Source organism: Nycticebus coucang, chromosome 6, assembly GCF_027406575.1.
Source record: "Nycticebus coucang isolate mNycCou1 chromosome 6, mNycCou1.pri, whole genome shotgun sequence".
Lineage (NCBI taxonomy): Eukaryota > Metazoa > Chordata > Mammalia > Primates > Lorisidae > Nycticebus > Nycticebus coucang.
In genome coordinates, this window is record NC_069785.1 from 5,335,060 (window position 1) to 5,459,351 (window position 124,292).

The window sequence follows — 124,292 nt, forward strand, 5'->3', positions numbered from 1 at the left end:
AAAGCTCACAGCAACTTCAGACTCCTGGGTTCAAGCGCTGCTCCTCAGCTCCTGAGTAGCTCTGACTACAGGCATCTGCTGCCACCACATCCAGCTGGCTTTTCCATTTTTGGTAGAGACAGGTTCTTGCTCTTGCTCAGGCTGGTTGCAAACTCCTGAGCTCAAGTGATCTCCCCTCCTGGGTTTCCCAGAGTGTTAGGATTACAGGCGTGAGCTCCTGGCCTGTAAAGTCATTTACAATAAAGCGGTAAATGTGTTTCCCTGAGTTCTGGGAGCTGTCCTAGCAGATCAATTGAACCCAGAGAAGCGGTCCAATGGTCCTGCTTTGCAGCCAGTCAGCCAGAAACACTGGCAAAGCAATTGGGCCTTCTGCCGGGTATCTGCAGGGGGTTGTGGGGTTGTGGGACTGAGCCCTTAACCCGTGGGGCCCAATGCTGCGTCCAGGTTGGTGGTGTCAGAACGGAACTAAACAGAGGACACCCAGCTGTGTCTGCTAGATGGCTGTTCAATGTGTGGAGAGACATTTCACATATGTGGTTGTGTAAGTGTTGTACTGAGTGGTAAGAGCAGGAAAGACACATTGGTGTTTTCCTATTGGTATTCCATTTATCCCGTTTTGGGCACTTCTGCGGATGGCACTCCCAGCTGTTTGAATGGAGTAGGCATGGCGTCCAGGAATGCTCTCTCTTGCTCTCTTTTTTTAAAAAGCTGAGATATATTGAATAAAGACCTGATCAAAGAGTCATTGAGAAATAAAAACAAAAGCTGAGCTGTAACTCTCATTCCATAAAACTGACCTTTTGAAGCATACAATCCAATGGTTTTCATTTTTCATAAGGTGGAGCAACTATCATCACTATCTCTAGAACATGCTCATCACTTCCTCTGTAGTCACTTCCCCACTGCCAGCCCCTCGCCTCTCATTTATTGTCTGTATGTGTTTCCCTACTCCGGACTTTCCTCGTAAAGAGACTCAGACAATATGGGACCTTCCACGTCTGGCTTCTTTCAGTGAGCGTATTTGCAAGATTCATTCGTGTCATAGCAGGAATCAATGCTTTCCCCCTTTTATGGCTGAGGGATACGCTATTTGTTCACCTGTTCGTCATCTGATGGACATGCAGGCTGTTTCCAGAGATGCTCTCTGCCTACATGGAGGTCCAGGGCCAGAGGCATGATGCGGTGAGCAGGTGAAGATTGTACAGAAGGAACAAGTGTGAAATTTTGGAGTCAGAAGCTACCATGTCAGAAGAATGATGAAATCTATCTATTCCGGACATTGGTATTTTTGTCAATTACCAGATTTTTCAAAATGTGTAGTTTATAGTTTATCTTAACATTCTAAATAGACACTTGTTTATTTATGTATTTATTTTTTGAGACAGACTCTCACTCGGTTGCCCCAGGCTAGAGTACCCTGGCATCTCTCTAACTCACAGCAACCTCAAACTCCTGGGCTCACACAATCCTCCTGCCTCAGCCCCTTGGGTAGCTGGGACTACAGGGGCTCACCACCACACCCAGCTAGTTTTTCTGTTTTTAGAGTCTCGCTCTTGCTCAGGCTGGTCTTGAATTTCTGAGCTCAGGGATCTTCCTGCCTTGGCCTCCCAGAGTGCATGAGCCACTGCACCCTGCCCTAAACACTTTTTAATCTAATTTATGTTTATAATTTTGCATATCTTCTCTTTAACACTGTTCCCCAAAACATATGTATGTGTGTGTGCGTACCCCTCAAAATCAGGATCTACCTGGCCTCCAGGCAGCAATTTCAACCTGTTTTTTTCTAGTATGACTTGGAGGTGGCCAGGAACTTGGGAGAGGGTATCCTCTTAGACAGTTACATAGCAAGCTGCTCATTTTGTTGTTTTTCACCCTTTAATTCTACACCCTTTTCTCAGCTTGGAAGCACTTTCAGGAGAAACTAACTCACATAGCACCTTCATTAAATGTGCAAAACTTCATGGAACTGCTATGATGGATTGAACACTGTTTAGCAAATTCTGCCTCTCTCTACCCCTTCCCTGTAGAGCCAGTGGGCCTCCCCATCTGTCCCCACCTGGCTGGGCCATGTGACTCCCTTTGGCCAATGGAACATGGACAGAGAAGACCACGGTGACCGTTGTGAGCACTAGCTCTGGGGTCTTCACGTGTCTGCTCTGACGGGAGCTCCAGCACACCTTCACCGTGGGTCCCGGGGAGGGTTACGCCTGCAGTCTGACACTCAGCATGAATGGGAGTCACTGCTGCTGACCTGCAGACCATGGGTAGGAAAGAAGCATTTGTTATTCTGAGCCGCCAAGATCCAGGGTGTCTAAAACCCAGTGCAACTGCAGCAGGAGCTGACTCCTGCAGTCAGCCATCCCTGCCTGAAGAGCAGAGCTGACAGCATTCCTCTCCTGGGGGTGGGGGAAGCCGGGCTTGGACCCAAGGCTCAAATTTCCAAGGTCTCCGAGAGCAGATCCCAGTACCTCACCTTTCCAGGCCCCTTAGCATCCTTCCACCTTTGGAGGAAATCCAGTCTGGATAAAGGACTCCAGGGTCTCCTTCCCCTCCCCCTCCCCTCTTTAGCTGTCATTTTAGTAGTGGACAAGGTACTTCACTGTGTCCCCTCTCTACAGTGGCATTTGTGTCAGCTGTTACTGCCATCTCCAGCTTCCGTCTGGCCGTCCAAAGGCCTGGAACAAGATTTGCAGCCCCTGTGATCAAGCAGTTGCATTGTCAGAAATTTAGCCTAAAGGAACACTCAAAGATATAGAAAAGTATGCACACGAGGACACACAATATAAGAAACAGCCTATTGCCCAACTATAGGAGGATCGGGGACAAAGTAAGGCCTGTCAGTGTCATGGAACGCTAGCCCTGCAGCCTTAGAACTGAGTAGGAACGCATTCATTGACATGGAAAGGGGAGGGTTACCAAGAGGAATGCACGGTACGAATTCATTTTGTGAACAAAAATGTGTGTGTGTATTCTTGACCCCAAGAATTTGAGGTTGCTGTGAGCTGTGATGCCATGGCACTCTACCCATGGTGAGGGAGTGAGACTGTCTCAAAAATAAAATAAATAAAAAGAAAGAAAATCATTAAAACTATTATAAGAGATAAAATACAGGAAAAGGACCAATATGGTTAAAATATTTTGAGGTTAAACAATCTACATGCTAAAAGATCACAGAGTAAGATTGAGCTTTTTGTCTAAACAAAGGAAGAGAAAGCAGCAGTGGGGAATTGAGCTGGACACAAACTTCTCAAGGGGACTCACACACACACACACACACACACGCGCCAATCATGTATAGTTGTTATATCTGGTTGTTAGAATTGTGGGCAATTTTTATTTCGTTTTGCTCATGCAATTTTTCTTCTTTGTATTATGAATCATAATTTCTAGTACACCACAGAGGAACAATACCATGTGCTGTTTATTTTTGAACTTCGCATGTGTTTTCCGTGAGTGATGAGGCCCTGTCATTATGAACTGTGCCTGAACTATCTGTAGCTCCCGGTGATCCCACCCCCAGTGTTCCCCATCTGAAATAAACAAGAGTAAAGAAATACAATCAGCCTGGATTTGGTGGCTCATGCCTGTAGTCCCAGCACTCTGCAAGGTGGGGTGAGTGGGTTGCCTGAGCTCAGGAGTTCAAGACTAGCCTGAACAAGAGAGACTCATCTCTAAAAAATAGCTGGTTTTGGCAGATGCCTGTAGTTCCAGCTGCTCTGGAGGCTGAGGCAGGAGGATTGCTTGACCCCAAGAATTTGAGGTTGCTGTGAGCTGTGATGCCATGGCACTCTACCCATGGTGAGGGAGTGAGACTGTCTCAAAAATAAAATAAATAAAAAGAAAGAAAATCATTAAAACTATTATAAGAGATAAAATACAGGAAAAGGACCAATATGGTTAAAATATTTTGAGGTTAAACAATCTACATGCTAAAAGATCACAGAGTAAGATTGAGCTTTTTGTCTAAACAAAGGAAGAGAAAGCAGCAGTGGGGAATTGAGCTGGACACAAACTTCTCAAGGGGACTCCACAGCCCCCCTGGAGAGTGGGGCTGACTCTGGCTGAGCTGTCACAGAGCAGACCCCGGGTGGCCACAGGAGCCCAGCCTGTGCTGTTCTTCCTGGCTCTGCGCATGGTGACATCAGGTTGGTAACTTACAATCAGCTATGCTGGGAATATTAATATTGCAAAAATCAGGAGATGCTGTAAATCAGACTCTTCTCCTTGGAGAACTGGTCTTTAAACGTTAACCAGCCCTGGAACAAACTTATAACCTATGGGGAAAAATTCTCGGGACCGTTAGAAATTCTGGCAGAAGTTCAAAGTCATACAAACCCCTCCCTGAGCACTGCACCTCACTGTCCCCTGCCCACCACGGTGCCCCAGGGCCCCAGCAAGCCCGCCCCCCAACCTTGGCCCTGAAACTAAGAGTCAAGACTTTCTCAAGGAGAAGCAAAGAATGAAAAAACGACTCCCTCCCGCACAGGCCGCGCCACCGCTGAACACGAAGCAGAACTTGAACTATTCCTTTGAACTTACAGGGAAAATGTAAAGGAAATTAAAAGGGCTCTTAATGGCTCTTGAACTTCTAAAAGAGAAGATCTGACTTACTTTGTGTTTTTTCTCAAACATCTGAGGTTCTGCCTTGAGTAGAATTGCAGGCGGTCTTCTGTGACTTCTTTTTTTCTTTTTAGTATCTGGAGAAATAGTTGAGCTTTCAAATCTGGGAAGAATGTAAAATCTTCCACTTTTTCCAAGACCTCAGCTCTTCTTATAATATCATAAATTCCATAACTGTACTTAGTTCCCAGCCCTCCTGATCTGCACTCTAGTAATAAATTAGGTGCAAGGGATTGATTCTCTTTTCTGGTTGGCAGGAAGGGGCGGGACAGAGGTAGACTGACAGCCGTTTCCTGTCTGTATGTTGTAGGGGCCACATTTTGTGCTGGTGTCTACAAGTCTGTATGTCTGTGGTACTCTGCCAGCACCGTCTGTATAACTTCTGCCTTTAAGAACAATTAAATATCTAATTCAACAGCCATCATGTGTGGAGCGAAAGCAGAAAAAGAAGCTTTGGGGTCTGAGAAATTTTCAAAAAAGAAACTCGGTGCTTTAGTGGGAAACAATGCTTTAATGTTTCCATTATATAAAAGTATCCATGTATATTCAAGAAAATTTAGGGGCGGCAGCTGTGGCTCAGTGAGCAGGGCGCTGGCCCCATATACCAAGTGTGGTGGGTTCAAACCCAGCCCCTGCCAAACTGCAACAAAAAAATAGCCGGGCATTGTGGCGGGCGCCTGTAGTCCCAGCTACTCGGGAGGCTGAGGCAAGAGAATTGCTTAAGCCCAGGAGTTGGAGGTTGCTGTGAGCTGTGTGACACCACGGCACTCTACCGAGGACAATAAAGTGAAACTCTGTCTCTACAAAAAAAAAAAAAAAAGAAAATTTAGAGTATATGGAAGCCTAAGAAATAATAGAAATCACCAGATTCCTACCATCTAGCCATAATAGCTGTTTCCATTTTGATCTGATTCTCTCTAGTCTAATGAGTCACGTCTTTGTTTAAATACAGAGCAGAAGAGGTAAGTGGGCAGCCTTTGCCACCCCTGCCCCAAAACATCTGGCATATTTTCTTTGGCCTGTGCAATATATTTTTAGTTTAAATTAGATCTTGATATGTGAAAATCAAGAGATATCACATTAAGTCCCAGATATGGAATTCTTCTTGGAAAACTGAACCTTGGGGCGGCGCCTGTGGCTCAAGGAGTAGGGCACCAGCCCCATATACCAGAGGTGGTGGGTTCAAACCTGGCCCTGGCCAAAAACTGCAAAAAAAAAAAAAAAAGAAAAGAAAACTCTGAAGTGCAATAAAAAAGGTAAATTAAAAAAACAAACAAAACTGAACCTGCATTCCCAAAGGGCAGGAGTTGAGGGAGGCAGCCACCCTCAGAAGGGGCACAGGCTTGTGGATTGCCCTTGGCCCACTGTGGCTTCCTTTCTTAGCTTATGTTGCTGGCTTGGCTCTTGAAGGCATTTACGTCTGATGCCCCTGATGTAGAGTTCAGGTTTTTAAAAAGTCATTGTGCTTATTTTGTGTAAGCAACTTTGTGTTCAGACGTTTTCTCTAAGCAGTCCCTCTCCAACTGACTTCTCCATTCGTTTCCCTCTGGCTGTACTGGCGGCAGCACCAGTGTACCCGTGTGGCCTGTGACGTGTAAACAGGTATAAACAGGAGAGGAACTATTTCCTGGAACACTGTTCCCAGCCTTTTCTGTGCAAATACTCTCTTAAATGGTGGAATTCAAAGCGTGCATACAATCTTGCATCTAGCTTCTTTCTCTTTTTATTGTATTATCAACATGCCACTCGTCACATACATACGTCACAGCTCGGTCTTCCCCATGCCTGGGTAGTTAGGTCATCCTTTTGCCATCATAATTATGTTATGATGAATATGTCTGTGCTGAAAGGTTTTCTTTCCTATGTTTAGGATTCTTCTAGGCCCTAGAATATACCCTAGAACCTAGGGTGTATTCCTAGAGACGGTTGCAATGGAAGGGTACAAAGAATTTTAAGCCTTCTGATGTATGGTGTCAAACTGTATTCTAATAGGATTATCTAGTACACTGCTTTGCACACCTACCTGCCTTGTACAAGAGTATGTTTTATGACACATTTAACAGAATTAAACTATGTACTCTTATAACTAGATATAACAAAAACTTATATTTATGTACATTACTGATTTGATGCAGAAGCATAATACTTTCTGGTTTTAATTTGCATTCTTTTCCTCTCCCCAAACCCAACTTTGCCCTTTGAAAAGAGCAGAAAAGCAGGGAAAGAGAATCACTAATTCAAAAGGGCAGTCACACTGATAGAGGTCAGGTGAGGGTTAGGGGCAGAAACCTGGAAACCCTCTGGGCAGAACAGAGGAAGGTACCAGAAGCAGAGGGTCCCGAGGCCAGGATGAGCCAAAGGCGTGGAGGCGGAGGTTCTGACATCAGTCTGAGGCCCAGACATCGTAGCTAAACCCACAGGATACAGACTCCTCATCTTCCAGCGTGCTGTGTTTTCAGGCCCAAAGTCCTACTGAGGTCCTATTCTGGGAGGCTACTTTAAACTTTCTGCCACAGGAAATTTCTCTGTTTCTCTATCAGCTCTTCCTCCCCAGTTCATTCCATCAGCTTGAAATTCCTCTTGAAAAAGAATTTGCATGGAACCCAGCATCTTGAATCAGAATCATTTATCCAACTCACAGAAGAGTGCAGCCAGCTGGAAGCGGGGACCCCAGGCCTGGACTGCAGGCCCTGAATCAGACTCTCCTAAGACAAGATGAAGTCGACAGGGCCGGGTCCACGCCAGAGCCAAGGGCAACACGGAGCTTGGCCAGCGCTCGCCGCCTGAAGCTATTTATTATTAACACAAAGTGAAAAATCCTTTTATATGTTTTTTCTGCAAAAACTTTGTGAAGCCAATGTCTGAAGGGAAAGGGGAGTTCTGAAAATCCAAAACTTCGTGTGAATAAAACCTCGTCTACTTAGCTATAGCAATGGGTAGTCCAACTTGAAGGAAGTGGTTGTTTCTAGATTGAATATGAAATCTATTTCATAAAGGAAATTTTATTATTTTCGACCTCTGGCTTGTAGATTTGATGCTAGTGATTTGACTGCCCGGCAGATTTTGCAGGGGAGGGTGAAAGTCTGAGTTGTCTCTGGCTCATAGTATCCTACTACAGAGATTGAGCTCTTCTTTGGGGTTAGCAAATCCCGCAAATCATGGCCTGTTTTTACATAGGCAGTGAACTAAGAATTGTTGTTAAATGTTTAAAAGGGCAGAAAAAATCAAAATGAAAAGAACGTTTGTGACATGAAAATCATATGAAATTCAAATTATAGTGTGCATAAATCAAGCTGTATTGGGAGCGGTCACACCCATTTGCTTGCGATTGTCTGCAGCTGCTTTTGGGCTATAAGGGTAGATGGAGTAGCCACGACAGAGATGCTGCTTCCCACAGAACCGAAGCGTCTGCTCTTCCACCTGGTACAGAGGAGGGCGTTGGCCCTGGCTCTTATGCTTTTAGAGACGTGGCCTTACGTGATTTAACACCCTTGCCAAGGGCCCCATCAAGACTGGAAGATCTAAGAGAGAGTCTCCCACCTGACTTGAAATCAAGTATTGAGCTTACATTGGTTAAGTTTGTAGATGCCACCAAATCAGGCAGGACCAAGAGGGAGTGTCAGAAAAGGAATTAAAAGGGGACATTATAAATGATTAAGCTGAACGGGGCATTTGGGATCTCAGTGTTACAGACTGGGCGCAGGGGCTCACATCTGTAATCCCAGCACTCTGAGAGGCCGAGGTGGGAGGATCCATTGAGGTCAGGAGTTTGAGTCCAGCCTGAGCAAGAGTGAGACCCCATCTCTACTAAAAAATAGAAAAACTAGCCGGGTGTTGTGGTGGGTGCCTGTAGTCCCAGCTGCTGGGGAGGCTGAGGCAGGAGGATGAGTTGAGCCTAAGAGTTTGAGGTTGCCCTGGGCTAGGCTGACGCTACTGCACTGCTCTGTATCTGCTTCATTCATTCTTATAAAGGCACTTACAGGTTTTACATATTGTTTTTTATTTATTTATTTATTTTTTTATTAAATCATAGCTGTGTACATTAGTATGATCGTGGGGCACCATACACTTGGTTCATAGGCCGTCTGACACATTTTTATCACACTAGTTAACATAGCTTTCGTGGCATTTTCTTAGTTATTTTGCTAAGACCTTTACATTCCACATTTACTAGGACTGTAACTATACAGTGGAGTTATAAACTTCAATGGCAATCAAGATGTTAAAGCTAAATAGTTGGGTTTTTGCCTCTTCAGAGGAAATGGAATATGTGCTAACTTACAGCAAAGAAGGAAAGCTTTCTGTTGACCTAAGAGAGCTTAAAAATTAGATCCCTCGGAATGAAAACAGAATAACCATCTTTGGAAAATCTTTTAAGACAAAATGGAAAACCTCCTGGTGCCTGCCGTTTAAACGTCTGCCTGCTATTCCTCCCTGCTCTCTAATTCTGCAGACTCGGAGCCTTCTAAGTGGCTTTCCTATCCTATATTCACAAAGGAATACAAATTTTTCTTTTTCTTAAATTTGCATGTATCAAACATCAAACTCTACCACATTGCTGATGGGATGGTGGTGAAAAGTAAGAAGACAGAAAGTACTTGAAACTTTTGGAGCCTTTACAAATGTCTTTGGCTCTGTGTATAGGCCTTAATTACAATTTTTTCCTAACATGTATTGATTAATCTTTTCAGTTTTCTAGCCTAGTCTGTAAGAAATGCTTCCTGTATCACGACTCTTGCTTTGTCAGGAGGTTGAGGTTGACAGCGAGGGCCACAGTGTACAGGCGTCAGCAGTGACAACTGCTTGTGCTCAGCCAGGAGCTGAGATTAAAGCACACAGCTGAGCCACTGGCTTGAGCCAGATGTAGCTTTTAAGAACCCAGCATGTTAAATATCCCTTCCACTTTTGGAAATGCTTTGGAAATTGTAATTGAACATTTCTGAACTGAAAATAATGGCTGCCCTCACAAATACTGCACACAGAGGACTCTTTGCTGTGAACACTCTATAATAAAGTATTGACCTTGTCATGGTATAACTTTGCACCATAGAGGACCATCTGGGTTTTTTCAATGTTAGTAAATAGCCCAGAATCTAATATTGCTTAAAATGCCTTTGTTGACTGATAGGGGTACTCAAACACTTTTAATATAGAATAGTTTACATCGTAAGTACCTTTGCTATTACATAACCTTTTATTAATGCATATAACCACTCTGTGAGACCAGACAAGTATGATTCCTGTTTAGCAGAGGAGGAATATAGTTGGAAAGAAGTTAAAGAAAGGGGGTGGCACTTGTGGCTCAAAGGAGTAGGATGCCGGCCCCATATGCCAGACGTGGCGGGTTCAAACCCAGCCCTGGCCAAAAACTGCAAAGAAAGAAAAAAAAAAGAAGTTAAATAAAGGATTCAGGATCACACAAGAAGTCAGTAGCTAAATTAGGCTTGACCCGTTATTCTTGGTCAGGTTCTTTTTGAGCTTCTCTGTCTAAATAATGAACAGAAAAAAGGAAATATGTTTTAGGTTATTCTGAAAAAGGAAGAAGCAGATACCATCATCAGATGACATTAGATGCTCAATTAGATTTATTTAATTTAAATATTAATTTAATCAGCCTCTTGCTGCTGTATTTTCTGACACCGCGTGGTTTGAAAATTATTTTCAGGGGCCTCCTGAGTAGACCACGGGATGAGATGGGAAGATCTTGACCTACTTTTAATTGTTCTTCCTTTCCCTGGATTCAGACCTCTGGAGGATATTTTCATTGTATCAACAGCAAAATACCCCCCGCCCATATACACTGGGTGCCTGCCCTTGAGAAATTTACAGATAAGTCAGGAAGGCTAATTATACATACTCAAAATGTATAATTGTTATACCAGTGTCTAAAACTGGCAGACAACTGTGGTCCCATTAAAACACATATCTAAGCCCTGGTGACAGTGTACTGCAGGCAGTCCACTCTCTTCCAGAGCCTGTCTCCCTAAATAGATCTTGGAATTCCCAAAGATGCATGCTTGTGTCCAGGACCCAGCCTGGGCTACTGAAGCAACAGTGAATGATGAAGCCAGTGTTCTGAGCTCCTGGTTCTGACAGCCCCGCAGAGGTGTCTCTGCTCTCTGGTTTGAAACACTGCTCCCCATATCTGGTCATGGCCACAGCCACACCTGAGGTCACCACCAAAAGGCCAGCTGGGCTCTTCCTCCCAAGTGCTGAGAATGCTTCCACATTGTCCTATTTCTGGGCAAGAGAAGGAAACTCATTTATTCTACAAATTCTCATCAGCATCTGTTACATGCCAAGCACTTTTACATCCAGGCAGACCAAGGGTGCAATGGTGAGTAAGGCCATGTCCTTCTTCTCATGGAACTTATATTTCTAGTAGGGGGAGAGACCATCAACAAGTTTGTCCAAACAAGATCCTAAAGAAGTGAAATTCACCACAAGGGCCTCCCTCTCTTTTTGTGCAATGTCATCAGTAAAAAGCAGAGAGAGACACAGGTATATGAGGATAATTATAGACACCAAGAGAACATCGGAGCCTATTTTTTCTCTCAAAGGCTCTTTTATTTATTTGTTCATTTTTAATTTTTATGGATACATAATAGTTGTCCTGAAACTTATTTTTGCTATTAATGTTATTATTATTTTTTTAGAGTTAGAGCCTCACTCTGTCACCCAGGCTGGAGTGCAGTGGTGAGATCACAGCTTACTACAGCTTGGAACTCCTTGGGCTCAAGTGATCCTCCCACCTCAGCCTCCTGAGTAGCTGGGACTACAGGCAGGTACCACCATGCCTGGTTAATTTTTTAATTTTTTTGCACAGACAGTGGTCTCACTATATTGTCCAGGCTGGTTGCAAACTCTTGGCCTCAAGCAATCCTTTGGCCTTGGCCTCCCAAAGTGCTAGAATTACAGGCATTAGCTACTGTGATCAGCCTCATATTTTATGCTGCATTTTTAGTTAGCCTCATCCTAATCAGGATACTAACCAATAAGGATTGATTTTATTAGTTTTAATTAAGCAAATGATTTTTATCCCCTTTATTGAATGATTGTTTTAATGTGTTTATTCGGGCATAATAAAATGCACTAAATATTATCAGCCTTCATCTTAGTCGGCCAATAAAAATGGTCTTGAGCAATTTTATTATTTAGGACTATTTTAGCCATCAAATTATACTAGCCTCTTGAGCAACTTGAGTTTGAGTTTATGTTTGCCGTTGTCAGAGATAAATTGTGTATTATACATTAGAGTTTGGAAATCCTTGTGTAAACCAATGAAATCCACTATATTGGACCATTCTTGATGAGTTAACATGTCACACTTTCAATAAAATATGAACAAATGTTAGAGTCTCCAAGAAATGTCACTACTGGTAGCTAATTGGTAGGGGCCCAATGATCCTATTAAAACATATAGATGTGTCAAAGATAAAATTTGTATTTTTGTGAGTTTTGAGGCTATATGTCAAATTTAATATTTATCAAGATTGGTGGTCACTGCAATTCCTTGAGAAAGACAAATTTAGCTTAGAATACTTCATAGGAAAAGAAGCAGCTAAGAAAAGAGAGGCTGGGCTTGTTGGCTCATGCCTGTGATCCTAACACTTTGTGGGGGGGCTGAGGTAGGAGGGTCGCTTGAGGTCAGGAGTTTGAAACCACCCTGGGCAACATAGGGAGACCCTGTCTTCACAAAACAATTAAAAATTAGCTGGATGTGGTGGTGCATGCCTGTAGTCCTAGCTGCTCAGGAGGCTGAGGCAGGAGACTTGCTTGAGCTAGGAATTTGAGGTTACAGTGAGTTATGATCAGGCCACTGCACTCCAGCCTGAGCAACAGAGTGAGACCTTGTCCCAAAAGGAAAAAAAAAAAAAAAAACAGGCGAGAAAGCAGTAAAGATCAACACAAAAGGAAAGAAGTAGACAGACCGTAAAATGTAAGTACAATTATAAATTCTTTGATCCAGTAATAAATAGGTGTTGGCTCAGAGGTTCTGAAAGGAACTGGCTGTACCTAAAGTCACCTTTTCCATCTCAAGAGGCTTGGGAAGGAAGCTGAGGGTTTCTAGAGGTTTGTCTGCTTTTGGAGGGATTTTAGTGACCTTGGGGTCAGAAGTACAGTGATGCAGGGCGTAGGATACAGAGTGAGGATCCCACGTGTGCCTGCTGAGAAGCGTGCAAGTCTTGGAACTTAGAGAAGTCTCAGTGGCTAAGAGTACTTGAAGTGGGCTCACAGAGGTCCTCAAGCTTTTTAAACAGCGGGCCAGTTTACTGTCCCTTAGACCTTTGGAGGGCTGGACTATAGTTTAAAAAAAAAAACTATGAACAAATTCCTATGCACACTGCACATATCTTATTTTGAAGTAAAAAATCAAAACGGGAACAAATACAATTCACACCGCCTCATGTGGCCCGTGGGCCACAGTTTGAGGACCCCTGGTTGAAATCTGTTTGAATGTGTTTAGTCTCCTAAATCTGTATCACGTGGTGAATGCGGTTATACACCTGCTGAAATGCCGCTCAGTCTGCGGGTTTGTGACTGCGTATCTGCCTGATCCTGTCTGACGAGACCCAAACATTCCACATGGCTCTGTCGGAAGTGTCAAGTTAGATCTCACGGGCTTTATGTAAGAGTTTTACACAGCATGTATACCAAATTTATAGAGATTTTAACAGATCCCATTAAAAATGGAAAACTGGGACAGTTTTGATTATAAAATGTCATTAGCTCATTTTACATTCTTCGAGCTTCAGGAATAATATGTCACTGGCATATTTTAAAACATGTCTGCAAAGTGGGTTTTTTTTTTTTTTTTTGAGACAGACTCTTACCCTGCTGCATGGGCTGGAATGCAGTGGTGTCATCAGGACTTACTGCAACCTCAAACCCCTCAGGGCTCACGTGCTCCTGATGAGACTACAGGCGCCTGCCCCCACGCCTTGCTAATTTTTCTATTTTTAGTAGAGATGGATCTTCTTCAGGCTGATCTGGAACTCCTGCCCTCAAGAGAGACACCTGTGACAGCCTCTAAATATTTTAACTGTAAAGTGAGTTTTTTTTTTTTTTTTAATAAATCACTTCATTTTCCCTGGATTATGATTATTATAGATAAGGTGAGATTTGTTTATCTATTGAATCTCCCAGGCAAATTATTTTCCCACCCAGAGTTTTATAAAGTCTGAACCATTTTGTTGCTTGGGCTATTTTTTGGTAGATAAATATAAAGGTCTGAAAAATGTGACTTGGAAACATATTAAGTGGTGTGAGAAAAATTTTAAATGGTCAATATATTTTTTGACTAGTGGAGTAAATTATTATATTTGAGTAAGTCTGTTCTGTTGTGCTATCAGACTGAACACCTGTCCTTGAATGGCAGCAAGGCTGGGAAGAACTGCTGACTTTGTATAATACAGTGACTCTTGAACAATACGAAGGGTGGGGTGCCAAGCCCCCCCACCCCGTGCCGTCAAAAATCCATGCATAACGGTTGACTCCCCCAAAATGTAATTAGTAACAGCCTGCTGTTGACTGGAAGCCTTGCTGGTAACGTAAACCGTCGAGGGACACATATTTCAATGTTACGTGGCTTATATGCTGTGTTCTTGAAGCAAGCTAGAGAAAAGTCAGTGACAAAAAGCATGAGGACAAGATGCATTTGCTGTTCACTAAGTGAAAATGGATCAGCACGAAGGCTTCACCCTCGCTGTGTTCCCACTGAATGGGGGGGGAGGAGAGGAAGAAGGGGGGAAGGGGAGGGGGAGGGGACGGGGGGGAGGGGGTAGGAGAGGTTGATCTTCCTGTCTCAAGGGTGGTACAGGTAGAAGAAAACCCACGTATAAATGGATCTGTGCAGCTCAAACCCGTGTCCGTCAAGGGTCCGCAGTCACTGGCATATTTCCTTTTAGAATGGGCTTTAGTCTTAATTATAGACATTTTCTCTAAGTGTTGAATTGTTTACAGTAAGAATTGATTTCCTTTTAAAATTTTTTGGGGCGGCGCCTATGGCTCAGTCGGTAAGGCGCCGGCCCCATATACCGAGGGTGGTGGGTTCAAACCCAGCCCCGGCCAAACTGCAACCAAAAAATAGCCGGGCGTTGTGGCGGGCGCCTGTAGTCCCAGCTACTCGGGAGGCTGAGGCAAGAGAATCGCTTAAGCCCAGGAGTTGGAGGTTGCTGTGAGCTGTGTGAGGCCACGGCACTCTACCGAGGGCCATAAAGTGAGACTCTGTCTCTACAAAAAAAAAAAAAAATTTTTTTTCAGAAACTAACATGTCAAAATCGTAGACAACATTAACTGTGCCCTCTTTCTTGGGGCGTGCTCGTGTGAGAGCTAACTGAAAAGGGAAGGCTGCTAGTGACAAAATATGTACAGTCAGTTATTCAGACAGGACAGCTGTGAGGAACCATCGAATACTGTCACATTAGGGTGGGGTAAAGCAGAACAGGACACACTTAGAGTAGTCAGACGTCTGGGTTGAGATCACAGCAGCATTTAACCCGGTGTGCGAAGCAGACAACACAAGACTTGTGTAAGTAACAACCACCTGGCCTGGACGTGTTGTCAACAGTAAACTGAGCTGACTATTGCAGATAAACAAGGACGACAGGCCCAAGATGAGGTGTCAAGAGGAACAGTAAGGTAGGGAAAGGTTTATGATAGTCCCTAGCTTTTAATGAGTATCCTTAAAATTAACATTGTTTTTGCCTGGTGTGGTGGCTCACACCTGTGATCCCAGCACTCTGGGAGACCAAGGTGAGTGGATTCCTTCAGCTCAAGAGTTTGAGACCAGCCTGAGCAAGAGTTAGACCCCGTCTCTACTTAAATTAGAATAACTAGTCAGGTGTAGGGGCAGACACCTGTGCTCCCAGCTACTGGGCAGCCTGAGGCAGGAGGATCACTTGAACCCAGGAGTCTGACGTTGCTGTGAGCTATGACCCCCCCAGTGCTCTACCCTGGGCAACACAGTAAGACTGTCTCATAAAAAAAAAAAAAATTAACATTGTTTGTGCATAAATTGTGACAAGGCTTTAGCATAGTTATGTCTGAATTAAGGGTAGGAGTGGATTAGACTAGTCTTTGGCTAAAAAAGAGAAGGCCTGAGGGTGGTGCCTGTGGCTCAGTGGGTAGAGCACCGGCCCCATGTACAGAGGGTGGCAGGTTTGAGCCTAGCCCCGGCCAAACTGCAACAACAGCAAAAAAATAGCCGGGCATTGTGGCCGGCACCTGTAGTCCCAGCTACTCAGGAGGCTGAGGCAAGAGAATTGCCTAGGTCCAGGAGTTGGAGGTTGCTGTGAGCTGTGATGCCACAGCACTCTACCGAGGGCAATAGGGTGAGACTCTGTCTCTACAAAAAAAAAAGAAAAAGAAGGCCTGATTTGGATTGGCTCCCACAGCAGGCGTCCATATACTGACCTCGGTCATTCGCACAGTGGAGAGGGCTCATTACAGCACAAGGTCAGGAAACAGCCTTACCTTTTCAGTATCTCAGCTTTCATAAGGGGAGGAGCTAGATCTTTGTGGTCACCCAGGGGTTACCTGGAAAGTGTCAAAGATAATTTGATCTACAGCAGAAGACTCTTAACATTAAAAAATGGGGGCTTGGGCGGTGCCAGTGGCTCAGTGAGTAGGGCGCTGGCCCCATATACCGAGGGTGGTAGGTTCAAACCTGGCCCCAGCAAACTGCAACAAAAAAATAGCCGGGCATTGTGGTGGGCGCCTGTAGTCCCAGCTACTCGGGAGGCTGAGGCAAGAGAATAACCTAAGTCCAGGAGTTGGAGGTTGCTGTGAGCTGTGTGATGCCACGGCACTCTACCGAGGGCCTTAAAGTGAGACCCTGTCTCTACAAAAAAAAAAAGGGGGGGGGCTTAAATTTAGGAAAGACAAAAAAAATTTTTTTAAAAAGAAGTTTCTGTACATCGGGTGGTGCTTTAGGAATAATGATGCCCATCTGCGTGATGACTTGGGCTGGAGAAGGTCTGTAGCCAGGGAAACACGTTAGGAAACTATTGCAGTGGTCTGGGCATGAGCCGACGAGGGCTGGGCAAGAATCTGGCATTGAGAATGGAAAGGAAGGGACAGATTGGCGGCAGCTGGTAAGTTAGGACTGGCAGGACCTAGTGACCACCTGAGGGAGAAGGCAGAGAAGGAGCTACGGATGACTCCTGGCTTATGAACCCAGGTCACTGCAACGAGGGATGCGTGGACAGAAACTGGGATGTAGTGCAGTGGAGCAGAAGCGGAAATTTGAGCAGGGAAGGCGGGCACATCCTCGCAAAGGAGGAAACAGAAGGCAGAATAAGGGTGCTCCCACCCGTGAGTCATTCACAACGCCACCTCATTCTGCAAGGGATCTGAAACCACTTATAAAATCACACAGAATGTAAATAGATGAGTGAATTGGTAAAGTAAAAAACCAAGCATAGGAAATATTAAATCCAGATGTGACCCACGTTACTAGAGTTGTGGTGTAAATTTGGCTATAGATGTTTCTCTCTCTTTTTTTTTTTTTTTGAGGCAGAGTCTCACTCCGTTGCCCAGGCTAGTGTGCAGAGGCCTCCAGCCTAGCTCACAGCAACTTCAAATTCCTGGGCTCAAGTGATCCTTTTGCTTCAGCCTCCTGAGCAGCTGGGTCTGTAGGTTTCTGCCACCACGCCCGGCTAATTTTTTGCTTTTAGTAGAGATGGGGTTTCACTCTTGCTCAGGCTCATCTCCAACCCCTGAGCTCAAGCAATCCTCCCACCTTAGACTCACAGAATGCTGGATTATAAGTGTAAGCCACTGTACCTTGCCTTAAATTGGAAAATTTTAAAGAAGTTAACATTAGTTTCACACCAAAGTTATAAATAAATCTAAATAAAATTCTCATAAAACTTCTAATTCTAAGCAGCATGCCTTGCTGGTGAGCTCTTCAATATAAATTAGCTGTATACTGTATGCCTACATAAAGCACTCAACACGACCCTCTATGTCAAATTGCTTTCAACTGCAAGTAACAAAGACCCTGACTCAACTAGACCAAGCAAGAAAGGACTTATTATCCCTAAATAACAAAAGCATAGCTTGGACATCTCCAGGTTTGGTTAGTTGAGTGGCTGAAAGACATTCTCAAGAATCTAGCATCTTTCCAGCTGTCTGCCAGACCTTAAGGCTGGCTCGCCTTCCAGTCACAAGACAGCTGCAGAAACTCCAACCATCCCTTTGTCACTCGACAACATCCAGTGACAATAAGGTCATTCCTCATTCTTACTTACCTTAGGTGTGGTATAATCTTTCCCAAGGTCCCTCAGCTGGCTTCACATCTCAGCCCCCTGGTGGGGTCAGGTGTCTGTCTGCGCCCAAAGGCACTAAACCAGCAAGATGACCGACTGGACCAGGGCAGATTTACACCACTTAGGACCTGGCACTGAGCCGCCGGAGGACAGGGGGCTTCAGAAACAAAATCAGGATTGTGCTAACAGAGAAGACGGGGTGGGGGACTAAGTGCATCTGCCACATGGAATTATAGATGGAAGCTGATTGAATGTGAAAAACATGTGCCAAAGAAGATGACTTTTCATTAAGCTTTTTAAGCCATTCTTTCGGGCAAAACTTTGTTGGGACTAATAATCTATAAAGACCACTCCTAGTACATGGGTAGTAAAACTACATCCTTTGCATAGAGACTATGTGTTTAAATTCTTTTTGTGGGTGTTTCAATTCTTTTTTTTTTTTTTGGCTGGGGCTGGGTTCGAACCCGCCACCTCCAGCATATGGGGCCGGCGCCCCACCCCCTTGAGCCACAGGCGCTGCCCATGGTGTTTTAATTCTTAATGGTAGGCAATTCATCATTAAAAATTCAAGTTCAAAAGCAGGAGGTTTTATAACATCTCAGTTTTGCAGTGTTTCAAGTGGTTACCTGATCAGTTAAAAGATCAGTCCTCTCAAGCCTGACCCTTGGGGGTACTAAGAGATAGGTGAACACAATTATGTGGGTGAGGTGGTTAGTATTAAGTTCATCCAACTTAATTTATCCATGTCTGGTTCATAACCATGGAGTTACAGGTTTAATAACAGCTGCAGACAACTTTGTCATCCCCGTTTTCATAAGGAAACAGGGGAGAGAGGCTGATGGTAGGTGGGTCAGATGCCTTCACCAGGCCTCCCCCTCTCTGCACGACGTTCCCCTTTGTCTCTAACCTGAGGCTTTGCATCTGATACCGAGGCATGGACAGACCCCTACACAGCCTCACACACCTGCAGCCTGGAAGTGCAGAGGCAGCAAGGCCCTTGGGGAGAATTTCAGCCAGTGGAAGATGAGAACTGAAAAGGAAATTCTTCACCCTTTGTCCCCACCCTAGGCGCAGTTTATATCATGGCTGTGGGTTTTGTTTGTTTCTTTCATATTTTGAGACAGGGTCTCACTTTATTGTCTGGGCTAGACTGCCATGGCTCACAGCAACTCAAACTCTTCCTCAAGTGATCCTCCTGCCCCAGCCTCTCAAGGAGCTGAGACTACAGATACATGCCACCATGCCCAGCTAAATCTTCTGTTTTTTGTAGAGACAGGGTCTCATTCTGTTGTTTAGGCCTCAAGGGATCCTCCTGCCTCGGCCCCTCAAAGTGCTGGGATTACAGACATGCCATGCCATGGCTTTTCAGAAAGGATGGGCCCACAAGATCAAGGACCCATTTGATGCAGTGGCAGAGCTGTGCTGGGCATCCTACGCTGCCTTGCCCTGCCCCAGCCTTTCTTGCTCTGCCCCTCACCCCTGCTTCCTGCTTACAGCCCCACAGGGTGGGGAGGTGCAGGGCAGGGTGGTGAGGTGCAGGGCAGGGTGATGAGGTACAGGGTGGGGTGGTGAAGTGCAGGGCAGGGTGGTGAGGTTCAGGGCAGGGTGGGGAGGTGCAGGGCAGGGTGTTGAGGTGAAGGGCGGTGTGGGAAGGTACAGGGTGGGGTGGTGAGGTGCAGGGCGGGGTGGGAAGTACAGGGTGGGGTGGTGAGGTGCAGGGCGGGGTGGTGAGGTGCAGGGCGGGGTGGTGAGGTGCAGGGTGGGGTGGGAAGTACAGGGTGGGGTGGTGAGGTGCAGGGCGGGGTGGTGAGGTGCAGGGTGGGTTGGTGAGGTGCAGGGCGGGGTGGTGAGGTGCAGGGCAGGGAGATGAGGTGCAGGGCAGGGTGGGGAGGTGCGGGGGCGGTGGTGAAGTGCAGGGCAGGGTGGGGAGGTGCAGGGCAGGGAGATGAGGTGCAGGGCAGGGTGGGGAGGTGCAGGGCGGGGTGGTGAAGTGCAGGGCAGGGTGGGGAGGTGCAGGGCAGGGTGAGGAGGTGCAGGGCAGGGTGATGAGGTGCAGGGCGGTGTGGGGAGGTGCAAGGTGGGATGGTGAGGTGCAGGTCGGGGTGGTGAGGTGTAGGGCAGGGTGATGAGGTGCAGGGTGGGTTGGTGAGGTGCAGGGCAGGGTGGTGAGGTGCCGGGTGGGATGGTGAGGTGCAAGGCAGGGTGGTGAGGTGCAGGGCAGGGTGGTGAGGTGAAGGGCGGTGTGGGAAGGTGCAGGGTGGTGAGGTGCAGGGTGATGAGGTGCAGGGCAGGGTGGTGAGGTGCAGGACGGGGTGGTGAGGTGCAGGTCGGGGTGGTGAGGTGCAGGACGGGGTGATGAGGTGCAGGGAAGGGTGGGAGGTGCAGGGCGGGGTGACAAGGTCGGGGGCACGGTGGTGAGGTACAGGGCAGGTTCTGTCTCTGCTTTCTCTGCTAAGACAGCAAAGTGGCTTGGCCTCAAATCTCTAAAATCTACTGGATCCTTGTATAAAATAGAAGTTTGAGAAGTTGAGGTTCATAATGATAGAGGAGGAAACTGACAGAGTTTGGAGATGGAATAGTTATTTCTAACAAATAAATGTAATTTGGGGAGATGAGAGAAGAATTCCTTATTTAAAACTGATGGGCTGTACTTGTTACTTCTAGGAGGGAGGTGGGGTGTGAATTGTTCATCTTTTCAGTGCCTCCTTCATGCTGAACGTACAGTAGACCCTCAGAATACACCACGGAATGGGCAGAGAGGGGAATGATGGCATTCTGAGGAGCGGGTGGGAGACAAAAGGAGGCGGCCCACCTGGCCGGCTGGCTCCGGGATGCTGGTAAGTGGCACCATGGCTCAAACTTGACATACTCGTTTCTAAAGAGAGGTGGTCTTGATTCCGTGTCTGGGAATGGCTCTAATCGTCTTTAACACTCTGTGATTCAGGAGTTCTCTGGGCTTTTCAGAGATGAGGGGAGGCAGAGAGGACTGGGTGAATGGAGCCAGCCAGCAGAATGTCAGTGATGAGGGCCAGAGAGTGCGGGAAGGCTGAATGGGATCGAGAGGGCTCTGAGCAGCAGTGAGACCCCAGCCAACGTGACAGGAACCCAGCCAGGCCACCAGCAAGAAAAGCCAGAGTCTAGAGAGACCCAGACAAGGCAGATGACACCTGGGCCCTTTGGAGCTAGACCCAGGAGTCCAGCCTGTGTGGGGGAAGAAGTAAATCCAGAAGAGGTTGGTGGAAAACAGAAGGGGTGGGCCGTGTTGCTGTGTGGGGAATTCGGGTCAAGGTTAGCCTACAAAAGCAGAATTCATCAGTTGAGAGAAAGAGACTCGAAATTTAAGATCTTGGCAGTGAAAAGTGCCAGTTACTGTGTGGACTGGGAAAAACTGCTCTTGGAATGAAGTAAAAAAAAAGAAAATCTGAGCTCTAGACACAGTTCATGGACTAGCTGTGCAAAGCGGTAAAGGATTTCCCCTCTTTGAGGCAGTGTTCCGCCCTCTCTTGGGAGGGTGCAGGGCAGGATGCATTAGGCCAGTGTCCCTCAGGGCCTGCAAATGTGGGGATAAAACGGAAGTGGTAGCCAATCCCCAGCTCTGGAGGACTTCCAAGGTCTTCCTTGGAAGGACTTCCCTTCCACATCCTTCTTTCACAGCTGATGGGGTATGGCTTGGGCCCTCCCGGGTCAGCTCTCTCCTGGCCACCCTTCCTGCCTGCCCTGGCAGCTGAGTGAGGGAAGAGCGGGTGGGCAGTGGATGAGTGGCAAGTGGGCAGCCCTCCTTCAACCGCAAGAGGCCAGGGGCAGCCGCAGGAGGCAGACCAGAGACTCCCTAAGTGATAAGGGAGCTGAGGGAGACTTGAGAGTGGACCAGAACCCAGCCCGGTGGATGCTTGGACTATTCCCGACTCACAGCCAGGGGGACCTGAGGCTCAAGCCTTCACTCACATGCCCCTGAGCTACAGGTTTGTGGGGCTGAGTAGCAGCCTCTGGGCTCTGCCCTTGGCTACTCTGAAGCCTGTTATACTTCAAGTTCTTAGCTACTTTTTTTGTCTTTCATTTTTTTAAGACTTTATTCAAATTAATATGATGGTACAATATTTAGGTTACATTGTTCTCACATCCAGGGCAAAGTTCCATTTGTAGAAGAGCCCCTCCCCCAGGGGGCGTGTTATGCACCCTCATAATGTGCACATTAGGTGAAATCCCACCTCATGCCCTCTTCCCTCTGCCATCCGTCCTCCCCCCTCCACTTCCTTCTTACCCCCAAACTGGACTATAATAGTGTTTTATTGTTCTTAGGAACATGTAATTGTTGATTTCATATTAGTATGGAGTACATTGGATATTCATCCTTCCATTCTTGCAACACTTTACTAAGAAGAATGTATTTCAACTCCACCCAGGTAAACGTAAAAGATGTAAAGTCTCCATTTTTTTTTAATGGCTGTGTAATATTCCATGGCATAGATATACCACAGTTTGTTGACCCATTCATGGGTTGATGGACACTTAGGTTGCTTCCACGACTTGGCTATTATGACTTGAGCTGCAATAAACATTTGAGTGCAAATGTTTTTGTGGTAAAATGATTTTTGTTCTTTTGGGTAGATACCCAGTAATGGGATTGCAGGATCAAATGGAAGGTCTACATTTAGATCTTTGAGGATTCTCCAGACTTCTCTCCAAAAGAGCTGTATTAGTTTGCAATCCCAACCAGAATATTGGCCTGGGAAAAAACTTTATGAGGAAGACCCCCGTAGCAATTGCAGCAACATCAATAATAAATAACTGGGACTTGATCAAGCTAAAAAGCTTTTGCACAGCTAAGAGTACCGAAACAAAGCAAACAGACAGCCCTCAGAATGGGAGAAGATTTTTGTATGTTATGAATCTGACAAAGGCCTGATAACTAGAATCTACAGTGAACTCAAATTAAACAATAAGAAAAGTGCAAACAACCCTCTCTATAAGTGGGCGAGTGATTTGAACAGAAACTTCTTTGAGGATGACAGACGAATGGCCAACAAATGCATAAAAAAATGCACATCGTCTTTGTCACCAGAGAAATGCAAATCAAAACTACTCTAAGATATCAGCTAACTCCAGCAAGATTAGCCCACATCACAATGTCCCAAAATGCCAGATGCTGGCGTAGATGTGTTTTTCTGTATTAAAACAAAGAGGAGGAAGGCCTTAGGATATTCCAGGAGGATTCTCTTGCTGGCATGGTATCAAATTCTTTCCTATGGGGGAGGACTGTGCTGAGGCAGGGTGGGGTGGGTTCAAAAAGTCTCTAACATGTTCTGGCTTTGGGCCCAACGTTGTTGAAAAATGCTCAGTGGAGACACAGGGCACTTAGGTTCTTTGCTTTAAAACTGTCTTTGTTTAGATGTTCAAATTTGTTTAAATATTTTCTGAAGCAGAAACAACAAAAGAAGTTGAGTAGATCCCCCACCCCACAAAACAAATTCTTTCGCTCTAAAATCATAACCATGTCTTTATTAAGTATCGCTCAAAAGGAGGGAAATATACAGACCCCATCTGGGATGTTAAACGCTCCAAACTTCCTGACAATAATGGTTGGTGCGACCAGTTGCTGGCCCCAGAGCAAGGGTTTCACCTGCCTTACAGTTCTTAACCTTTCCCATAGTCCTTTAAACTAAGGATTCTGCCCATCTTCCCCGTAGAGGAACCGGAGCCTCAGGGGTGGAACCGGTCCCTCCGGGGGTGCTTGTGTGTTATATTGTCCTGTATATTTCCCTCCTTTTGAGTGATACTTAATAAAGACATGGTTATGATTTTAGAGTGAAAGAATTTGTTTTGTGGGGTGGGGGATCTACTCAACTTCTTTTGTTGTTTTTGTTTCAGAAAATATGTAAACAAATTTGAACATCTAAAAAGCAAAGAACCCATACCTTGTGTGTTATATTGTCCTCAGATACATTTGGGGGACCTGGAGCAAACTTGTGTCACGCATATATCTCCATAACTTTGTTTCTGCTGGGGGCCTTCTGGGAAGATGCTGTGGGCTACTAAACCTAGCTTGGCCTGGCCTGTGATTTCTCACTCTGTTTTCCCGACAGACATTAGGAGGAGACCCTGCAGCTTCTCTTCATTTCACAGAGTGGGAAACGCAGGCTCAGAGAGATTGATCCAGTTAAGGTCACACAGACCCAGCTGAGGCAGCAGGGTGGCTGGACTCAGGCTGGACCTAAAGGTGTGAAACTTGTTGGTAATGACCTTTGGGAAGGAACTAAATAGAGAAAGAAATAGGGACAGGAGAGAAGTAATGTCAGGCGGGTGAGACTGGACAGAGATGAAGTTTTGTCTCTATAAGACCAAAAGGTAGATCTCAGTGACCTGATACCTAAGTTTTGATACATTAAAACCCATTCATCTTTATTTATTAAGACATATGAAGCTCACACGTGGTCTGAGGATGCATGCTGGTGAAAACACCGGTTACAAACACTCAAGAACCATTCTTGTTCTTCTGATACTAAGATCTATTGGGAGAAATGTTTTCTTCAGTTTTCAAAATGGGGGCCAATTATTTAGTGAAATTGGGTTTACAGTAAATTTATGTCCTTTCGGAGGCGTTATCTGCACTTTTCTCTAATATATATAAGGATTTCTTTGTTGCTATCAGATTGACGAATGTTCAGAGGGTCTAACAACTGCTTCTGTGAAGACGCATTGGTATATCGGTGAACTAGCTACTACGTCTCCTTCATGCACAATTGGCAAAATGATACATTTCTCACATTCAGAGAATGTACAAGAATCTACCCCGCACAACCACCTCCTGCGTGACTCAGAACACGTTTTCAAGTCAACCACAAAACCCGTCTCCATTCAGTTTTGTTTAATACACTCCACATTTCAGCACCCTTAATCTACCATGGAAAAGTTGCTATGAATGATGCCTACCTAACATAGAGAAGTCTCAGATCTCTGAGGGAGCAACAATTGATAACTTGCTTTCATATAAACACTAGGAATAAATGCATAGTATCCAGTGCCTAGAGAGTTGAGTTACATAAATATTTGTGCTTCAGAAAATCTTGAATTCTATTAATACAAAAAAGCATGCCTATATGTACTAAATGTACACCTGTTGGAGCATCAATCTCTTTCTTCCTTTGAAACATGCAAAATAAATTACTTGTTTTGATTCTGGATGACTCTCTATATATCACTCCGATTTGGAGTTAAGACTGAACACAAAATAGTGAACTGTATCTGGCTGAGAGCAAACACCAGAGTCATTGGCCATGGCTGTAATTCTAAAAATCTGATACTTGGGGTGAAGTTACTGTGACACAGTGAAGGACATGGAGGGGTCAAAGCCTCGGGATCTGAGTCGGTCCTCAGCTGCTGGAGAGCTACATGGTCTGGGTCACCAGGCACCTCCTGCCTCTTGCTATCTCATCCCTAAAATGGTTGAACGAGGGTCACTGCTCAATGTAGGGGAACAGCGTTTATGCCCTAGATGTTTGCATAATAGTAGGTTTGGGGGTTGAACAGTCACAGTTGGACAAAGGGCCTTCTTTTGGGCACAGCCACTGACTGGGCTTTTAGGGAAAGGTCGAGTGGAGAATGAGCTCAATTTCCTGTGTTTGGGGGTTGATGACTTTTTAAAAAAGATACCTAATTTTTAAAATCTTCAAAGGCTTTAGAAATGCGTTCAAAATGATTGTTTTCATGTGACTGAGAAGTTGTGAACTTACAGATGAATATCTGGAACTAAGTCTTCTCCAGGAGAGCTTTGCCTAATTGTTTTATTCCAGTTCTTAGAGTTTTTGGCTCTTGCTGATTTTAAGGTTAAGGCAACCACTTGAATCCAGATGAACTAAAGTATTGCCCCAGGTCCCATCTTGGGGCTGTCACCCCAAGTTCATTTTGCATGGAAATGACCGGCGTGTCCAGCCACAGGCTTCATGAAGTTTCCCAATACACTGATACTTGCAAATCACAAGCACTATTGGGGTAAGAAGCTATTTAAGGAATTAAATCCTCTACACTCTCCTTTGACCAGAAGGAATGTTGAGAAAGAAAAGTATGGTTCTGTTTCTCCATGGAAGTGACAAAGTCTGAGACTTGCAAAAGACCTTAAGTAGTACAACTTGTGTAAGAATTCTTTGGGTGCAGTTAGTATAAACAAAGGGTCCTTGGCATGAAGTGAGAACTGAGCAGCTGCAAAAGATTTGCTTAGAAAATCAAAAGACTAACTACTCTTAAGAGAGGGGAGAGAGAGAGAGAGGAAATACCCACTAAGGTCTCTGATATTTCCTTTTCCTTTCTTCCCTTTGTATGGCCTTTTAGGATTAAATGTGCCTATTTATGGCTAAAAGGACCAAAAGAATCTTCTACTTAAGAATGAACATATTGCCAGCATTTCCCCTTTATCTCTCTTAGTTTAAGTAAGCATGGAGGCCTAAGGTTAAGAACCAAATAAATCAAAGAGGACAATGATAGTCCTTTAACTCCCATGAGAATATTATGAGGCCATAGGAGTGATTGATGCAGACAGGAATTGTCTTTAAATGAAATGATTGAAGGTTCATACCAGAATTAATTTGTTTAATGTGGAAAACCCTGGAGAGCAATAAGATAGTGTCATAAATTTCTTGATCGTCTTGCTGTTTCTCATGACACAGCAGCTACCCATATTCAAAGTTTTCCCTTCCCGTCCCTTCCCTTCCCTTCCCTTGACATAGTTTCACTCTGCGGCCCTGGGTACAGTGCCCTGACATCACAGCTCACAGCAACCTCAAACTTTTGGGTTTGAGCAATTCTCTTGCCTCAGCCTCCTGAGTAGCTGCAACTACAAGCAAATATATATATAAAGAAAAAGAAAAAAATTATATATATATAAAATATATTTTTTCTTTCTTTTTCTTTTTTTTTTTTTAGTAGAGACAGGGTTTCCCTCTTGCTTAGGCTGGTCTCAAACTCCTAAGCTTAAGTGATCCATGTGAGCCACTGTGCTCAGCCTCCAAGTTTCTTAACATTATAACATGAAATTAACGAATTAACTAGAATCTTGTTTCCTATTTCCACGTAATTAAACTAGTTGTATCTTTCTAGAACTGTCCTTATTGCTGCAACATAATTTTTAGTTTAAAGCCAGGGAAGTACAATGTATAATTCCTTGTGAAGTTGGTATAGCTTCAAACTATAACCTATAGTTCCACTAGAATATACTACAATACAATTGCTATTAGGTTGAAACATATAGAATTGTCAAAATGTGTCTTTTTAAACCTAAAAAACAGATTTATATTCTTCTAGAAAATATAATAGGCAAATAAATAAAGCGTACATCTGAATACCACAAAATCATCTCAAAAAATGGGGGTAGAGTATATAGGTCTACATAATATTGATGTGAAAGACAATAAAAGATCATTGTTAAGTAATAAAAGCACATTTTCAATGGTATGTGTAAAATCCCATTATTTAAAAAAATTTACATAAATAATATATGTATTAGCATCTACATGGGCTCCCATCCAGGTTCTAACCAGGCCTGACCCTGCTTAGCTTCCGAGATCAGATGAGATGGGCTTGTTCGGGGTGGTACGGCCGTAGACAGCATCTCCATGGAGAAAACGGGAGGGAATATACATTAAGTTGTTAACAGTAGCTAAATCTACAAACTAAAATTATTATGGAAAACCTCTGTATTCTATACAACCTATTTCTATGTTAATTTTTTAATAACAAGAATGTATCATGTTTGAAATAAAATAACAATTTTAAAAATATGGATATACACATAGCAAACCATTATATGAAAATATGTTCAATACCATTAGGAATTGAAACACAAATTAAAATTCCAATGAGATACTAGGAGACACTTACTATGGCTAAAGTGAAAAATAATGATAACACCAAATGCTGGAGAGGATGTGGAGAAATTGGAACATGTATACGTTGCTAGTGTGAATGTGAAACAGTGAAGCCCATCTGGAAAACAGTTTGGTAAGTCAAGCAAACACTTAGCATATGACCCAGGAATTCTACTCCTAGAAAAAGAGAAAGATAAACTTATCTTCACACAAAAATCTGTATACAAATGTTTGTAACTGATTGATTCATAAGAACCAATATCTGGAAAACAGCTAGATGCCTTCAGCTGGTGGAGGAATGAACAAACTGTGTCACGCCCATAAAACGGAGCCCAGCGTTGCAGGGAAGAGGAACACGGGGCTGATAGCTGCAACAATGGGGGAATCTCACACACATGATGGTAAGTGGGAGAAACCACACTCAAAAGGCTAGATTCCATTTATATGGCATTCTGGAAAAGACACCACTTACAGGTGCCTTTATGGGGGTGGAGGACCGATGGGTAGTGGGAGACAGATATTGGAGGTGCAGTGAGGAAAGTGGGAGCAGGAGGGAATGTTTTCAGGAGCTGGAACCATCCCGTATCTTGGTTGTGGTGGTTGTGACATATCTCTAAGCATTAGTCAAAAAAGTAAATTTTACTGGATATAAATTTTTAAATGACATCACAACAAGAAACACGGTATTTAAAAAAGATCTAATTAATCTTTTCTTCCTTTTAATCTCTCCGTAAGTCTTTATTCGTCTTGTAAATATTATGGATAGAGTTGAGAGAAGTTGCTTTTAAATTGACAAAGGCCGTTGCCAAGTGTAAATTAGCCGTGATATCCTCAATACCCGAGGGACGATTGGGAGTTCAGAACCACAGCTTGGAAACCCGGCACATAAATGCAAACTGTGTGATGTGGGGGTCGACTCTGAGGTGCTCCTGAGCTGCTGTCCTGATGGCAGGTGACAGACCTTCACACGGGACAGTTGCCTTTATCCAAACTTTGGTTAGTCAGATACAAAAGACTGTTCAATCGTGTATGCCTTAAATTCCTTCCTCTTTCCTTCTATCAAAACTATGAAGGACAAAGGCTGCTGAGGGCCACAGCCAGACTCCTTCCCTCTGGCAGCTTTGTGGGTCTAACTGGCAGTCTCTGCTTAGGCTCCAAAATGTAAACATCTATGGGCAACGTGAGGTGTCATCTCTTTAGCAGTGGACATACTATTCAGCTAAATACCAGCGCTGTTCCCAATTAGATTTTTCCCTTCATGTGCCCTAAGGAGGGGCGATAAGAACAAAACAAAACAGTAATAAGGAAAGAAAGAAAAGGAGAAGAAAAATAAAGCCCCAAATAACAAGAATCTGCATAGCCGGAGCCTGGAGGGCCAAGCTTTCCTCCTCTAGCTCAGCCTAAAAAAGAGGCAAAGCCTATCCACGTAGCTTAGTAGTGATTCAGGTCTGACAAAGCTGGGTTTGTAAATACAATAGGCTGAATCAGACTGTTCCGTGTAAATAAGTCCTTAAAACAGCATTGAAGTAGTAATGACTGTGGGGTGCCAGATGTTCTCCATGAGGTGACCGCTTCCCGTGAGAGCACGCGGGAGTCGAGCTAGTGGCTTTGCCTCCAGCGCCTGGTGCATTCTCATTCCTGGTCCTGTGATAGACCACCTTTCCCCTCCTGCCAGAAAAGAGAGGGAAGGGCGCAGGCCAGCTGTCGGCTTCTGTGGTTCTCCCTGTTCCTTTTTTTCCTGTAGCAACCAGATGTTTCAAGTAGGGGCTAAAAGAAGGCCTTCTCAATCCCAACTAGCAAGTTAACGCTCTGACGTCTAAGCCAAGGGGACAGGGGTCTCTTAAGCCCTTCCTGCACACTCTGTGCTTGGAACAGTAACAGCCAGAAAGCTCAGTAAGAGTACACGCTGGTGCTTCCCGCAGCCTGAGAGAGTGTTCTGGCTCCTCTCTGCTCACCCCTGGCTTGAAGTGGGACAGGAGGGGCTGGGGCTTTGGCTCACTGAGCACTAGGCTGGGTAATGGACACCTGGTCTGTTCTATGTGTGCTGTGACCCTTGACTGAGTCAGAGTTTTGTCACGCCACCACAAGGGGCTTAGACGATAAGATTTTGAAGGCCCTTTGCCTTCTAAAAGACTATGGGACTCTGAAATAAGGGAGAAAATGCATGAAGCCCAAGTAGACAAAACCTGTAACAGAGCTCAAAGGGACATAGGCTTAGGGGGTTCCCTGCATTAGGAAGTGTTGGATGGCCCTGTTCATCAGTACACTGTGTGTTCACGTACAGAGTAAAAGTTACAGACATGGCAAGGGGAGACAAATGGGACTTTTTTTTTTGAGCCAGGGTCTCACTCTGTTGCCCTGGTTAACTCATTGTAACTTGGAATTCCTGGGCTCAAGCAATCCTCCTGTCTCAGTATACAGAGTAGCCAGGTACATGTCAGCAGGCCTGGCTTATTTTTCTAGTTTCTGTAGAGATGGGCAGGCTGGTCTTGAACTTCTGGCCTCGGGTAATCCTCCCACCTCTGCCTCTTTCAAATTTAGCTTTACAGGCATGAGCTACCATGCCTGGCCAAACGACAGGTTTTCCTTATTAAAGGACAATTTAGAGGCTCCTAAGGTTCTAAGGAATATGCATGATGATGTTAAGTCCTGCGGTTCTCGAGTCGGCCTGCTCAGGTTCCGACCTCAGCCTCACCACTTAGTAGCCTAACCATGTTTTTTTCGTGGTTGTTTGTTTTTGTTTCCTGAGCCTCAGTGCATAGATATAAAAGGTGATAATAATATTATTCTCTCTCAAGAGTTGCTAGGAAGACTAAATGAAATGATGCATGCCTGGACCATGAAACATTTGCTGAAAGACATACATGATTGTTACTACTCCTTACCGCACACGGGGACAAGCCCGCCCGAGCTGTTCACAGCAGTGGAGGGCGCAGGAGAGAAGAGACAGCTGCCGTGTAGCGTCTAATGGGCATGCCCTCACATCCAAAGTCCAAGGTTTTAGTTCAAGATAACACAGAGGTAAATAATGTGTCCACAAACAAACAGAATTCCACAGTGTAGACTCCATCGGGCCCTGCCCCTTACTAACTGTGACTGCCTCTCTCCACAAGGACACTGATGCTTGTCTCAAGGATGTCGGTGTGAGTTACAAGAGATGATGTCCGTGAGTCCCACGTTGTAAACCACAGACTCCTCTGTGAAGGTAAAGATTGTTCTCATCTAGAAAGATCATGAAACAAACCTGTAACAGAAGTCTTTCTGAAGTGAGAGGCTGCTTGTCTGCAAGCTGAAAAACTGTTCATGTCCTCCGTTCATTCCCACGACCTGAATGGGGCGTAGGCTTTTTGTCCCCACACTCGCCCTATCCCAGTTCTTCCCTTATGGCACCCTTTTTGCTTCCCATGTAGTTATTACTGGAAACAGACATAAGGGTAGTATCAAACACTTACCTTGAATGTGAGGTCAAAGAGTGCCTTTGAGCTAACAACGGGGCATCGTAAGGCATTGTAGGTCACTTAATCAGCAGCTGCTGAACTCCAGTAGTCTGGAGCATGTGGAGCAAAGCAGGGCTGGGTCAGAACAAGATGGACCCAGGATACATGTGATGGAACTGTCACAGAAAAGGTGGTGAGACCCGTGCCTGAGTGATGACAGTGAGAATGAGAAGGAGGCAAGGCACTTGACAGTAAATCGGTAAACTTCATCCCTCATAGCTTTCTAGTTTTTATTAATTTTTATTTATGCTTTTATAGATGGCAGCGGTGTCCCTGTGTTGCCCAGGGTGGTGTCAAACTCCTGGCCTCAAGCAATCCTCTTACTGGGCCTCCCAAGTAGCTGAGATTACAGGCGTGAGTCACCACGCTCAGCTTTGAACATCGTTCTTTTATTTATTTATTTATTTTGAGACAGAGTCTCCCTCTGTCACCTGGGTAGAATGCCCTGGCCTCATAGCTCACAGAAACCTCAAACTCCTGGGCTCAGTGATCCTCTTGCCTTAGCCTCCCAGTAGCTGGGAATATAGGTGCCCGCCACAACACCCGGCTATTTTTAGAGATGGGGTCTTGCTCTTGCTCAGGCTGGTCTTGAATTCCTGAGCTCAAGCAATCCACCCGCCTGGGCTTCCCAGAGTGTTGGGGTTATAGGTGTGAGCCACCCTCCCAGCCTGAACATCATCCTTATAATAAATACTCATTACACGATTACCAAGTGTCAGGAATTGCAGTCGAGTCTGGGAATGCATCAGGGGTAAAATAGATGAAATCTTGATCTCCATGAATTTATCATCTGTGGCACTGGTCAAGTGACTGGGTGTCAGTGAGAGGGAAAGAGGGTCCTCAACTAGCCATTTCCAGCTGGCGTGTCAGGGAAAGAGTGGTAGTGTGGAAGCAGTGGGAGGCAGGAGGACCCCGGGTTGGTGTGAAGGGTGAAACACGTTCAGTGTGTAGCCTGACGGATTTGAAGAACTGATATTGAACTCAGATACCTTTTTAAAACGAAATGAGATCTGGATTAAACTCATGGGTTTTCTGGCTGGTGCCAAGTGATCTATGTGGAGTTGTATGGTTTCTTAAACTCAAATTAAAAGGCATTCAATTTGGCTGGATACCCTCTTAGTCCTAGTCCCAAATTTTAGCGGACATTTTTCTTAGAAACCTTATATGAGAAAATTCATCAAGGTAGTAGACAATTTCTTTGAATATAATTTTATAGAAAGATACTGTAAAGTATGTCAAGTTGATTTTTCTCATAAAGACCTTCTGTGAAAGTTGAAAGCATAAATCAGATCTTAACTCCAAGTTTTTTTTTTTTTTCAGGTGGTAAAATACTATCCAAATACATTGTTTTCTGATGATCTAAATAAATACAAGGATGGAACATAGAGAAATAATATGTCCTATACGCTGTGTTGCACATATCAGGTGTGTCCTGGAGATCACTGCCAAGGGCTAGGTTGTGATTTCTGAACAAATTCTCTGCCTGACACATTAATGGTACTATTTACCCCGTCTCACCAAAGGAAACTCTATAAGCCACAGATACATGTTAACAGAATCTACTTTGCCACAAAAATGGCCAATGAAAGTATTACATCTGTGCAGCCCCCTGAAGACGTTGCATAAGTCTTACTGCTTTGTACCATATTATCTTGAAAAAATACTGAAAGTAGATTCAGCCAATCAGGACTTTGACCCCCAAAAAGTGTATTTAAAAGGTGTCTGTACAACAGTGGGTCTAGATCTTAGTTCTGATCCCTGAGTCTGGCCCAAGGAATTCTATTGAATTAGTCTGGAGTGTGATTTGGGCTTTAGAGTTTGAGAAGGTCCCCCAGGGGGCCCTGCTGTGCAGCGGTGGCTGAGAAGTACAGCTGTTCCTTTCACGCTTGGCACAGGGGAAGGGGCTCCTTCCACGCCTGGCCCTGGCAGTGGGAATGTGCAACTCCTGGACAGCTTTTATCAGGTTGCGTGTCCATAGTCAAAAAGAGAAAGGAAAGCAGCCTTGGATGTAACCCGTTTCACATCATTTAAGATGAGCGAGCGTGTTCTGACCTTCCCTGGCAGCGGTATCAGAGTGAAGAAACATGAACAGTGTCGGGTCTGGACGTCGTACCGCTGGGGGGTCTGCCCGGATCAGTGGGGTCAAAGGCTGAGGAGATTGTGTGGCCTTCACATTTTTCCTCATTCCTTATAATTTCTGATGTGCCTGCTTGGAGGATTTCTGATTCCACAGTCATTCTGGAAGGCTTGCAAACCAGGCTCTTATTACCAGGAACGGATTAACAAAGCCTAACTACGCTTGTGTGTGATGCGGCCCTTTGGTGACACTCGTGTTCTAGTTCAGCTGTTGCAGCCTAAGCAAGTCACTTCCATTCTTAGAATCTCATCCTACTTACCTTGTAGGTTGTTGAAAGGATTGCAAACCATGCATTACAGTGTCTGCTGCATAACAAAGTCACTACATTAAAGTTATTATTATCTTCAAAGCTAGACTGCAAGCTCATTAAGGGTATGGGGTCGTGTTTCTTCTACAAACTTTTCTAAGCATTTGTAAGATGGTGTTCCATAAACATAATACAATTCCAACTTTATAAGTGTCAGGGAATATTAGACAAAATTCTTTCATCGGGTTGGCAGATGAGAGGCACGGGCTGTGACTGTGCTTCTGAGCAAGGCGCCTGGCCCACCAGCACTGGCTCTGAAGTCTCAGGTGGTGAGAAGTTTGGGGCCTAGAGTTGGACCTTCTGAGTTTGAATTCATTTTCAACCCTCTCCAGCTGGGTTCTTATCAAGTTACTTAAGCCCTCCCAGCTCAGTTTCTTTATCTGCACACTGGCATGTTCATTGGGTGGATGAAGTGATGCCCGTACTGCACATAGGTCCTTAGCCGGAGCCCAGAACACTGTACATTTCAGTCAGGGCTTCTTTATTGTTATTACTGGCTTTGCTAGCATCGTTCTGACTCATGTACCAATTTCTAGAGGAAGTGACAGTGGCCAGCAGGTCACATGCAACAAAAATGAGGTGACTCAGTTTGGTGCGCAGCACAGCAAGTCTAGGAAAGAAGCACAGAGGATGCCAAGGACAACGGTCTCTGGAAATACAGCCACCACCACCGCCCAGTGTGGACAGCTTGCCCTGGCATCACTCTTGGGCAGTCGCCCAACTTCTTAGGAGTTGACCGGCCTTTATTTATTCACCATTGTGTTGGGCATCTGTAGGAATCTTAGAGGAAGTGCAAAGTAGAACCTTTGAGGAACTTACAGTGTGGGTGGGGAGACGAGTCTTTGTAAAAAAGATGTATACTGATGTTATAAAATTAAGTGCTAAGTCATGTGCTTCAGGCTGTGTTTTCAGGAGGAGTCGCGAGAGGGGAGGGCAGGACTGGGCTTTCTGCACTCTCCCCTTTAGAGGAAGGTAATGCCATTAGCAGCGACACCTTTGAATATAACTGGCACCGAACGTATCTCATCTGCAAACACAAAAGCCAGACCTTTTAATCCGTATTTTTTCCAGCAACAATCCAGAATGTAAGAAATATGTGAAGAATCAGGGAGTGGACTATTTTTTTAAAAGTCCAGAAGTTATGAAAGATTTCTTCAAAGCACTTTTTTCCCAACTCTAGTCAACAAGGTTTGCTGACTAGCCCTCTGCCACAGGGAGGTGCTGTGCTAGGCCACGGGACACAGACAGGAAGAGCCTGTGCCGCCCTGGAGTGCTGGATCACCGTCCAGCGTCCATGCGGCACGGCAGAGTTCATGGCTAAGGCCCTTCTCTGCCACTGTGCTCAGGTAAAAGCAGCAGGTAGGAAGACACAAGAAATAAAGAGATGTGACAGTGTGTGTCATCACAAGACAACTCTTGAGGCCATCTGGCCGGCTGAGGGGACAGGTACAATAGTCCATTTCAGGGTTGGGTGAGGACTGAGGCAGGGGTGTGGCAGCTCACAGAGGTGGTACTGGAGATTCACAGAGGAGAGGTTCTCCATGGACCTGGAGCTGAGGGAGGCGCTGTTGGGATGTGACCTCTGAACCGGGTACTGACCGGGATGAGAGATGCCCAGGAGGTGGGAAAGGCCTCCCAGGCACGCAGAGGCTCACCAGGGGCCAGCGGGAAACAGGCCAGCATTGCTGAAGGCGCGGGGCAGGAGAGGAAGGAGGCTGCAGATAGAAGCCGCAGGGCCTTCCCGCCCCAGCAGGCAGCCTCAGCTTGACCCCAAGGTGAGGGAGCTGGAGCTGCTAATGTGTGGTGTGTGACGACGTGTGATGATCAGATGGGTTTTCAGAGATACATAGAGAATTCGGGGGAAAGACTGTCAGTGAGGACTTGGTACAGCTGCATGTGACAGTGTGAGAAATTAGCGGTTTGTTTTCTCATGTGACAATGACCCTGGGGGGTGGCTGGCCCAGACATTCATCTGTTTTCTGTGTTTCTGCTTTGCCAGGCCTTTGTCCTCCTATAGTGAGTCCATTGGTTATGGACCAGATAGGTTCTGTAGGTTTGTTCTGAAGCTGAATTTGCATGTTAGTTGGAACAGGTACATTTACCTATTTCCTGTAAGAGCCTCCATTTACAAGCACAAGTTGTACATAAGTCGGATGTTTGTAACTTGGGGACTGTCTGTAGTTGTCACTTCACTGTCAGAACTTGAACTGGCCAAGTTCAAACCGTCACATCCTTGGTAAAGGTAGTAAGAATAGGGAAAGATAAAATATTCCCTTTGATTACTGACCCTAGAACCTTCCCGGAAATCACCACACTTCTACCAGATTGCTGCTGGTTAGGTCAGGACTGCACCAGGGGGCTGCCTTTGGCTGCAAGAGAAAGATGAGAAAAATGTGGGCAAGGGAGAGGAGGCAGAAGGAATACGGAGAGAGCGCACCTGTTATCTCTGCCACAGGGGCAAGTGGGTGAGCAGGGATGAGGACCTCAGACAAGTTAATACAATAAAGGAGTGGGTAGGATTCTCATCAAGGGAAACTGAAAGCTCAGAAACTCTGCAGAGGGGATCTAGTTGTGGTCGTGGGCTCCAGGGGTTACTCCGGGGAGATGTTCGGCAGGGAGTTGGGCGTAAGTTTAAACCTCAAGTGAAGGCCCAGGGCTGAGGATTTATTTGAAAGTGGTTAGAATGCAGATGGGAAGTGAGGTCATTTGAGGACGCCAGACACTCAGGGACAGCATGGGGGGAGAAGAGCAGTCACCGGGGCAATGCCACGAGCTTAGGCACTGGAAGCAGCAGACAAGAAGCTCACAGCAGACGCCACAACGAAGCCAAAGAAGTGAAGGGAGCAGAGGATTCCCAGAGGACCAGAAACGCCTTAAAGCTCCAGTAAGACAAAGACTTAAAAGCTCCCGTCAGGGCTGGTGGCATGTTTGGTAGGGTTTCACTGCTGATCTTTGCCTGGGCAGCTCAGTGACGAATGTGGAGGAACACAGGTGGCAAGAGTAAATTCCTTGAAAGTAAAAGAAATAAGAACAAGGTGACAAGGAAGTAGGATTTTTATGGGCAAGATTGGGATGCATTTAGAGGCAGAGGGGAAAGGGCCAACAGGATGTGGGCTTGGGTAGAAGATTCTGGAGACATCTCTGCAGGGAGAGAGGCAGAATCCCAGTTGGCTTCCAGCAATCTTAGTCCATCTGCCAGGGCTGAGGGAGGAGTGCGCCTCTCCTGGGCTTATTGCACCCTTATGTGAGGAGATGAGGTTTCTGAAACCAAGGAGCGAAAGGGGAACACTGCCGGGAAAGCGTCCAGTAGTGTCTGCCCCACCAGCCCCTCTCTGCTGAAGTATGTGACAGCAACATTGCATGAGCAATGATTCATATCAAAAGATCGAAAGGCTTGTATTGCATATTTTAATGCAAATACTTTCTCACTCCTTGTTTTTTCTTAAGCCTAATTTAGAGAAGGGAAACAAAGAAAGCAGCTTGAAGGGGGTGGGAGGGAAGCCTGGCCGTCAGAACCAGGGAGTCTGAGGGTCCACAGGATCATTCGCCACTCAACAGTTTCCCCCCCACCCCCAAGAACCCGGGCACGAGGTAACCTAGGTAATCAATCCAATAGGAAAGGGTGGTAACGCCTGGCCATGCAGGGAGACCACTGAGACATACAGCCCATGTCCCACTGAGAGGAAGAGGCCTTTACACTCCACACTGCCCTGGGTGTGTCTCTCCCCTCCTCTCCATGATGAGAGGGACCCCTTCCAACTCTCTTTGGAAGGGCTCTAGACTTTCTCTTTGTTTTTCCTAAATAAAATTTCTCTCTGTCATTCTGAGGCTTGTGCAGGTTACTTTGCAAACTATTCACACTGCCTGTGCCATGCCAGTTTTATTCTCAGTTTCCATTCCTTTTTGCTTTCAATTACCACCATGCCTTCGTTGAACTTTCTGGCTCAGTTGGGTAATTGAATCAGGTCAGCTGAGTTCAGGGACCTGGGACCCTTGACCCCCAACAATTTTAGTGAAGCCTGAGTCTGTGAAGACATGCTAATTTGCTCAACCCTGGAACTCAGCGGATAGTAAAGTGATGCAAAGAATCCCTGAGCCACAAGAACTGAGGTGCTTTCTGCCAAGACCCCTCCAGTACAAACACAGACACGCAGCTGTCAGTGCCACACACAGGCCTTGCTCTTGAATACCAACATCTATTTGCCACACCATGGAGCAAATGTGCATTCATTCTTGTGATTAAAATAACAGGGAGTGCCATCATTCTTGGAGTCTTGGTATTTATAACAAATATAACCACAAAATATACAACTATGGAGACTCTGGCTGAGGTCTATTGGCAAAGCATCTGGTACCATCCCAAGCTTGCAACTAAATAATTTTACTTTTTGAGTAATGCTCAGATCTTCTGTGAGGTCCCCACCCAAAGGGCTAAAAACTGGTACAGAAGAAGTCCTCTCTGATCTCCAGCCTGCAAGGGGCCTCTGCCTGGTCAGCCAGCCTGGCAGGTCATGGAAATTCTGCTCTTGCAAAGGGAGCTCTGGATACAAGAGAAGTATTTCTTCAGTATTTACTTTAACCAGTGAAATAGCTATGACAGATTTTTTTCTTTTCCCCAAGACACAAAGTGACATTTTAAGGGAGAAACTTGGTGCCATAGAGTCTTTTCAAAATAATATTAGAAGAAAGTATCTCAAAGGAACACCTACTTAAGCACAGCTGTCCAAGGCCTCATCTTTCCAGGGGAATTCAACCACCTTATGCAGACAGGGAAACAAGACTGGTTATTTTAGATCCTTAGATCTATTTCTTTGTACTCAGATTCAAAACTAGTGACACCCTTTTAGTTCGAGGACTCTTATCGCCGGTTGTGCTATTGAGCACATGCTACACTGTAACACTGCCTCTCTTTTCATGTTTATGCTTTTGTTTTCCCAACCAGATCATAAGCTCCTTAAGGTCAGGGGCCACATCTTGTACTCCTTTATTTCTGGCAGAGTTGCGTCTGTCATCATCAACTTGCTGGAAGGAGTTGTTGAATGGATGAATGAATGAAAGAAAGCAACTGGAGAGCAGTGGTAGGTGAGTTGCTAGGCAGCCTAGAAAAGAGGATTACAGGAGTCAGGTCAGATTAGCAGGAAAGGTGGTGTGAGGGAAAGAATGTTGCATTTTGAGCCAGCAGACGTGGGTCCCAGTCTCTGGCTGGCCTGCCTGTCTTTGCTCATTGAACAAACATTTCTTAAACTCCTAATGAGGCAGGCAGGCCTTGTGGCAGGCACTGAATAAGACCAAATCCCTGCCCTCGAGATGCCATGGTGGTGTTGAGAGGCACATGTGGGGTCAGGATTATAGGAGAAAAATATCAATGTATACAATATGATCATAGCGTTCACAGAACTCAGGGAAGCAAGGAGATGGGGTGGTTTCCAGAAAGCTTCTTGAAGGAGGAGGGTTTGAGTTCAAGTCTTGCAGGGGGAGTAGGTGTTGGCTTGAGCTTGACTGGGAAATCTCACCATAGGTGAAGGGCCTTGTGTGTGAGGACATTTTAAATCATAAAATGGGTTGTTGCACAGGAAGACTAATGTCTTACTTGGAAGGTGGCTATGGAAGAAGACGAAGTTAGAGATGTCAGCTAAAGGTACTTTCCAAAGGGCTTTGCCACAATATAATTTCGTGGTTAGGAGTAGAGGTTTAGAGCTTAGAAAAATCTGGGATCTAATCTCAGCTCTGGTACTTATCAGCCATGTGATAATAACTGATTTTTTTTTTTTTTTTTTTGTATCCCTCTAAGCCTTAGTTCTCTTAAAACCGAATCTGGCTGTATCAGTTATCTAACACACATTGTAACTCCCGCAGTTTCTGTGGGTCTGCAGTCTGGACACCAGCTTAGCTTGGTCCTTTGTTTCAGGGTCACGAGACCACTAAGCGTCAACCAGGGCTGAGGTGTCATCTCAAGACTCAGCAGGGGAAGGATCTGCTTCCCAAGCTTGCTTCCATGGTTGTTAGTAGAATTCAGTTCTTGCTGGCTGTTGGACGGCTGCCCTCAGGTCCTTGCAAGGTTAGCCTGGTCGACATGACAGCTTGCTTCATCACAGTCCAGGACAAGAGTCTGCTACCTTACTCAGCCTGATGCCACTGACGAGACTCCTTTTCACTACTGCCACTCTGTTTATTGGAAGTCACTGGTCAGTTGGCACTCGGGGTAGGGACTGTGATGGGGAGGCAACACTGTGATGGAGCTCACTGGAGACGGTCCTAGAGTCTGCGGCCCCAGCAGCTTCTGGCTTAGTACCACTCAAAAATGTACATTACCCTTATTATTGGCTGAATTAGGAAAAACTGCCAGGAGCCAGGGAAGGTGTTTATATCAGGGAGTAACTTTAGGTGACCGTGGGAAAATCAAGTCACCTAATGGGTTTGAGCCTTCATTTCATCCTCAGTGAAATGAAAATACCTAGCCTCAGAAAGAATGAGAAAATTCATGTACAGGCATAGATACATTTTTGGAACAGCAAATCTATAACTCTACACCGTCCCAGGAAGCAAACCGCTTTGGGCCAGTTTTCCATTTTGTGTCTATGCTTGGAGTCTCCCAGGCTGGTTTCTTCAAGGTTTCCAGCGTTGGGTCCTTCCTGCCTGCCTGAGCCCATAGGATTTGTAAAAGTGGAGTAAATACCTACAAAGAGAAGTCTGTCTTTCCAGAGTCCCTTAAGGCATTTTCAAGGGTTTGCTTTTTTCCTTTCTTTTAAATACCATTGCTTCTAAGGACTCTATGAGGGGCCTGAGAGAGAAAACAGACTATCTGGGAAATTTCAAGCTCTTGATTAAAAAAACAAAAAAACCCCAAAACGGTAATAAAATCTCGCCCGGCTCCTGAGGCTTCCCAGAGCGACGTTTATGGCCGACGGGCCCCCTTCCCGCAGCTGGTTTGGAGGATGTGCAGTCTCCAGCCCTGCGAACTGAGCAGCTCGGGTTACCACCCCGGGCCTTCGGACGGCGCGGGCAGAGGGCTGGAGAGGCCAGGCCCCCACCCCGGCCGCGGCGCCTGGCCGGGTCTGCCCGGTGGCCTCATGGAACGGCTCAGCCTGCGCCCCGGAGCAGGACACACACAGGCTCGTTTCATGGTCTCCCCAGCCACGGTGGCCCCCGGGGAAGGTATTTCCGGAGGGTGGCCCTGTCCTCCCCTGCGGAAAGCCCTCGGGACGGGACGAATTTAGGAGCCTGTCTCCGCGGCATTGCACAAAGGCGCGCTTCTTCTCAGGGCGCCCCCGGGGGGAGCGAAGTGGCCCAGGACACTGCGACAACGTCTCTTTGCTTCTCGGACTCAAGGTCGCAGGATGCAGACCTCACCCCGTAACCGCACCTCCCCGCCCCGCTCCGCGCCGAGGTCGTCTTCCGCCACGCCGCTGCCCTCGGACCTCGCGGCGAGCCGGGCGTGCGGGGACTCGGGGCAGCGGGCGAGGGCAGCGGCCTAGGGAGCGCTCGGAGCCGAGCGGAGGAGGAGCGACGCGGAGCGGCCACCGGCGTTCACCTCGCCGGCCCCGCCGCTCCCGCGACCGCGGCCCCTGCAAACTTAACGAGAACCAGATGTGGTGGCAGCTGCTGAACTTTCTCAGAGCCGGCGATTGGTCAGCGGCCCAGGGCGGCAGCCAACCCGCGCGCTGGGCGGGCCCGGAGTCGCGTCTCGCCCGGGCGCCGGGGGCTCCAGGTTCGAGGCCGGGCGGCTGGGCTGGCGGGCGGCGGGGCAGCCCACGGGCCGAGCGACCATGCGGGGGGACCGGGCGGCTGCGCGGCCGGCGCTGCTGCTGCTGCTGCTGCTGTCGCGGGCCGCGGCGCTGCGCCGGGGCGAGCTCTTCCCCCACGGGGAGCTGTGGGGGGACCGGCTGCTGCAGGAGGGCGACGACGAGAGCTCCGCCGCGGTGGAGCTGGCGATTCCCTTGCGCTTCTTCGAAGCCCAGTTCAGCAACCTCTACGTAAGCTCAGCCCCTCCCGCCGCGCCGCCCGCGCTCCTCCAGTTCCTCCGCGGGTAACGCAGGGTCAAGCGCACGGAAACCTGGCGCTTGGAGGGGGACGGTCCCCACGGCCGGTGGTTCCCCGGCGCCCCCGGGTGGGACCGAGCCAGGAGACGCTGCTGCCCGACCGGCGGCTGTGGGGAGCAGGGTTTCCTCGAGGGGCAGAGCAGGGCTGTTGGCGGTCACGTCCGCGTCCCGGGCGGCGAAGGTGGCTTTGCCCAGGCGGCCCCTGGTTTGCAGTTGAGACCACGAGAAGGCTGTGAGCGTCTGCAGAGATGGGGTGTCCCCTCCTTGGACCGGGAGGCTATTGCCCCGGGGACGTGGGGCTCCAGGCTTGTGCGGGGAGTGAGAAGATGGCCGAAGAGTTTGGGGACGCCCGCTGCACTGCGCTGGGGGCACTTCTGGGGGATGGAACCGTCGTTGAAATTGTGTTGGTCGCCTGAGCCGTGAGAGGGGGGAAGCCTCTTGCCCTGGGCAATTCCCTGCCTTTCCTTCGCGACAGCGTGGCCCACTGTGGGCTCCAGCGACTTCTCCTTTCTCTCTCTCTCCCAGGTGGGCACCAACGGCATCATCTCCACCCAGGACTTCCCCAGGGAGACTCAGTATGTGGACGACGATTTCCCCACAGACTTCCCGGCCATCGCCCCTTTCCTGGCCGACATCGACACGAGTCAGGGCAGGGGCCGGGTCCTGTACCGCGAGGACACCTCCCCGGCGGTGCTGAGCCTGGCTGCCGGCTACGTGCGCTTGGGCTTCCCGCGCTCCGCCGCGCGCTTCGCTCCCACACACGCCTTCCTGGCCACCTGGGAGCAGGTGGGCGCCTACGAGGAGGTCACGCGAGGGGCCCCACCCTCCGGGGAGGTAAGGGACCGGGAAGGCTTAACAGTTGAGGGAGGGGCTTGAATTCTGGGCGGGAACCCAGGACCTGGCTTGGAAGTTCTTCTGAGTCTGGTCTTGGGCTGAACGTGATGTATCATTTGGTGGCACCAGGGCTGAAGGGAGTTGGAAGTGAAGAAGGCTATTTATTGTCTCTAGACATCTGCCGAGGCTCTGACAGGTGGTCGCTTTATGGAGAAGAGCTGCCTGGGGCATCTGAGACCCAGAGCGCAGACGTGGGCGTGCCTCGGAACATAAGGCTGTCTGCTGTTCGGTTACTTATTTAAGAATCACCTCTAAGTATGCAAGTGTTTCTAATTATATATTCATCGAAGGAAAAATCAGAAAATACAGGGAATTTTACAATGAACGATCACCCATTTCCCCACCGCTGTTGAATGTTTTCTTGTGTATGGTTTCCAGAAAGTTATTCTTATGCACCTCTCAATTGCTGTCTATGAACAATGACAGGTTCCCACTGCACATGCTGTTTTATAACTTGCTTTTTTCCCACTGAATGATGTATCTTGACTATGTTTCATTGTCTATAAATATATTTCTATAACAGCAGTTATAATGACTGCATAATAATGGCACCCAGCGGATTGACCATAGTTTACTAAACCAGTGTTCCAAGTGGTCGCTAAGGTTATTCCCAACTTTGCATTATAATAAAGCATGAAGCAGGTTTTTTTTTTTTTTTTTTTTTTTGAGACAGAGCCTCAAGCTATCACCCTGGTAGAGTGCTGTGGCATCACAGCTCACAGCAACCTCCAACTCCTGGGCTCAAGCAATTCTCCTGCCTCCACCTCCCAAGTAGCTGGGACTACAGGAGCCTGCCACAACGCCCGGCTATTTTTTGGTTGCAGCCATCATTGTCCTTTGGTGGGCCTGGGCTGGATTCAAACCTGCCAGCTCAGGTGTATGTGGCTGGTGCCTTAGCCGCTTGAACCACGAGCACCGAGCCAGCATGAAGCACTTTTTGAAAAGCTAAATCTTTGCATTTTTCTTAGTTAATATTCCAGAAAGTGCAATTGGCAGCCCAGAGGGGGTGCAGGCTGCATGATTTCCCTCAATTTTTGAAAGATGAGCTACAGAAAGATGGCACATATCCTCCCTGAGAGGTTAAGCTGCTTGCCGGTTGTCACCAACAATGAAATTGTGCTGGTTGCCTGAGCCTGTGAGACAGGCCAGTCTATATTGTCAGGATGCTGTGGTATTTGTCCTTTGCACCAGGACTGATTAAATACGAGGTTTCCTCAGTTAACTTTGCCTGGTCTTTCCTTGAGCCGGGGGGAATTAGGGTAGGGAAAGATTTATAGATTCCATTTCTCTTCTCCTTCCTTCAGAAATTGCCATATGCTGAGTTGGTTTCAGAGTTTCATTTAGAAAGGAATCTGTTTGGTTAGGGAATGTCTTCTTATTACCGATCTTGAAAGTTCTTCTCAATATTTGAAAGAGCTCTGGGACCTGAGTTCTTGCTTTACTAGTTCTTTGCAGATAGATTTTGGCAAGCAGTTATTTACTGTGATTGAAGGGTGGTGTGAATTCCACACGACTTTCTTAAATCTTGGCTGACTGACCTTGCATTGCAAAGCTGCTGAGCACTGGAAGATATCACAGGAATGGCATCTTTACCATGTAAAACCATTTCAGTTGGTGCCCACTCTGTAGGTGTGGCAGGATGTCACACCTGACATGGCATGAATGTCAAAGTATAATTGCATCCGAGAAAAATTTGAACAAATATTTTTTATCATTTCAAGTAATCTGAGATTTCTTAAACGGGCTTAGGCACTTCAGAGAGAAGTCCTGGTGCTGATCTTCAAGATACTGACTGGAGACTCGGAGGACTAGTGTTTACTTTAGCTGTGTTTCTCTGAAGAGAGGAGGAATATGTTGTTGTCTTTTTAGGGATGGGGATTATAAAGAGCTATGTTACGCGTATCTGGGTACTGTGGGAACTGTTTTATTGATCTGTGATTTAAGTTGTGTTGAAAGGGCTGAGAAAATGGATTTTTTTTTTTTTGAGACAGAGCCTCAAGCTATAGCCCTGGGTTGAGTGCCTTGGTGTCACAGCTCACAGCAACTTTAAACTCCTGGGCTTAAGCGATTCTTTTGCCTCAGCCTCCCTAGTAGTTGGGACTGCAGGCGCCCGCCACAATGCCTGGCTATTTTTTGGTTGTACTTGTCATTGTTTGGCAGGCTTGGGCAGGATTTGAACCTGCCAGCTCTGGTGTATATGGCCGACACCTTAGCCGCTTGAGCTACAGTTGCCACCACAGAGAATGGATATTAAGAGTGAGGTAGTGGAAGAGATTGTTCTGAGCTGTGCCATGGCCTAGAAGAAGGTTGAGGGAGCTGGAGATGTGGATGAAGGACTCATGGGGGTTGGTGACATGAGATGCATAAGTGCAAGATTGCCCCCTACGGTTTGAAAGTTTGTCCCCTCTGAAAGTCGTGTTGAAACTTAACCCCTAATGTGATAGTATAGAGAGGTGGGGCTTTAAGAGATGATTGGGCTTTAAGAGATGGAGGGGTCTCTGTCATAAATGGATTTTTCCATTCATGGAGTGTCATGGGATTGGGACTGGTGGCTTTATAAGAAGAGGGTGAGAGAACTGAGCTCTCACTCAGCCCTCTTGCGATGTGATGCCATGGTGCCTCTGGGACTCTGCAGACAGTCCCCACCAGCGAGAAGGTTTTCACCAGAGTCAGCCCCTGGGTGTTGGACCTCTCAGCCTCCATAACTGTGAGAAATAAACATTCCTTTCTGAATTACCCAGTTTCAGATATTCTGATATTCCGTTATAAGCAATAGAAAACTAAGACATTGCCTAATGAAAGCCTCCATTGGGGGACGGAGACCCACTGACTGAGTTCACAGGATGACAGTCATTGATGGAGGGGGTTGGAGTCCATTGAGTAAGGAGAAGCAGAAGCCGGACTTTGTTGTGGCTCTTTGACGTGCGTGGCTGAGGCCCAAAGGATTGGAGGTCCACAGTCTACCTGAAAGAATTCCACCTGAGTCTGAGGTACAGCGGGGAAGGATGGAGAGAATAGAGACATATATGGAAACTGGTTGAAGAAATGAGCACATGTCAGGAAGGATGTAATGTGAGGTGTGCGATAGGACTAAGCACTTATCTTTGAATTTTTGGCAGGATCTGTAGGATTTAGTGCAGAAAAATAAATTAGGGAAGAAGGTGCCTGTGACAGTGTCCCACAGGCGGTGGGAGGTGAGGGGTCACAGTGAGGAATAGAGGTCATTGTCCATGCCACACGCTGCAGGCCACAGGTCAGTGACCCCACAACTTCTAAGGAAGCAGGAAGGAGACCTTGGTGACCCCTGCAGGAGTCACCCTAATTCTTACTTTTCTTTTTAATTCTGTTATGCCTCTATAGCCAAGCCTCTTGGGGAGAGGGATGGCACTGTCCTGATATTTTGCCAAAAGGCTGCAATAAACTAAATGAATTGCAAAAATTAGAAACTGTCAGAAGGGCATGTGTCCTGTGCATCAGCCTGGCTCTGTGTTAAATCAACTCTGATTGGTAATGGACTCCTACCTGGAAGGGACCGTTCTGGCTTTTCTCTTTCTGATAACAGGATGGCAGAAACCTCGAAGCTGCAGCCACTGGCCATGAGCCTCTCTTTGCTGACCCGCTCCCTGTGGAGGCCCCTCTCTCCTCTCTGGAGTCCTGGGGGAGTTGGGACCAGTGACTCTTTCACCGGTTGGCAGCCCATCTGAGGGTTTCCCTTCAGAGACACTGCTAGTGGGGCCTTGCAGAGCGTGTACTGAGGAATTCAAGGACCTTTTCTGTTTGAAAGCCGCTCAGCTAGTCTCTGCCAGGAGGGGCCCTTCAGGACCTCATGAAGTGGGCTCTTTAGCAATTAGAGGGAGAATCCTGCAGGATAGACAGAGAACTTCACAGGCGGTCACTCAGTGTGTGGGTGGCTGTTAAACAGCCAAACTCTGGCAGTATACTGTGGGATCATAAATTCTACTTAAAAGGGAGTTGTTTCCTTCCTCTGATATTTGCCTATTTCAGTGGAGACCAGGAAGTCAAATACTTGCCACCTAAAATAAGTGTTTACCTCAAGGGCTGCATGCAGAAGATGTTGAATACATTTTAATTGAAATCAGTTTTGTTGGCTGACTGGCTGAATGAATGAATGAAACAAATCACTCAATACCTAGACTTCAGCTGAAATCCAGGCTCTCTGTCACAGCTCTGTTCGCCTCTCCCCCACCTCGTCCATGTGGTTCGACTGTTCACAATCTATACAACCTCCTTATCTTCCAGTCTCTAAACTTAGAACCAGGATTTTCTCCTATCTTACATTTATTATGGGTGATTAATGCCAGGAGCTTGGAAAGCTCAGCTTTTAAAAACAAGGTTCTTTTACCTTCCCAAGTATTTTTCTTTCCCTAGTTGATCTTTATTTATGCAGACTAGAGTCCAGCTCTGACGCGACTGAGCCCGAGTTAACCAACTTGCAGAATACCTTACCTGCAGACTTGATACGGAGCCTGTTTGTTTACATTTGGCAGCAGTTAGGGCGGTTTTGATTTGAGAGATCCTAGAACACATTCTTTGCCTTTTGTTTTTGGAAAAGTCAAACTTTGCTGATAACAACTAGAACTTCGACCAGGATCCTAGACCCCCTGCCTGTTACTTTGTAAGCTGAATGAATGAAGAAAGACATGATGCCTTGTTTCTCCTGTAAAGCACTAAAAGACGGGGTTATTATGTTTTGTTTTGTCTTGAAAAGCACGTTAACACCTACATTTTTTTGTTCTATCAGCAAAACCTCGAAACTATACTTTGAAATTAAACACTATAAAGAAAAAAATAACATTAGAGAAAAGTGAGAACAACTTGTGGGGGTGACAGATCCAGGGCGGGAACCAGAGGATGGCCCAGCCCTTCCTTGCTGCTCTGTGTAGTGAAGTGTGACATCCTTCTCTGTGCCTGATTCTGTCTAGCAAAGTGGGGGAGTCATAACATTTGCCGGTAAATAATTCTTTAAAAAACAAGTAGTGTTTTAAAAATACCTCCCCAGTTCCTTGGTAAACTGTAAGTGGAGTGTGATTTAGTGAAAGAGGCAGTCTCAGAGCCCTAAATATGCCATCTTTTTGAGATAAACACCATTAACAGATCTTTTGGGGCATGTGTGTGTGGGGGGACAGATACCTGGATTAAATACAAGTGAAAATCTGCCTTGCTGGAAATGCAAACGTAAGTGGAATGTAAAGAGTGATTCTGTAAGGACTAAGGCTGAGCCTGTGGCTAATTCAGACTCCGGGTCTGTGTGCCTAATCTGGTTGGCTCCTGCAGTGTTTATAACAGTCACAGGCTGCCTGGGTGACACCTCCACCCCTATGCCGATGCTGTGGCCTCCACTGTGGCCTCCGCTGCCTTCTCCTGATGGCTGTTCCCCTCTCCTAAATCGTGAGGCTGTCTGGGGCACATCCCTCTGTGCTTTGCTCCCTTCCATCTCCAGCACCAAGCGTAAGGTCCAGTGCTTGGCAGGCACGTGGCTGTTAGGATGAACAAATGAAGGCATTTACCAATGGATAAATGAAGGGAGTTTACCTATAAGTAAACGACCAACCAAGCACCTTCAGGTGAACACCAATCAGAAAAGCTCGTGAATGTAGAGGGTCAGAGGACAGGGACCATTCCACAAGGCATCCAGGACCCCTCTGAGCAGCAGCAGTTGAGAGCTGAGGGTTTCGGGGCACAGGGCGACATGAAGCAAGTGTGGAAGCAGCAGAGACGTGGTGCTGATGGGGACGATTAAGGGAAGTCTGACGAGGGTGCAGTGGAACTGAGGCTGGGGAGTGAGTCTGCAGCCAGGTGACAAATCGTGGGGTGCTGAGGGGGGGTTAGAGTGGCCTAGTGGGGCAGGACCCGGGCTCCAGGGCTGGCCGCCTGCCATTGCATACTTGCCACCTGACCCTGCGCAGACCTGGGAGCCCCTGTGTCTCCCTTCCGGCAGCTGTGAACTGAGGCAACTCAGCTGCTGGTGTAGACTCCAGTAATGGACAGAAAAGAGGGTGAGGCCGTGAGAACAGGGAGGAGGTGCCCGCCCCGGAGGGCGTGTAATAAACAGATGAATGAATGACCCAATGAGAGATGCCAAGTGCCTGGGGTGAATGGGAATCGGCAAGTTTGTTTTGCTTTGTTCTTAGCTCTGAAAGACGTTTGGATGGGAGACATTTGAAACTTTAAAAAATATTTTGATTTTCTTAGCCTGTGTTTTACCTATGCCTATTTCAACTATTAATCTAAAATTGATAAAAGTGCTTGGAGGGAGGGTAATTGGTGGGACCACACTTATGGTGCATTTTACAAGAGTACGTGTCAAATCTTCTAAGTGTAGAGTATAAAAGCCTAAACACAACAATTAAGAAAGTGTGGTGAAGGCTATGTTAACCAGTTTGATGAAAATATTTCAAATTGTATATAAAACCAGCACATTGTACCCCATAAATGCATTAATGTAGACAGCTATGATTTAATAAAAATAAATAAATAAATGAACAAATAAATAAAATTGATAAAAGATGCTTGGGATAATAAGTAATATTGCTTTTAAAATTATATTTGTAACTTGAAGAGGAAATTTTAAAGGTTATGTTTAAAAACAATCTGAAAAAATCCTGGGAAGGGGAAAATCCTTTGCATTTTATGATGCTTTGTTTTCCTTCTGGTTTTTAATTCTTTCATTTGGCTTTTTTTTTTTTTTTGCTTTTTTAAAGGATGTTTTCCTGTTTTTTTTTTTTTTTTTCTCACAGCTGAACACTTTCCAGGCAGTTCTGGCATCTGATGGGTCTGACACCTACGCCCTCTTTCTTTATCCCGCCGGTGGCCTGCAGTTCTTTGGGACACGCCCCAAGGAGTCTTACAATGTGCAGCTCCAGCTTCCGGCTCGGGTGGGCTTCTGCCGAGGGGAGGCTGATGACCTGAAGAGAGAAGGACCATGTTTCAGCTTGACTAGCACTGAACAGACTGTTAAAAACCTCTACCAGTGAGTAACGTGGAGCTGAAGCCCTTACCTACCTGAATATAACAACTTGTAGGAGGTACCCCAACACAAGTGGTCATAAGACTGTTAGATAATATCTCAGTGGTTTCCAAGCAAGGTATCAGGTCAAAACCAGGAACTGGATCAGACCCTGGGAGGGTCAAGTTCACCAGAACTGTGCATGTGTGTATCTGTAGAGCCAGCCAGGCTTGCTATGAAAAACACAGCTCCTAGAACCACATAAAAATATCCAGTAATATAACTGCCCATTTTAAGGTTTACCAGATTAATCATTTCCTAGGAGGAGACACTGTGATTTAGTCTTTTGGAAAGATACTGTTAAAAATTAAATCATAATGTAATTTGGGGAAAAAAAGAAATAAACAAGTTGGCAGGTTTTCAGAATTTTCAGGGTTTCTCCATGACTTGTTACCTGAAATGAATTGAACCGATTCTTAGTCTCATCAATGAATTCACGGCTCTCACAATAACCAGCCTGGTGGCATTTTGTCAGTCCACACAGACCCAATAGGGTCTTTATGAACTTTAGGGCTTGGGATTTAGGGTTTTTTTGTTGTTGTCTTTGCTTTTATTCCTTCCCTACTTCAGAAGTCAGCCAGGCTCCTTCCTGGTCTCCCTTAACTGCTCCTCAGTTGCATTAACTCATTCTGGGTGTAGGGACACCTTACACTTCCGCACACCACCTGCTTTGCTCCGGAGGGCGCTCCAGCCGGGCATGGTTACTCAGAGCGGACATTTATGGAAAACTCATGCTGTGCCGAGCATTGTGCTAAACACTTTCCAGATGTTATCTTACTTAAAACTCACAAGAATTGTAAGAAGTAGTACAACTGTTTTCTTGAGTTTACAGAGGAACTTAGGTAAGTAAATTGCCTATGATCTCAAAGTTAAGTGACAAAGCCAAAACCTAAGCCGGGACTGAAGCTCTGAATTAGTAATTTCATGCTGGGTCCCTGTAGGTCTCCATGTGGGCTGCTGCCTGGTTAGCTGGGAGCAGACTCAGCTCCTGGCTCAGTCTTCTGTGGCTGCTCCCTTTTCTACTGGAGTGCACAGATTCTCTCCTGCTGGGCATTACAGAGGGCTCCCAGCAGGCCCAGAATTGGGACACCTTGAACCCTGGTGGGGCAGGCACACAAGCAGGTCAGCAGATATGGAACACAGGAGTGGGTGCTGCTGTACACGGGGTCCAGTAAGGAGCCGGTCCAGAATCTGCCCAGGGGGTGGGGTGGGGGAAGCAGCTGCCTTCCGCCAGCAGAGAGTCAAGATAGCTTAGAGCCAACACACACACCCACACATACCACATACACCGTGCTCAGGAACACCACATGCACACACACACACCACACCCACATGCACACACACACCACACCCACATGCACACACCATGCCCACCTGCACACATCACGCCCACCTGAACACACATACCACACCCACCTGCATACACATACCACACCCACCTACACACACACCACACCCACATGCACACACATACCACACCCACATGCACACACATGCCACACCCATGTGCACACACACACCATGCCCACATACATACACGCCACACACACATGCACACCACACCCACGTGCACACACACCACACCCACCTGCACACACATACCACACCCACGTGCACACACACATGCACACCACACCCACGTGCACACACACCACACCCACCTGCACACACATACCACACCCACGTGCACACCCACCACACCCACATACCACACCCACATGCACACACACCACACCCACACACACCACACCCACGTGCACACACACCACACCCACACGCGCACACACACATGCACACAGCACTTCTGTTTACACTCCTGTGTGCCTTGCCTTGTTTTTATCGTTGATACTTCTCAGAAACCTCTGAAATTTTGATGAGGGCAAAGTGAACTATGAGGCCCAAGAACTGACCATTTTCATTAACGTAATCCATGCTTAATATAAAAAGTAAGGTATAAGCAAAGCAGAATGATGTTAAATAAAAGTAAAAATTACTGAATTCAAATAAGAGCTAGTATTAACGGTCCTTCCAGAATTTAGGTATATGCAAAAACTCGTTTTGTTTTGTTTTTGACACAGAATCTCTGTCTGTCACCCTGGGTTGAGTGCTGGGCGTCATCACCGCTCACAGCAACCTCACCCTCCTGGGCTCACCCGATCCTCCTCCCTAGTCTCCCATGTAGCTGGGACTATAGGTGCCCACCACCATGCCCAGCTCATTTTTCTATTTTTAGTAGAGATGGGGTCTTGCTCTTGCCCAGGTTGAGCTCAAGGGATCCTCCTGTATCGGTGTGCTAGAGAGTTAGGATGACAGGTGAAAGCCACCGCGCCTGGCCTGCAACATCTTTCTTAAACCCAAATGGTTCTTTTGCTACACATGTGGCATTTTCACATTTATTGTTCTCTTTCAGTCAATGTCTGTCAGACTATTTTAAGTCTACAAAGCATCATATAATCTATGTTCTGTATTATAAAGACAACTGAAAGATTTAAGTTTCTGGTTTTTCATATTATAAATATCATCATATGCCAGTCAGTGACATATACACATTGCTCACATTGTCAGTTCTCCTTTAAATAAGTTCTTCAAAGCGGAATTGTTGCAAACGGATACATGTGGTTTAATGTTTTATGTATATTAACAAATTTCTTTCGGAAATACTTTACCAAATTATATTCTCACCAATAATTTAGAGCTGTATTTGACAGAGTCTGTTTCCTATAGGCCTCTGTTCTTTTTAACATTTGCAAATTGGATACCATAAAGTGTTCACATCTTTACTCTGATTTCTTTCATACTAGCAAAACTGAATGTCTTTTCATACCTTCAGTATCCATTTGCACTCATATGCCACACAATGACTCGGTCAATGGCAGATCGCATATATGACAGTGGTCCCATAAGGTTATAATACCATATTTTTACTGTACCTTTTCTGTGTTTAGAAGCACAGATGCTTACTGCTATGTTACTGCAGTACTCAGCACAGGAGCACACTGTGCAGGTGTGTAGCCCAGGAGCAGCCGGCCACGCCGTGTGGCCCAGGCGCGCAGTAGGCCAGGCCATCTCAGTGTGCTGTGTTCACACAACAATGAAATTGCCTGAAAGGCATTTCTCAGAATATACCCTTATTGTTAGGTGACACATTGCATATATATCTGTTTTGTTCCTTTATTTTTAAACTTGAGCATTTCTATTTCTCTGAATTTTTTTGCATTGACTCACCATTCTCTGTGGATTAGTTGATTGATTAGCCCGTGTGAATACACAGTGAAACTGAGCATTCCATAAAGTCGCAAGAATCAAGGTGCCGATTGTCACAGATGGTCTTGGTTTTATGATATAATGTAACATAGATATTTAGAGCATGGCCTTTGGTGTTAGCTCTGAGTTAGAGTCCAGGCTCTGCCAATTACTGGTTATATGATCTTGAGACTAGTTAATCTCTCTAAGCCTGTTTTCTCCTGTAAACTCGGGTGCCATCACCACCCCTTGCTTCAGATTGTGCAGAAGAGTAGTCAGTGCTTGGCTCGGGGCTGGTGTGTAACCAATTCTCAAAAGCATGTAGTAATTATTACCGTTTCAGTATTTGGCAAAGATTTTTTAAGCAGGCATTGTCTTGAGTCTGTAACAAGTTTCCCGACAAGTAGAGGAAAACTTCCCACGCTCCCTATTTGTTTTCAATTAGCCAGATGTTAGATAAACTATTCAGACCGTAGGGCAGACGGATAACTCAATGGTCTGGCATTCCGTGGTGCACAGCCTTTGAAGCATCATGTTATTTATTTTTTATTTATTTATTTATTTTCTCTTTTTTGCTTTAAAAACTTTTTTTTTCCTCTTTTTTCTTTTGGAGACATAATGTTAAATAAGAGGTGGTCTACATCAAAAGTCCACTCTAATCCTTTTAGTTATCAATGTGTCTGCCTCTATTTGGTATAACACACCAGGGCGAGCTCTGAATCTAGTCTTAACAGTCTTTCGGCTATAAAATCCATTGCTTGCCTTTGTAGGACAGTGGGTGAGTGGCCACTTTGTCACAGGTGCTCTTTCCTTTCCATTTAGGCTGAGCAATCTGGGTGTGCCTGGAGTGTGGGCTTTTCACATCGGCAGCACCTCCCGGCTGGACAACGTGAGGCCAGCGGCAGCTGGAGGAGACCTTCCCGCAGCCCATGCCTCGGCTCCCTTGCAGCGATCCTTCAGCCTGGCTGCAGCCCTGGAGGGCGACTACACAGAGGACAATCTGGATTATTACGATGAGAATGAGGAGGAAGTGGATTACCCCCCTGGGGGGCCAGAGCAGGCAGCCAATAGCCACCGCAGTGTCCACGGGGCCTTCCACCCGGGGAGCTCCCCTACCCAGCCTGAGCTGGCCTCCCCTTTGCCGCACCCAACGCCTAGTGACTGGTTACTCTACCCTGAAAGAGAGCCTGCCACCTCGGACCCTCAGACCAAAGAGGGGACATCTTTGGAGGAAGTAGAAGCCCCTGATTTAAAAGGCCGAATTGAGTCTCCAGACCAGGCAGGGAGCAGAAGCCTGGCTCCGCCCCAGGTAGACGTGGAGTCCCGGGCCCCTTCCTACCCACCACCCTACCCAGATGTCAGGGCTGCGCCCTCAGAAAGGGGTCTTCCTCCAGCCCATCCGGAAGGAGAAGCTGTTGCCCCACGTCACCCTGTGTCCGGCCACACTCCGTCCCTGGGTCGTGGAAGGTCCGTGGTAGGAGTGGAAGACGACATCGGCTCTAACACCCAGGGTAAGTGTCTAGAAACCCAGTGCTGAGATTTCACTTGAACAGCGCTGATTTGGCAGAGTTGCGACGTTTTCCCTTAAGTGAGTAAGTGAAAAGTTTAGCAAAAGTGAAGATTGGAACTGATTTCTGATCCCTGTGTGTCAGGAGATGGAATAAATCTCCTTTGCCAAATAACTCTTGGCAGGGAGATTCTGTTTAGAATCCCTTGATCATTAATAATGTTTTTAAAAACTAGGCCTCATGAAGTGAGTGGGGAGAACTGGGTTTCTTGTGCCAGCTGTGCTCTCAAGGGCAATGAAGGATTCCAGTTTGAAAGTTCAGCAAAGGTAAAATATTTTGAGGCTTTGCACACGTTCCAGCAGCCCAGGGCTGCTGTTGAGTTTTCGGCAGCGGTTGTGCTGGCTCTGACCAACATGCCGGATTCATCCTCCACGTGGCCAGCCTCCTGCTCCCCTGGGTTGGGACAATGACACTCATGGTATGTAGGAGAGCAGAGGCCATGGGTGAGAAACGACCAAGCACCTGTGTCTGTTGTCATTTCTGGTCCGTGGCCGTGCAGCTGTGGCATGGGCCTCCCCGGAGCCTTGTCCTCATTTCGTGACTCACTGACCAGAGGGAGAGGCGAGGCAGGAGACGCCGGGCACAGACCGTGGTTGAGCAATGCAGATGCCCCCCAGCAGCCCTCTCTTCCCAGGGGAGACTTGTCACACCCGCCAGCGCTCTTCTCAGTCAGGGATGGAAAGATATGAATGGGAAACTGGTCACAGACCCATTCCGTTTGTTCTAAGACTGTTCGTCTGACCTCTAACAGTAGGAAAGAGGTCAGAGGTGACAGCTTTCTTCTGAACCTGCATTTTTTTCACCTTTCTCGTTTCCTATCCCTATTGTGGCAAAAACACGCTGACCTAGCAAAGAGGGACTTCTGCTGTGGTATTGATCTGCAGGATTTTGCTTGGAGAAGCACTTTTTCAGGAGGGAGGACAGTATTTTGTGCTAATGGGTATTGTACAAGGAGCAGAGGTGTCTAACCTGGGGCCCGCTGGCAGCATGCTGATTTGGTGTGGACGTTTTTTTTGCTAATCTGTGGCATCAGATATAGTAAAAACTATGCATAGATCTTTTTTATTTTTTTGCTCATCATCTTTTGTTAGTATCTGTGTATTTAATGTATGGCTCAAGATAACTCTTATTCTTCCAATGTGCTGTAGAGAAGAAAAAGGCTGGACACCCCTGGGTGAGGGAGACAGCTTGGTGTCACACCTGAACTTGAGTCCTGGACTCCACACTCACCAGGGGACCTGAGTCAACTCCCGTAACCTCCACTTGCTCATAAATTTGTTGGGAGGATTAAATACTTGACATTCTTAGATTGGCATCTGTACTAATTGGTTCTGAATACAGGGTGGCTGCTGTTAATTATAGAAGATTTAGAACAGTAGGAATGGGGTGGAGGATGTGTGGAGAATGAAGAACGTGCTTTTTAAGGAATTTTGCCTTAATTTTTGCCTAAGGGGCCACAGTTCCCTAAACTTGAATATGTGAATTTTATTGGGAGGCTTCAGATCCTTTTGACAATCTCTAGAATTTCTAGCACGAGTTTTGTGTATCCAATGAAATTTTAAAGTCAAATATCAAAGATTTTCACAAAGAGCTTTTGAGGTAAAGATGCATTCTTGAATGCAAGTGTGACTTGTGGTTTCCTGCCCTGGGAAGGGTTTGGGAATATTAAAAAGCAGATCCATGGAGTCTTCTAGGAAAGAATTAGGAAGGGGCTGCAGGGGTAACAGTTCAGGAGGCTTATGGAGCTGGCCACAGGGAACAGAGGCTGCAGCCAAACCCTCATGGGGCGTGAACTATGTGTTTACCTGAGGCTAGAGGGAGTCCACTCCTGACATTTTGGAAATGGCAAAATGCCTGTGAAAAAGCTGGTTAATACATTGAGACATTTAAGGGAAAAAAACATCTAACTAGAAGGTTTGGGACTTGGAGGAAAAAAATCCTCAGCTTTTTCCAAAAAAGGGATGCAGAGAGATGTGTGGAGTATAGAAGCGGGCTATTGTTAAATACTCTGGGGGAGACCGATTTTTTCAAATGGAACATTGGCGCCCCAGAGGTCTGTCAGACTGGTGTGGCTCACCGCAGGAAGCGGGTGGCATGGCTATAGCAGACCCCCACAGGGACACTGCCTGGTACCGGGTACCCAGCTGGGAGGCATCCTCCTGTGTTGGAAAGCACAGGGTTTGGGTGATAGGCAGACTTGAGATCGATGCCCCGCTCAGCTATGCTGTTTGCAACAAGACGTACACTCTGTTCAACGCTTGCTTTCCTCAGCTCTAAAACAGAGGCAAGGCAGAACTCATTTAGGGCTCGTGAGCATTGGGATTGGGGATGGGAAGCCCAGCAAATTCTTGTTAAACCAAAAAGGTAAGATTTAGTTAAAGGCCCCCCAAATATTTCTCCTCTTGTTTTTCCTCCCCTTAGGGGCTCTTTGTATAGACTTTTCAGTCGGATGCCTGGATTCTTTGCTTAGCACAGTGTCTCTCATGCCTCAATCCCAGCTCCTAGTGAGGCTGAGGAGGGAGGATCGCTTGAGCCCAGGAGTTTAAGACCAGCTTGGCCATGATAGTGAGACCCTATCTCTAAAGGAGAATAAGTACATAAACAAGCCTGGATTCTTTCCAGATGGTGTCTACACCAGGCTGGAGAGTCCTAGTCAGGCTCCAGTTCTGTTTGCTCGGGTCCCAGCACCAGCAGCACAAGGCTCATGTACCCATCCTGTGTCAGGCGTCTGGCTCTTCCAGGGCCAGAAAGTTACCCGGGCACGTGCCTGCACCAGCGATTGCTCACACTTACTCAGTGTGTCCCGCTGTTCCGACTGGGAACCAGGCTTTGGGTCCCGTCATCAGAATTTCCCCACGCGGTAGATACCAAGTATCCCTCCCACCTCACAAGGACAGAAGGAAGCCTGGGAATACCTCTGACTTGGTAGTAAGAGGCAGACCACGACTGCATCAAAGCCATGAAAAACTTAGAGAAAGCCGTAAGGTGACACAGAGCCAAGGGTGCTCTCTGAGAGTGGAGGAGGGGCTGGAGCCAGGCCTTGGGGTCGGAGTTGGAGTTGAGACCAGAGAGAAGCTTCAGTAGCATTCTGCACTGAGGAGTGGCCGGAGAGGAGGTGCAGAGGTGGGATGGGAGAGAGAGGCAGAGAGAGAAAGTGTGACAAGGTGGTGAGGGCTCCAGTTGCCCTGGACCAGGGACTGCCTGTGTTGCAGCAAGGAATGAGGTGGACTGTGCAGGTCTGAGAGGGGCTGAGCTGGTGGAGGAGACGCTCTACGCAGGTTAGTTTAACCTCAGTCTGTGTCAGTTAGGAGGAGGAGACACCTGGCTTTCAGAAGCCTCATGTCACTCACTTGGCTTCCTCCCTGGAGGGAATTCAAATAGGGTGTGCTGATCCCCCAGTCTTCCAGTCATAGGAGCCCTCCAGGGTGCACCTCCAGGTACGTGAGGGTCTGAGGATGAGCGGGAGGCTCCCATACGTGTGAAGACATCTGCATGCAGAGATTCCTGGTGGGGGCCCCATGGAGAGAACCTGTTAGTGCCATGACAGCCAACCCAGGGTTCTGATCACTGTGCACCCCCCCATCAACATTCAACATGAAAACTGGAGGGAAATGTGTACTACTGCTTTATAAAGTTGGGTGCAGTGGCTCACGCCTGTAATCCTAACCCTATGGGAGGCTGGGCAGGAAGATCGCTTGAGCTCAGGACTCTGAGGTCGCTGTGAGCTAGGCTGACAGCAGCGCACTTTAACCTGGACAACAGAGTGGATTTTGTCTCAAAAAAAAAAAAAAGAAGAAGAAGAAAGAACTAAAGAGGGAGGAGAAAAGAAAACAAAGAAAAAGAAAAAACTGTCCTGGAGAAAAAATATGGTCTTTGGGGGTTTGTTTTGTCTTTGTTTTGAGACAGAGTCCACTCAGTTGCCCAGGCTAGAGTGCCATGGCATCAGCCTAGCTCACAGCAACCTCAAACTCCTGAGCTCAAGTGATCCTCCTGCCTCAGCCTCCCAGAGTGCTGAGATTGGTTGTTTTTCAGGTGGCAGTAAAAGCTATGACAAGTTGCTCCAGCTCCTCCGTGCATGAAGCCCTGGTGAGGGCAGAGTGAACTGGTGTACCCCACAGAGCCTCTCAGTGGCTGGAGCCCTCTCCCCACGGGGGGCGGCAGGCGGGCCAGGGCTGCACACAGTGCTAGCGTGATCTGGGAAAATGAAGACTGAAGGATGGGTGAGAACAAGTGCAGAGGAGAATTTTCCACTTCTGTTAAAAACTCCCAATTAGGACAAACCTCGAGCACTTTGGCAATGCCTCTGTTTCTTTCCTCTTATGTATCCCCACCCCATTTTTCTTTCTATTAAGGGCAGGAGAAGGGTAACAAAAGCAATAAATGGAAAAAAGGGGGTGAGTTTTCTTCATGTTAAGAACCCTGTAACTACTGATCCTGAGTTAACAAGTCCCTGACAAAGCGAGCTCAAACCTGGCCAGCCTCTGCCCCCCACCCCCGTGTGCCCCAGATGCCAGCAGACTTGTCTCTTGATCATTTTTGAGCCTCAGTTACAGGCGCTTCCTGGCAGAGCATGGGTCCCGGGCAGGTAAGAGCAGCAGAGAGGCGGCCGAGGAACAGAGAGTATATTTCTCAGTGGGGGCGCTTGTCCACCTTCCTTGCCCACCTGGGCCCTGGTTGAAAGCGCTGGTTTCCATGCCCCTTCTCCACCCTCTGAACCAGAATCTGCCTCCTTCAGCTGGGTCCCCTGGTGACCCTGATGCCTCCCGACCTTGAGTACTGCTAGGTTGGGAGGGAGCAGGAAATTTAAGGCCAGATGATTATGTAATCTCTGTGGGCCTCAGTTTTCTCATCTGTAAAATGGAGATGATCTTTTGCCAGAATAGAGAAAAGCGAGAATATACTCAAAATTCTGATGTAAAGGGCACACAAAAGACCACTGAAAAGGGTTAGTGCCAGGCCTCTTTGGGAGTTTCATTGCACTGCCCGGCCAGCTGAGATCCAGACCTTGATTCCAGCCTTCAAGAAGTTGAGCGACTTTGAATCTAAAGGCAGCTCCCACAGAGATTCCTCGTCTCCTGCCCACTGGGAAGGGGCTCAGCTAGCGCGCTTCCTCCCGGCCTTCCCTCAGGGCCTTCACGCTACATCCTTGTGGCGTCCCCAAGCACAGAGCTGTGCGTCCCCGGTGGCGAGGAGTGACTGAGAGAGGGTCCCTGATGTGCTTCCTGCTCCAGGAGCTGCAAACTGGTCAGATGAAATTGGTCCACTACATTGTGAGCGGCCCCAGGTCACAAGCGGGGGGCTTGTGCACATGTGTCAGCACCACCTGGCATGAGCGGGCCCCGGGGATGAGCCACAGAGTGGGACTTGGTGGGCCTATGTGGACCTTCAGAACTTGCATTTCTAACAGGCTTCTCACGTGACCCTGATGCTCTGGTCCCCCAGAATTCTCAAGATGGATGCAGCTCTTCCTGTGAGGGTGGGATGGTGCCACGATGGTTCCATGCTGAGGGCATGCATTGCTGTTGAGCTGGGGTGAATGTCGTCGATGCCATGGGCAGCTGCCAGAACTACAGAGCCCCTCAAGCCTGCCCCTCCTAACCCCCACCATTCCGGTTCCCCACACCAAGATGTGGACATTGCCCGGGCGCCTCTCTCCATGCCTCACACCCCGCATCGAGGCCATCGGTAGACCTGTGTCCCAGATGGTGTGTCTTCTCCTGTTCTCTGCCAGCTCTTCTGACAGCCAAGGCACCAGCTCCTTCCCATCTCCCGCTCAGATCAGTCACTCTTATGCTCAGAGCCCTCCAGCAGCTGGCCGCCTAGCTCAGACCAAAGCCCAGCTCCCTCTTGTGACCTCTGAGACCCAGTAGGAAGGGCTGAGGTCACCTCTCCTCTCACTACCCCTCCATGGGCCCGCACCTCTCCCTCAGCTCCTGCAGGAGGCTCCCCACACCTCCACCAGGCCTTCGCCCCAACGTCATGCCTTCCTGAGGTCTCCCTGTCTGCCCTATTTGAAAGAGCACTTGCTCCAACTGCTGCCCTGTCCCTTCCCACTGTATTTCTCCTGCTAAATGACATGCTTGTTTACCAACTGTTGCCCTGGAGAGCGTCCGCTCGGGACAGGAACTTTTATCTCTTTTGTTTTTTGGTGTATCCCAAATTTCTAGACCAGGGCCATGACTATAGTGAGCACTCAAGGAATATTTGTTAAATTATTGAATGACTGAGTAAAAATTGCAAGAGGCATTTACCTTTCACCTAACAGGCTGCCACTATACGTGTTAAGTGTGCAAACCCGTGTGAGCACCTGGATGTGAAGGCCGGTGTGGAAGGAGGCTTGTCAAGGGAGCCTGTAGTTCTTCCCCTCTTGTGGATGCCATGGAGTTGGACGAGCAAGTGTATTCTTGGCTCGGTACATTCCATCTAAAAAATACAGTTTTCCATGAAAAATTATTTTAAAAGATTCCCAGGTGGGCTTACCAAAAAGGGGTTAACCTCTCATAATCATAGTCTGAGTCTCATAATATCCTTTCATGGGAGCCTAACCATTATTGTTTCTATCATTCTAGAAAGACACAGTCTGGTTTCCAGCCCGTTTATAAGCCTCTGCACAGCGGCCTTGGTAAGCGGCTGGCCGTGTGGCTCTGCCCCTCTCTTTCTACCCACAGAGAAGCTGTGACTACACCATGGCTGCAGTTGCTCCTTTATTCTCTCTCCCTGTTCCGTAATTCACTCTGAGAACAGGAATCGGGCCAAAGAACACACCGGAGTGGTGGGGTGTGACGCAGAGCCATTGCTCTCTCAGCTTGCGGGGAGAGCAGTGCAGAGTAGGGTTGTATTTGGCCCCCTGCAGGCCTGCAGCAGATGGATGGCCTTTACCTTGTGCTCAGAAGCACGTTAAAAATGCGATTTCTGGCTTGGCACCCATAGCCCAGTGGTTACAGTGCCGGCCACATACACCCGGGCTGGTGGGTTCAAACCTAGCTAGGGCCAGCTAAACAACAATGACAACTACAAGAAAAAAATAGCCGGGCGTTGTGGCAGGCACTTGTGGTGCTGAGGCAAGAGAATCTCTTGAGCTCAAGAGTTGGAGGTTGCTGTGAGCTGTGATGCCATAGCACTCTACTAAGGGTGACATAGTGAGACTGTTTCAGAAAAAAAAAAAGCGATTTCTAGCAATGCAGTTGTGAGGAAGGGGGTGTCCTCCTGCTTTAGAGATGAGGAAGCTGAGGCAGACTCAGGGTGTTCCCACCGTTTCCACGGAGCCCCTGAGTGGAGGTTGAGGCCCGTCTCTGAGGGGGGACCTGCTGCAGCCTCTCATCCCAGGCGCTCTGGACAGAGGCCTGACGGCCACGTATTGCCATGAGCACGCTCTCGATGGGGGGTCCCCGAGGAGATGCTTCTTTACACTTAGTTCTCGCTTCCCCAGTGGGAAGAGCCTGAGACTTTGACACACACCAATTACATTCATTTCTTTTTACTCAAAATGGTTTTCCCCCTTTAATTAAGCCAACAATAGATCCTGATATATTGTTTTCTCCACAGCAACCTCTGTAATATTTTGACCATAACATATTCTTTCGGTCTTACGTTTTATGTTCATTTCCTCTTTTTAAAAAAGTCAAATTATTCCTAATTTCTGTTTTTATCCAACTGGGATTTCTCAGTGACGTCCTCAAGGCCCTGTACCAAATCTCGCATCCCCAGCCTGGTTCCCACTGTGTTCCTGATCCCACTTTCCCCTTGCACCGCGGCTATCCAAGCCTCCCGCACCCTCAGCCGGCTGCGTCTCTGGGGACCTGGGAGCTGCTGTGCGCCGTGCACCGTCTCTGCCACGGCCCTCAGGGCTTGTGCTCTCCCCACCTTCTGTAATGTCCATCCGGGTAGTGTCCGCTCTTGCTACCGTCACACCTGATTTACAAAGTCTGACTCAACCAGAGGTGTTGAAGCCTGCGCTGATGACCACCGCGAAGCACCTGAGCAGGCCTCTAACCCAGAGCTCGGCCGCGACCCGTACCTGGTAGTTAAGATTGTGAAGCCCGGGTCCTGGGTTCTAACGCCACCTTGCCACTGCCTGCAACTTCAGGCGAGTCACTTCAGTCTTCTGTACATCGGCTTCTTACCTGCAAACAGATTAAAACCCAGCCCCTGCTACCTCGGGCCCTGGTGCAAATTAGAGTGAACACAGCCTGTGGGATGGTATCTGGCGTGTGTGTAACCGTTTAAATGTTAACTTTGTGATGTTTTTATTCGCCAACACAGGTCTTTACCCGGCTGTGTTGTTACCTGTGTGGTGCTCTGTCTTCCCCCATCAGTTTCTTTGCTTTCTGTTCCGGGGAAATATTGATCTTTCTGTCTCTTCTTTCCTTTTTCCTCCTTTTCGGACTCCAAGTGTAACACAGCTACCACCTGCTTTATCCAAAGCAGAGACCGGCGGCCAGCTCTCGCTAGGATTCCTGCTGGGCTTAGCATGGACTTAGCGCACTCCTGGCGGCTCCCACTCCAGGCCCCAAGGGCGCCATACTGGGGACTGGTGTGCTCCCCGACTCCTTCGGAGAGCAGCCTCCTGTCCATTCAGCACCTCTGGCCGCACCCACCCTTCGTGGCATTTGCGCCAATCCCCCGTTTGTAGCACAAATGGCCTCTCCTCCCCCTCCTCCTTTTGTTCCTCCCTCTCCATCCTCCCATCCTCCTCTTCAGCCTCCTCTCCCTCCTCCTCTCTCTCCTCCTACCCCAGCCTTCCTCCCTGTCCTCCTCCTCTTCTTTCTCGGATACAGTAAATGGGAAATAGAAGAAACAGGTCCTGGAACACTGAGCTTCCCCTGGGCCGCCCTGGCTTGCTGGGACCTCTCTGACTGTGGCCCACGCTGATCACTCTCGCGCCCATCCCAGTGAACCTGCCGTGGGCACGCGGTGTTCCGGCTTGATTCCCTGTTCTTTGCCTCCTCCCTCCCCTCCTGCCCACTTTCTTTAAGCTTGGTGCCAGTTAAGACCTTTCTCTCTCTTAGGGAAAATAATCTGGGCAGTAGGCCAGCTAGATCTTTTTTATTTCATGGTTACCTAAAAGAAGAGAAGAATGGTCGGACAGGGCCCACTCTTGTCAGCACCTTTCCTCACGTTTTCCTCCCCCGAGGTCATCGCTAGCCGGGGGACTGTATATAATTGTTGCTATTTGGCTATTTTTGATTCACACAAATGATGTCTTTTTACACATCAGTCCAACATGTACTCCCTGCTCTGCTTCACCGTGTGGCGCTCAGATCGGGTGCAGCCCACCTCAGGCCCCCAGCTTTGCAGCGAGGCTGCGTCCCCCATCTGCAGTCCTTCTTACCAGCAGGTTCATTCCTCTGGGTCAAATGTTATTCTTGTCTCTGAAACATCAAAACCTCTTTGTGTATTGTAATCTACACCGCTTTGCTGCAGCAGATGCTGCGTCGTGGCAACACTTGGCGACAATGACATGGGGATCCCTCAGTCCTTGTGACGCGAGTTTGTTTTATTTTTCAGTCTTCACGTACAACGCTGCCAGCCGGGACACCTGTGAGCACAAGCACGGCCAGTGCTCCCGGCACGCCTTCTGCACTGACTACACCACCGGCTTCTGCTGTCACTGCCAGTCCAGGTTCTACGGAGACGGGAAGCATTGCCTGCCAGAAGGTGACTGGCCGGGCTGCTGTGTGTCCCTGCCGTCTGTTGCTCCTGGCTGCCACTGCGAGCTCTGCTTTATGCCCTGGCATTGCCATTACTTAAGTCAGAGTGCTAGGAACTCACAGATGCTCGGTAAACATTGGAGGAGGTAGCAGGTTCGGGCTGCTTTCCCAATTTGAGGATTGCCAAGAAATGCGTCCTTCTTTTTGCCATCTCATTGGAGCCAAAGTGGAGCGGGGGAGGGAGGATGTGAGAAAAGAGACAGCAGGTGGAACCGTCTCATACATGGGCAGTTGGCGGCTTGCTTTCGTTAAAATGACTTGCTAAACACCCGGCGTGGTGGCTCATGCCTGTAATCTCAACCTTTCTCAGCCTGAGAAAGGGAGGCTGAGATGGGTGGATCTCTTGAGCTCAGGAGTTCAAGACTAGCCTGAGCAAAAGACCCTGTCTCTACTACAAATAGAAAAAGATTAGCTGGGCGTTGTGGTGGGCACCGGTAGTCCCAGCTACTCAGGAGGCTGAGAAAGGAGGATCACTTGAAACCAGGTGTTTGAGGTTCTGTGAGCAAGGCCAACACCATGGCACTCTAGCCCAGGCAACAGAGCTAGACTCTGTCTCAAAAAAAAAAAAAAAGTGAGATTTGGAAATTGTTGGTGGAATTGTTTTATCTGGGTGCATAAATTCTCAGCCTGACCGATGCCTATGGCTGGCTGCATCTGCTGTCTTTCAGGGGCCCCTCATCGAGTCAACGGGAAAGTGAGTGGACGCCTCCTTGTGGGCCCCACCCCCGTAGACTTCACCGATGTGGACCTGCACGCCTACATTGTGGGCAATGATGGCAGGGCCTACACAGCCATCAGCCACGTCCCGCAGCCGGCAGCCCTGGCCCTCCTGCCCCTCACGCCAGTCGGAGGTCTGTTTGGCTGGCTCTTCGCTTTAGAAAAGCCAGGCTCTGAGAATGGCTTCAGCCTCACAGGTGAGCGGGCCCTGAAGGCTGGTTGAGAGGATTCGTTGGTTTGGCTGTGGCACTCTGTGGGACGCTCCCTTGGGCCTTTCCATGGTGAAAGAGATTCGCTTGTTCAGCAAGCAAAGAACCTCAGGTGCAAAGAGCTTCAGGTGGTTTTCTTTCGGGAGGAAGTCAGGGATGGTTTGGCCTCACGCAACTAATTCATGAAAGAGTGACTTCTTTCTAAGTGTTCCCATAGATGTTTTCAGAAATAGGATGATTCCATTTGGAGCATTTATGTTCTTCTCACCTGTATTCATTGAAGCATTGTTTGCCAGGCTTTGTCTAATTGAATTATTGTGCACAAGTCTGTTAAATGTTGATGCAAAAACAGTACTTACAGGGCATGGAGATGACTTTACTTCTTGGGGAGGGACGCCCTGCCTTTTCTCCACCTCCGTCCCTGACCTGCATGGGTATATATAGGCAAGTGCATCTCAGACCTTAACCTGTACACACATGTCCCAGAGGACTTGTGAAAACGCAGTCTGATCCATTAGGCCCTGGGCAAGGCCTGTGAGTTTGCTTTTCTAACAAGCTCCCGGGAGATGCCAGCACTGCCCACGTTAGGACCACCCTTCCACAGCTGTGGTACAGAGGGCGCATCTTAATATCTCACCTCCCCACCTGAAAAGGTGTATTTCCTACTCATCTTTATGGCATGAAAAATAAAGTGCTGTGAGAAAAGAGGACCTCCAGGTCCACCTGCAGAGTGTGACAGCCGTCTGCAGCATCTCACTTTTAATCAAGATCTAAATAAAACCTTGGGTCAAAAGTAGGTAGATAAAATGGTATATCTAGTTAAATTTGAATTTCAGATGAACAATTTTCTTATATTAATGTAACTATCTCCCAAATATTTCATGGGATATATTTATCTGAATTTCAGATTTAATCCGGTAACCTGTTTTGTTTTTGTTTTTTGGTGCTTGTTTGTTTCTGCTAAGTCTGGCAGCCTAGGAGAAAAGTCAGGATGCTCAGGAGTGTGTGTCTCTCAATATGTGAGCGCCACACAGGGAGATGGTGTGGGGTGCAGCGGGATGGACATGCTTCTCAGAGAATCTGGGGAACTTATGGAATCAACAGCTCATAGGCCAGGATATCTGGGAATCCCTCCGTCCCCGACAGCAAGTCAGTGGGAGAATGCAGTGCCCTGGCAGGTGTGTGAGCCGGACCTCTTCTTATCCCTGTACTGGACTGATTTTCCTCTCCAGGTGCCACCTTTACCCACGACATGGAAGTTACTTTCTACCCGGGAGAGGAGAGGGTTCATATCACTCAGACAGCCGAGGGACTTGATCCAGAAAACTATCTGAGCATTAGGACCAATATTCAAGGCCAGCTGCCTTACATCCCAGAAAATTTCACGGCCCATATCGCTCCCTACAAGGAGCTGTACCAGTACTCGGACTCAGGTACGTGCAACCTGTTTCCACGTCTGTAAAATGGAGTTACCTGCCTCACAAGATAGTCATAGTAACTAAATGAGTTACTACTGGAATGTTCTAGAACAGTGCCTGGCACATAATGTGGTCTCAGTATCATGATTATTATTCTTGTTATTATCAAACACATAATGTGAGTGAGCAGCATGCTGGCTGCTGTCATAGGAATGTCTGTCCCTACCCGATACCTTCAAATAATTGATAACAATGTTGTCTATGGGATAGGTAAGGGTGGCATAATTATGTAGAGAGTTTTTAACCATCCTGCCTTCTGGGGCATGGGAAACTACAAACTACTGAATTTATATTTGTTTCGTAACTTTTTTAGTTGGTGATTTCAGCTTGTGTTAAAGATCACAGAGACCTTGCACAGTCTTACAGAAGCAGGGTTCGATTTGGAGTTAGAGGACAAGAATTCACATCCTGGACTCCCCATTGAAAATCTGTGGGAAGTGTTACAGCTCTTTTAGAATTTCTCTAGCAGGTTTTCTGGTTTTCACGGGAAAAACCCCATGCAATAAAAAATAAATAAAAACCAACAACATCTGAGGGGAAGATCACTTCATACCTCAGAGCCTATTTTCTCATCTTTAGCATGGGAACAAAGTTACTTTGTCTACCACACATGGTCCGCAACGTGTGTAAAGTGTGATGTGTCCGGGGAACCCTTTCTGCATGAGAGACACTGCCTCAGTCGCAGCTGCTGCTCTGAGCCGTGCCTTTCCCCTGCCCTGAGCGGCTCTGCTGCCGTGAGAGACACAGGGAGGAGGATGGGAAGTAGATAGTGGGACTGGGGACCATGTGCACAGTGGCTCAGGGGCACAGCGCTGTGCTGGGCTGGACCCCCAGACTCAGATCAACAGACAAGACCCTTTCCTTTCCCTAGAGCTCTCATAAGACTTACTGAAGTGCCAGGTGTTGGGAGCCATCACCTGTGTGAAGTGCAGAGGCTGGATTGGCTGAACGCTCAGCCTGACTGGAGTTGCAGTGCAGCTCTACCACGCACCAGCCCTGCCTCTCACTGATGCTCTGAGAGGCTCTGCTCATGTGACTGCAGCGCCTGCCTCGCTGGGCTGTTGTGAGAAATAGTAGGGGCATCACAGGTGGCACGCAGAGCCCCCAGGGTGCTGGCACGGGGTAACCAGTTTAATCCTTGCATATGATGACACCAACAACTGCAGGGCCTCCTCCCTCTCGGCCCCGTGACTTGCACACTCTCTGGTTCTTGAGGTTTGCTTGCAAGTTTCCTGCTCAACCCCAGGAACCTCCTAAGGGAACGTGATCCAAGAATCAGATGAAAAACTGTACAGAAAAACCTACTCCATGTGAAATCTCCATTTAATATTTTTAAAATTGATCAGTTTGCCTGCCTAATGTTTCTGTTGCAGCCGTGACCTCCACTAGTTCCAGAGAGTACTCTCTCACCTCTGGTGCCATCAACCACACTCGGTCCTACCACATCCGCCAGAACATCACTTACCAGGTGTGCAGGCACGCCTCCAGGCACCCGGCCATCCCCGCCACCCAGCAGCTGACTGTGGACCGGGTTTTTGCCTTGTACAGTCATGAAGAGAGAGTCCTCAGATTTGCTGTGACCAATCAGATTGGCCCGGTTGAAGGTAAGTTTCCTTCTTTGTTGCTGTTGGGCAAAAATTACATCCTCTTTGAGTGGCCTTAGAACAGTAATTCTCAGCAGCCACTAAGGGCTACTGAGTGCCTGGCTCCGTGTGTGGTGCTGACTGGAAGGATAAACAAACAGCGTCCTTGAAGTGGAGATTGAGGCAAAAATGGGCACTTGTAGAATAGGGAACAATGTCCCTGCCAGAGCAGGAATTAGAGTGTGGGTGGTTTGTAGCTATCCCCAACCATATGTGCCAATCAGGAGTATGCCCGTAGACAAGCTGGGGCCACGTCAGGAGGGAGAGTGGTGCTGACAAGTTATTTGCTACTGTCGTGGAAGGGCGGGATGCTGTGAGTCTCCTCTGGAGGTTCCGGAAAGATGTCTTTAAGGAAGTGACGTTTTAGCTAAAGCTTAAAGGATGACAGGATTTCACCAAACCAAGGTAGGGCAAAGAGCCAAAGCCTGAAAAAAACAAACAAAATAGAACTTTATGTATGGAAATCACCCAAGAACATTATGCTGGATACTGAAAGGCTGACTGCTTTCCATTCAATGTCAGACATGAAATGAGGCCGTCTGCTCCTGCCCTGTCTATTCACCAGTGTGGGAAGTTCCACCCAGGTGTCACGTAAAAACACCAGAGAAAAGGCATCTACATTGGAAAGGAAGAAGTAAAATTATCTCTATTCTCAGATGACATAACCTTTTATGTAGAAATCTAAGGAATTCACTAAAAAGCTGTTAGGACTAACAAGTCCAGTAATCTACAGGATACATGATCGAGACACCAGAATGTATCGTATTTCTCTACAGTAGCCATGAGCGAAGTGAACGTGAAATCATTGCAAAAAGAATAAAATGCTTAGGAATAAATTTTTTAAAAAGGAGTGCAATATTTGTACATGGCAACCTATGAAACATTTTTGAAAAAGAAATTAAAGAAAACCCCAATCAATGGAAGGATGTCCTGTGTTCATGGATTGGAAATTTTAATATTGTTGAAACAGCAATACGCCCTAAATTTATGGAGTCAAAGTAATCTATAGAATTGCATTGAATTTTTGCAGCTGACTTTTTGCGGAAATTGGCAAACTCATTCTAAAATTCAAATGGAAGTCAGAATAACCAAAACAATCTCAGAAAAGAAATGTGAATTTGGAAGACTCGATTTCAAAACTTAGAGTGGGCAGGACAGTGTGGACCTGGCCTAGGACAGACATATAGGTCAATGGAATAGAAGTGAGAAGCCAGAATTAAATGCAGTCAGTTGCTTTTTTGATCAGGGCACCAAAACAATTCAATGAAGAAAGAATAGTCTTTAACAGATGGTGCTGGGACCTCTCATTAACCACATACAAAAGAATAAAGTTGAGCCCCCCATCTCATATACAAAAATTAACTCTACGTGGGCCCTGGACCTAAATTTAAGAGCTAAAATTTTTATAAGAAAACATGGGGTAAATTTTTGTGACTTTGAATTTGGCAATGGTTTCCTAGGTATGACACTCCGAGCACAGGCAACCAAAGAAAAAATAAATTGGTTGTCATCAAACTTTAAACACTTTGTGCTTCAACAAAGTGAAAACACAGTCCATGGGAGAAAATATTTTAAGTCATATATTGAATAAGAGCCTTGTTCTAGAATATATGGCACATGCTTATAAGTCAATGATAAAGCCACGTAATCTAATTCAAAGATTGGCAAAGGTTCTGGAAAGACATTTCTCAAAAAAAATCTATACAGATATTCCATAAACACATGAAAAGATGCTCAATAGCATTAGTCGTCAGAGATACGCAGACCAAAACCACAGGGAAATACGACCTCATGGCATATGGACAACAATAATAAAAAATGGGTAAGAACAAATGTTGGGGAGGCAGTGGAGAAATTAGAACCTCATAGGTGCTGCTGTGAGTAGAGTGTGGTGCAGTGACTGAAAAACAGGATAGTTGTTTTTCAAAAAAGTTATATACAAAGTTGTCTGTCAGGGAAATTCTACTTCTAGCTCTATCACTAGGAGAGACATGAAAACTTATGTCTTCACAAAAACATGTGCACAGATATTCATAGCTACAGTCTTCATGATAGCCGAAATACGGAGCAACCCAAATGTCCCTTGGTTGATGAATGGATGCAGAAGCTCATATTCATATGATGGAATAGTCCACAAAAAAGGCATGGAGTATTATTGTACATACTCCAAAATGGACCTACTCTGAAAATATGCTAAGTGACGGTAGCCAGGCACAGCTCAGAGCAGTGCGTGCCTCTTCTCATGTGGAATATCTAAAATGGGAAAATTCATAGAGATAAAAAGATTGCCGGGTGCCCAGGGATTGAGCGGTTGGCATGGGGGGCGTAGGCAGTGAACAGCTACGGGGTACAAGGTTTCTTTAGGGAATGATCCAAGTGTTCTGAAATGGACTGTGGTGATGTTTCCACAACTCCGTGAATAGACTAAAAATAATTTAGTTGTGCACTTTGAGTGAATTGTGAGGTGTGTGTGTTATATCTCAATTGAAGAAATGGTAGAAGCAAAACTCAGGAATTCTTCTCAAATTTTAATGAGCATTAGCCTCGTCTGTGAGCACTGATTTAAACATGCACATTAAAATGTTCTAGAGCTACCGACACAAGGAAAGACGAGGAGGACACTTCAATGCACGTTGCTATGTGAGAGAAGCTAGTCCGAAAAGGCAGCATCGTGTGATTCCAAATATGTGAGGTTCTGGAAAAGGTTAAACTGTAGAGACAGTAAAAAGATGGTGGTTTCCAGGGACTCAGGGGAGGAGGAGAAGTACGATTAGGAGGAACACGGGATTTTTTAGGGCAGTGTTACTATTCTGTATGATACTGTAGTGTTGGACATAACCCATCATGCGTTTGTTAAAATCTACAGAACTGTACAACCCAAAGGGAGCCCTAGCGAGCACTGTAGGCACTGATAATGTCTCAGTGCTGGTTCATCTGTGTAACACATGTGCACACCTACGCACGATGTTAGTGATGGGGAGATTATGTGACTAGGGGAGGGGTACATGTAGACTAAAAGATAAAGTCTACTAATCTTTTAATGTCCTAGGGTAGCCAGAGGATAAGCTTGTAAAGTCAGGGAACTCTAGAGATGGGAAATGACTTTGTAAAACCTAAGGGGACGTTTTCCCCTGGAATGGAAGAGCCCTGTGAGGAGACATTGAATGTCGCCCTCATTCAGGTTCTGTGCTGATACTGCAGAGCCCCGAATTAGTGCTTTGGAGAGGTGGGTCTGTAACCCCAGAGTGTGTACTTTATCACTGGAGCCGAGCGTTCCCCAAGTCTCAATAAACTCAGCCAGGAAGAATCACCTTCAGCAATGTGGTAACAAGAGTGTAAGGTCCAGAGGAGGCAGAAACGACTCGTGAGAACCTGAGTTTATTGGCTTGCTTTGGTTTTAGGAAGCTTGTTTTAAGATGTAGGCATTGGGTAGCCAAAGCTGGTCTTGTGAGATTATGAATTAATACGTGAAAATGATAGTTGATTATAGAGGAGTATGTAAATTAGGAAGGAAAAGATTGTTATTGCAGATTTCTTAAAGAGAGACTAACACAAAAATTACTAACGAACACATTCCTTACCTTTAAATGTCCTGTTCAGCCCTTTGCTCGGTGTAACCGTCTCATCTCTAAAAACAGTCTGTGAAAGAATCTCTCAGGCAGTAAAGTCACATTCAGATTCTGGGTTCATTTAGGGAAAAGATATATCTTGGGGTGTATTTTCCTAGACATGCCAAATGGGAGTAGGCAAGGATCAGGGAAAGCCCACAACTGGCAGGTACTAAGTTGCTTCCGTGTCCTTAGAATTTTATGACTTTTCTCTTCCACCCAAGTCAAATAATGATAGTTAATAATAATAGCAAAGGATAGTTTACTTGGTGCCACGCACTGTTCTAAGTACCTTCCATGAATTAACTCATTTAAGCCCCCCAAACAACCTCTCCCCATTGGAGAAGCATAGTATTATTATTAGCCCATTTTACAGATCACAAGACTGAGGTCACAGTAAGCAGGGAGGTGGAACTCACATCTGGACACCTGCTCCAGAGCCCACACTCTTACCCCTCATGGCCCTTCTGTCCCCTGTGGCATCCCCGGCCTTGTAGCTTGCCTCATAATTTAGACCAAATTTAAACTGACCAATGTATGTTGTTAGAGCCTTTGTGTTTGAACTGTGTAGCGTCTGCTCATAGCAATACGGTTCATTCTACCTGAATAGGGGAGAAATGAGGAAACAGAGAAAAAGAACAAAAGAAACACCCAAATTAAAGCCTCTTTTCTTTCCTCTCTTCATGCAGAGAAGTATTTTCTCGAGTCACTTTTCCCGAGGAAGCTATTATCTGGAATGTGCGGGGAAACAGCACAGCTGGCCCACTTGGCTGGGGGTGTGGGTGTGGCGGCTCCCAGGGTCAGGACGCAAACTCAGCCTGCAGCCCTTGCTTACTCCTGACCACTGGTGCCACCTGCTAACGGTTTGAGCTTCAAGTGTGGGGTGGCTGTTGTTTGCGGGGTCACAGAACAGGATCCCAAATGCTTCCTGTCCTTCCACTGCAGGGGTCCTTTAGGAGAATTGGGGAGACCTTGGGCAGAGGCTGTCGGTGAAGTGAACAGTCTGCTTCTTTAAGGAAAACTGCTCTTCCCTCCTAATTAAATGGGTAAATTAGTTCCAGATCCTCTGTCGGAGGCCAACAGTTTAAGACGGTGAGGGTGAAATACAAAATGTCTTAAGAAGGATATTGCCGTTCTTTACTGACTATAATAGGAGAAAAGCTAACCAGCCATGGAGAGTGAATAGTGAAATGGTTTTAGAAATGTATTTTTAAAATATTCTGGATGCCAAGTTCAGTGAACAGGGGCCTGTGCCCAGAAGGTCTCCATGGTTGGTTTAACGCTTTGCTGAAATTTTTAAGTTTTGAATAAGGGACCATGCGTTTTCATTCTGTGCTGGGCTCTGCAAATTACATAGTTGGCCCTGTCAGTGAAGTACGTTTTAAACTGGTGTCATGTAATTTAATGGATATTTCCATCTTAATTTCAGGTGGGGTTGTGAACCCCGTCCAAGCCTGCTAGTCAGCTTGTGAGCTGCATGTTTTTTTTTTTAGTCTTTAATGCCTAGCACGGTGGTAAGCTCTGGTCGTCCATGTCCATGTGAACTCACTAATCTTTGCTGGAATGTGCCAGGGTGAAATTTTGATGCTGGAAAGGATTGAACAAGAAGGCCAGTGTGAGTGTTTATAAGTTAAGACATCTCAAGGATTACTTCTCCTTTGGCAGGATATACCAGGCACTTTGTACAGATTCTTCTAAGACGGAGAAGTAGCCCTGCGGGACTCTCGCGAAGCGTCTTCCGTGAGCACAAGACCCTGTTGTTCTCACTTTGTGTGTTTGGGGCCCGACTCCAGAACCTGGTCTGTGTTCTCAGGCTGACTCAGGGACCACAGCCCTGGTGGTCCTGTATGCCAGGGGGTCCAGAGAGAGGAACTTCCAGGGACGTCTGCATGATTCAGGGAGCTAGGTTTACACTGACAAAGTGCTGGAACCATTTGTCCACTGTGTTGGCAAAGATTCTGTCACTCCAGCCAATGTCACTGAGGTGAAGCAGGGACAAACCCCTAGCTCGCCTAACTTTTAGCCAATATTATGGGAATCAGTAATACGGTGATATTCTGCCACTCTGGGATGTTACTTACAAAGACGATGGCAGGACTTTGCCAGAAAACGAGGTGTCTCAGCCAAGGCCCCCCAGTTCACAGCAGACAAATAGATGAGTAGACAAAATTTTGTCCTGGATAGGGGCAAACACTGGAGAAATGCCCGCTGGAAGCATGGGAGGGAGTCTGTCTGCTGGGCAGGCTACAGCGGTGGGGTCTAAAGTCGATGTTGCTTTGGGCAGGGGAGGCCTGGGCAGACTTGGCTGAGACAGGGTAAAAGGGTAGAGAAGTCAGCCTGCAGGCCAGCTGCCAAGGTCACACCTGCAATCTCAGCCTTCCAGGAGGATCCCTGAGCATACGAGTTTGAGACCAGCCTAAGCAAGAGTGAGACCCCATCCCTATTAAAAATAGAAAAATTAGCCAGTTGCTGTGGCAGGTGCCTGTAGTCCCAGCTACTAAGGAGGCTGAGGCAGGAGGATCACGTGAGCCCAGTAGTTTGAGGTTGCAGTGAGCTAGGCTGACGCTACTGCACTCTAGCTAGGGAGAGAGAGTGAGACTGACACTCTCTCTCTCTCTCTCTCTCTCTCTCTATATATATATATATATATATATATAAATTGTCAGCCTGCAGATGCCAGGGTGCTGGTGTCTGGGGGGGCCAGAGGCCTGGAGTGCAGTGACTTCCAGTCCAGAGGCAGGACCTGGAAGGTACTGAGCCTGCTGCCAAGACTGGGGACATAGCCACAGAAGTACAAGGCAGAGGCCCACGTGGTTACAGAGACGGAGCCCCTTAGTAGCAGAGATGGCTCAATGTAAAGCCTCCCGGGCTTAGTTGGGGCTCCTGAATTCCTAGGGACTGAGACAAAGTGAACCCTCAGATGAGGATGAGCAGCGGCCCACGGAATAGGGAGAAGGATGGCAGTCGCTGGGAGCTGGGCGGCCGGCCACAGGAATTACCTTTCAGGTGCATTGTATTGGGTCTTTAAGATTTATGTTTTTAGCAGTCTGGCAGATATGAGTATGAGCATTTTTATCTTTACTTTTACACCGAAGGCATCAGAAGTACACAGAGGTGCCCCAAATTAATGGATTCACCCCAGCTGGGCATCTGGGACCCCTTCTCGCCTCTTTGTGTCATTGGCTTAGACTAGATGACTTCCTAACACTCTGGTCAAAGATGAGTAAAGTGGTAGAAAGCATGAGCTTGGGAGCCGGTTGTCTGGGTTTTTATCCCCACCAGCTCCATGTACCTCTACTGATCATATAACCCGGGCAGGTTCCTTGGCCTCTGGGTGCTGCAGATAAATGAAGACGAGGACGCTGATAAGTCCTTCCTCGCCGGGCGGGTAGGAGGATGAGATGGGGAGGTGGACTCAGGATGGGGAGGTGGCCTCACGATAAGGAGGCGAACCCTTTGTGGACACATGATGGGGCAGTGGACTTGGAATGGGGAGGCGGACTCATGACAGGGAGGCGGATAGACACGTGTGGCTCAGAGCAGTGCCTGGCACAAACGGTTCAAGGGGCCTAACTGTTACGCTGTACCCAGACATAGCCCTTGTGGGGAGGCTCAGACGTTCACAGTCATCAGCACCTAGTGGGTTCGTGACACCATTACTCCTGAACAGTGAAGGCTGGGAAGGTCATTCTTGTTTATGTGGTCTTGGAAATAGTTAGAAAGCAAGATATTTTTATTAATTGGACTTCACCTGTAAGAACAGTGAATTTTAGTGTGGGATCGCCAGATTTAGAGTCAGGAGTTTGGGGTTCGAGTCCTGGCTATACCACTTCCTTCCTGTGCCTCTCACTTACTTTCCTTATCTGTGAAGTCTACCCATGTTAGGGACAACAGGTCCCCAACAGAACTAGTGTCAGAATCACAGAGGTGACAAAGCAAACGCACTGTTTTTTTTTTTTTTTTTTTTTTTTATTTTTGGCCGGGGCTGGGCTTGAACCCGCCACCTCCGGCATATGGGACAGGCGCCCTACCCGTTGAGCCACAGGCGCCGCCCTGTTTTTTTTTTTTTTTTTTTTTTGCGGCTTTTGGCTGGGGCTGGGTTTGAACCCGCCATCTCCAGCATATGGGGCCAGCGCCTTACTCCTTTGAGCTGCAGGTGCTGCCCAGAGCAAAAGCACTTTTAAATAAAAAGACGTGTTGGGCATTTTTGTGCCCTGGGCCCAAACCTACTGAAATTAAGAAAAGGTACTTGTTGTGTATAGGGCGGGTGATAGGAAACTATTCTGGAGTTTAAACCTGAAACGCAGATGAGGCACCCTGGCTTTGGATATTGATGATTCATCAATAGTAAGGTCTCTGGCAGTGCCACAGAGCAGACGAGCCTGCGGTCCGTTCCAGGGACACTTCTGTTTTCTTCCTTCTGTCACTCTCTCAGCAACAGCCAGATTGTACTTCTTAAATTCCCTTTCTACCCATGCAGGGGACTCAGACCCCACTCCTGTGAATCCTTGCTATGATGGAAGCCACATGTGTGACACGACAGCACAGTGCCATCCGGGGTCGGGTGTGGATTACACCTGTGAGTGTGCACCGGGGTACCAGGGAGATGGACGCAGCTGTGCGGGTAAGAGCCACATTCTCCATGCCCCTGGGGCAGCCTTGTTTTTACTTGGCCGTCTCCAGCATCGTGTCTGTGGAAGACACGAATCTGCCATCTTTAGCATCTTCAATGATGCATGATTTTAGCAGCTATTCATCCGGGTACAGATATATTTTTTTTTGATTTTTTTTTTTTTGTAGAGACAGAGTCTCACTTTATGGCCCTCGGTAGAGTGCCGTGGCCTCACACAGCTCACAGCAACCTCCAGCTCCTGGGCTTAAGCGATTCTCTTGCCTCAGCCTCCCGAGCAGCTGGGACTACAGGCGCCCGCCACAACGCCCGGCTATTTTTTGGTTGCAGTTTGGCCGGGGCTGGGTTTGAACCCGCCACTCTCGGTATATGGGGCCAGTGCCTTACTGACTGAGCCACAGGCGCCGCCCCCGGGTACAGATATTTAAAAACTAAAGTGTGACCTAGTAAAGTTTGAAAGGAGGGGCATCTTGGGGTTATGAAAAGAAACACCTGTGGCAATTCCTGGAAATTTCAAGTTAAGTTTTATAATTTTGTGCCTATGTTAAGTAGTTCTTAAATTCACTAACAAGCAGGATTTCTGGTTTTCTTTAAATGTCAGACATTGCATTCTATAGACTACGGCTCTATATTTCTTTATATTTTAAAGAAATGGTTAGTGTATTTTTCTTCTAAGTATCCATTTTTTAAGGAGATTTTAAGAATCCTTAGACTATTCATTCAAAAATTATCTCCTTGGGGTTTATGCATGAATGACTTGAAGTAACTGTTTATCTCCAGCCAGCAACGTGCATTCCCAGCCCGTGTTTAAAAGTTCTGTGTTCTGACTCCTTTGTCGTCCAACCTTTAGTCCCACGGAATCATCATAGTGGTGGGAATTAACAAGTTTTCAGGCCGCCCCCTTCTGAGATGCTTGACTTACGTAGCAACTCTTGTCCTCTTTTTTGCTTAGATGTAAATGAATGTGCAACTGGCTTCCACCGCTGTGGCCCCAATTCTGTGTGTATCAACTTGCCTGGGAGCTACAGGTGCGAGTGTCGGGGCGGGTATGAGTTTGCAGGTGACCAGCACACTTGTGTCTGTGAGTACCAGAATCCTTTCTCTTTTTGGTTAAAATGGTGTGAATCTTGCTCTTTAATCCACTTATGTTTCCATGTCTGTCATACAGAAGGTCTGAGATGTGATTTCCTTAAAAACACAATTTACACTGAAATAACTCAAAGCTACAGCTCAGCTCAGCCCTTTTGTTTGTTTCCACTGTTTTCCCCTAAATAAAAATTTGTGGTGGTGTCACTGAAGGATGTTCAGTGTCATCTCTGTGTGTTTAGGTAAGTGGCCTGGTCATGTAACGAGACTACCAACCTCTCTAGGAAAGACCCTCAGATCTGGAAAAGCTCAAGTAGTTTTCAAGTTAGAATGAGGTATACTTGTGAATCATAGGTGCTTATCTGATAAATTACACCCTTGCTAGGGTTGCAAAAGATGCTCCAGGCCTAAACCTGGCTTCCCAAGATCTAGAATTCCAAACTCATCCATTGATAGAACTAGAGAATGGTAGAGAAAATAGCTGCTTTAATCCAGGGGCATGAAAAAGCAGCAGAGGCAGGAGAAACCCTGTGTGTCTCCAACTTTAACATGCGGATGAACCAGCCACCCTTGGCCAGAGATGAGACTGACTCGCTGGCCTGGGCGGGGCCTGAGAACCTCTGTTCCCCGAAAGCCCCAGGTTGTGCCCTGAGGACTGAGGCTCCCCCTTCATGGGCATCCTTGCCTTGTCTTTTCAGTGGCCACCCCACCTCTCAGCCCTTGTGAGGATGGCAGTCACAACTGTGCTCCTGCTGGCCAGGCCCGCTGCATTCCCCATGGAGGCCTCGCATTCAGCTGCGCCTGCCTGCCTGGCTACACGGGCAATGGGCACCAGTGTTCTGGTGAGTACTCGCCGTCAGCCTCAGGGATTGGCAAGTCGCCTTGGGTGCACATCCCCACACAGGTGGGACCCCTCCCAGAAAGGGCCTCTCCCTCTCTTTGACTCAAACATCCTTTCAGTTGCCAAAAGAGAAAGAGAAAAGGCAAAGTTTGTGTCAGAAAGGAGAGCTGAGGGTGATTTACCTTGGACAAAGCGATGAGGGCGTCAGGTTGGCCTTGGTGGGGACATCACTGCAGAGCCTCTGCCACCTGGTAACCATCATGCAGCAGGTGTTGGCCAGAGGAACGTAGGGGGCCCAGCACGTGCTCCTGGTGGGACATCTCCGTCCTTCAGTCTGTTTGGCTAATGGTGAAAGTTGGCTCTGCAGCTGTGTTGCTCTCCTGGCTGGTGCGGTAGATTGAGCAATCTCTAAGCACACATAGGATCCTTTCTCTCTAATTTTCTCCTGTCTGCTCTCAAGAGAGAGAGGAGAAAAGACAGGATTCTGCAGGTAAAGCAGATATTATGCACACCTAATTCCTCAAAGCTTTCTCCCCAGTCATCTGGCTTTAAGGCTTCACACGGTATTTTGTGTAAATAGTCAACCAAGACCCAGGGCTACCCGCTCAGATTTAACCTAGAATGTGCATGGGTATTACTGAAAGACTAGCCTAACTCTCTGAGTATGATTGTTCATGAAACCAGGATCGATAGTTCTTTAAGAGAGAGATTATTCAGTAAATCCTCGTGAACCAGGAAAGGTTTGCTAAACACAGCCAATGCTGGGTGATCAGCTTGAAACTCAGTTTCCCATCAGTCCCGCACACAGTTGCGGTAAAATGAGACAGTGGGGACGGCATTTGGAATGAGATGGGGCCCGCTGGGGAGTATAACCCTCACAGGCAGCTCTCCTGTTCCTTGAATTGCTGGTCACCTCTGCCGTGGTCCACCCAGCCCCAAGCTGGCTGCTGAGAACCACCCGCCGCCTCCTGGGAGAGTCATAGAGTGTGGGCTCCCTCTCCTCGCCAGACATTCCGTTCTCAGCCTTTTCCCTTTCCTTTCCCCTGCCGGTTTCAGCAGGTGAGGACACATCTCCTCGCTAGAGCAGACGCGTGCTGGCAGCAGAGCCCTATACCACCCTCTGCCGGGCGGGCTCTGTGCTTTGGGCCAACCCTTGTTCTCCACGTTTCTGCTTCTGCTACGCAGGAGCTCTGCTGTCTGGTTTTCCTAAAAACATAATTTGTATCAAAATGACCCAAAGATGTGGTTCAGTTCAGCCCTGTTTGTCCTTTTTTTCTAAATAGGTATTTTTGGAGTTGAGTTATTGAAGGATGGTGCTATGTTCGAATATTTGGCTCCTCTAAAAGTCATGTTGAAATATAACCCCCAGTGTGCAGGACTGAGCGCTGGGGCTGTTCAGAGGAGCTGGGGCGTGAAGGGCTCTGCACTCCTGGACCCATGAGTTAACATGGGAGTGGAACTGCGGTTTGTAGGAGGACGAAGAGAGACCTCAGCTACACACGCAGCCCCTTGCTGTGTGATGCTCTCTGCCACCTTGGGATTCCACAGGGAGTCCCCACCAGCAAGAAGTCCTTCAACAGATGTGGGCGCTTGACCTTGGACTTCTCAGCCTCCAGAACTATAAAAAACAAATTCTTTTTCTTTAGAAGCTTCTCAGTTTTAGGTATTCTCTTCTTAGCAACAGAAAATGAACTAAGACAGAGGGTAACCCTCAGTGGGATTCTTGTATGTCTTGGTGTTTGGCCCAGTCATGGAACAAGGCTGTAAACCTCTTTGATAAACATCCAGAGCTCTGGATAAAGCTCACATATTTTTCAAATTAGAATGAGGTAGATTTGTCATTTGCAGATGTTTGTCTTACCTGACCAGCCAAAGAGCTTCCTCTGTCACACACATACCTGTGACGGAGGGAGAAGGCCCGAGCCCTCTTACAGGTACAGAGGACAGGGCGAGGTCCACAAGCCAGAGAGTGGGAATGAAAATTTTTCTACCTCTGTAGAATTTGTCATTTGGTTTGATTTAACCCACTACCAGCTATAAGAAATGAGAATGCAGAGAGAAAAAAAAATTGTATCTGTAGAATTTCATATTTAAACATCTAGCTGCTCAGGTCAGCAGAGGTATATTTAATTCCTTAGCTCTTTAGTTTAAAATGAAGAAGTTAAAGGTAATTTCAACTTCGATGTGTAAGTAAACAATCAGAATGTTACTTTAGGTACGACACTGCTCGCTCTAATCTTTTCTGGAATCATTCTCTCTGGCTCCTGCTTGTCCTGTAAGACTTTGGTTACTTTCTGGGGTAAGGGCCCCTGCGTGAGCTATGTTTCCATGTCAGGAGTTTTTGAGCATCGCCCCTCTCTCTTACGGCCCTCTCTTCCTTCTGTTGTTTTCAATGGTGTCTGTTTGATCTCTGAGTCTCTGCTTTTAGGATTCTCTTTGGAGCTCACAAACCCACCAAGTGCTCCCCCAGTGTACTAGTTCTCTGTTGCTGTGTAACAGATGACCCCAAAATAACACACACATACTATCCATGTCTTGGGGCCTGGGAATGGCTTAGCTGGGTCCTGGGCTTCAGGATCTCTCACAAGTCAAGGTGACTGCAGGTCTGTGGTCTCATCTGAAGACTTAACTGGAAAAAGACCCTCTCATGGTTTTGCCCAGGAGTCAGGACTGTTGGACAGAGAGCCTCCATTCCTTGCACACTGTTGTCTGCCTTCAGCTCCTCACCATGTGGCCTCTACCACAACAGCTTACTATTAAAGCCAGTGAGAAAGTCTTCCAGCAAGGTGGGAGTCGCCGTCACCAAAATGACATCCTCTTTTTTGGAGGCTTCATTGTATCAGATAAAAGCAAGTTACTAGAGGGGAGGGGATTACATGAGACCGTGAATCCACCAGGTAGGGGTCAGTGGGGCTGTCTCAGAGGCTTCCTGTACCTTCCAAACTTTCAGATTATAGAGATTATAGAGTAGTGGAGAACCCACAGTCTTACTAAAGACTCACGCGTCAGTGAGGCTGGGCTAAAAGTAAATTGGAGAGTAAATATATAAATACATTACTACATGTGTGTGTATGTATGTTTAAAGGCATTCAATACCGCACACATGTCTCAGTTCACCGAAGGATATTTCATGGAGGCCATATCCTGTGGGAAATATGAATTTTTGGAGTGCACAGTTTTACTCCCTCACACTAACCAGAAGGAGGTCGTGTGGGGTTTTGCTACAGCCCTAATTTGTTAAAAACCAGGTTCCCTGGAGAGGCTGCCCTGGGATTTGGGTTCTCCGTACCGTCTGAGTCACTAGTGGGAGGCATTTATCCAAGCACAGTTAAATCTCCAGTTTTCCCTTGATCTGGAGTCATTTCAACCTCATGTTGGTCTGAACGGGATATTTCTCAGGCATTTCTGTCCTTATGGAGCTTGGTGACTTTGCCAGGTGCAAAGGCAGGTTTTGAGTTGGGTCCCTCGCGGGGAGGAGCCAGTGTGAGCTGAGGCAGCTGAGCTGCAGCTGGGACGGATCTGTGATGGTATCAGCTTGTCGGTCAGGAGGGGGCGAGCAGAGGTGCTGACTTGACTCCTTTTCTAAGAATGTAGATGGTGGGTGCAGTGTGCTCAAGTCAGTAAGTCATGGGGGAGAGGAAAATGAGGCTTGAATGGAGGTTTATTATACTTATAGGTCTGGGAGTGGTCACCACATGCCACACAGGGTTCCAGCCAGCAGGGTGCTCCATCAAACAGGTAGGGCACACAGAGAGGGGAGGCCTCTGGGGGCCACCGCCCTTGTTAGGGTCCAGGGTGGGGTTGAGGATAATTTGGCTCAAAGACAAACATGCTGTGGGGGATGAGGAAAGGAGAACACAGCAGTTGGGTTCATTATCAGGTGGCCCCAGGGTTTTGCTCAGAGTTGGGGCCATCCGAGGATGTTGAAGCCCCAAAGCACGAACTCAAAATGCAGGATTTTGAACACATTTTCCAAAAAGGTTCTTCACCAGCTTAGTAGAGTGGAGACTTATGCTGGAGTCAAGCTACCTTTCATTACCCGAGTGATAAAGCTTCTCTACTACTCCTCAAACAGTACCATTGTCACCTCACTGTTTTGCCAGTCCCTGCAGACTCTTGCCGGTGGCAGTGACCCCTCCCGATGGTACGATAAGCAAAGCTCCTCCCTGGACAAAGAGCTGAAAGTCTTTCTATGTTTTCTCTCTTGATGCCTGACGTGCTATGAAAGAGCAAAGAGACCCCCCCTCTTCACACACAAGCTCTGCCCCCCACAAACTCCTCAGTGTCTATGCTCCTGGGAGAAGCCATAGCAGGCTTGGAGCCCAGGCCCTAGAGTGGCTGGCTGGACAGTTGTTGTCCATCATGGTGTGGAGTTCTCCAAGGAGTCGGGGACTATGACTTGGGAGGCATCACCTTCTCTAGCTTTATGGGGACGAGGATTTCTCACTTGTGATGCCTCAGTCTCTTCAGGACCTCCCCTCCTTCTTGGCCATTGTTAATGGTCACTGATCACTCAGAGTTTCAGTGTGCACCTGCCATGGTGGCTGTGACAGCTGTGGGAGGGATGGTCTTCAGGCCACCCCTGGGTCCTAAGAACACTGACAAATGGCAGCTCTGGGGAATCCCCTCTCTCTCAGTTCAAAAATAACCATCAGAACCTGCTCCCCGGGCTCTAGAAATAGGCCCTGTGTCTCAGGAATTCCTGCTTCCTGCCATTGCTTGGGGTTCTGTTCCCAGTAGGAGGACTTTCAGCACACGGCGCCTGAGCAGTGTTAACTTCCTGCATCTGGCTGGATGCTGGTCTTTACAGCTTCGGTTTTGCCCAAGGCCTTGGCTGCACACCAGCTTTGCCCCGCTGGGCCTTTGTGTCATCCTTTTGAAGAGACAGAGAGCCAACATCAAGAATCATTAAATGGGACAATGTTGGCTTACTTCGGGGTCGCTGAGGCACTAACAGACACCTTGCTGGTCTCTACCCTTGCAGGTGCATTTATGCCTTTCTGCCTTCCTGCCCTTGTGTGAGATCAAGACTGCTCACCACACGCCTCTCTGGGTGGTGTCAGACTTGGCTGTGTTGAGCTTTCAGAATTTTTCTGGACTCCGAGGTATTAGTGTATGTAGACTAACCTTCCCAGCGGCAGAGTATAAGCAGAATGCTACTGTGCTAATTATAATGTAAAAGATTCCTCTCCAGCGAGCAGAGGCCTGCGGCTAATGTCCCACATGTCTGCTCAGTGGGACCTGAGGAGCACCTTGCTTATGAGAAGGTGGTTCAGGAAGGGTATGGTCAGAATAGGTGGTGGGGATCAGCCCAGAAGGGGGTTCCTCTGTGGCGAGAAGCCATGGAGCCACCTGTGTCCCCAGCCCATTCCTGTCAAATGTAGGGCTCCAGATTTCTGGTTTCCCAGGCCACCGGGTCTCTTCTTTGGGCTGTACTAGATTAATAGAATTCATTCCTGTTTTCTGTTTTTTTTTCTTCTATTTACACATTAACATTTTTGTCCTGGTCATTATTGTGGATGTGATGACTGCCTTGTGTTAGCCATGCCTTGATCAGACCCACACCCTTTGTTTATCTTCCTCTTTCTCTAGAAGACTTCCTGTCTCTTAAGAGAGCTTATCTCATCCATGGAGCGCTAGTTTTTAACAATTCAGTTCTCAGAGTTTCTTTTCTTTTGGTGGGGGGGGGGTTGACTTGCTATTGTTGGCATGTGCTGATTTCAATACATAAAATAAAAAGAATATACATGACTTTTGTTTGAAGCATCAGGATTTTACAGTTCTGAAAAATATGGTTATAAATATTAATCCTCATGGTACCAGGTGCAGAATGGCGGGGCCTGAATTGTTTACGCAGATGTGTCTGACAAATTTAGATTTTCTTTTTGTGTTATTTCAAAACCCCAGATATTTTTCTTATTTTTTTCTTTTATATTTCTATAAGTGGAAAATAAAGGAAATATCTGATTCATTGGGGGTTCTGGGTAGTGGGATTCTGATTAGAAAAGACCGAGAATGTGTTTCTTAGTTGAAAAAGTCTTGGGCGTGTCTTCTGGTTGTTTGTTACCAGATGTCACAGGGAGATGGTGCCAAGGACGAGAGAAGAAGAACCCCCAGACCATTGTTACGTATATTTATCTTTATTGTAGTGTTACTGAAAGGAAGTTTATGATTTACAGTCTAAAGGTTAGTTCAAAGGTAACAACTTCCTACAATTCACCGCAGATGGAAGATGTTTGAGAAAACATTCTGCAGGGCATTATTCTCTGTGAGTGACAGCCAGTTTGATTTCCATGCTGAACATTTTTAGTCCGTGTTAACACATGTTTCTGGAGTTTGTTTTCTATTAAGCTTACCTTAAGGGTCAGTATTTTTCTGCTCATACCCAACCGTCTTCTGAAGTTAACAGCTTGATACTGGTCCCCATGTGCCAACACCGCGTGGTAGCACAGACTGTGTGCAGCTGGCTCACGCTGTTCCTTCCTTCCTTCCCCTCCTCTTTGTCCCTGTTCCTGACCTGCAGATGTTGATGAATGTGCGGAAAACGGATGCCACCCGTCAGCTATCTGCTACAATACCCCTGGTTCCTTCTCCTGCCATTGTCAACCTGGATATCACGGGGATGGACTTCACTGCACGCCCGGTAAGGTCTAGGGGGCCGGCAGAGGCGCACATGTGGGCGTGTGTTTTATATTAAGCTTACCTTTAGGGGTCAGCATTCATGAAACATGAACACCTCCTTCACCTCCTCCTTTGCATGACATTCAGCCCAATCTTGGTTTAGCCTGGTCTGGGACCTTAGTTGGGTTTTTTCTTTGGTTACCTCCTGCTGCCTAGTGGTGTGAGATGCCCCATCCGTGTCCCACCCAGAAGCAGCTCAGGTTAACCGGCCTAGTAACCCTCTCTGATTTGGTGAGGATGGTTCAGATGCAGTATCGAGATGACGTTTATTAAGCAGAAGCCACATGGGCTGGTGAGCCAGGAGCAGGTACCCAACTGCTCTGGGGAATGTGGCCAGCTTGGGGAAGTCTGGTGACCGCCAGTGACCTGGAGTGTCGCAGACTTAAACTCTGGGCATCAAGGGATGAATAGAGTTTGACGTGTCTTCAGGGTCTCCTGGGGTGCCTGCACAGATGTCACGGGCTGCTCTTCATTTTACCCAGACAGTGGTAGGCCCCTGAGTGCTGATGGGGCTCTGGTTGCTGTACCCTCAGAGCCAGCCGGGGACTCGCCAGTGCACTGGGGAAGCTGGGGAGAAACCAGGTAGATGGTGGCAGAGCTAAAATAAGAATTCCAGGCTCCAGAATCCCAGTGTTTTTCTAGTTTTCTCATGTCATGCTGTCTTCCAATTGTAGAATAAAAAAATTTCATTGCAGGAGACTTGAGGTTGGCTGGTAAAAGCAGGTGGTTGCAATGCCTTTTACTTCTTTGTGTTTCCCTTTGCTTTGGTCCTGGAAGACTCCAGCTCAGGCCTGACGCCCTGTGAACAACAGCAGCGCTATGCCCAGGCACAGCACGCCTACCCTGGGGCCCGAGTCCACATCCCTCAGTGCGACGAGCAGGGAGATTTCCTGCCATTGCAGTGTCATGGCAGCACTGGCTTCTGCTGGTGCGTGGACCCTGATGGTCACGAAGTCCCTGGTACCCGGACTCCCCCTGGCTCCACCCCACCTCACTGCGGACCACCACGAGGTGAGCCAGCCAGGAAAGAAACCTGGCACCAGCCGACGCCTAGGGCTTCAGATTAGAATGGCCCTGCTGGTGGGTGAGTCTAACCTCTGGCCAGACCACTCGGAGCAGGGCGGGTCACCATCCTTTCCTAGCCTCTTTTTTCCCAGGAGTCCTTGAATAACATGTACACACCTACATTATACACATGTTATAGGGATAGATAGGGATGTACATGTGACATACGTGACCTCTTAGACCCTATGTGGTGCAGGGTTGGATGCTGGGACAGAGTGTGCCGGTCAGGCTAGGGTGCTGCCCTACACCTGTTCTGGCAACTTAGATCCCAGAGACTGATCTTGGTAGATGAGGGTTTTGTCCAGAAGGAAAACTGCCTTCCTGTGTCACTGTTTCACTGGATTCTGCCTCCCAAATTGTAAGAAACAGGATGACACCTGTGCTATCATCAATAGGAAAAATAAGTGCGCACCTGTAGGTGAGGTGGGTCCAGCTAGTAGCTTGTTTTCTCTGACCTGCTAACCCAGCCCACCTTGGTCCAGCCCAGAGTATCAGCAGGGAACCACTCTGACCTCAGCAGCCCTCAGAAGAGACACAGGAATCCAGTTTTTGTCAGCCCATCCGATGTGAGACGCTGAGGACAAACATGTCTGTTCCCACCTGAGCTGCCAGCCAGGGTGTGGACGCTGAGTGCTCACAGCTGAGCCAACAGCAGGCTCCTTGTTGAACTGCTCAGAGATGGGTGAAACGTCTTTTTATTATTACAGAACTTTCTGATGAGGAACATAGGATTGTTTTGATACTATTTCAGTGAAGGTGGCCGTCTGTGAGCCTGCTGGCCAGAGCTCTGTTCTTCCTGCTGAGAAGGGCTCTGTAAACACTAGTCTCAGCTTGTAGCATGTGAGGGGAAGAACGGGAGAATGTGGACAGTTTTGCTCCTTTCCATAATCTTCACTGTTATGGACTTCAGTGGTTCTCAGATTCATGTAGGTAAAACCTGGTGACAGCTCAAGCCACAGTTACACTCTTAGTCCCCCTCTTTTTCTATTTTTAGGAGAAGATTCTGCAGGTCTGAAAAAAAAAGACTACAGAGAATCCGATTTTGCTCATGCCTCTCTCTGAAGTCTTGGTTCTGACTCCAGCTGGGACTGGAAGCAATCAGATGGCTGGGAGGTGCTGTAGGGGAATGGTTTAGAATTCTGTGAGATTTATTAGGACAAGCATGCATTAAGGACAGTGACTCAAAGAGGAGCCAAGACACTGTGAGATGTTAAGACTAAAATAGGGACAGATCTTTTGTGCAGACGTTCTCACGCCCAGCTTCTCCCTGCTGCTGGTCTGGCCTTGGCCACCATTTCTGACTAGTCTCATCTGCATAATGGGGCTACTTTGGGGGGTGTGAAAATGCTCTATGCCCAAGATTTCAAAACATTTAAACCCCTGCCAACCAGAAACAGAAGAGAAAGAAATCCATGGTCGGGTTGAGAAGTAACTTCAGATAGTAAGGAATGAGGGGGAGGCCTGCACATGAGAGGCCTGGGACACGCGTTTCCTAGAAGGTGACTGCTCCGTGTGTCTGCAGCCCACACTGATGTAGCTTGTTGGGTGGTCCCTTGACCCCAAAGTGGATCCTCTGAGTTCAGAATGTGGAGCAGGGTGGCCTTGGGAACTATCCAGGGAATCTCACCTTGTGTGAGGAACTAGCATCCTCTTTCCAGGTTCCTTGAGACACCTTTGGGTGAGGAAGTCAGAGTCCTCCCTTCTCCATGAGGTCTTAAAAAGGGCTTTGCTCCCCAAGGGCCGTGCTGAGTTATCGTGGCAACTGGAGACATTGGCTTCCCCAGCCTCCAGCAGCCTGGCAGTGCAGCTGGCTGGGTTTGCACTCTGATGGTTTCATTCACAATCTCTGCTTTCCCAGAGGAACTGTCTGGGAAACCAATACTGGAACCCAATATCATGTTCCAACTGTGTTCTTGAAAGTCACTGGGGGGATTTTGAGCAAAAGAAAGACATGAAATGCCCCTGTGTTTGAAGCGCACCATTCTGGCTGCCAGTTGAGTTTATACTGGTTTGGGGAGGAGAAGGGCAGAGGTGGGCGGGAGCAGGAAAACCAGGAAGAAGGTGAGCGCAGAAATCCCCGCATGAGAGGATGGGGTCACCAGGGTGACCGGCAGGGGTGCTGGGAGTGAAGAAAGAGCTGACGAGGCTTTTTGACACGTCAGATGTGGAGAGGGAGGAGTCGGGGTGATGGGGTCCGAGCAGTGGGAAAATGGAGATGCTATTTGCAGGTGTAGGGGACTGGTGGAGGAGGGGGATGGTCAGGAAGGCGGGCTGTGTTTGTTAGTTTGACTCTGAGATTGCTGGGAGTAGCAAGTAGATGTTTGGCTGTGTGATTCTGCAGCCCGCAGGCTGGAGGTGCAGGGTTAGCAAGGGGAAGCAGCTCCTTTCACTGGAGCCCCTTTAGGTAATCCTGTCACAAGCAAAGTCTTCTCAGAGAACGGAGAAGTTTCTGAGTTTAGGGCAGAGCCTTGGTGGCACCGTGGGTGCAGCCTGGAGGGAAGTGCTCTGCCAGGGAAGCCAGCAGGACTTTAAGCCTGCCGCGAGCACAGGAGGGAAGGATGTTGGAGGAAAGAGAGTGGGCAGTACAGGTGGCAGGAAGCTAGGACCTGTGGGAAAAGGTTGGGCTTTGGGAGAATCCCAAGAGCAGAGTGGGCCGTGGTGGGAATGAGGAGTTGTTTGCCACCACTCCCGCAGCCCTTCATGCGCCGGTCCACCCAGTTCCACTTTCACTCAGGGGACAGGGCCTAGGGGTCACGTGACACAGCAGAGGCGTCAGTAAGACACACACTGGCCAGTCTCTAGGTGGCCCTCTCAGCAGCAGGTCCTAGGAGCAAGCGAGGAAGAATAGAAATTGGCAGTCAGCATCGCCTAGGCCACTGAGTCCCCAAGGAGTGTCTGCACCAGTGCTTGGCCAGCAGAGGCGCTCTGGGCACAGGCAGGATGGGTGGTGTGGGCCTCTCCTGGCCCTGGCCAGCGGGGAGATTGTCCTCCTCCCAGCTGAGCCTAGCACCCCTGTTCTCCCCGGATGTGGCTTGGCCTCAAAGACAGACCCTCCGGCCTGGGGCGACAGGAACATCAAGATGACCTCTTCTTCTGATTCCCACAGAGAACTTCTAGGAACACGTTTGCTTTCCAAGTCCAGTGTCCAGGGGTGGCCAGGCATGGGGATCTCTGGCTACACGCCTCATTCTGTCCTGGCTCACAATCAAAGGCTTTTTACTCCCTGTCTGCTCAGAGCCCACCCAGAGGCCCCGCACGGTCTGTGAGCGCTGGAGGGAAAACCTGCTGGAGCACTACGGCGGCTCACCGAGGGATGACCAGTACGTGCCCCAGTGCGACCACCTGGGCCACTTCATCCCCCTGCAGTGCCACGGGAAGAGCGACTTCTGCTGGTGTGTGGACAAAGATGGCAGAGAGGTGCAGGGCACGCGCTCCCAGCCTGGCACCACCCCTGCGTGTAAGCTGGGACAGCCTGCCCTGCCATCTTAGCACCCGACCTCTTTCTGTAGGGACGCTGCCAGGGGTGGGTGAAGGTGGGATGTGCGGGGCAACCAGGTCTGTCGAAAGATGTCACTGTGCTGTGTTGATTTACAGTCCAGTCCACCAAGACCCCAATTTGGATTTGGTGTTTGGTTTTTGTCGTTAGCAGCTTCTGTAATGAGAACATCTGGAACTCAGTTTAATAAGCAATTACTGCCTCCTCCCAGCCCAGGGTGAAAGGGATGTTGTCAGCCTGGGGCCCAAAAGAGAAGCTGACACAATACTGGTTCTGTTTTATTCCCTTTAAAAAACAACAAAAAAGAAACCGTTCTGCTTTGTTCTGAAGGAAGTGTATTGTCTCCCTCCCAACTAATTGGCAGTGATTTACATAATTGATCCTTGGGAAAAAAACCCTGGAAATTAGGATTTCTTTTCAAGAACATCTGGAGCACATCTGTCCAGAGTGAAGAACCCTTTATATTTTTCCACATGCTAGTGTGTGAGAAAGTAATTTTTCCTCCCCTCCTCTCCCTGCGCTTATCCCGGCAGGTATACCCACAGTGGCTCCTCCCATGGTCCGGCCCACGCCCCGGCCTGACGTGACCCCTCCGTCTGTGGGCACCTTCTTGCTGTATGCCCAGGGACAGCAGATCGGCCACCTGCCCCTCAATGGCACCAGGCTTCAGAAAGATGCAGCCAAGACCCTGATGTCACTGCATGTAAGGTGGATTTCCCTGGGGACAGGGCATGGGGATGTTGGGGTGCAGCCCCACTGCAGGGCAAAGGACTGCAGAGAAAGGACCTCCAGGAAGGTGTCTGGCCTGTAGTTCCCCTTCATGGGCCTGAGGCCAGCGCCAAAGAAGTGGAGCTCTTTGTTGCTGGGCAGCATGTGCGACTGACCAGGGCTGTCCTCTCCCCTGGCTCCACAGGGTTCCAGACCTATAGAAAGGGAATTTCAGAGTTGACAGGGTGTGGTGGCTGTATGGTGGCCCAAGGGAAAATGGACAGGATTTTACCCCGAGACCCCAGGGTTCTCCCCATGTCACGGACATCTCCACAGAGATCTTGGCCATCAGCACGGCAGGAGGACCAGCTGGGGAGCAGTGGTTCCTGTGACCAGCTGGGAACTCTGAGGGGAAATCAGTTGGGGACCTCCTCCCTGTTTCCAGCCCGCCGCCACCCCCTTTCTGGTTCTGTGAGTTTGACCCGCCTTCTCTGCCTTGCTCCGGGACACAGGTGTGGGGAGCACATGATGGCGCAGAGGAGGACCTGTGCCCCAATCCTTAGCTAGCAGTCTCCCATGTGCCCGAGAGCCCCAATTTGGAGAGAGGGATTTCTCTACAATGAGCCAAAGTGAAGGGGCTCCCGGGAAAGGCGCTGGCGCTGCCAATGGAAAATCACCTGGTTTTGTTTCTAAACTTGCTCACCCGAGAGAAAGCACAGCGTTCGCGCGTGCATTCCCTTCTGTTAGCGAACTGACTCCTTATTTGGTTCCAGAAGAAGCTCAGAAGAAGCCAGTGTTTAGAAAGCGATGTGTTTTTTTCTTTTTAAGTCCCTTCCCTCCCCCTGTAAACTCTCCCATGCTGTTCGTAAAAGTTCCTTTCCAAGAGGTGGGAACTAGGAAGTTGCCATCACCGCATGATAACTGTCTTTTACTCCAGCCAAGGCAGATGGCTTGATTGCTTCTCTGAACGCGGCTCTGCTGAAGGCTGGGTGGGGAAAGGCAGGCAGTGGCACTCAGACAGAAATGGGACATGGGTGATAATCACATTTTAAGCAAATCTACTTAAACTGAAACTTTTTCTCCAAGAAACTTTGAAGTTGTGATATGGATTTATGAATTCCATGGGTTGATGGGAGCGTATATGAATGTGTATACCCTTTCGGGCAAATGAGTTTTTAATTTTAATTTTCAATTAAAAGGTCCCCCTAGGTCCCCAATATGAACTGCTTGCTTCTCCCAAGAAGCCAAATCCTGTTTCATACAGCCTTTCTCGTCAAGCCAAGCCCCAAGAGCTTTGTTAAGCAAGGCAGGAACTGGTGTGACCTCAGGGATGGCCAGATGGCCCCTAGATGTTGGCTTTGAACATCTGCTGGGCTTCACAGAGCAGGCGTCAGGATTGCAGACTGGATGAAGCAACTGCTGCATGGGGTTGAGAAAAGGACTAACATGGGCTTAGAACTTAACAAAAAAGACCTTGTCACTTGTTTAGCTATAAGGAAGGAGGGAGACCTTGCTAGCCAGAGGTTAGAAGGCCCCGTTCCCCAGTCCTTAGCCCACCAAACCGTAAGCTTTCTTTTATACGGAGCACACCTGAACGCTTGCTCCTTCCTGAGAATGAGGGACAGGAGTACGGGCGACTGCAGCTCATGGGGGAAAGATGCCATTGTATTAAGAGAGGGAGGGAGGACTAATTTTAGAAAGGCTCTTTGAAAAAGGGCTGATAACATCTGAAAGGATTCAGTTTTAGCTCAGTAAAATATTAGGTAATATTTTGCTGAGACCATGTCCTCTAATCACTGAAGGGGCTGATTTTTTAAAAAATTAAACCCCTTCGTTTTTATTGTCAGCTGTAAGAGTACTGCATCCTAATTACAGATTGGGACACTTTAAACACATTTATGCTATGAATTCTTAAAGCAATACACTAGCATTGGGTTGCACATGAGGAGACCATGGCATAGAGAGGTTATGTACCTAACTCACACAACTAGTAAGGACTGGGCCTCTGTAGCCCACGGGTCCAGCTGCTGTCTGCATGACCACAGTGTGGGGTTGCTCACTACAGTCACGCATGAATGAGGCAGCTGAGTGTGAGCTTGGGGGAAATCTGAAGAATTCTAATTCTTCCAATTCTGTGATTTGGTGCATCAAGGGCTCCATAGTCGTTGGGATTGATTACGATTGCCGGGAGAGGACTGTGTACTGGACAGATGTTGCTGGGCGGACAATCAGCCGTGCCAGTCTGGAACCAGGAGCGGAGCCCGAGACGGTTGTTAACTCAGGTCAGTGGCTTCACTCAGCAGACACCTTGCCCTTCCTTTGGTTCTGCTAATTCACTTCGCTGTCTTATGCTGAAGCCTCCTCTTCATTCCCCCTCTCTAAACAAACACTTTCACACGTAGGGAATGAAAAGATGATTGTTACTGCGAGCCCTTCTTGAAGAACTCATGGTCAGAACTCACGGGTGGTGATGGCTTGCTCTGCCTGGCCTCTGCACTATGGCCGCCTGGTACCATCAGCCTGGGGGGGTCTGCTAGTCAAACAGAAGCCAGAGGTGGCAGGAAAAGGAACAGCAATACCTGCTCCTCCGTTAACTTGGTTCTGGGGACTTAAAGACTGCTCAGCCGTCCTTGCTTTGACAGGTTACACACAGCGGGTCTCTCTGATGCTGGTGCCCCTTGCGAATACGCCAGCCCTGCCTTTGCTTTCTCCCCAGGTCTGATAAGCCCCGAGGGACTGGCCATCGACCACATCCGTAGGACAATGTACTGGACAGACAGCGGCCTGGATAAGATAGAGAGGGCCCAGCTGGACGGCTCTGGACGCAAGGTCCTCTTCCACACGGACCTGGTGAATCCCCGCGCCGTCGCTGTGGATCCAATCCGAGGGTCAGCTGGGCTTCTAACTCTCCCGTTCCCTGTACCTCCTGATTCAGAGCCCCTGGATTTAAATACAGTGTGGGGAAGGTCAGAACAAGACAGGAAAAGCTCAAACACATTAATTTAACAAAGATTTATTAAGGATCTCTTAGGTGTCAGGCAAAGACCAAGGCCTGTTCTTTCATACAGCTTATATTCTATGTGGGTGATTATGAAGTTTTGAGATACACAAAAATCAAGAAATATAAAATGAACCCCCCTCAACAACACTCATAAGCAGAGCAAGTCAAAACTTGCACTGGTGAATCAGAAATGATGCTGTAGACTGTGCTTCTTGGAAGTGAAATAATGGACCATAACAGTTTTCCTCAACACATATTAGAAAGTGATAAGACAGTGAACAAACAAGAAAAGTACTAGTGTGTCATGTGATACGTGTGGAATTCAGAGTTGAGAGAGTGACCAACCCGGGCTACTGTGGACCCAGTGGTCAGGCAAGGGCCTGAGGAGGTGGCATGTGAGCTGGCCCTGGGGCAGGCCTCCTTCAGCAACACACTCAGCCAGAGGAAGGCCACAGGGGCCTACCTCACTTAAATGGCAGGAGGAACCAACGCTCACACACTGGGCGTTTTATTTTTCTGGCCTCATTATTATTGGAGCAAAAGTCGAGATAAAAATTTTCACTGTGACAGTTAATTGCTGAGGTCACCAACTGGGACATACAGGACTTGGTCAGTTTCAGTACTTGTTAGAACCAGGGAGCATTTTTATAACTTGAGAAGCTCTTGCTATATTTAAGAGGAACTTCTACCAAATGAAATTCCAGAGAAGCCCTTCCAATCAGTGAAGAAAACGTTCAGCCTTAATTTTTAGCAAAGTAGCTTTTGGCTAAGAAATACTTAGTGCAACGCCCCAAGCACTTCTGACCTGTGGGTCCTACACATTGGGGAAGATGTTTGTCTAGCCCAGTTGACTTAGCCACAAGAATTACTAGCCCTCTTCGCAAACCTCTTCTTGCAGAGGTGTGCCCTCCTGCCATTTGGCAGGCCCATTTTTCCTCTTTGATGCTTGGCCTGAAACGAGACACCTGGTCAGGTCTCCGTGGTTTGGGGAAAGGCGTACTTTGAAGCCGAAAGCCATGCCACAGCCATGAGTTTAAAGACCAAAAAAAGAGTTTTGTTTCTCATCATGATAGCAAATAACAGAAGCTAACAGACTACAAAGCCACAGGGTCCTACCTCGCTTAAATGGCAGGAGTAACAAACACTCACACACTAGGCCTCTTATTTTTCTGGCCTCATTATTGGAGCAAAAGTCAAGATAAAAATTTTCCCTGTGACAGTTAATTGCTAAGGTCACCAACTGGGACAAGTTTGAATGCAGCACATTTAATCTTCCACAACTGCTCAGTGGAATAGTTGTTAAGCCTTCATGGGTATTTCTCATTCACATTCTCTAGATTTTACCCTTACCACTCTCTTCCTTAAGCAATCCATAAATAATTTGTGTGTCTGTGTGAACTTATCTGGGACTTGTGAGCTTGTTTTCAGTGACCTTGAGTCACTTTGGGGACGGAGCCAGATCACGGATGATAAAGCTGTGATGGGAACGGCTCTACCGGCCCCCTCCACCTCAACTGAGTGGAAACGCTTTTGGGCTTTTGTTCTCAGCTTTCCTCTCCCTCCCCTGTTGGGCATAAGGAATGAAGTTCACAGCAGGAGAAACCTGTGATTTCTTCCTCTCCCTGCTCTCCCTGAGGTCCTCTGTGGCTCAGTTGATTTATTCAGTGCTCCTATAGATTTTGGTCACCATTACCACTGCTATAGCCACAAACCTGCTTCTTTACATATAACCCATTTCCAATTAACAGGACCATATTACACAGTATTTTCTGGTTATCTATTCAATGAGTATTTTTCATCTTTAACAAGGTTAAAGATGAAAAATTTTCATCATTTACAAGCTAACTCACTTGAAGTGTTTCCACCCTTGGATGCCAGGTACAGCACAGCTGAGATTCCCCTTGTTAAGTGCCAAACATTATTTTCCCTGAAAGAAAGTAGTTAAGGAGAACTATTTCCCTCCAGATCCCTGCCTGAACAAGTCTCAACAGGTTCCGTACTTTCTATAGCTAAGCTATTCCTAACAACTACATTTCTTTGCATGCTAATCCAAGATCCAGTTCCAGATTGCCACAAATTAAGGGTTTCTGGGCAATTGAGTCAGGGATGTCTGAGAGAGACTGGGACAATGACGACTTATGCCAGTTACAATTGTCAAAAAACCTTGTGATGCAGGTTAAGAGTGAAACATGGTCCTGTATGTTATTTATCGCTGTGTAACAAAGTGCTCCAAAACACGTATTGTCTCCCAAGTTTCTGTGAGTTAGGAATCTGGGTACGTGTTAGCTGAGTGCCCCTCCCAGGGTTGCAATTGGCCATTGGCCAACCTGTAGTGGTCAAGGCTCGGCTGCGGGAGGACCCACTTCCAAACATGCTCCACGGGCTGCCAGAGACACCAGGTCCTTGCCACCTGGTCCCCTTTTTCGGATAGCTGGCGACATGGCATCTACCCTCCCTCAGAGGGTGCAAGAGAGGGCACCCAAGACAGAAGCCAGTTTTTTTAAACCTAATATTGGAAGTGGCCTCCCATCATTTACGGGTACTCTGCTCACTAAAAGCAGGACCTAAATCCAGACAAAGTCCAGGGGATTGCTTAAGGCTGTAAGTCCCAGGGGATGGGTTGCCACAGGCTGCATGGCTATTCTTTCATAATCTTGATTTTTAATTTATCTACAGCAACTTGTACTGGACAGACTGGAATAGAGAAGCTCCTAAAATTGAAACATCTTCTTTAGATGGAGAAAACAGAAGAATTCTGATCAATAAAGACATTGGATTACCCAATGGCTTAACCTTTGACCCCTTCTCCAAACTGCTGTGCTGGGCAGATGCAGGTACTGCTGCTGATGGAGTGCGCAGATGGAGCCCCACACCCTGCATGAGCACTGACAGATTCCACTGCAGAACCAAATCCCATCATTGAAGTCTTTCTGGTTTCAGTACATTGGTAACAGTATAGCACATAATCTGTACCTTTGGTTGGTAAACATTTTTTTTTTGAGACAGAGCCTCAAGCTGTCGCCCTGCGTAGAGTGCGGTAGCATCACGGCTTACAGCAACCTCCAACTCCTGGGTGTAAGCGATTCTCTTGCCTCAGCCTCCCGAGTAGCTGGGACTACAGGTGCCTGCCACAATGCCCGGCGATTTTTTGGTTGTTTGGCAGGCCCAGTTGTTTTCAAACCTACCAACTCTGGTGTATGTGGCTGGCGCCTTAGCCGCTTGAGCTACAGGTGCCAAGCCTGGTTGGTAAAATTTTAAAGAATATTTTTAAATGGTCCTTACCATCTTTTGCAATGGAGGCGGGTAGTGCCTGAATCAGGCAATTAAGTTTGTATTGCTTGCCTCAACATGAACACCCAGCATGTTTTTTAAAAGTTAAGAAGAAATATTAAGCACTGTTGAATTGGCAAACAGAGATACATGAATGGAAGTTATTTTCTTTGGTCAGTATAACTTACCTATAAACATCTATTACTTTTAACAGTATGCTACTATGCCAAGAACATTCTTGGAGAAGTGATGTAGCAGGGTGGCTCCTTTGAGTAGTAATTTGGGGTTGCTAATGCCCAGGTTTATCCATTTCTATTGTGTGCTTTTCATTATTAGTATAACTGAAGAGATGCTTGTGTCTAGTTCTGTGTTAAATATGAAAAAGGCTGTTCTTGAAGAACTGTATCTAATTAAGGGGACTATAATCACTTTCACAACCCATCCAAAACAAATTGCATTTTAAAAGGATATGTGAAATTTAATTCCACGAGAACTGTGAAACTTGGAAATTATTGAATTATTTAGGTACTGCAGAACTTTCGAGACTGATTTCTTTACAGTGAAAAATATGAGTCATGCTACCATCTTAGCTGGTTTCCCCTTCTGGTGAAAAGCAAATATATCCTTTAAAAAGTATTCAAGGATTTTTGCAGGACACAATAAAAGGGACTCTACCTAACAAATGCAAATATTATAACAAACATGGTTGGTTGCAACCTCACATTAACCTGAAATTAAAAAAAATATATAGAAAAAAAGGATTTTGGTTAAAGGGTTGCTTTGGCTAATATACTTTGCCTTCAAAGGGTATTCACCCAGATGTTAGGCTTACAGTTTAAAGTTAAAGCTTGAAATCATGTAAGTTATAAAAATATCTCTACCTGCATTGGAAAATAACCAGATTTGGGAAGCGCCTGTGGTTCAAAGGAGCAGCCCCATATACTGGAGGTGGCGGGTACAAACATTGCCCCGGCCAAAAACTGCAAAAAAAAAAGTAATAAAGAAGAAAAAAAATAGCCAGATTTCAGTAAATGTTAACACCTTCTTCCAAAAAAACCTTTTGACTACTAAAAATTGAAATGTAGCCAAGTGCAGTGGCTCACACCTGTAATCCTAGCACTCTGAGAGGCTGAGGTCAGAGCGTGGTGGTATAGGCCAGTAGTCCCAGCTAGTCAGGGAGGCTGAGGCAGGAGGATCACTTGAGCCTAGGAATTTGAAGTTGTTGTGGGCTGGGGTGAGGCCTTGGCACTCTAGCCAGCAATAGAGCAAGACTCTGCCTTAAAGAAAATAAATAAAAATTAAAAAAATAAAAACTGAAATGCTATTCAACATACTGAAGACTAATAATAGAACAGGGCATTTTACAGTTGCTAATTTGTATGGCTGCAGTGTAAGTAAAATTGCCTATTTCTGTTCTACCTTTCCTTTGAGAAGGAATTTATTCATCACTATCATTTTTTGCCAAAGCAGCTTTTCTTTTTCTCCTCCATGATGGAAAGGTCTCATTTTCCCCTTTTGATATTTTAAAAGGAACCAAAAAACTGGAGTGCACACTACCTGATGGAACTGGACGGCGTGTCATTCAGAACAACCTCAACTACCCCTTCAGCATCGTCAGCTACGCAGATCACTTCTACCACACAGACTGGAGGAGGTGAGACCACGCTCTCTGCACTCCTGGATACACTGCTTGTTTTACCAAAACTTAATTGGCTTTAGTAATGATAAGTCCTCCGCTGGGGCTTTTGTTTCATTATCTCATTAACGGGTAACATCCTTTAAGTGTTACCGCTTTTGAAATTACGCTTTTATTTCACCCAGAAGTTAATGGTATTGCTCACTGACAGCTTAAAAGTGGAAGGCTATTTGTTAACATGTAAGTTAAAAAGGAAGCACATTACTCTAAACCTGTTCAGAGAACAAAAGACTGCCCCTAAGTGGCACCATGAGGTATATTATTAGATAGGGTTTGAATGGATTTTTAAAAAATGTGAACACACTGTGCACATAGGAAAACTAAAACTACTACTCAGTTCTCAAATGAAGAAATGGGGAACAGAAAAAAGTGTCTATGCTCTCTGCCCCACCTCCTACAATTTTGATGTAATTGGTCTGGCATGAGGCCCAGGCAACAGTATTTTTAATAGATCCCCACGTGATTCTAAGTGCAGCCAGGGCTGAGAGCATTTAGAACAGTGCGTGGCATCGGCATCACCCCCCCAAGCAGAAGGCTCAGAGATTATCTCGCTACTGAAATTGACCCTGTATCTAACCTCCTATTTTTTTTACTGAGTGACTGACTCTCCATGAATTCACCCTTTCTGTTACCAGGGACGGTGTTATATCAGTAAATAAAGACAGTGGTCAGTTCACTGATGAGTATCTCCCGGAGCAGCGATCTCACCTCTACGGGATAACTGCCGTCTACCCCTACTGCCCAGCAGGTAAGTTAAGTGGACACACTTCTGGATGCTTCCTGGAGTAGCAGGGAAACAGAAATTGATTACTCACGGCCAGTTTACCCCTGCTGCCTCTCAACTGGGTTTATCTATGCACAAAAGGAAAACACTTGCTGTTGTCACTTGATTACAGAATATTCACCTCCCACCCCCCACTCTGTCCTCACAGGAAGGAAGTAAATAGGAATGTAAAGGTGGACTTGGAGTTTACAATCAGAACCTGGACCCTAAAGAACATTTACTGCAAAGTGAAGAAAAGTGAAAAAGGCATTGGCCACGAGAAGTTCCTGTATACACCAGATGAACATTTTTAGTGCAAAAAACTACATTTTGTGAAGTTTATACCTCAATCTTTACTACTGTACCTTTAAAAACAAAGGTTGTTATTGCAAGTTTTAAAAAGTAATAGAATTTTAATTGTTGCCTATTAAAGCAATTTCTTATAAACATTTATCATATTTAAAAGATCAGATTCAACTAAGAAAGAATTAAGAGTCTCAGACTCTAAATCTGATTTTTGTTATGGATTCTTTCTGGCCAAGAAACTAAAACCTGTGCTCAGTATAAAATACACAGTCCTAAGGATCATAAACTTTGACACAGTGAGCGAGGGCAGTGCAGAACGGAGGGGACGTGACCAGTTATTTATGGTTTCCCAACAGAAGTTCTCACACTATTTTTTTTACCTCTACATCAGTGCATTTCTATTTATATCAAAAGGTGCTAGAATGATTCAGTTTGTATTTTCTGATCCTGAAAATGCCTCTACAGAAGTACTCACAGAAAGTTTACTACATTAATAAATACCAAAGGTGTAACAGTTCTCAAATTTTCTAATTATTCCAATAAAAAATTTAAGTTTTCCTATGACTTCAGCATCTACGTTGTCTCTGACACAGGTGGGGACTGGCATGTACCTCAACCACAAGAGAGGAAGCAGATTATACATACTAAAAAAAAAAAAAAAAAAAATCCACTTTCCCAAACTTTATTAAAGAAAAAAGCAGTGGTGGTAAATCTCTAAAACATCATCAATTTTCTGGGATTCCTCCCTCGAAAAATGTGACATTTGATTTCCAAACACATGCCAGAAGTGTACATGGCTCCCAACTGCACCAAGCAGGTGAGGAGCTGAAGGGGCTTCGTGCTCATCTTCCGACTTTCCCCAGTCTGTGGTCTGTCTTTGGGTCAGCAATAATCGCCTGGACAGCTACTATGGCTTCATTAATTTTTGTCTGTAGCTCTCGGAGCTCTTCTATATGCAGAAGTCGTAGGATCTGAGCAGCTTCGTTAAGAACGGCATCTGTTGGCAAGGAAAGAGCACTGTATGAACACATCATCTATGCTGGTAAGACCATTTACACATCTTCCAAGTACTCATGTCTCTAAAAATAGTTTAAGCAGAACAAAATCACTTACCTCCCGTGTCAAAACCAAGAATATGTTTGTCTAAAGCAACAGGCAAGCCCTTAAAAAAAAAAATAGACAAAATGTACTTAAGAGAAACATTCTCATCTAAAACTGTGAATAGCAGTGAACTATTCTGCTACTTTTACTCTTTCAGCTGCAATGGCAAGGGGACAAAAAACTTTCTGTTCACATTTGTCTTGGGTGGAGCCAGTTCTTCCATATTATAACTGATTAGTAAAGAAGGGCCTTTAAATATCCTGGGAAGCTGGGCAACCTACCATCCCTTCAGAGCAAATGAAACACTACATCGTCCGTAGCAGGGCTCTGTCACTGCTGCGATGGAAGGAGCTGGGCTGGGCTTTACTGTTGCAGTTTAGCTACAGTAAGCAGCGCATGAGAAAAACAGGACTACTTTGATATTACCTCCCTCAAGTTTATTTCTAGCACATTACTTTACGAACTGCACAAACATATCTAAAAGGTACACAACTATTTTTTTTTGACCTACATGATGTTTATCAGATTATATATAATTTAACTTTCAATAGTTCCTTTGGAAGTTACTTTGAAAAACTAAACTATTTAACTAACCAGTGAGCATCTACAGAGATAACAAAGATGGTAACTTATATTATGCCAAACTGTACAGACTTCACAATGCTAGCAAAGAAAAATAAGGACAGGCAGTCTGGGCTTTCCGCTGATTACACTGTGTAATATCACCACCAACAAAAACTACCTATACTTTCAATGTTTCAAGCTGTCAATATTCAAATGCTTTAGTCACTGCTCAAGACTTGCCTGTCTATTAATGCAAACCCACCTAGGCCCCAACTGTTCTAGAACAGGTAATAATAAAAAGTTGTATGTATGAAAGTATAGTAAGCAAAATTAAGGAGTGGAATTGTACTGAGTGGCTTTATATGGCAGTCTAGTACCAGACACTCCATTATTCCCTGCCAAAAGACCACCAAAGGACTAGCCGCTTCCCCTGAGAATTATCACATGCCTTAAATACTAGTTATGAATAGTTACAGACAAGTACACTAAACTGTAAGAAATTCTCCTCTAAATTATTATAGGCTGGTATCTTTTGCGATGACACTAAAATTAAGATTTGGGAGCACTGAAAATAAAACCATATGTTACTTTGCAAAGAACAGCAAAGAGATTTGGCTATGCCCTCGTTTACAATGCCTTCCAAACCAAAGACTAGTTTTGCTAAATGAATGAATGATTTTATTATGCCAGGACAATTTACTGTCTGTTCTATAGTGTGGGTGAAATAAGCTGATCTTTAATCCAACTTCCAGTGGTCTGATTCATACATAATTAATAAGCCAATAGGAACCTTCAGAAGAAAACTCAGTGTCTTTCAGAGACACTGCCCTGAAATTAGTAACCTTTTAACACTGCTAGGCCTGCCTAAAGGCCTCAAGAGGACAAAAGACATTGAAAGATGGGTGGGGGACCCAAGTCCAGAATGATGATGTGCTGGAGACCCTGTAAGACACCTCTGGCTGCTGCCAGCCCTGAGGACATTCTCTGCACTGTCTCATAGTTGATCCAACTTTAGGGATATTTGGATTTCTGATATAATACAAAAAATCCCCAAAGTGTATTATAGATATGGGGAAGATAGTCATAGTATCCAGCTTTCTTAGCCTACTGTTTGTTACCTGTCCGGTGAACGTTATACTTCAATCTAGCCCTTTATCCCTTTACCTGGGCGGACATCCACCCAGGGAACCTCGGCCCACCCACCACAGCACAGGCTCCTGAGTCAGACTGACTGCCGGCACTCCAACACTTACCAACAGGGGACCTTAACCAAATTACTTTCTCATACTGCTTTATGCCAGGAAATTGAATGAAATGAGAATTTATTCTGAAGAAACAGGAAGATAGGATTTAGATCAATAATCCAGTAAATTTCATAGTAAATTTTAAATTGCAGTGGTCTGTGCATGTGCTAATGGTAGCTTTTCCGAGGGATGAAGTGAAATAAACACGAAGTTCATTTTTCACTGAAAAATGCCACACACACCCCCAACCCCCATGAATACATTCAATTTGCCTAAGAACCAAATTCACAGGCACTGAAGTAAGCTGTCTTTCTCTGGGCTGTTCTAATGTAGAATATCTTAAACAGATACAAGCTAAGTTTAAACTTACACATTTCTAATGGCAATACCAAAAGAAACTTTCATTAATAACGAGTTTAGAATTTATACAAACATACCTCTTTTGTTTGATTTGCTTTAGCAACTGCATCCTGTGTCAGGCGCTCCTGAACCAAAATGCGAATTGCCTAAAAAACCCCAAAATACTGATTTTACTTTTTATATAGCCTATTTAACTGTCATCCTTTCTTCTCTAATCAAAGAAAATAAGGATGCTCACTCTGATAAAGTTAAAATTGCCTAGTTCAATAACTCCCCAATAAATCAAAAATTGAAAAAACAAGCTGGCTACTGTAATTAAATTTTTATACTTTTAGTATTTAATAACATGGAATGATACAATTTAAAACATTTTTTTGAATAAGCAATACATGTCCTTGGTTTTTTAAAAAAAAACAAACAACCCTTTTAAACATGGAAGACTACATACAGTAGAAAATGTCTCACCCTAAGCCCTGCCGTCCTTCCAGAAGAGTCATCGTTACCAGATTCTTACGCGTCCAAACGAAAACTCCTTTAAATTACTCTGTGATCATGGATGCATGCATACAATCTTTCACACATGTATTTTTGTTTGTTTTCACTTCACTATAGTAAAATGTTTTCAGACCAAAGGACACATTGTCGGTGCTTTTTTATAACTCACTAAGGCCTCCCATTATGGAGGCCATGCATGCATACACATTTAAAAAACAAGATTTTTAAAAAAGAATTTTAATTAGAGGGATGACAATTCCAACTCAAAAATAAGTGAAAACTTAAAAATATTATTTTTAATAAACACCAAATGCTGTATTTTAAAAAGATAATTAAAACATCCTTTAACAGTGACTGCCAATGTATTTGACAGTCTGATGGCCAGTTAATATATTGATTCCTATATTTGGCAAACCTACTAAGATGTTTTCCATATTATGTATTATTTGAATGCCTCTTAAAATATCTCAAAGCAGACAAATATGCAGCTTGGATTAGAATTTTATAAAGCTTTGTGTTGTAGCTGATTTATACTTTTTCCCATTGGGTTTCAAAGTCTGAGAAAAGCGCCAATATGCTATGCACTGTCTGTTCCCTTCTCGCTAAGCTCACTTTAAAGCTGACCTGACCACTGTACAGCTGCTCCAAGACCACTTACATCACTGTCTGGGTTAAAGACCAAGCCTTTGAAATAGCTAAATTTCACTAAAAGCAACCTTTTGTCTTTTGCCATCCAATCTAGGTTGAGAAAATCCAAGTTAACATTCAGATTCAGTGTAGAAGACTGTAATAATTTAAGAGGACAGTCTTTCTCTCGTTAAAACTGACATTTAATACATAACGATTCTAAAAAGTAGGGTAAATTATGGTTTAATCTCTTCTGGGTGGAGTAAAATTTAATTATTCAGTTTATCATGAAGTAGTTCAAAGTAATTTTACATGCACATGGTCTGGTCGAAACCCCTTTAATCTCTTGTAAAAATCAGTAATAATCTTTAATATAATTTCCTAGTCTAGATCACAAGCGCCACTCCTCTGATTCACCCACTATTCTTTTACATTTACTAGGAATAAACCTTTTGAAGTATATTTTTTTCTCAGAAAGAAGTGGACTCTTTCAGATTCCTGGGCTCCCTGAAGTAGAGGTATGAACTGAGTGGCCTGTCTAGGATGAAGGGTTCAGAAGACAGAAACATTCATTTTTCAAAGAGATTCTGGGAGTATATATTTTTTGACCAAATCCACCACTACTAATTTGCCATTTTTTATTATCTTAATGAATACTGACCATGAATCCTTAAAAGAAATGATTAAACAGAATTAAAAGAATGGACCACAGGATCAGAGTGCTTAAAATTCTGGTTTTATTACTTTTGTGCCATCTCAGATATTATTCAAGTCTCTGTTTCTTCCTAAATGTATTTTTTAAAAAAGGACATTAGTCTCTACCTCTAGGATTATTGGGAAAATCAAATGAGATCATTTTTGCAAAGAATTTAGCAGTGGCAAGCACACAGTAAACCCTCTCTGATGTGAGTTATTACTAGACAATCCAGAACAGATAAGATCATGAAATCTGCTTTATGCCCCACATTCCTCTACTGTATTTTCGTCAACCATCAATTTAAACACCAATAGTATGTAGAAAATGCAGACTTTCTCTCTCTGCAGTTTCTGTCAAGAATCCAGAATGTGAGGCTGACCTTAAGCATCACCAGGTAGTCATCATGGCGCTGAATCTGAAGGAGGTTGGCCAGAGCCATCACGCCAGCCTTGAAGTCAGGGTTATTTACTGTAAAAGATTAACAATAAAAACCCCTGTAGCTCGACAAACTCAGACTCAGACACGTTTGTGAACACATAAACTTATGAAAAACATTTCAACTATTCTAATAACAACAAATCTCAATTTTTAAAAATCCTGCTGACAAGAGAAAAAACATAGACTAGAGCATCAACAATTAGGCAAATTGATGACATTAATGGTTTTCCCATTACCATCCAAATGGTCCCCAATTTACAAAGGGTGGGCTTAGGACTTCTCAACTTTACAATGGGTTTACTAGGATGTAACCCCATAGTAAGCTGAGTAGCATCTGGACTCCACTTAGTATTTTTCAACTTTAAAATGGGTTTATCATGGTACTAAATGCATTTCTGAGTTAAGAGCTTTTTACTTTGGGACATAATTCCCTTGTAAGTCAAGCAGCATCCATAATTCATCAGCCAAACTGAAGAACCCAATAAATGACTAATTTAACTCACATTAGGCTTGTCCTGTAAATTTCTCTGCAAGGCCCATTTATGTAGCACTTTTAATTAACATTTCTTCCCAAGGCTATTACCAGTTTTAACACAGATACCTTCAAACAGACAGTTTTCCCAAAACCTTTTCTCTAAGCAGCAGCTCTGGAGTGTCCAAGAAGCTCATTCATTCAAAAGATAACTCCCAAAGTATCAGCCAGTGAAAGAATACTTAACATATCACAATCTAGGTAATTAGAAGCTTCATATTTTAAAAGGGGGAAAAAATTACTAAAAGACACCTGGGACTTGAAATAACTTAAAATAATGAAAAATGTTACACTTGTCTCAGAGTGTCACTGGATTAAAAAAAATTTTATACATCCAGGAAGGCGAACAATGACCCCCAGGATTAAATACAAATCAAAACCACAAAGTACCAGGAGCAAATCAAAGAGCAGCATCTTAACATTCAGATAATGATATGCAAGGGGAGGGAGAAAACACATTTAACTGACTAAAAACATCAACGTAAGTGCTGTACGGAGCCTTCGTAATTTACTAAAACCAAGTCAACTTGACTTCATTTGAGAAGTAAAAAAACATTTAAGAAACCAAAATGTCAGTTTTGTGTGTTCACATACTCACCATCCAAATTGATCAACGGCTCCGCATTCTTAGTTGTGCTGTCAGCGTTTTTTGCATTATCAGGTACTAAGTCCTTGTATTTTTCAGCTACAAAAATAGGCAAAAAATATAATCTGTAGAACTACAACTTAAGGTGAAATAACCACTACTAATTTGCTAAATTTAACTGAGCCACATTTACAGGTTGAGCATCCTGTCTCAGAAATATTTGGAACCAGAAATGTTTTGGATTTCACAATATTTGCATAAATATAATGAGATAACCCAAGTCCACATATGAAATTTGTTGTTTACATACACTTTACACACAGTCTGACGGTGATTTCATACATTATCCTTAACAATTCAGTGCATGCAGCAAAGTTTTGTGTGTTAAGTACGTATGTACAAGATTTTCCACTTGTGTCTTCATATTGGTGCTTGGAAAGTTTCTGATTTTGAAGCATTTTGGATTTCAGACTTTTGAATTAGGGATGTTCAATCCTTATTAGCAGAAAACAACTTATCCAATCACAATTCATTTTTGCTTTAGAAAATCTAATAAAATAATGTGATTGAATCTTTCTGATTAAGCTAAAATGATTATTGAAATACTGAACACAAATTAATAATTCTGAAGGAAATAATTTCAAACATCTAAATTTTAGGAGGAAAAAAATCTTTTACAATTAACAGCTGACTCTAAAACAAGGGTGTCCAACCTTTCTTTACCTCTGCTATATGCCAAAAAGAGTTGTCTTGGACCACACGTTAAATACACAAACAAAAAAAAGTCCTCACAAAAATCAGCAATAGACATCCCTACTCTAAACTTGGGGAAGAACAGGAGGAAAGTAAGTATAGGTTACAAAACTACAATTCAATTAAAAACGAGTTTTTCCCCTATCGTCTTTTGAATGTTGTATATAAAATCCCCAAACATTTCTTTCCAAAAACAACAACAACAACAAAACCCCCAACGTTTTGAACACACCATCTTATACAAACCTAAAGCTTATTTCATGGAAATGGAAATTCAGAATTCTGTAGATTTTCTTACTTTCATTTGAAAAATAATACTTAAAAAGAACTCACCAATAAAAGCACTTAATAACTTAATCCCCAAGATGGCATCTTTGGCTACTTATTAAGGAGACAAGAGGGAAAAATACAAGACTTAAAATTAAGCCAGACAGGAGTTAGCTCAAAGAGGCTCCCATCAGCCGAATGTGAAAGAATACAAACATCAAAGCATGTGATGGTAAAGAGTATTCTGATCCACTGAGTAAAATAAGAATCCATAAATCTACACAGATTTAAGCAAACAAAGAAACTGGAGAGACAGGAGGGCTCCTTCTTATGGTAGAAAGCCAGCGAATAAATGAGGAGGGAGCAACTGAAGTAGAAAAGCACCTCTCAGCAATCGCCAACACTGACTCACGCAAGAATCACCAAATAAAAATCTGAGGAGCGCGGTCTCCAAATGCCTCTTTACTACAGAGGGGAGGAGAGTAACTTTACAGTGAAGAAACCTTCACCAAGTAAGTGGTCAAAGTTAGCATGACCAGTGATAGGACATACGGCCATCAGGTATCTTGATATTACCACTCAAAAGAATTAGTTATTCCTAACAAAAAGTTAAAACCTGAACCTAATCGTTAGGAAAGACCCCACAAACCAAACTAAGGGATCTTCCGTGAAATAAATGTCAGTGTCATGAAGCACAAACAAAGACAAGACTTGCTCCAGATTACAGGAGACTAAAGAGACACAACTCAATGCAATGCATAATCCACGACTGTTCAGGGATTTTCCGGGGAAGGTGGGGGTGAATAGTTGGTGAAATGTGAGTAACAGCCATGGAGAATAGTATTTATCAAACTTAACTCCCGAATTTTAATTATTGTACTGTGGTTATGTACAACAAAGTCATTTTTAGGAAATGCACATTAAATGTAAGGGTAAGAGGGAATCACCTAAAAGGGGGGAGTATATAGAGAGGATAAAGCAAATGAAATAAAATGTTAAATTCTTTGTACAATTGGTGCAATTTTTCTGTAACTCTGAAATATAAAAAAGTAAAAGAAAACAATTTAAGTCAGATCTTAATCACCTTAATTGACAAGCTACCCAAAGACTTTAAGAAATGGTAAAGCAGGCTTGGTGGTTACGGTGCTGGCCACATGCACTGAGGCTGGCAGGTTCTAACCTCGCCCCAGCCAGCTAAACAATAATGACAACTGCAACAAAAATATAGCCAGGCATTGTAACGGGTGCCTGGAGTCCAAGCTACTTGGGAGGCTGAGGCAAGAGAAGTGCTTAAGCCAGTGGTTCTCAACCTTCCTAATGCCCTGATGGATTTTCATTGTTACAAAGAAGTCGTGACCCACAGGCTGAGAACCTCTAGCTTAAGCCCTAGAGTTTGAGGTTGCTATGACCTGTGAAGCCATGGTATTCTACTAAGGGAGACATAGTGAGTCTGTCTCCAAAAAAAAAAGACCGGTAAAGCACAAATAATAGAAATTCCCAATGGTTTCAGCAGACTTAAAATAAGTAACTTAAAAGAAGGCAATACATGAATGTAAAACCACAAAGGAACATCAGCACCTCCTACTGACAAAAGACAGTATTATTACTTTACTTGTCAAAAGACCGTTCCTACAGTTGCAAATTTTAATAAATAAAACTTGTTTTGTAGGTTAAGACTTTTAATACACTCTTAATACCATTTACATTTCAATTACATACTGATTTCCTTTTCATTTCACATATGAGCTTTTTAAAACAATTCATTAAACCACGCTATCGCTGAGAAATAAATGTATTTGTATTTCATGGTAAGAGCCTGTGATCACGTGGCACACACCCCTGAAGGCTGAAGGATTCTAAGAACAGAACAAAAGTAGAAACACTAGGAAGATGGAAATAAATTGTGATGGTGCTAAGAATTTATTTTGAGAATAGCTGGAAAACACTTCTGGTAAGTGGAAGACTACTATTAGCTCACACACAGTTCCTACCAACAAAGAGCAGGATAAATAAAAAGACCTTGTTAAAGGTCCTAAAAATCAATTAATACTACACTAAGGCCACAAGGCTTATGATTTGAACATTTATTTTTTAAAAGAAGAAAAGCAAAAGTATTTCCTTTGGAATAAAAATTGAAAGTAAAGAAAAAAATCTCAAATTTGAGATTTTGCAATAAAGTATGTCAGGTACTACAGCAGACAATGACTCCCAGTGATATCCACGTCCCAGTCCCTGGAACCTGTATGCATACCGATACTTAACAGAGCGAAAGGGTCTTGCAGAAATGATTAAATTAAGGGCCCTGAGATGGGAAGATTATCCTGGATCATTCAGGTGGACCCAGTGTAACGGCCACATCCTTGTTAAGAGGGAGGAAGGGGGGTCAGAGAATAAGCTAACAACAGAAGCAGGGTCAGAGAGACTAAAGAATGCTATACTGCTGGATCTGAACGTGCAGGAAGGGCCAGTCAAGGAATGCAGGCAGGCTCCAGAAGGTAGAAGAGGCAAAGAAACAGATCTCCCCAGAGCCTCCAAAAGGAACCAGCCCGCTAACAACCTGACTTTAGTCTAGTGACTTATATCGGATTTCTGATTCCAAAATAAGATAATAAAGTATGTCTTAGGTCACTGAGTTTATGGCAATTTGTTACGGCACTGAGAGATTACAGAGGTACCACGCAGGAAGCAAGCTGAGTATCAGCTTACAATTTACTGGGGCAGATGAGACAGAAGCAAAACATAAAGTGGCAAATCACTTCAAAGGCATAGGGTTAAAAGCTATGAAGTTCAGAGGGAAATATCACCAAGATAGAATCTGAGCTGGATCTTAAAAAGATGGGTAGGATTTAGATGTGTACAGACAGACTGAAATGGCATATTAGCCAAGGGAAAAGTGACCAAAGAAATTCAAGGGAGGAAAAGAAATGATATAAACAGGAATCAGTGTTATTTTAGTTTGGTGATGATGACGAGTATGCAAACACCAGTTATTAAAGGTCTTAAATATTAGGCTAAGGAGCTTTTGATTCCTACTGTAGAAAATGGGAAACATTTGTGAATATGTAACTGGAGCTATTCTTTGGAAACAAGGAGTAAGCAGCACTCTAAAACAGATTATATTTCAGGTGGCTCGGTGGGCCATGCAGTTAAGAGTAGAAGTGACACTAACAAGTGACTAGTTTGGAAGACATTACAATATTATTGTCAGGAATTAGGGTGATAGCAGTGGGAATGAAAAAGACAAGATATAACAGACATGAAAAAAGATTAATGAGGGCAGGATGGGAAGGAAAAGGAGAAGCCAAAGATATCAAAAAGCCTCCAAAAGCAAACGATTAGCAGGACTAGGACTGACAGTACCACAAAAGAGAAACACATAAACCAGAGTATGGAAGGGGAGTAAGATGATCAGATGTTGGCAGGTCTTTCAAAATGTAATGGTCTAAGGAGAGGAAACACGAGTTTAATGTAGGTACTAACACGCAGAAGCTTCTAGTAACAGGAGTATCTGTGATAAGACAACATGCAGCGTAAGTAACATCCTCTGGCCTGGCGGGTGTCCGTGTGCACTGACGTTAGACATGCTTCAGTCTCTCGTGAAACTACCTGCTGCAAACACCCCCCAAACTCCATCAATTCTGGAACACTAACAATTTAATTTGAAAGGCTAAGGTGCACGCTGGGAAAATATGGCAAATTTACCAAACTAATGTTACTTTGGGAGAAGACAACTAGCCTTCTCCAGAAGACCCCATTTCCAACTTCTAAAAGAAAAAAGTAACAAAATAGAAAGTGCTTCTAACATCTTGTGATAAAAATGAACTAAAGGTAAAACAACATATGAACAAAAAACAAACTGCTAAGTGCCCTACATTTTCATACTCCCTCTTTTCCTATCTTTCCTCTCTCTTTAAAACAACACCTTCCCCACAAAACATACCATTATCTCCATATTCAAGTCTAACAGCTAAACCAAGAAGCCAGTCAATTGCTTCTTGTCGATCTTGAATCTTGAAAGGACAGTTAACATCTCTGAGATACTATGGAAGAGAAAAAAAAAATAACTTTCATTATTACCCAAACGTCAAGAAATTAAAGAATGGTACAGACTTCTCTAATGGTGAAAGAGATCTTAGTTCGGGTCTCTTGAGAATTTCTTATAACATGTATATTACTACACTTTTGATGTGATTATATATCCCAAAGGAAGGAAACATTTAAGAAAAAAAATGAATTATTTTCATCATGCATTTTTGAAATTTTTACCTTTGTGGATCCCGGTAGGATACAACTGATATGGAACAACCTCGGACAAAACTGAGGTCCAGAGGCATTGACAACGACCAATGGTGACACAACTTGGATCTGGGACTTGAATCTAAACTTCGTAACTCCACGTCTCAATACACGTTGAACAATTACATAAAAAGGACAATTTTAAAAAGGAGTATGTACAAATAAATCATTTATTTTCTAAACCTTCACTTTCACATTACAGAAATGCCACACAATAGAGCAGGCCGTGTAATACACAAGTAGGGTGTAACTGAGTATTTTAAATAAACATCAGAAGCTATACATCCAAATGAATGTAGTCCTTCAAATAAGACTCTTAGGAGCTTAAAAACTAATTCCAGCACAATATTAATAATCAAAACTTCTAGAACTCCCTTTTGGAAATCCTTTCAGGGATAATCAATGAATGTTATCTTTCAGCCATAACTCATTTTCTAATCAAAAACATAATCCCCTCATTCACAAGATTGGACTATGATTCAAAGAGAAAATCTACTTCAAAGTACAAAATATTTGTCAATACTAAAAAGAGAAGTTCTAAATATGACTCAAGTAATGACATAACCATTCCAAAGAAACCAACTTGCAGGATAATATTTATCTGGGTAAGTTTCTATACACTTATGTCTAAGTCATTCTACTCTACTGCCACTTCTAGGTATCTCCGATCAAGAAATTTTTCTGTATTTTTCAAATACCCCTCTACAGGTAGAACTTTGTATTGTTTTGTACACATGAATGAACTATAAGTTGTAATATAAACAAATACAAAACCCTAACAATATATTTCACAGTCTTAAGAAACGCACTGAAAACTTCATAAATATTTTTTAGGAGCAAAGGGAAGCAATCCAGTAGCAGCAGCAGCAGTGGGAACAGTGGGCACACAGGGGCTGCAATGGGCAAAGCTCTTCTGTGAAGAGGTGCATCACTTAATGACAGACAATCACTCCTCTGAGACAGACAGGGTTGCCACCAGTTACTGATGAGACAACCGTGACACAGAAAGGTTCATAAACGTGCCCAAGGTTACTGCCGTGGAGTACAATTTACATAATCCCCCTAATTCATAAAATCACTAATTCTAAGGAGAAAGACTATATTATTACAACATTTTCACTCTAATGTAAAAATTCTGATTCTGGCCATCAAATGAAAGTGAAGTATTACCATTTATGGAATATATACCACTATTTACTTAAGAAACTTCACAACATTTCTAGAGAAAACTATTTCTATTTAATACAGAAAGCTTGGTAGGAAAATATAATTTGTACTAAAATCAAAAGAAATATGGTAAGAAAAAAGCTAAATCCCTGAAATCCAGCTTTCTTAACACTGATCATTATTATTTAAGAGGAACAAAGTAACTATAAAGCTCATCTTCACAAAGATTTTTAGAAAAGCTCTCTGTACTTTTACTGCCTAATTCGTTACCTTTTCAAAGAACTTGGGCCAGTCACTGCTGTGGATGTTTCTTAAATTACCTCTGTCTTCAATCTTGTAGTGTCTGATTTTCTGATCTTCAAGCCAAACAATAAAGTTTCTAAATTCTGTTTCATCTGCAAGAAGAAAAATATATATAAATACCCAGAAGCATTGTAGAAAAAACTTCTCTACAGATAAATGGGTCATAAGGAATTTTTTTTCAACCTCAAAATACTAAATTAACTTTGCTGACAGAAGTAAGAGATGAAAGCACAGACGATGGTGCCACAGACTAACAATGATCTGTTCAAATTTTGGTCTGAATTCAAATTCTGAGTCCAGATACTCAGTGGTGTGTGAACTTGGGCTGATCACCTACATTTTCTGTACCTCAGCTTCTTCAGCTACAAAACATGGGTAATAATAGGACTTACCTCAAAGAGTTGTTATGAAGATTACATGAAATAAATGTGGAAAAAAACAGTATCTAATTCCTTTGGGAGCAGGAAGGAGAAACTGAGCAAAGTTAAATTTATGGCAAATAAGATAGTAATATAAGTAATAATAAAATAATAAAGTATGAGAAATTAAATGACAAAACTGAGGAAGACAGACCCTGTGACTACTATTGTCATATAATGATACCCTTACATTAAGTATATACTTTGTTATTTAATGTCCCCATTTTACAGATGAGAAAACTGAGACCCGAATCCAGATCTAGGTCCTACGGCCACTAACTTTGTCTTATTAAAGTAGAAAAACAACAAACGACAAATTGGGAAGCACATCAACAAACACTGTTATCCTGCTTAGAAATTATTTTCAATTTGTTGAGTCCAATTCAAGCTTCCAGTATGAGGTCTTGAGAATTATACAATACTGTTAAGTATCACGAGTTGTACTTGATCACTTTCCAACTTACTAGCCTACCTCTGGAACTACAGAAGAAACGACTACAGCAAGGTAGCTGAGTTATAGTGAGTTAATAGTGTTATTACTTTAAAAAAAAATTAATGCTGCAAAATCCCCAATACTTTCATATTTACATTTCAACCTTCTGCTCATCCGCTATTAACTTTTTTGCACGACCCACACAACGTAATTACGCCGTTCCTATGGGTGCTTACCCTTCCACCGCCGGGCCTGGCCTTCACCGTGTACTATGTTGGTCTGACACAGCTTGGTGGGTTTGGACTGCCCCCCGCCCCGACCAGGGGTAGCTCTGGGCACACAGCGAACTAGTCTTCAAGTTACTCAGCACCTTCCAGCAGGTGCTCAGAGTATCGCCCAATTACATGGAGTAGAAAAATAAAGACAGACGAAGGTTTTTCATTTTTGTGTGCCGAGGCAGTCGCGTGTGCGTGTTGGGGGGAGTTGGAGATGCCGAGGCTGGAGTGGGTGAGCGGCTCAGAAGCCGGGGGCGCGGCCGGGGAAGGGCTGCGGAGAGCCGAGGTGCGAGGGGGGCCGGAAGGCAGGTGCCTAGAGGCCTCCGGGGCAGACCAGGCCGCCGAAGGTCCCGCTGGGGAGACGGGCTGCGCGCGCGGAGAGAGGGAGGGACCGCCGCCCGGGTCAGGGGCTCACGGCCGACCTGCGGCCGCCGCCTCACCTTTGCAGTTGAAGCCGGCAGGATTGTGGTAGTCGAGAGCCGTCAGCTTGCGTCGGAACATGGTCCCGCTGCTCTCTCTCTCTGGTCCCGGGGCCTCCGCCGGGAGAGGAGAAGCGAGAGGGAGCGGGCGGCGCAGGCGGGGCGACGCGGCGAGGGGGCGGGCTGGCGCCAGGACGCTCCGGAATGACGGCGCCCTGCACCAATCATCGCTTAAGGACCGCAGCCCGCCTGGCAAATACGCAACCAATCATGGCTGTGGCCTGCAAGGCGGGGCCACGGCGTGGCACGTCGATGCTCAAATAAACTTTATTGTCAGCCTCTCAGTGTACAACAGACAGAAGGCGGCTGGGATGTGCGATGGTTTCCTCCCAGCTGCACACAACGTGCGGAAAGCAGTGTATAGAGCTTTTCTGCTATCAGCTATACCGCTCGTTGGTTTATAGAATTACTGTTTAGTAGTTTGAGTATAGTCATCCATTCACTTATTTATTGCTGTAACATAATAGGTGCTCTTCTAACATTGCTAAGACAAGGACTAAAAATAAAAAGCGATGTCCCTGTAATCAGGTGCTTTCAGACTAGTTGAGAGTAAGCCACACGTAAATGTAAAACTGCAGTACTATGCGGTAGTTATAGATATCACTGGCCATTGAGTGAAGCCAGACACTGGGAATCATCCCTTACTCCCACCAACCTCAGTCATGAGCCCTGCCAGGCTGTCTCTCCTAACTCAGTCCACTCACCACCTCCCTGATCTCACAGCAAACCCTCATCACTTTTGCTTAATCTAATTATCTAATTTCCTACGGCCTGCTCCAATCCACTGCCCCCCATAAGAGTGATTCTCTAAAATAAAAACATGTCCATAATTTTTTCTGCTTAGGATGCCTCCTAGACAATATTCAAAACTCTCCCGTATACTTAAGACCCTTTATGAACTTTTCAGAGGCAGCAGTAAGACAGACCAACCCCCCACTTTCATGGTGCCTAGAAGGTTAATAAGGGAAATAAATAATCAACAAATAAACAAGTACGAACTATGGCTTGAAGGTGGTGATGAGTTCACCCTGCAGTCGAAGGGGTAACTTATTTTGAGGGAAGTGGATGTAAAAAGAAATGGAAGTGGAAGGCAAAGAAATGAACACCACTGCCCAGAGGGGCAAGCTCCTGGGGGCTGAAGGGTGGGAAGGAATGACAGCTAATGAGACTATAGCCAAAGACGGGGATCCAATTAAGAAAGGCCTCTTAAGATAAAGGGGAGCAATTAAAGTTCTTGGGGTAAGCCAGCTATATATGTTTTGTTGCATCTCAACACAATTTTAATTAAACAGCGTGCTTAGCATCTATAGGGCATACAAATGACTAAACTATAGTCTATTTTCAGGAAGTTTAATAACAAATATAGATGTATAAATAAACACAATCTAGAGTTAGAAAGTGGTAAGTGAATTCACGGGAAGTACAAAAAGTGTACTAGAAGGCCAGAATAATAGTTTTAAGGGGGCACTGCACGATAATATATATTTTGCAATTCAGATACTTAAACAATAAATATAAACAATTCAAGAGTGTCACATTTCCAACAAAATTTGATCAAAGATGCAGCTGTAGTCACATACTGTGGTATGTTCTAGTTATAACATTAATGAAATACTAGCTGAAAAATAAGAAAGAAATGAACCTATCAAGGAAAATAAAATAATACATATAACTGCAAATAATGCATGTTTTTTAAAAAATGAAAAAGTAGCTTTTACCACTTGTTTTCTGGAATTGACCCTTTAATGCAAAAAACAAAGTTGTTTGCTCCTGCCTTGTCTTTATTTCAGAGGCCCAAGTTGTCAACCACTTGAGGATGCCTCCTGGTCACCATCCTTGGCTGTCCCCAGGGGTGGAGAGTTGGAGGACACAGAATGTTGAAGGGACCCACCAGACTTGGGCAACAGATAAAAGAAATATTGCATCTTACAAGGGTACTTGTGAAATTTAGTAAGTGTAGAATATAAATGTCTTAACACAATAACTAAGAAAATGCCGTGAAGGCTATGTTAACCAGTTTGATGAAAACACTTCAAATTGTATATAAAACCAGCACATTGTACCCCTTGATTGTATTAATGTACACAGCTATGATTTAATTTAAAAAAGAAGAAATATTGTAAAACAAGTATAGCATATTATAAATATTCAATCTGTTTTTAAAAACATTTTAAAATCCCTTTTTTTCCCCCTGAATTGGAAGGAGTCAAATTGGCCTATCCTGCATGAAATGTCTAAGAGGAAGTGAATTGTAGACAATCCTATTTCTGAAAACCAAGCCCTCTGTGCCCTGCAAGGACAGGAGATCAACTCTTATTCTCCAATGAGCATAGCTCCCATCTAAGTGTTGATGGGGGGTTGTTAGGCCATTAATCCATCTGTTGATTTATTCAACGAAGTTTTTAAGTGTCAGCTGCATGCCAGTTGACATGACTCACCACCATTATGAGTAGTGTGTTGCATTTTTATATTTATTTATTCATTTTTTTTTTAGACGGAGTCTTGCTTTGATGCCCTTGGTAGAATGCTGTGGCATCATAGCTCACCTCAAAGTCTTGGGCTCAAGCGATTCTCTTGCCTCAGCCTCCCAAGTAGCTGGGACTATAGGCGCCCACCACAATGCCAGCTATTTTTAGAGACGGGGTCTCACTGTTGCTTAGGCTGGTCTCAAACTCCTGAGCTCAAGCAATCTACCGGCCTCGGCCTCTCAGTGTGGGTTTTTTTTTTTTTTTTTAGCCAGAATCTCACTCTGAGTGCCATAGCATCATAGCTCACAACAACCTCAAACTCTTAGAGTTGAGCAATCCTCTTGCCTCAGCCTCCCCAGTAGCTGGGACTAGAGATGTGCACCACTATGCCTGGCTAGCTTTTCTAGTTTTAGTAGAGACAGGGTCTTGCTCTTTCTCAGCCTGGTCTTGAACTCCTGAGCTCAAGGGATCCATCTGCCTCAGCCTCCCAGAGTGCTAGGATTACAGGTGTGAGCCATCTTGCCCAGCCCAGTGCTTTTAGATGGAATTCAACTTTCTGTATCCATAGACAAACTTGTACTGAACACCCGTGCCCATTTGCTGACTGGATGCTTCAATGCTACGAGAGTGTTGTTGAATAGGTGCAGTAGAGACTGTATGGCTCACTAACCCTAAAATGTTTGTGAGAAAATATATGGTGTCAGAAATGTAGAACTGGCAATTTCAGCATTAACCAGGTCAGCACATTATCAAGAAAGACAATCATCAGAGGTACGAGCTGCTCTTTGAAGGTTTTCGTGGCTTGTAACATTTTTAAAAGTCTTCGTAATTTTACTAGATGCCTTTGTTAAAATTATCCTTCCAAAGACAGTGAGCAGAACAAGTTGGTAACACTTAGAGATGTCCACAAAAGTAGCTGTAATGCACACAAAAATAAGTTTTATATTCTAATGAATGTTATCAATTGAACACCGTCATGAAATCAGATCTTTTTGAACAAGTTGTATAATGCAGAAAGGTCTCCCTGCTGGAGGAGCCTCCTGAAGAGAACATCTCCTTCATTTCTTTCTGAGACTCTTTTTTATTAACTATGAAGAATAGCTATTTTGTAAGGACAGGCTCTGGAATTGTATGATTTAGTATTAAAAGCAAAAGACAGAAATGGAATAGGAACCAACAGGCATCTACACAGTCACACAAGGAACATAAGGCATTCCTCTTCCACTTCTGAAATCACAGGGAGAAGCTTGCTTAACAGCAAAAGCAGCACAGGGGAAGAGCTAGAGAGGGGCCATTCCCAAAGGCATCTACTGGGGAGCTAGATGCAACTTTCTAGATATGCCGGTCAATACATTCCTTTTTGTGCCTGAGCTAGATTGGAGTTTGTCACTTACAACTGAAATGGTCCTAACCTGAGGATGAGTTCTAGAGAGATTTAAAAGGAATGGTCCACAGATTTGGTGGGACTCAATGTAAATTGAGGATGAGACGGATGGGTTAAAGGGGACCACTGGAAGGTCAGGCAGCAGCTCGGGGATGAAGAATGAATCCCCATGGAGAGTCAGGGGTCCTGCTAGGAAGGAACCAGTGTGCAGAAGCTGAGGAATCTGGTTCTGGCCCTGTGGAGTTTTAAGCGATGGTAGCTATAGCCTGCAGTCACTCTCCAGATGCCTGGAATAAACACACGTGGGTACAACTAGAAATGCCCGCTGAGGAGCTGTCAGCGTGACTCTCTAGTCAAAACCATTACAGCGAGTTCCTCGAGAAAACAGGGAACAAAAGAGGGCTGAGACTACATCTAAGAAAAACCTGGTGTTTGAACTCAGCTGGGGATAGGAGGTAGAGTCATGTAGTGTGGGGACGTGGGCAGAAGGATAAAGAGAACGAGAAATGGGTAGCGTCCCCCAAAGACCCTAAGAGAGCAGAGGGCTTGGAGAGGCAGGGCTGGGAGTGGAGCAATAGAAATCAACATTTGGATGATGGAAGTCTGCGGTGCTTCCCCTAAAAATGATGGCAAACCACTTCTGAGTCCTTGAAAGCAGTCGATGAGTACAGCAGAGATGATGACATCATAGGCTATCAAGTGGCATCGACCGCGAGCCAGCTGCTTTCCTGAGTTCCCGCGTGTCTCCCCGTCCCTCAGCACCTCCTGAGTGCTTCAGACATGCCAGATGCTGGAGCTAAATGAGGGGGACAGACGTGTCCGGAGGAGACAGAGATCCACAGGAAAGGACCTGGGGTAGATAGGGATAGTCTATAGTCTTACCTGAGTTCTAAAATGTGACCTGTTATTGGATTTCCAAAGGAGGGAAGAGGGCACAGCATGGGCAAAAGGCCCTTTGTCAGGGCTGGGTCCTGAAAAATCAGGTCCAGGGGCTGTGAGCCAGCAGGATGGGTGAGGGACACGATGGAGTGGAGGGACAGCCCAGCAGGGCTCTGGAGGCCATGGTGAGAAGTAGGGACTTTATTCTATGCTCAAGAGAAAGCAGTTGAAGGTTTGATGTGGTGACAAGCTGAGACTTGGGTTGTAAGATCCTTCTGGCAGCTGGGTAGAGAACAGAATGTGACTGGTAGACCTGATTAGGAGGCTGTCATAGTGGTCAGGTGAGTGTCAACGGTCAGTGGCTAAAGCCGTGTCACCTGGTAGCATAATGTATCTGCTGGAAATTGCACTTCACCCCCTTCTCAGCCTTCACCTGGGCAACTGAGAACCATCCTGTGAGCTCTTCACCTTCATGACTCCCATTGACAGCTCAGCATTGTGAGGAGAGCGGGGGCAGGCATTTGGATAATCTTTCAATTACAGAAAAATGCATTCTAAGGCTGGGAGAATGAGCACCTTTGAAAGAAAGGAAGAGATATCGCTGCTATTGGTCAAGACATCCTTCCCAGCTCCACCCTTGTGACTCTTCATTCAAACAGGTGTTCCTATTTCCCAAAGAGATGCTGGCCTCAGTTCCTGCCCTAGGCTCACAAAAACCATCCCAATTTGTCTCCACATCTTTTCTCTTTAAAAGCTCCCTGGAAAGTATTATAAATGTGCTACTATATTGGAATTTACTAGTAAAGGGGGAAAAAATGCTGTTCATATTCATTTCTACTTGAACACTTTTTATTTTGATGTTTGCTGGGTCATTCCTACTTTAGCTTTGGCAAATAAGAACAGCAGCCCCTGGGAGTTGAGCGCTCGGCATCTAATATCCAAGGCTGGGCACAAGTGTTAGCAAATGGCAAGGACAAACCAGCTCTGTCATCCTTTCCTCTCCAGCTGCAATCATGTAGTTTCCCTGATGGTGCTGCTGGAACCTGAGACCTGACCTCCTTGGTCTCAGTAACGACTCAGTAGGAATAAATAATTTAGATTGTTAATGAGGATTTGAGTAATTTCCCCTAAGAGCCCAACTTTCTGGCCGCCTTGGACTTCAGAGCTCAGTGGAGCGTGTGTTTCTGAAGCTGCTGCAATTTTCATGCTCTTTCTTCAGTCAGAACATATTTGAATGTGGTTTTTAAAATGTATGTATCTTCTGGTAATGGGCCCTCACTGATAGTGCCCTGGGAAATAAAGTCTGTCTCAGCCCATTCATTCCAGGCAACCGTGCTCCTAATTTCTGCCTTGAATCTCCTTTGCATGCATGGTGGAAGAGAAAACACTGGCAATTTATGATGAGTTGTGGTCTTTTTCAGGGGTTACAACTAAATTCGGGGGATCTTCTGAGATTCTGAGGAGTGGGTGGTGATGGCAGATCAGTTCACTGTTCCTGTTGGCCCAAAGTGGCTCCTCTGGAATGTTCTCATCTCTGTCCAGTGATTGGTGGCTGGTGCACGGGTCACTGCTGCACCCACCTCGTGTGCCCCTGAGGTCTGCAGGTTCCCTCCGACATACGGGATACCCCACTGCTCCCAGACCGTCCATATCAGAACGTCTACTTCTGTGCCCTCTGTAGCCCAGGGAACATTAACCTTCCACTACAGTATGCTGTGCAAATGAGCTGCCTGGCCCTGTCTGCCCACCTCTCAACGCTGCAGCTCTGGAGACCAAGTGCCCAACACGAGGTTGTGGGGAATACGTTCACAACACAGCACCCTCCTTTGGGGACTCTCACAGACCAGTGGTTCTTAAAGATTGGTCCCTGGACCCGCAGCATCAGCCTCACCTAGGAACTCGGTAGAGCTTCAGGGCTCCCCAGCCCCGCCTCACACTTACTGAATCCGAAACTTCTGGGCCTAGTGCCAGAAAGCTGGTTTTTAACAAGCCCTACAGGTGACTCTGATGTGAGACTGAGAAAGGTGTCCTGGGGAACACTGTGAGCGAGCCCACCTTGTTTACACAAATGTTCCCGACCCTTCCAGACCTCTCATTTGTGCCTGCTCAGCCACCCGAGTGACAGCTCCAGCCCACCTGCTTCTCCTGCAGCTTGCACACTGAGTCCCCTGAGAGGCAGCCCCCGTGGACAATTGTCCTGCACACCGCGTCCCCTGAGAGGCAGCCCCCGTGGACAATTGTCCTGCACACCGCGTCCCCTGAGAGGCAGCCCCCGTGGACAATTGTCCTGCACACCGCGTCCCCTGAGAGGCAGCCCCCGTGGACAATTGTCCTGCACACCGCGTCCCCTGAGAGGCAGCCCCCGTGGACAATTGTCCTGCACACCGCGTCCCCTGAGAGGCAGCCCCCGTGGACAATTGTCCTGCACACCGCGTCCCCTGAGAGGCAGCCCCCGTGGACAATTGTCCTGCACACCGCGTCCCCTGAGAGGCAGCCCTCCCGTAGAACTGTTTCCTTCCCACTTCTGTTGTTTCCCAACCTTTCAGGCACTGACTTGATGCAGTCCAGACTGAGAAACAGGCCAAACCCTCTGTTTCACAAAAACGAATTACCTTCTCTGTCCTCTTCTGTTCTGTCCTGTGAGGGGCGAAGTTCTTTCCCTTTTTTCCCCAAGCACATCCCTCTCTGTTGCCCTTGGGCCCCGTCCATGGGGCAGGTGGCCCCTGAAGTTGGTGCACGTACATGTCCTAAGAACCCCTGTCCCTGGAGGGAGAAGCAGGTGGCTGGTGGTGCTCAACTATTGATAACTGCAGCATGAGTGTCACAGTTCCGTGCATGGGGGTGTCTTTTCCTCTAGTCTCCAGGTACACTCTCTCTTTTGGTGATTTCCGCTATTCCATGTCTTTCCCATGGCTTCCTCTTTCTACCTGTCCACGAAGCCTCAACCCGCACCTCTCAGAGAAGCTCCAGTTGTGCATTTCTTGGACCCTCTTGTTCTCGTGCATTTCTCATCCCCGCTAATGGAACCAGAGTCTAGTGTAGAAAGCCTTCTCCGCCCCTCTGCCCCACAGTCAGGGGGTCCCCAAGGCACAGCTTCCCACTTCATCTTGAATCTTCCTTGTCTCACCCTCAGAGCTATTTTCTTGGTGAAGGGCCTGTACTATTGAGACCACAGCTTCTGGCTATTAGTCCATCTGTACCCTCTCACCACTGCAGCTGGAGGGATTCTAAAGAACAGATGAAAACACGGCACTTGCCTGCTAACACTTTTGCAGGGGCCCTCTACCACCTCCAGGGTAAAGCCCACAACCTTCTCAGAAAAGGTGGGTGACCACCTGGCCTCAGACTTCCTTTCCTTCCTTGTTTCCAAAGCACCTGGACTCCAGCCGTGTGGAGCCACTTGCCATTCCCAGAATATGCTGGGAACTTTCCTGATTCAGCGTCCTAGGATGGAGAGGCCTCCCTGCCTTCATCCCTTCCCAGCCTGGTAAACTGCTGTCACCCCTGAGTCCCAGCTTTGATGTCGACTCTGCCCGACTTTCCCTAATTTTCCCCACACCCAGCTGAACCTGCACCCTGTGCTCTGGGCACCTTCAGGAGCTTTCTAACAAAAGCCTCTGTAGAGCCCCTGCCTTGTAGCACTGGGACCCCAAGAGACTGTCTCTCATTCGCCTTGGTGTCCTCCAGCCCTGTGCAGTGCTCATGTCAGGCCAGCATTGCAGTATCCTGCAAAGATCAAATTTCTTGGCAGCCCCCATCATAGCTGCAGTCTGCACACCCCACACACCCAGTCACCAACATGGTTCTACTCACCTTTAACAAAGCAGGCCCAACGTCTTGCTCAGAGTCACCCAGGCAATGGCTCTGCCCACATCTCCTGGGCCTCCCAGACTGCGCCCATCAACTTATGACCTCCCAAACTATTTACTATCCCATCACCTTCTTAGCATCTTTATTAGTCTGGAGACTCTTGCTCTGGAGAAGCAAAGTTGCAAATATTCATGCTTATAGTAGGAATTTCTGGAAAATCTCATCAAGTCATCAACAGGCAGTTTACATTCCTAGACTCCTGTTACCTTACTGTGTCCACCAACCCTAAACTGTTATAGCACAGTCCTCCCTTCCCCCATGAAAAGATCTGCCTTCAACCAAACGCCAAAGCCTTAATAAATCAGATCCTCCTCTTCGGTTGAGGCACTGCCAGGCTTCTTTATGGTGACAGCAATAAACTCAGCTTTGCCTTACCAACAAGTTATTTGGGACACCAGAATTCAGCAAGGCTTTACTTACCTGGGCCTCTCCTGCCTACCAGGGGATTGCTGGTTTGCATTCAAAGAGAGTTCTGCAGTGAAGAAGTTCTGTATCCTTGGGGGTTAATGCCGTTAATGCTCATATATTGTGAAAAACTCCCACAGAGATAATATCCAAAGTGCTTTTGTCTCTTAATCAAAATTTATCTTTGGGCTGGTGCTATGTATGCCTGTGGTCCCAGCTACTGGGGAGGCTGAGGTAGGAAGATCCCTTAAGCCCAGGTTTTCAAGACCAGTTAGAGTGATATAGCAAGACCCCATCTTTAAAACAACCAAACAAGCAAGTAAGCCAACCAACCTCGAAACCACCTTGGGCTTCTTCCTGGCTGCAGAGCGACTTGCCCAGGGAAGTGAGACGATGTGGGCTGCATGAGAACTGACCAGCAGAGGGAGCTCTTAAGAAAGAAGAGCCATTTGCAGGAGTTCCCGGCAGGGACAGGCAAATTCCCACACAGGAGGCACCGCTTAATTTTAATTATTGTAATTAATGGCAGGTAAATGCGTGCGGATTCCACAGCACATAAACAGGAACAGCCACAGAGCATTAGAGGTGCCAACTGTGGGTAGCCCAGTGGTGAAGCTTTCCAAAGTGGTGCTTACACCAGGAGTTTAGGCCTCGGGTGGGGTTTGGCCTTGGTACCAGGACTCTGGAAGTCACAGAATTTCCCTCAAATAATTCCAAACCTAAAGGCATTTAGGACATGCCATGTTGAAATCCTGCTGCAATACTCACTCTGGGGTTCCTGGGAAATCATTCTCAAACAGAAAGTGACTCTAAGCTGGGAGTTGCCGAACTTTTTCTGTAGAGGGCCAGGTAATGGGCATTTTCACTTGGCATGTGGTACGG

At 46.0% G+C, this 124,292-nt stretch overlaps 2 protein-coding genes and 1 non-coding gene across 4 annotated transcripts; 2 read left to right on the plus strand and 1 right to left on the minus strand.

The window, feature by feature from the left end:
• The first annotated feature begins 41,313 nt into the window (after positions 1-41,313).
• On the plus strand, positions 41,314-99,925 carry NID2 (nidogen 2). Its single transcript, XM_053594218.1, has 21 exons — positions 41,314-41,662; positions 42,254-42,562; positions 49,381-49,613; positions 53,715-54,403; positions 63,968-64,117; positions 64,839-65,084; positions 66,329-66,529; positions 67,948-68,178; positions 76,306-76,449; positions 77,408-77,536; positions 78,240-78,383; positions 84,906-85,025; positions 85,841-86,074; positions 89,364-89,585; positions 90,158-90,327; positions 92,485-92,614; positions 93,049-93,220; positions 96,010-96,167; positions 98,134-98,257; positions 98,935-99,047; positions 99,232-99,925. Exons 1-21 carry the CDS (start codon positions 41,456-41,458, stop codon positions 99,240-99,242), a joined length of 4,137 nt encoding a protein of 1,378 aa, XP_053450193.1. The 5' UTR covers positions 41,314-41,455; the 3' UTR covers positions 99,243-99,925.
• LOC128589446 (U7 small nuclear RNA) lies at positions 67,010-67,072 on the plus strand. The gene has a single exon (XR_008381018.1). It is a non-coding gene; the product is annotated as a U7 small nuclear RNA (small nuclear RNA).
• A 112-nt stretch (positions 99,926-100,037) lies between the features above and the next one.
• On the minus strand, positions 100,038-114,542 carry RTRAF (RNA transcription, translation and transport factor). Of its 2 annotated transcripts, XM_053594219.1 has the most exons (8): positions 114,366-114,542; positions 112,766-112,890; positions 110,973-111,072; positions 106,025-106,111; positions 104,836-104,924; positions 102,715-102,783; positions 100,482-100,530; positions 100,038-100,365 (listed from the first exon to the last, which is right to left on the minus strand). In XM_053594219.1, exons 1-8 carry the CDS (start codon positions 114,424-114,426, stop codon positions 100,211-100,213), a joined length of 735 nt encoding a protein of 244 aa, XP_053450194.1. In that variant the 5' UTR covers positions 114,427-114,542; the 3' UTR covers positions 100,038-100,210. The 2 variants fall into 2 exon arrangements, with proteins under 2 accessions (XP_053450194.1, XP_053450195.1); XM_053594220.1 differs by lacking the exon at positions 102,715-102,783 and having other exon boundaries at positions 114,366-114,520.
• Positions 114,543-124,292: the final 9,750 nt, after the last annotated feature.

Excerpts from the sequence above, each read along its gene's own strand:
- NID2 (XM_053594218.1), top strand. The coding sequence starts at position 41,456 with ATGCGGGGGGACCGGGCGGCTGCGCGGCCGGCGCTGCTGCTGCTGCTG. Across the intron at positions 54,404-63,967 it reads CATCGGCTCTAACACCCAGG|TCTTCACGTACAACGCTGCC; the intron begins GTAAGTGTCTAG and ends TTTATTTTTCAG. Across the intron at positions 68,179-76,305 it reads TCAGATTGGCCCGGTTGAAG|GGGACTCAGACCCCACTCCT; the intron begins GTAAGTTTCCTT and ends CTACCCATGCAG.
- RTRAF (XM_053594219.1), bottom strand. The coding sequence starts at position 114,426 with ATGTTCCGACGCAAGCTGACGGCTCTCGACTACCACAATCCTGCCGGC. Across the intron at positions 104,925-106,024 it reads GCCGTTGATCAATTTGGATG|TAAATAACCCTGACTTCAAG; the intron begins GTGAGTATGTGA and ends AATCTTTTACAG. Across the intron at positions 102,784-104,835 it reads ACTACCTGGTGATGCTTAAG|GCAATTCGCATTTTGGTTCA; the intron begins GTCAGCCTCACA and ends GGGGTTTTTTAG.